The sequence below is a fragment of the Pygocentrus nattereri genome, chromosome 22 (assembly GCF_015220715.1).
Source record: "Pygocentrus nattereri isolate fPygNat1 chromosome 22, fPygNat1.pri, whole genome shotgun sequence".
Classification (NCBI taxonomy): Eukaryota; Metazoa; Chordata; class Actinopteri; order Characiformes; family Serrasalmidae; genus Pygocentrus; species Pygocentrus nattereri.
The window spans coordinates 6,300,222-6,444,400 of record NC_051232.1 but is presented as its reverse complement, the minus strand read 5'-3'; the positions used below and the strand labels follow the sequence as shown (position 1 = coordinate 6,444,400).

Here is a 144,179-nt window from a genome sequence, read left to right as displayed (position 1 = left end):
GGGGAAAAGGAAAAGGACGGTAAAAAAGAAAAAAAACTGTGAGAAGAAGTTGTTGAGAGCGGCTTCCCCTGAAGTTCTACTTTAGTCTAACAAACAAAAGCAGAGCTGAGAGAGAGATAACAGAGACAGAGAGAGATAACAGAGACAGAGAGAGAGAGAACATAAGAGAGAGAGAGAAAATGAGAGAGAGAGACAGAGAGAGAGAGAGAGAGACAGAGAGAGAAAGAGATACAGAGAGAGTGAGAGAGAGACAGAGAGAGATAACGAGAGAGAGAAAGAGAGAGAGAGAGACAGAGAGAGAGAGAGAGAGTAAAAGAAAGACAGAGAGAGAGACAGAGAGAGAGACAGAGAGAGAGAGAGAGAGAGTAAAAGAAAGAGAGAGAGAGAAAGACAGAGAGAGAGAGAGAGAGAGAGACAGAGAGAGAGACAGAGAGAGAGAGAGAGAGAGAGAGAGAAAGAGAGAGAGAGAGACAGAGAGAGAGAGAGACAGAGAGAGAGAGAGAGAGAGAGAGAGAAAGAGAGAGAGAGAGAGAGAGAGAGAGAAAGAGGGAGAGAGAGACAGAGAGAGAGAGAGAGAGAGAGAGTAAAAGAAAGAGAGAGAGAGTAAATAAACACTGTCTGGCATGTGCAGCCGATTTGAAGCTCGCAGTGGAACATGAATGAAAACACTTATGTAGAACTGACTCCACTAATGAGGCTCAGGGCAATTTACAGAAACAGGAAAAACCAACTGTTGGCAAAAGGCCTTTAGTGCCGTTCTTGCCTGTAGGCATCACCTGGAACATATGCACTCGGCACTTTGGTACTGCACTTTATTCAGGCTCGTGACAACAACACTGGGAAAAAGGTTTAATGGCAACTCATGGAAGTGGTTCTCAGCTCACAGTGAGAGCTACCCAGTCTAAAGTACGGCCTCCCCACGGCAGGGTTAGCTTTAGCGCATTGTTACGAGTCCCCAAGTAAACAATGAGTGCGTTTACATGCACTTCATAATCCGATAACTACAGAAGACCAGATTTTGTCAGTAATCCAATCAAATGCACTTGAGTAATCAGATAATTGGAAACTCGACATCAGTCAGTAATCAGATTTCTGCTTTGCAATCAGCCGATAAACTCACTGAAGAAGACGCGGCGTAAACGTGAAGTGAAACTCAATCTTCATGCAGCGGCTTTTAAAAAAAAACTCGCACCACTTTACCTGAAAATATGAACACACAACATCTAGAAAAAAGAGAATATTTAAATCCCTTGTTTCGTCAAACATGTATTTGGTTCCATCATCTCTCCAGAAGTGTCTCACGGCGACGCTGCTCGCTGATTTCTCATCTGTTTCCGCTCATGCTCAGACTGAGAAATCCGAAAGAAATCTGAGGAACAGTTTTCCTGCGCTGAGAAATCTGATTACTGAGCTAAAGCCCAGCCTCTTTATCAGACTTCTTAATCGCCTTTCTAGACCTTACTCTGATCTAAAATATCAGAGTGATGTTTACATGACCATTTTTTATAAGATTAAGATTAAGTGACCCTTATTAGTCCCACAACAGGGAAATTTCACCTCTGCATTTAACCCATCCGTGAAGGGAAACACCACATACACACTAGTGAGCACACACACTAGGGGGCAGTGAGCACACTTGCCCGGACCGGTGGACAGCCCAATCCGCAGCACCCGGGGAGCAGTTGGGGGTTAGGTGTCTTGCTCAAGGGCACCTCAGTCATGTGCTGTCAGCTCTGGGGATCGAACCGGTGACCTTCCGGCAGGGCTGGACTGGGACAAAAAAAATCAGCCCTGGCATTTTTGGTTTAGACCGGCCCCTCATAATCAGCAGAGCACAACCGACTTGTAATTTATGTATGTGGGGTTACAGAGAAGTGCGACATGGAAAAAAACTAAATTAATTAAAAAATGATTGGTTAAAGTCATTGGATTCAGTCTTAGCATTATTATACCACAATCACAAATAATATTCTTACCATGTCAATATCCAAAACACTGAATACCAAATATCTCTTTAATCATGGCAACTTAAAAAAAAGTAAGTAACAGAAATGAAAAATAACTACAACTAACTACAACTGAGAGACAAAGGCTTCCTAAAAGAAAAAAGAGGGATCCATGAAAGGGAGCTGTTGCTGTCTCGTGCCAGATTTTGGGAAGTATGCAATACCACTAAATACTGATACTAATCAATTGCCACTGCTCATCATTCTCATGTAACAGAGCTACCGTTACCTCCATCACCTCAAAGTCCCTGTGTTATCCTAACGTTACTACCTGCCTACGGACTACGCTTTCCTGCTCAGTCTGTCCCTCGGCTTCCCTTTCAAAAGCCTGCATCTTTGGTTGCTCCTCTCCTTGTCTGCTGCTGCTGCTGCTGTCTTCACCTACGGAGGGCGTGGTGGCTACAGCAGCGAACAGGTCTGTGATTTTTACACATTTTGCAGCATCTATAGTGAGACTCTTCAGCGTCTTCGCTCGTAACTTCTCCGCTCCCCCCTTTCTGCCACTTCTGTTTCTCCATGCTGCCTCTCCTAACATACGCGCTCAACACTGAACGTAGGGGGAGTTACAGAGGACCACGCAGAGAGAGGGTGGGGCCGCTTTCGTCCTATATCCTGATCGGTTCAGTCCACTGTCTATATTGAAAACGGGCCAATGGGCCGCCCCCTCTAAATTGTAGGCCGATCTCTTAAAAAAAAAAAAGGGGGGGGAAGAAAAAAAAATCCAACAGCATCGCCCCCTGAGGACTGTCGGCCCACCGGGAAAATGCCCGGTACGCCAGATTACCAGTCCAGCCCTGCCTTCCGGTCACAAGACTGGTTCCGTAACCTCCAGCCCACGACTTCCCTGGGGGTATCGGATAACTGCAGAAATCCGATTGTGCCCTCATAGAAATTCAAGAAAGTTTTCAACACAGTTGATTCAGCTACTTAAAGGTGCACCCACTGCGTCCTTAGCACAGCACTGATAAGAAGATTGGGACACTCCAGAGCAGCTACTCATGAGCCTAAGGTTACCATGTTCAATGCAAATCTGTTACAGGGGTATGAAGCCCGCCAGCACTGGGCTGCAGAGCAGTGGAACTGGGTTCTCTGTAGCGATGCAGCTCCATCCAGTACTTTTGAGATGAGCTGGAATTATCCAGAACTGACCATCCAACATCAGTACCTGACCTCACTTACGCTCTTGTACTGTAACACATGAGAAGTCTGCTCAACTTAAAATGATATAAAAATTGATGGCTTTTCTTGAGTCCATGGCAATAAGTGCGTACCCAAAAGTGAAGCACCCTTTCCTCTTGGGTACCATGGCAGGACTGTGTGACGGAGAGAGTCCTGGTTAGTGGGGAAGTTGAGTATACATAAACAGGTTCATTTTATTTACCTAAATGAGATGTAAAACTAAAAACTGAGAGAACTTTTGACTCAATTAAGAAGTTTGAGTTGGGTGAACTCTGGAGTCAACTCAAGTAGAGTCACCTCAAGAAAAGCCCTGATGTCAGTTACTTTATCATTTTGAGTTGAGCTGATCTTTCGTTCTTAACAGTGTGTGGCTGAATGCAATCATGTTCTCACAGCAATGTTCCAAGATCTACTGTAAAGTAATCCCAGAAGAGCAGAAGTTGTTAATGCAGAAAAGGGGGGGACAAATTCTCTTTTACCTTTGATTTAAGAAGGTACAATGGACCAAGAGTTTGCAGTTGTCTACAAACTCCTGGACATACGGGGTACATTTAAAATTTGTTAAATTAAGTATTTCAACAAAAGTACCGATGTTTACTATTGTTTCTCAATAAGTTTGAATGATTTTTGACACTGTTCTGTAAAGTCAGTCCAGCCACTCTTAACAACAGCAACTACTAAAGAACATTTTTATGGGCAAGCATGGATAGGGGGAATCGAGGCCCGGAAAATGGAGAGTCGATTACATTACAGATGTACCAAAGATCTGAGTTTAGAGGTCATTAAAAGTTGCTCTTGAATGTATAGGTAAGGTGCGCCAAGTCTGAAGAAATGGTAACTCACCTGGTCTAAATCTTCAGGAGTCTCCTCAGCTGACTGTGTCTCTAGTGGGACCTTCTCTTTGTCACATTCCCTCTCCTCATTTACTATGTCCATGACCTCTGCACCTTTGTTCTGCTCCTGGTCGCCATTGACAACAATCTCTGGACTCACGCTTGCATCACTGACACATGGGGGCGCTCTCTCTGTTTGCAGGTGTGTGGCTTTAGGTTTGGGGTCTGTAATTGGTGCTGGCATCGTCACTCTTGCCTGGTTGGAGGAAGACCTCCTCTTCTTGATGACACCATCAGCATCTTGGTCTTTGCTGTTGGCTGTTCGCCCCCTAGGAGGTGATGCCTTCTTCTCTGTGCCTGCTGTTGATTTGCTGGGATTAGCTGGTCTTGGTGCAGAGGCAGCCCTAGAATTGATCTTTGGTTTGACATTCTTTAAATCAGGTCTGGGAAACCGTTTAATTTCTGTTTTTACAGATTTGGTCATGGAAGGCTTTGTAGTAGGTCTGGTGTGACCTTGACCTGGACGATCTTTGGTGTTTTGCAAGGTCAGTTTTGTTTTGTCATTTTTGTGGTGGGTGATGGAGGACACAGTCTTTTTGGGCTCCTGGGTGGGTGCAGATGCCACAAAATTATCCTCAGAAACTACAGGCAACGCTGAGGGTAGATGAGATAGATTTAGCTCAACATGAGGCCCAACAAAGTCCTGAAGAGCCTCCTGATGGAACTCACAATTAGGACCCACATTGGGCCTTTTAGATGAGCTCTGCATCTGGCCCTCCTCTGTGTCAAGTTGTGTTGATTCCTGAAGGGCCTCTTGATGGAGCTCATTCACATGGCCAATGTCAGGCATCCTAGTTGAGCTATGCATTTGAAACTCCTCAGTGTGAATCTCCATTGATTCCTGAAGATCCTCCTGATCGAGTTCACTCTCATGGCCCATGTGGGGCTTCCTGATTGAGTGATGCACTTCACACTCCACACTGTCAATTTCCATTGATTCATGAAGAGTCTTCTGATGGAGCTCATTCACAAGGCCTACATCTGGTCTCCTGGATGAGTTATGCATCTGACCTTCCTCAGTGTGAGACTCCGTCAACTCCTGAAGGCCTGCTTGATGAAACTCACTCAGAGAGTCCCCAGAGGGCCTCCTGGATGAGCTCTGCATCTGATCCTTCTCCACTGATTCCTGAAGAGCCTCCTTATGGAGCTCACTCACAGGGTCTACATTAGGCCCCATGGAAGAGATCTGTATATGGCCTTCCTCATTCTGGCACCTCATCACCACATCAACAGAACTCAGAGATAGAAAAGAGTCCTCCTCTTCATCGTCCTCCTCCTCATATCCTGAACAGCATAGCACTGCTTCTGTTGCTGAAGAGTCATCTGAGCTCCGCCTCCCGCGGTCACCATTGCTATGGCCATCACTGCGGTCATCACACTGGCCTTGTTTCAAGGTCAAAACCAAAGTAACATTATCTTGGCCATCATGGATTTCACACCAGCCTTCTTCATTGGCATCTAAGTAGACAGACACCGAGTTGTCATTGTCATTTTCAGCTCTACAGTCTGGGCTTTGAATTCCAGAGTCGTCCTCACCCGTGGTCACTTTCCTTCCCATCCTGCCCTCTGGCATTTCCACGTCCAGTGGGCTGTCCGTTCGGGCGCCACTCAGACTGCTCAGACTGCGCATGGAGTCTGGAGATGCTGAAGACATTGACGAAGATTCTGCAAAGGCATTAGCATCCACAGCACCACTGTGTAATGGTAGACACATGCCATGGTGGACCCCTTCTGAGGGTTTCATGGTTAGCGCAAATGGCTGAGGTTCACTCATATCTCCACTCATACGCTGAACACAGTGATTCCAGCCAGAGATTAGCCAGCTAGCACTGCTTCATGGCCCATAGCTGCCACCGTATGCTTAGATAAATGTAGAGGATTAATGGAGGTACCACCCAGTTGAAGGAAGACCTTTTAGATCATGGCACTTGGGCACCAAGGTGAAGTCCATAATGTCCTAGCAAGAGAAAAAACATGTTAACACCAGACAGATAATCTTCAATGTCGTGATAAACTCAACTAAAATGTTGATCCATCACGTTTTACTGAGGTCAATTTTGCAGAAAACTGACCTACAACACATACGTCACGTTTGTCCCAAAGCGTTGCTCCTTTTTACCCGTTGCTATGTGCCTTTTTCTTTCATTTGTTCTGTTGCTTTCAGGATTTGAGGGACCAAAGGGAGGTCAGTGTTAATGATATTCACAAAATAAGGAGATCAATAAATACATCAAATACCTGTATGAATATATTAATGTTGCTCAAGATTTAGATATTTTTCCTCTTGTCTCAACAGCTTCTCTGAGCTGGCGGCCAAAGTCTGAGCAGTCTAGACTGTTTGTATATATTCAAATTCATTATAATGTTTTAGAAAACCAATGCTAGTTCTATATATTTGAATCAATACATACAAACTATCACTTTTTTCAAATATTAGCAGCATTTACTAGTTGGGCCTAAATGGTATGCTGACATGGCTAAACCTTACAGGCATGCTCACTGTTCATCGGCATAAAACATAATTATTAAATACGGCAATGCAAATTTATTACTTAGTGTCTAAAGTAGCCAATCAATGGGATTCTGAAGTTCATTTCTGTGCATGAGCCCACAAACCCTTTTCTGCGCTATTCAGCAGAGTGTGAATGGAGAAACATAGACGCTGCATGAAGTTAGAGACTATACACTGATCAGGCCTAACATCATGACCACCTCCTTGTTTCTACGCTCATTGTCCATTTTATCAGCTCCACTTACTGTATAGCTGCACTTTGTATTTCTACAGTTACAGACTGTAGTCCTGTGGGCAGCGTCCTGTGACCACTGCTGAAGGACCAGACGACCAACACAAACTGTGCAGCAGCAGATGAGCTGTCGTCTCTGACTTTACATCTACAAGGTGGACCGACAAGGTAGGAGTGTCTAATAGAGTGGACAGTGAGTGGACACAGTATTTAAAAACTCCAGCAGCGCTGCTGTGTCTGATCCACTCATACCAGCACCACACAAACCAACACACCACCACCACGTCAGTGTCACTGAAGTGCTGAGAACGATCCACCATCCAAATAGTACCTGCTCTGTGAGGGTCCATGGGGGTCCTGACCACTGAAGAACAGGGTAACAGAGTATCAGAGAAACAGATGGACTACAGTCTGTAACTGTAGAACTACAGAGTGCAGCTATACAGTAAGTGGAGCTGATAAAGTGGACAGTGAGCGTAGAAACGAGGTGGTCATGATGTTAGGACTGATTGGTGTATGTATTGTTAGACAGAGAGAGAGAGAGAGAGAGAGAGAGAGAGAGAGCACTGCTGCCCTCTGCTGGTCATAGGCTACAGAGTCCTACCATACTGAAGCACGAAACTGGTTAACCACTGAGAGGAACAAACTGCATCAGAGTTCTGGCCTCATAATCACACAAAATGAGTCATTCCCTCCTCAGATTTACTACCCATAAGTACTTTCTCCTCAGGCTCTGAATAAAGTCTGTGTTGGGAACGTGTTTCTTTAAGAAACTGACGGGAAGTCCAACTCAATGTCCTGCAAAGCCATGTTTACACCATCCACCCTCAATGCACAGGCAGTCTTCTAGTTGCCTTGGCATGAGCGGGTTAACATTCACACCAAGCGAGGCTCGTGTGCTCCATCACACCTGCCCATCAAGCTGCTCCTGCTAATGTGGGTCAGAGAGAAGCTATTAAAAGGTTTTGCGATGGTTTTATTTTAATATTCAGGACACAGTTCCTCTGGCAACGTGGGACGACGACGAAGACAATGAAGCCTTGTGTCTTCGCACAAAAAAAGCGCAGGGTGACAGCTTTCACCAAACGGCTCGACTGTTCTGCCTCCCCGAATCCGCCTTCCCAAACAAAGAACCACTCCCTGATAAAGGTCACTTGCACAGTTTTGCCCCTTATCCCAAATGTAGTCGATCGTTTTCTTCTTTAGGTCCTTTTGTCTTTGTACTCTTTAGCTAATGAGGCTAGCATTAGCCAAGCAATGGAAGCTTGTGCCTCCCCTGCTAGAAGAACAGCATAGACCAGCCTGCATGGTCACCAGCCTAACCAGCACATCGCTGTTGTCGGAAGAAAACCTTGTATCTCCAAAATGCCAACTTTACAGGAGAAGCAAAAAACCTGCTTTACTTTCAATGTAAGTCAATGGAAGCAGAGATTTTTTCAAGCCATTATTGGCCATTTATTCTGGTCCATCCTTCATGAAATTTGTACAGAATATAAAGGCCAACATGCTTTTTCAAATTATGTCAAAAACTGAAAATCGACAAAAATGGAGATTCAAGGTTTTTGTCCGACAGCAGTGATAATGTTGTGTTTTGGGCGCTGGTCTGACTTTGCTGGGTGACCAGCTAAACCAGCACAGAACGCTACGCTGCCTCTTTCAGCAAGGTCAACATTTATGACCTTGCTAACTACAAGCCTACATCATCAAACGCTCACCACAAGCCATGCCGAGATGGTCAGTGGAGACTTGACCGCGTGGTTTCTGACGCACTGTTATCTGTAAGCACACACAACAGCACAGGCGCTGCTCTAGTTTCAGGATGACCGCGACTGTTTTTAGCTTAGCTTTGGCACTTCAGTCAATGCTTTTAGACAACAGCGTCTCAAACAGGGCCAGAAACCACACGATAAAGTCTGTTGGAGGTCTTAGAACATCTCCACGTGGTTCGAGGCAAGCGTGGTTGATTTAGCCATGCAGTTAGCAGCATGCTAATTACTGGGGTATAAGCTTCCAGTGCTTGTTAGCTGTATTAGCTTTGTAGCTGCAGCGTTAAGCTAAAGAAGCAAACCTCAGATATCAAACACGTCTTGGCTTATCGGCTGCATTTGCGGTAACCGCGTACGTTAGACTTTCACAGAGGAATCGATTTAAATACACGCTGCTGTTACCGCTGGAGGTCCGTTAGCTAGGGCCTGGGAAAGCTATACAGAGCCCTGCTTATGAAAAACCCAGAGAACATGCACAAATACGAATACGGCTCTAAACGTGACGTAGAGTAGATAAAACAACACACTCAACTCAGCTTAAATTATAAGGGATGCTCCAACCCAATCAGAACAGATATCATTTACATCAGTCTTAAAGGCACAGTAGCCAAAAAACAGCCTGTTTAATGGAAAAGAATAGAGATAGGTTGGAAAATGGTTGTGTTTAAATGAATTATCACTGATTTTGATATAGACCCCTTAAGAGTATAAAGGTCAAGCCTTGTGGCCTCAGGTGACCTCATCTGACCTCTGGGCCCAAAATTCATGCACAGAATTTCAGAAATTGTGGATGAAAGTGAATAAAAGCATGCGTGAAAGCATGAAAGTACATATGAAATATGCCTCTGACCTGTCTTTGTTCAGTCTGTCAACCACACAGAGCCAGAGGCACACCTCCCACAGTGCCGCTGTCCCTTTAAACTGCTCAATAAGCAGAGTCTAAGGCTGTTTCACAGCTGTAGCATTACTTTCATTTGTAAGTCGCACTGTTAGTCTGTTGGCATGCTCTGCTGACGTTAGGCTTCACCGTGTGCACTTAAGTTTAGTATATATATATATATATATATATATATATATATATATATATATATATATATATATATATATATATATAATTTTAATCTATTCTAAAGTGTATTTATTAATGTTGATTGTTCTAATAAACTGAAAATTGAAACATTAACACATTTTGCTGTATGTGCATTGAATAGAAACACTTCCGTATTTTATCAGACAGATTTTAATTTGAATGCCTTTGGTATAAAGTTTAGGTACCCAGGTCAAATGACAAGCTGACACACCTTTCACAAAGAACACAGTTCGGCACTGAACTTAACATACTGGGGAAAAGTTTTCTATTTTATATTTTTTCCAGTATGTCAGCAAATAAATGGAAATCATGCACTAAAATTTGCAGAAATGCCACAGAACATGTTAATTTATTTTCACACAGAAAATATTTATATATAACATATAAAACATATATAATATGTGTGTGTGAGCATATAGTTTGGAAATTTCCCTGTTTTACCACTCAGCTAAACCTGGTCATCGGCTGCTGAGTTAAATCAGGTGTGTTTGAGCGGAACAGTCCCCACCTCAGATTGAATGAATGTTGCATTAGAGCACAGTCCTATTTGGGGTTGTGCTCCTTTTGATTGGGCTGAAACATAAAGTGTGCGCATCCCATAAAATGGGAATAGAGAACGCTGGGAATATCGGGCTAATTCTGTAATGGAAACTCTTAACTCACCAATTAGCATCACGCTAAGTGTTGTCTCAATAAATACACTCGTCTCAGACGATGAGAAGCTGGAGTTTCTAACACTGTGAGACATTTTTTATAATAATGGGCAAAAGTACAGAGAAAATCCAGGCTTAACGTGCTACTTCCCAGATAGCGAGCATATATCGGTCCACTTGCTTGATTGGGTCGGCATCCCGCTAACTGTATGCCACTGCTGGTCCCCCCCTTGGACCACCGAGACTACTGCCCCAAACAAATTTTAAATGCACACAACTACAGCTTGATTCAATTGAGACTAAATTTACGAACTAAACTACTAATTTACAAAGTATAACTAAAGAAAAGAAGGAAGGAAAATCGGTAAATTGAGCTGTGAGAGGAAAATGAGCGATGGTAAGTGGAATTTTGTCTAATAGTCTGCTTAACCACTGATGGACCACCTGGAGAACACTGAGCAAAATGCCATTGGACGGCCAGTTTTGCCATCAGTGGGCTGACAGTGGTCCACTATCCTCTTGCCATCAGGGTTTTTTTTAGCTAGGTGACATACTTTGGTACATGTTTTTAGAAAACAGTATGTTGGATGTTGTCGGCAAGTCCATTTGAGACAACTTGACACACTTCGAGGTGAGCATGCGAAGATTTAGCTATGCAGTTATCACAGTACTAATAGATGTTGTTTGAGCTTTCATGGAATCAGCCCAATTCCAGGAGCCCTGTGTTCCCGTATAGAAATGTCCTAAGAAGCTCCTGAGTTGCCTCAATCATGTTTCCACAAGCTCTTCAGGAGCAAAACCTGCCCAGATATCATTGAATGTATTTACATGCGCTTATAACCGCAGAAAATCAGATTTAGTCAGTAATCCGATTAATGTGTTTACGTGCAATTGAGTAATCAGATAACGTGGAAACTCCAGGCTTATATGAGTCTGCGTCTCGCGTCAGCCAAATGCCATAAATGCAATATGTAAAGTTTGTTGTGTCGTTAATATTAAAAGAAGTAGCTTCACTTCACACCACACACACACACGACATCACACACTTGGACTCAAAAAGAAGGTCCAGCTCTATGTTTCGGCCTCAAACACAACTTTATACTGAAGATATGATGACAGTAGTAGACTATATGATGCCCTCTGATGACACATCCTTCACCAAGTTTTGACTAAGTTCTCTTTGAATTCTCTTTCAGTCATCAAATCAAATCAAATCAAATTTATTTGTATAGCGCTTTTTACAACAGATGTTGTCACAAAGCAGCTTTACAGAATTTCAGATGTCATCACATTCATCTGCTCGGGGAAGGGGATCGGACCGTAACCCACACTACAATGGTCATTGCATGCAATTACACATTTCCACCAGAGAGGTCCCCAAATCCCCAAAAGTTACATAGTGTAGCTTTAGTCTATCAACTGAGGTACGATACATCATATACTGAGCTGAGGGAACATAGAGCCTAGGGAGTATTAGGCTATGTTAGCCTGGCACAACTAAAAACAGTGGTAGCTGCTGTGTTAAAGGCTGGACTCAGTTGGACTGGACTATCAGTTTTGTCAGTTATACCTCAGTGTATGACTCTAACACAAATCATGTCGGCGGTGAAAGTTTAATCTGGGGAGGACTGATCACTGTGTTCAAGTGACCTCTCTGCTGCAGATTATCTTCTACTGGGTGGTGCAAAGCAATGAGTGAGCTAGTCAGTCAGAGTAAGTGGCATCACTTCCTATTATCTCAGATAGTTACACTGTATGTGTAGAGAGGAGGGGGTTATGGGACACGCATAGCGCACCCTGTGTCGCTCCACTGCACACGTGTCACTACGGATGATCTCTGAGCTGCACCCACACGGGCAGAAAGCTCTATAGTGATGGCCAGCCATGAGCGTTTATCACCTACCCTATTTAACATTGCAGTGAATATTTATATATTACATGGATCTAACTGTGAATTACTACTATAGCTAGCAAGTAACAGGTACTGCAGGTAACACGGCAAGCAACATTTTTGTCGTTTTTCAGTTTTTGACATAATTTGAAAATAACTTTTACCCTTTACATTGTGTGTGACTTTCGTGATGAATGGATCAAAAGAAACGGCCCAAAATGACTTGGAAAGACGTCTGGTTCCATTGACTTACATTAAAAGTGGGTTTTTTTCCTTCTCCTGTAAACTGATTATTTTGGAGATACGAGATTTCAAATTCTTCAGATTCGAGATTTTGTTCCGGCAATACCGATGTGCACATTCTGTTCACACGGGTCATTTTTAGTCCATTTGAAATCTGACACCTTTACTTATGATGCAAAAATAACGAGATTTACATATATCGAGATTTCGTGGAGAAGTTGTACTCACAGTAAGCATACTGTAAGAAAGCCTAGATTCTCAATTTTAAAGGCCCAGTAAGTAAAATCACACTCATTTCAAAAGAATCCGTCATGATGGGTGATTTCCCGTCGCATTTTTCCAGAGCGAATACATTTTGCGCGTGAAACTTCACATCGAGTTCAGCTTTGGTAAACTATGACATGCAAACTGAAATCCTCTAAAAGTAGCACAGTGGCTTTGGCTGCGCTGAGCTCTTCAGGGGTGGGGCTTCACAGAGCCACACTGAATGTCCAAACGAAAGGAAGTGCTAATTTCAGCGTCTAAGCACAAATCTTTTTACGTTTCATCCCCACTGGCATATAAATATGCATAAAAGAGAGACTGCATGGTATAAATTCAGACAGGAGACTGTAGTAGATCGTAGAACTCCCTTTACTTCTGTATTTTTACTGTTTGTAGTAGGCACATGAGCCAACTTGTTAACTGCTAGGTTAGCTCCTTGGCTAAATGCTCCTGCACACACTAATCATAACACTGCTGCCAGCCACACCAGTCATGTGCACTTTTTTTGCTTTGTGTGCAGCAGTTGCCGGGTATATCCTTAACTGCTAGAATTGTGTTTACTTTTGCATTTGTACTGTTTATGGTTAGCGAGTTAGCTATTTTGCTAACAACACCAATTTGTTTGATGTCAAGCTTCCAGGCTTGATCCCATCCATTTCACAACGTACCATGAACTGCAAGTTTCTACTTCAGCTATGGCTCAACGTGAAATGGGTGGTCCTATGTAACTATGTGTTCATGGCTGTGACATCATAACCATGATGAATTCAGAAAAGGCTTAATTTTCATATATGAACTGTTTGGACCAGGGAGCTAATGGTATGGTAGAAACTGCGCTTACATACTATATCAAAAACTCTTATTTCAATTTAGTTTTTTCAATTATACAGTGTCAATCATTCAGCCCAAATGTGGACCAATACACAAGGAATAACCTGAAGAAAAACACAGTGGCTCTTTTACGATGATGATGCTAACAGTGTGCGCTGCAGTTGCTTTAATGGCAAAGAGAGAGAAGGAACGAGGGATGGAGGGAGGGAGAAAGTGTTCCGGAACTAAAGAGATCGCAGTCCTAGAACACTCCTCGGTTGCCAGGGGCAGAAGGCGGCCAGTGAGCCGAAAGTGGTCAAGGAGTCACGTGGGGTCACGGTAGCTCAGACCGACTCAGAAACACAACATCATTGACTTCTCATAGAACAAGTAGTGTTTGTTTTTCAGTAAATGACCTTCTAGATACAAACCTACCACTCAGTCGGATCCAGTTTCCAGCAAAAGTAATGTGATACATGTCAATGAGCCCTACAAAGCAGGTTCTACAAGGAGACAATTAGCAATAAACACTCACTGGACACTGTCTTAGAAACCCCTACCTTCATAGCTCTATCTTGCTGGTGTAAAGTTGATACATGTTTAGGCCAGCCATCCTCCAGCCCAGGAGTGTTAAATTCTGGTGTTCTCTAAGGAACTCTAAAGATGTTTTTAAAGGTGCTGGGTGGTGCTTCTTCACTCCAACCCATCCCAAAAAAGCTCAACAGGCCTTCATCACTTCAACTCATCCCAAAAGGGTTCAATAGAGCTTCATCACTTTAACTCTTGCCAAAGGAGGTCAAGTGCCCTTCACCACTCCAACTTACCCCAAATGAGCTCAACTGACCTTCATCACTCTGACTCATCCCATAGGAGATCAACTCACATTCATTACTCCAACTCATCCAAAGGGGTTCAATAGAGCTTCATCGCTTTAGCTCATCTCAAAGAAGCTCAACAGGCATTCATCACTCCAACTCATCCCAAAGGGGTTCAGTAGTGCTTCATCGGTTTAACTCATCTCAAAGAAGCTCAACAGGCCTTCGTCACTCCAACTCATCCCAAAGGGGTTCAGTAGAGCTTCATCGGTTTAACTCATCTCAAAGAAGCTCAACAGGCATTCATCACTCCAACTCATCCCAAAGGGGTTCAGTAGTGCTTCATCGGTTTAACTCATCTCAAAGAAGCTCAACAGGCCTTCGTCACTCCAACTCATCCCAAAGAGGTTCAGTAGAGCTTCATCGCTTTAACTCATCTCAAAGAAGCTCAACAGGCCTTCGTCACTCCAACTCATCCCAAAGGGGTTCAGTAGAACTTCATCACTTTAACTCATCTCAAAGAAGCTCAACAGGCCTTCGTCAATCCAACTCATCCCAAATGGGTTCAGTAGAGCTTCATCACTTTAACTTATCTCAAAGAAGCTCAACAGGTCTTCATCACTCAAACTCATCCCAAAGGGGTTCAGTAGAGCTTCATCGCTTTAAGTCAACTCAAAGAAGCTCAACAGGCCTTCACCACTCTAACTTAAGGACCAAAGGAGGTCAACTCACATTTATTGCTCCAACTTATCCCCTGCTGTGCCTGATCCACTTAGACCAGCGAAACAAACACTAACACACCACCACCACGTCATTGTGTCACTGAAGTGCTGAGAATGATCCACCATCCAAATAGTACCTGCTCTGTGAGGGTCCATGGGGGTCCTGACCACTGAAGAACAGGGTAACAGAGTATCAGAGAAACAGATGGACTACAGTCTGTAACTGTAGAACTACAGAGTGCAGCTATACAGTAAGTGGAGCTGGTAAAATGGACAGTGAACGTAGAAACGAGGAGGTGGTCAGAATGTAATGTCGGATGGGTGTATAACAAAAACGTACATAGAAAAGGAAAAGATTTTGCAATGTCTAATTTACTATCAGACCTAGCTCTATCTCTCTCAGCCTGCTCTCTCTCCTTCTCTCTCTCGCTCTCTGTTTCTCCCTCCTACCTGCCTCCAGTCTCCTTAGAGACAGCTCCTCTTGCGTAACACGCCGTCATTGTGAAACGGAAAAAGGGACAATAATTCCATTCACAAACTGACAAAGCCAATGCAGATTTGGGGGATTTTTTGAAGGCCACCCCAACTGACCGCAACTTCTGTTTTGCTCCAGTTTTCAAGACTCCCACCCCACCCCCCCAGTTCTTTCCACATTAACCTAAAAAGCGGCCGTCCCTCTGGGACAGAAGTGCACTTTGTGTCCCGGTTGCAGGCGTGTTTGTAAACACACCTGTTCCAGCACTCAGATGGAAACCTCGGGAGTTTGAACATGGCTTGATTACGGTTGCTGAAAACTATGTAGGCCAACTGCAGCACCTCATTATTGGCTTTGTACTGGAGCTACAAGGCTAATTTTGCTAAGAAGTAATGGAAGGTGATACCCAAATTAACATAGTAGGCCTAATGGTGGAGTAGGTGAACTATTTTAGGGTCAATTTTCATTATATTTCTTGAAATATTGTATATCCCGACGCCAATTAGTAAATCCACACGACTGCAAATACCCTGTCCAATCATTTCATTTGGACCTAACGAAATGACTGGACAGGTCTGAAGGAGCAGTCTCCATCACTCAAAGCCTCCTCAACTGACAAGGAAACCTTGGTTTTAGCATTTCTCTCTTTCTTTAATGTTAGCATTTTTTCCATGCTTTCCATTTTTTGTTTTGCTTTAAACTGCCTTCAAACTGGCTTATGTTCATATTTTCCCATTGTCAGATAAATATCAGAACTGAAAACCGTGTAAATCTAGTTTATTTTTGACAAAAAACAACATTGTTTTACCGTGTGCTCCTCTTCGTGCTACTTTCTGTTAGTACAAATGCTATGGATGCTATGGATGCTACGGTTTCCATTCTCTCCCATGCATTTCACATGTTTTAATACCCAAAAACCCAAACTTAACACCCAAACTTGACCACCAGCCGCCACTGGTCAGCTAGAAAATTGGAGCACAAAGCAACCACATCTCCTAGGTAAGGTTAGCTTGTCGACACACATTAGCCTAAAGGTTGACTAGCTAACAAATGTTACCTTCGAGTTTAACCTGAAGTCATTCTGGATTTTACTAATTGATTCTCTTTTAAGGGTTTTTTTGTTGAGCTACACCTCCAACAGAGCAGTAAGACCAGCACAGCATAACAAGTGAAGTGGCTGCTGTTGGAATCAGGCTAACTAGCCCAAGTCTTCTGCTTGGCTTCCAGTTGCTCTGCCGGAAAGCACCAGAGCTTTTTAGCTCAGTGGCGTGTAAAGGAATTCAAAAATCCCATTTAATGCTCTTGTTTTATGCTTGAAGTTAACCGAAAAATGCAGTTCAGCCCAGTAATCCTATCACTTTTCTACAATAGCAGGCTAACGGTAATTATCTTAATCGCACGGGACCTACAGCTTAGCCGTCTTTTGGCTTGAGTCGAAGTGAAAGTGTGATTTAACTCTAAGTTCTTCGCTGCTAAGCAGAGAGTGGAGCCTAGTGCCGGCTGAAGAATAGGTGGTCTGAGGGCAAAGCCTGAAAAACTGAACATACTTACATCCCTGCACCAGCGAATCGAACCACTGCCAACTTGAAGACAAATATGTTCATATCACAACACGAAATGCACTATATAATGCATACATTATATAATACATATATAACATACACTCAAAAAACAGTACCAGTGTCATTACTGTAACACTGTGTTGTTTAAAGACATTTTTACTGTGTTTATGAAAGTCTGGACAGCCAAAACAGCCAACAGTTGCAGAAACACCCAACACCCCACAGCAGAGGTCACTAACAGGTGGACCGTGGTCCGAGTGCGGAACCAGACACTGTCCTATGCAGACCTAGACCTATGACTGATAAACTATAGGGAATTATTTAATTTCAACATGTGGTCCTGTTTTAATCTGTGTAACTTTTCAAGCCTTTATGGTAGCTTCAGTGGCCAGAGATTCAAAAACCAATCACATTTGTTGTAAATATCATGTGTGACGCTACTCAGCCAATCAGATCTGTGCATTACGATGAGCACTGAGACTCCAGTGAGTCACTCAGGGGAGGGATGAGGCGAGAAACAGCAGTCAGAGAAGAAAGTGAGCCAAATTATTTTACATGTTGTTCTCTAAAAAGAGAAAATTGACAATAAATGTTGTTGAAATGTGACTGAACTGTACTTTATTTTATTTGGCATTCAGTTGTTGACTGTATAAGATGTTGATATACCTACTGCTTCAGTAAACAGTATATGGCACTGAGTCATAATGCAAGCCATTATGATGTTCTGGGCCTTTGCTTGAGGATTTTTTCTCTAACTGGACCCTACTGAATTTTAATTAAAGACCCCTGTCCTAGAGCACCAGCTCTGGACGTCTAATGGTTAAACGCATTGATATAAGTTTTGTCTGTTTCACACGTCGGGAGCACACGCCACTCCTGCTATTTTCTCCCGGAGCTGAGCGGTTGCCATAGCGATGGACGATCTGCTTAGTCATTATCTGCCTGGGTGATGCCACAGCACATCAAAAAGAGCCTGATATCAAATCCTAGAAATGCATTTCTTTACCAAATCATTCTAATCCTACCATACACAGTCTACCAGATCACTAGCACCCCTGCCCAACCGCAAAGCTACAGGAGGGAATGAAGGATGCTTCCAGTTTCACAGCATTGCTAAAAATATGCCTCGAGCCTTTTGAAAAGGCACTTTTTTAATAAGCAGTGGCCACTCAGTGACCGTGAGTGACTTTGTAGAGCTATTTAAAAAACAATTCTAATTACTCTGATTAGAGAAGCAAAAATAAATGAATAAATATGGACAGATGCTGCCAGAGATGGACATGTATGATGGATTCTGTATGACATGATGGTCATATAACATATTGGTATAATGGCATAATGGTCAGATACTTAATAATTTGGAGATTGATATACATGCAGTTACTTACATGTATATAGGACCGTGACTATTCACATTCACAATACAAATGGCAGTAAATACGGCTCTTATATTCTCATTAATGATACATTCAATTATTGCAGCTGTTTAAATTTGGGCCTGAGTACAGGTACATTTGATGAAAGTGACCCTATGTTGTTGTGTGATACTTTAGTGATTATAATTTTACAGAAGCCTTCTGTGGTTATATACAAATACACATTTTTAATTTTATTAATAGAAAAAAACAATTTTCTGGAACATAAATACTTCATAATGTACTACTAGTACACTGATTAATGTGTATATGACTCTGATTTCCAAAAAATCTGGGACAATGTATGAAATGCTAATAACAACAGAAAGCAGTGATCAGTAATAACCCCCAATACACTCACCCCCACCCCATACCATATCAGACTATGGATTTTGAACTTTACATTGGTAACAGTCTGGATTATTACTCCATTTTTTTCCATAAGCAGTCTAAAATGACAGTCTTGCATTTGTGGATGCAGTGAAGGACAGTGTTTATTGACAATAGTTTATCAGAATATTCCATCCTTGTTCCATTTTTGCTCTAAAAGGACTTTCATATACATACAATCATAACTGCATCGCCTGTTTAATATTTTATTTTTTTGCCGATTCTACAGTGTTCCTAGTTTTAAATCAGCCCTGTCTCAACTTTTATTGGAACATGATGCAGGTTTCAAATTCAGAATGATTGTATGGTTTAAGAAAACAGCAATAAAACTTGACACATAAAACATGACATTTCTTGTCTTTGTACAATTTTAAAACATTACCATTATTTATATCCTTATGTCTGTACCCTCCAAGCCAGACAGCATGTACCTTAGGCTGGGCAGGCCACCTGGCTATTTTAATGGTAGATTTTTTGAATAAAATAACCTATTATTGTAATACACACTTAAAACAGTAGCCAACTGGAAGATGTTCAAGTGTGTGCCCACTGAATTCCATCATACATTTTTTACAGTTTCCCTTCTTTTATTAAGTACAGGAGAACCTGCCAAAATATCTGCTTATGGTAACTGACTATATGCTTCAGAAGCACTGGATAAAGAGTAGGTTAATCACCAGTGGAGCATCTCTTTAAGATAATTCCCATTTACGTACTTATTTAGCATGTAAGAAGAACTTATATATTCTTATATATCACTTTTTCTTATCAGTAACATTCTGTACAACCAACACATGAGCCAGCAGTTCTAACTGTCCTTGTGAAAAGACACATCAGCATGGGGGTGGTATGGTGCACACATACACACATGCCATCTATCGCTGCTATGGTGACGTGCGAGAGTGTGTAAACTCACACAGAATGTTCAATAGATTCCTCTAGTAACGTCACGGAAGCCCTGGCATGCAGCCAACCGCAGGACGTGCTCCGTGCAGCTGATATATGGATCCCTCCTTGTTACGCAACTTACTGGTGGTCAGTGAATCTGACCATAGTATGCATGACATCCTTTCAAACCCTTAAAACAACTAAACAGCCTGATATTGAACAAATAAACAGCATGTTTTTACTTATTTAGTTATGCACTGTGTATGTAACAGTAGAGACAATTATACTAATTATATACACATGAGGTAAAAAGTATAAGGTCAGTGCTAAGATTTATGTAGTAATTTATAAACTGCAATACTCAATACTGACACAAAACCATAAGAATGTTTGGTAGTGTGCCCACATGGATGCTATATGGAGACTCTACATAATATTACTTAAGCAGAATAATCCCAACAAAAACAACAGGATGCATTGGTGCATTTGTGCTTGGACCCCTAACATTGCCAACACATTTTCCTTAAGCATCAGTGATATTAAGCACAGTGCAGAGGGCAGAATTCAGTATACATACTGCCAGTAAGTCAACACACGAGATATGAAAGATTCATTTTCACCAGGTTCATTTGCATATTGTATATGGAAAAGTTTGCTAGCATGCAGCCCACACTGAGTTAGCAACAGCTACTCACCTAATGGTCCAAATGCTGGAAAATGGGAAAGTGAGAAGTCCGCAACTGGCAAGGATATGAGAGGAGACACGTCACAGGAGCGCATGCACACTCAGGACAGCCCTGGACGAGCCTGTCTCATATGATCCTGTCAGTGTTCTAACGGCTAACGAGTAGGCAGAGCAGTCCAGCCTGAGAGAGAGAGAGGCTGAGACTGAGAGACAGAGAGAGAGAGAGAGGCTGAGACTGAGAGACAGAGAGAGAGAGAGGGGCTGAGGTAGAGAGAGAGAGAGAGAGAGCCCTCCCCCCTGGACTTTAGCTGCAGCCAAATCGTGCCGCAGTAACACCGACCGACCGGTGTGTGTGTGTGTGTGTGTGTGTGTGAGAGAGTGACTTCTCTGAGGCAGCCCTGGAATGTGTTTTTCCCCCCATTACCAAGAACACTTCATGCCAGCACACCCACACATACAGTACTGTGCAAAAGACAGAGACCACCCCTCATTCAATTTCCAGCCAAAAACGACCACAGAATACAAGTTCTTCATTTTTCAGTGCCTGGAAAAAAAACACGTTGAACAGAGAACTCCACAGCCGCCTTAACAACCTAAATATTAGATCAGGTTGTTCAGTGTTCACTGAGTCGCTCTTCACCTTCATTCCAGCTTTTGTTCTTTCCAGGAGGCCCACTTTCAGCTCTGCAAAGAATCTGGAGACACACCTCCAAAGCTCAGTCTTAGAAGCTGGTTGATCATTTTCTGAAGTAATCAAACACATTCAGTGGTGTTGAGGTCTGGACTCTGGGGTGGTCAGTCCATCGTTCAGCTTCTTTGTTTGATGTGTCCGTTTCCTTTTATCAGTGAGGTTCTTCTTGATCAGCTACACCTCCTTTCAGACCCACAGCGCTGAGTGGTCTTCTCACAGTGGAAGGATGGACAGAAACACCTGTGGATGTTTTCAGATCTGAAGCAGCTTGATTTTCTCGTCTCTCTCACAGATGAAAGCTTTAGGTGCTGTTTATCTGATGGTGGTAGTTTTGATGTTTTTTTGACCTCCAGGTTTGGAAGATCTATGTGTGCCCAGCGGTTCTTTACACCATGTACTTGGTTCATGCACAAAGATGCACAAAGTTCAAGGTCTGAAGCTAAGAAGCTTGCTTGTACTGGTGGGTAGTAGTGCTAAGTTCACAGAGCAAAGAAAAGTGTGTGTGTGTGTGTGTGTGTGTGTGTGTGTGTGTGTGTGTGTGCAGGGAGCTCTGGTTAGCTCCCCTGGGCCAAAACCCCTGAAGCAATAAGGGGCCTGCCCTGTTTCATTGCTAGGCAACCAAGGCACCTCAATATAAGATAATAGGAGGCTATGTTAACTCTATGTTAAACCCCATGAGAAAGAGGAGGTAACCTAGTGCGGTGTGTGTAGTTAATATCTCCATCTCTCTGATTCGATTCTGAATAAATCATTTCCTCCTGTACCCAAATCCAATCACCCCAGGTATGCCTGGCGTGTAATGTAGCTAACAAGTAACATCAATTAGTGGTGACTGTTGGAGCCAAGCCTCAAAGTTTTAGGCCCTCCTACAGGCTGATTCAAAAAGATTCAGCCGATTTCAAAATGATTGATTTCATGGTTTAAATGAGCGTAAAGTTCATTATGTACTTGTACAAGGTCTCAGTCTGAACCTCCTCCAGCTGGATGGACATCAACACCACAGTCAAACTCATCCCAGACTGGACTGAGCGTGTCGGGCGTCGCTGCTCTCACGGCTCTTTCAGTGGGATTTCGGAGACCATCCAGTGCTGTTTCACTGCCCATGAAAATCAGTTCTGACGGATTCACTCTTATTGACGCGGAGAACGCAGAACGTTCTGCTCAGGGGTCTCATCTCCTCTCAGACTGAAGGGAGCCAGTCAGAAACTCTATGACCCCCTATTACAGTTGGATTGTGATTGGTTCCTAAACGCCTCACGGTTGAAGAAAAAAAAAAAAAAAGAATGAATCTTTTTGAATCACTCTATAGTTACAGTAACTTTTTCAGTGATGAGTTCTGGCCTAGAGCTGCACAGTGTTTTACATTCCTAACAACTACCTGAAACCTGCTTAGATTATGACTCACAGTCATTAACACGTCTAGAACTTTCGGATCAAGTTTTGTCACAAAATTGGTCCCTCACATTGTGAACCAAAAAGTGTTTGGTTGAATCCTTGGTCGCTTTCTAATTATGCTGGTAGCTGATCTAAAGTGTTAGGCCTTCAGTTCAGCTTCTGAAGTCCTAACCAATGGGAGAGCTCACTTGGTTATGTCTACCTAGATACCACAGAGATAACAGTCCTGATTGGACATTTTGCCTTTGGCAAACAATGACATCAGAGAATTAGTACAACACTTGTAATTAGGCCTTCTCTGAAGACCAAGAGGGTCCTGAGGTTTCCTCACTGCAAATTAGCATGTTGCTAACTGCATGGCTTAATATTCACACCCTTTGCTGAGCTGTTCAAATGAGCAAATGTCCAAGAAGTAAACTTCAAAAATGCCTTTGCTAACTGACTATAGGTGTGGTAAGTGAAAAACTGTGTCAGTTTGTCTTAGTGTCACATCAAGGAACAGCTAAACATCCTAAAATGTGGCAACATCAACGCTTCTGAGCTATTTTTGCTGACTGCTCAGGCAGTCTGGGCTTGATATTACACAATGGTAATGTGGGTTGAAGGTTAGCTTTAAAAGCCAAGATAAAGAGGCCATCAGAAAACCACATTTCATTTCAGTTCCATTTGTTTCAAGGTGGCCAACAGCATACAAGCTAAAGCTTAATGACTCATCTATGCTCCGCCCCCAAATGTGTTCTTTCATAGCAACCGCTGCTAGGTTGGCCAAGCTTTCCTGAACTTTGGGGCAAATCGCATTCAATAATGAGAAACTGTAGAACAGACTCGGTTTATATCACAATACCTACATTTAGAGTCGGTTATTCATTCAGTCTAATGAGAAACTGTAGAACGGACTCGGTTTATATCACAATACCTACATTTAGAGTCGGTTATTCATTCAGCCTAATGAGAAACTGTAGAACAGACTCGGTTTATATCACAATACCTACATTTAGAGTCGGTTATTCATTGAGCCTAATGAGAAACTGTAGAACAGACTCGGTTTATATCACAATACCTACATTTAGAGTCAGTTATTCATTCAGTCTAATGAGAAACTGTAGAACAGACTCGGTTTATATCACAATACCTACATTTAGAGCCGGTTATTCATTCAGCCTAATGAGAAACTGTAGAACAGACTCGGTTTATATCACAATACCTACATTTAGAGTCGGTTATTCATTCAGCCTAATGAGAAACTGTAGAACAGACTCGGTTTATATCACAATACCTACATTTAGAGCCGGTTATTCATTCAGCCTAATGAGAAACTGTAGAACAGACTCGGTTTATATCACAATACCTACATTTTGAGTCGGTTATTCATTCAGCCTAATGAGAAACTGTAGAACAGACTCGGTTTATATCACAATACCTACATTTAGAGCCAGTTATTCATTCAGCCTAATGAGAAACTGTAGAACAGACTCGGTTTATATCACAATACCTACATTTTGAGTCGGTTATTCATTCAGCCTAATGAGAAACTGTAGAACAGACTCGGTTTATATCACAATACCTACATTTAGAGTCGGTTATTCATTCAGCCTAATGAGAAACTGTAGAACGGACTCGGTTTATATCACAATACCTACATTTAGAGTCGGTTATTCATTCAGTCTAATGAGAAACTGTAGAACAGACTCGGTTTATATCACAATACCTACATTTAGAGTCGGTTATTCATTCAGCCTAATGAGAAACTGTAGAACAGACTCGGTTTATATCACAATACCTACATTTAGAGTCGGTTATTCATTCAGTCTAATGAGAAACTGTAGAACAGACTCGGTTTATATCACAATACCTACATTTAGAGCCGGTTATTCATTCAGCCTAATGAGAAACTGTAGAACAGACTCGGTTTATATCACAATACCTACATTTAGAGCCGGTTATTCATTCAGTCTAATGAGAAACTGTAGAACAGACTCGGTTTATATCACAATACCTACATTTAGAGTCGGTTATTCATTCAGCCTAATGAGAAACTGTAGAACAGACTCGGTTTATATCACAATACCTACATTTAGAGCCGGTTATTCATTCAGCCTAATGAGAAACTGTAGAACAGACTCGGTTTATATCACAATACCTACATTTTGAGTCGGTTATTCATTCAGCCTAATGAGAAACTGTAGAACAGACTCGGTTTATATCACAATACCTACATTTTGAGTCGGTTATTCATTCAGCCTAATGAGAAACTGTAGAACAGACTCGGTTTATATCACAATACCTACATTTAGAGTCGGTTATTCATTCAGCCTAATGAGAAACTGTAGAACGGACTCGGTTTATATCACAATACCTACATTTAGAGTCGGTTATTCATTCAGTCTAATGAGAAACTGTAGAACAGACTCGGTTTATATCACAATACCTACATTTAGAGTCGGTTATTCATTCAGTCTAATGAGAAACTGTAGAATGGACTCGGTTTATATCACAATACCTACATTTAGAGCCGGTTATTCATTCAGTCTAATGAGAAACTGTAGAACAGACTCGGTTTATATCACAATACCTACATTTAGAGCCGGTTATTCATTCAGTCTAATGAGAAACTGTAGAACAGACTCGGTTTATATCACAATACCTACATTTAGAGTCGGTTATTCATTCAGCCTAATGAGAAACTGTAGAACAGACTCGGTTTATATCACAATACCTACATTTAGAGCCGGTTATTCATTCAGTCTGGCTCCATTAAATATCATTGTGTTTATATATTTTCTAACAGAATTAACTTTGCTGTTGTAATAGTCATTAACTGAACTGGACCACTGTTAAGTGACAGCTAGTGCTCCTGAAATGTGCTTTGCACCCCTGCAATAGATGAAAAAATACTGCAGACAGCCGACAAAAAGAAAATAGCAGTGTCATAAGCATAAGAGGCCCTATCTGTGTTATATTAATTATAGACTCTCATATCATTAGAAAATGCAGCTGCTTTACTCTGATAGAAAAGCCAAACAGCAGCCTGACACGGAAACTTATCGCAGTCAGATGCCGATGCAAAGTGGCCTGCCATGCACTCAGACAGGATGTGGCAGTTAAAGGGACTGTGAGCTTTACTGACAGGTCTAACTACTGCCCACATGACCAGTTATTACATAAACACACACTAACACAAATACACACAGGCTTCACTTTGGTGCAAAACGTGAAATAAAAAAAAAAATAAATAAATAAATATTTACACATAATTAATACCTCTGAAAGACATTTTACTCACATATGTCTACGAATGTATTATGATGTGCATATTCTTATTACAAAGACATAGATGCATACTACACATATAAGACATCGTTATTACATAGAAACAATTCAATGTGTATAACACACATGAGACATTTTATTACATATAGCGTCTACACATGCATGAAACATATTGAACTTATTACATATAGAAACATATATACATATACATATGGGACACATTGTGATTGATTGTATATATATATATATATATATATATATATATATATAAATGCAGATCCTATATTATTAGTCTATTCCAAAATATTACCATATTAATATAAATATTAATTAATTAATTAATTACTATTAATTAAACTAATATCCTATACTAAAAGAAGAGAAATCTTGCTTATGTCCAGTAGCTTAGTGACCATTCACAGCCGTTCATAGTTTCACTGTCACCCTATTTAGAAATGACACAAGAGGCAGTCATGGAAAACTAAGAAGTACCTTATGTAATATTATTTATAAGAATGCCACTGAAGCACATCTCTCTCTCTCTCTCTCTCTCTCTCTCTCTCTCTCTCTGTCCCTCTACCTACCTTTCTCTCTACACCCCTCTCTCTCTACCTCTCTCTCTCTACCTCTCTCTCTCTCTCTCTCTCTCTCTCTCCCTCCCCTTATCTGATGATATATATATATATATAATTACATGAACTCCACTATTGCATTGCACATTATATATCATATATTGCACACATATATCCCATCAACACTGTTATTACATCATATATTGCACACATATATCCCATCAACACTGTTATTACATCATATATTACACCTATCCCATCAACACTGTTATTACATCATATATTGCACACATATATCCCATCAACACTGTTATTACATCATATATTGCACACATATATCCCATCAACACTGTTATTACATCATATATTACACACGTATATCCCATCAACACTGTTATTACATCATGTATTACACCTATCCCATCAACACTGTTATTACATCATATATTACACCTATCCCATCAACACTGTTATTACATCATGTATTACACCTATCCCATCAACACTGTTATTACATCATATATTATGCCTATCCCATCAACACTGTTATTACATCATATATTATGCCTATCCCATCAACACTGTTATTACATCATGTATTACACATGCCTATCCCATCAACACTGTTATTACATCATATATTACACACGTATATCCCATCAACACTGTTATTGCATCATATATTACACACGTATATCCCATCAACACTGTTATTACATCATGTATTACACCTATCCCATCAACACTGTTATTACATCATATATTACACCTATCCCATCAACACTGTTATTACATCATATATTACACACGTATATCCCATCAACACTGTTATTGCATCATATATTACACACGTATATCCCATCAACACTGTTATTACATCATATATTACACCTATCCCATCAACACTGTTATTACATCATATATTACACCTATCCCATCAACACTGTTATTACATCATATATTATGCCTATCCCATCAACACTGTTATTACATCATGTATTACACATGTATATCCCATCAACACTGTTATTACATCATATATTACACATATTTCACATGAACAGTTATAGTATCGTCTATTCAATAGATGTAGATTTGTGCCACTACTCCACAGCTGTCCACTCACGCTCAGACACACATAAACACATCACACTAACAGTGAGCGACTGATAAAGCAGAGTTAGTGTCACCAATATCGCTGCTCTGGGTCAAACGGTCAACAGATCAAAGTCTGATTGCATAGCAAAGCGATTGTGTAAGCTCCGATCTCAGATCAGGGTCAGCAGGTAAAGTAAGTTCCATTGACTTCTCACACTTCTGCATACAATGGCATTATTCTGGTTACGAATACAGAGCGCGATGCTTGGCACACTGTTTTACGGTAGATTAGAAAGGGCTTTGGCCTAAAATTCATTCATGGTGGGGGGGATACATGCAAGATGTTGTGAAGCAAAATAGTCCACAAAGAAAAAATATTTTTTTCCAGATTTCCCTCTATTTTATCATCTATTTATATATATTATATATATTATATAATACTATTTATATATATTATATTATAACATATATATATATATATATATATATAATTGCAATTAATGTTGACATATTTTCAGTTTGTAAATCAAAGAATCCCCCCCCATTTTTTAAGTGCACACACACACACACACACACACACACACACACACACACACACACACACACACACAAATACACACAATGTCTGTGGCTTCTCTTGTGTGTGTGTGTGTGTGTGTGTGTGTGTGTGTGTGTGGTATAAATAACTTGTTGGATAGTTAAAGGCCATACAAGGACAGACCTCTCTCAGAGCTGACCCTGTGTGTGTGTAGTCTTTATTCAGTGCTGTAGGGGTTTAAACACAGTGTATGGTCTGACAGGAACTCAGAAGTATGTACACCCCTGTGTTCGGACCACCCGTAGGCAGGTTTTAGAGCCCTGTAGGGTGGCGCATTACCCAGGCCCTGAAACAGTGTGTGTGTGTATTAGAGGAACCATAAATCCCCCTTTTCCAACATTTGCCTTCTTTTTGGGGCCTAAAACTGTGTCCAGCCAAGACTTCAAAACTGCCTAAAATGTCCAGACTTCCTTTGCTTTTCATTTGCTTTCTACATTTTTTGTCAGTCTCCTGCCCACAGTGTCCGCTTTTTCTGAAAACCAGAATATGCTTCACCCTACTGTACCCGCGATTTTGAGACCTGACCTGACCGTGACTTTGTGGTAAACAACATTCATGTCGATTATTAAAGTAGATACTCAGTAAATGTAATTAGTTCCTGTACTTTAGTATTTTTGGTGTATCTGTACTGAATTTTCTCCGTTCTGGGCGACTTTTTCCTTTCACTCCACTACATTTCAGAGTCTAATATCCGACTTTTTCCTCCTACATTTTGAGAAATCTGTCGTTCCTTTTGGTTTCTGTGTGTATAAAAACGTAACATGTCAAAATGAAAGAAGCGCAAAGCCAGAGCACCAATCAGGGCCCAGCGGTCACTTTGTTTAGAGCTGGTTTTGACCTGTTGGTCATACCGACCCAGTGCAGCACGCGGTTCAACGTCAGCGCAGCAGCGTAAAACTTTGGGAGAGTCTGTTCAACATAAATGATGAACTAACCTAACTTTGTGTAAATAGAGCTCAATATAGAAATATGTCCACATATGCAGTCGAGACTGACGCGGCTTTTTTCTGAATTTCTACAAACACCATTTCATTTTATAGTAAATTAGTTTGGGCTGGTTTATGTTTATGAACAGACGCCTACAGATCAACATAGTAAAGGAGCTCATCTGTGATCCTGAGTTTAAAGCCAGTTTTTATTCAACTTAAACTTGGAACTAAGTTGTAAAGAAATCTGAAACTGAAACTTTGCTTGTGTGTAAAAGTGATTTCAGAGCCACTCGGTTCTCCCTGATGGAAACTGTTTACCTTCAGTGTTTTGTGCTTCTGATCATTTTAATAGACGTCAGCGTCACTAATTAATGACGTTCTATTAAAAGACTGGTTTACCAAGAGAGACGCTGGAGGACTTTCACCTGAAATGAGTTCATGAAGCCAGTCTGGTTATAAAAATGATAACAGGACCAGATCAGAGCCAGAATTACTCTTTTAGTACTTTTACTTTATACTTAAGTACATTTGAAGGGAAATACTTTAGTACTTTTACTCAAGTGGAGGTCTAAAGGGAGGAACTTCTACTTTTACTGGAGTGATATTTACCTTGAGTCTCTCTACTTTAACTCAGGTACATGCTTCGAGTACTTTATCCTCCTCTGGTTGTTGGGAAGAATTTTAACATTCATTTTAACATAACTATAATATATAAGCTCACTTAAACTCATTAGCACTTATCTGACTTTTGGCATATCTAGATTGTTTCCAGACTCATATCTGATCAAATTTACTAATCAGATCCAAACTATAATTGGATTTTTACAGATTCGCTAAACCAGATCACTCAAATCAGATTTCAAAGAGCCTTTAGCGTAACGTGACCAGTAATGACGACGTGTGAAGGAAGTGCTGGGATTCACGAGTACTGGTGGGGTCTGGACACACAAATCCAATCTGATCACCAGCAAACATCAGTGCAGACAGTCATCTTCAAAAGATCAAAGATCTCATATGAAATCAGACTGCTTTGATTGGTTTTGCTGCTGAGCTGGAAAGTCGAAAGCTATGGAATTTGAAGAGGGAAGAGGTTTCGTTTCAGTGTAAGCATCCAGAACTCATTCGAAAACTGGTGGGGCATTGCGCCAACAGTGGTGGGTCAAATGCCCTGATATTACACCGTAATAGTGTGTGTGTGTATGTGTGTGTGTGTGTGTGTGTGTGTGTGTGTGTGTGTGTGTGTGTGTGTGTTAACAGTCCTCATGGAAATTCAGGAGGCCAGAAACTTTACCATATCTTTCTGCAAACGACTCTTTGCTTGGACTCAACAAATACACAAACAATCACTCTACAGACCATTAAGGACATTAGTGTTAGTGACCTGGCCAACGGCTAGCTGACCATACCGTTTTTAGACCAGCTCAGGAGCCCTGATTTAACCCCATCTTCATCTTAAATATGGGCCTAAACTGCACTGCCAGGTACGTCTAATGTAAGATCAGCCTCCATGCAGTATTACACAGTAAGTGCTGCTCAGGCTGTGCTTAGCTTTCTTCTCTACATAGAAAAAAGCAGAAATCAGTGGACTGATACTGAGTGGAATAATATCGACTCTTGCTGTGAAATGCTGCCCGCAAGAAATCAACGGTAAAAGCTGTTCTGTACTTACTCTATATCAAATATTTATACATTGTCAAACTATCGTTTTACAGCTTTTATCTTTTATTCATTTATTTATTTGATTTTTATTTTCTTATATTATCTTTATTTTAATAATTACATGTTTTATGTATTCTTATTTTGTCTTATCCATCCATCCATCCATCCATCCATCCATTTTCCAAGCCGCTTTAAGTTACTATATTTTAATATATTTTCATTTTAAGCGTTTATTTATTTATTATTTACTACTATGATTATTATTACTTTAGCATTTGTTATGTTTTTACTGTTTAACTTCTCAAGCCCTGCTCTCCATATTGGCTCAGTTGCATTGTAAATGAGGGTCTCCCTCAATGTACTCAGAGTTGAAATAAAGGTTGATTATATATATATATATAGCTACTGTCAGAAGAACACCTTGTATCTCCATTTTTGTCATTTTTGACAGAATTTGAAAATACCTTTTGCTCTTTATATTGTATGCACTATAAATAAATTTGCATATAAGAATATATTACTTTTGTTTTAGATTCAACAACTTGTAAAATGAAGACTTAAATATTCAAGATGCTAAATGAAATGTAACTTGTTTTATATTAAGTATGTCAAGTGTTTCGGGAGCAACAAGAATTTTTTAGCAATAAGCACATATAGAATAACCGTTTACAGTCTAAGCCGAAATGTGGAACAAACTGTTCAGTTGGAACCGAAATGCTCAGTGGAAAAAATAGACTTTATACAAATAAGCATCCTAACAGCCATGAACGGCACAGCGTTTAAACCTTTTCCCACAGCTTCAGCTTCAATTACTCGGCTACAGATTGTCTGCAGGAACAACACTCCACATCACTTTAACGGTAATGGGCGGGGCTTAACTGTTGGCTGGATGGGCAGGTGTATGGAAATACGCTCATGGCTGTGATATTAATCTGATGGATAACTCGGAACCCACATTCCAAGTAATCTCTCAAAGATGAAAGCTTTAAGTGTTGCTTACCTGATGGTGGTAGTTTTGGTGCCTACCAGCTCTTCCAGGTGGTTGTTAGGAGTCTTGTTTTCTCCATAGCTTTTAATCAGTTCAGCAATCTCCCCAGAAAGATCTCCTGAAAATCAAAGTACTCGAAGAAAAGGTGACTTTTACATCATATACTGTAACATCATTACCGGAATCGAGTGTAACGTGACCCCCACGCTCCCCCCACGTTCCTCTCATTCCTCTAAATTTGTCACATTGCCTTTCCTCCTGTGTGCTTAGCTGTAAAATAAAACCCTACCTAGCTACACGAAAGGTGATGCCACCCAGTATCAGATGGCAGCCTAAGAGGCTGAAGCTCTTACATAATCACAGAGCAGAAACTGCACAAGACATCAAATGCGGCGTTCAAAATTGTCCTGAAAGCTAAGAGAGCTGGGTTTTGCGTGTAATCTGAGATGCGCATTGAGCAAACTAACTTGTCGACATTCGCTACAATCCATCTGATCAAGCAAGTTCTCGTACATACAGTCACAGTAAAAGGCCTGACTACACACTGGGCCTCCATCCAGACCATAATTACTGAGCTAGATGTGCACAGGCCTCATTCAACGGGACTTTACTGTATGTAGCATTTTGATTGCACTACAGACTTCAGATGCAAGTATTACCCATTTCATTAATGGGACAACTTAAACCTAATTAAACAAACCCTTTTTATCCTTACCTTAACCCTTAGGAGCCGGAGACTGCAATTTGATAGGTCCCTTCTAGTCTTCATAACTTCAGAACAGTTTAAACTACAGACACGATCCACATATCAGGACATTCAGCAGACCCGCCCCTAACTACTTAGTGTGACATCATCGAGCTGTGACGTCAGCTTCAGTGAGTAATTTGGCTCAGAACATCACCTAAAATCCTAATATTATTGCTCTGCTGTTTGTCCTTCATATTCCAACATAGGGTTAAAAACAGCGACATGATTCATAATCAGATCACTAATCAGACTCTGACCCACCACCCAGAGTGATTTCATCCACCTGTGACCGTCCATCAGCCAGAGATGCAGGTCCAAAATCACCCAAACCCCATTCGCTAGTGCTGAATTACATCTCTGCCTTTAGCCTTCATATTATAGACAAAGGGAGAACAGTAGCGACACATCAGAACACTCAGAGGAACCTGTCACCACTAGCCAGACGGAGAGAAACCAGCTCTAATATCACACAACCCAGCTCATAACACAGCCATAACCACTGTAAAACCTGCTATTAGCTCTCTGCTTTAGCCTGCATTTGCAACAAAAGGCTTAAATTGCTGTAGTTGTGACAAAACCTCGTATCTCCATTTTTGACGTTTTTCACTTTTTGGTGGGATTTGGAAGTACCTGGTGTTCTGTACATCGTGTGTAAATTTCATGATAAATGGACCAGAATAAATGGCCCAAAATGACTTGGAAAAACGTCTGGTTCCATTAACGTACATTAAAAGTAAGGTAGGTTTTTTCCTTCTCCTGTAAAGTTACCATTTTGGAGATGGGGTTAAGGTTTTGTTCCGACAGCAGCGAAATGTATTTAATAAGCCAAGACATGTTTGGTGTCTGAATTTTGTTTCGCACTGAGGCTACGAGGCTAACGTAGCTAACAAGAAATGGAAGCTAATAAGTATTAGCATGTGAGTTGTTAAGAGTGAATTCTAGCATGAAATGGTCTGGAAAAGGCAGTTAGAACCATTCATTTCCACTTCCTAACATTTCAAACAACCCCCACCACAAATCCACCCCAACACGGCTGCAGTTTGTAACAATTTCTGACAAATTTCAGATCAAATGCTTTACTTGAAGTTTCCGACATTCTGTGACATTGTTATCTGTTATTATTTGCCCCCTCCCACTCCCCCCGTGCCTTGTGTTTACTTCCTGGTCGTCCACGTGCTTCTTTGTTTTGATACTTCACTGTCCTGCTCCCTTGTTTCGTGACTCCACCCCTGATTGTTTCCACCTGCTTTCTGCCTCTCCCTCAACATGCCTGTGATATATAAGCCTCGTGTTTGCCCTGGCCTGTGCTGGATGTATGCATTGTATGCTTGTGCTGTTCCGTTTATGTTTGAAGTGCACTATATGGTTTGGTATTTGTTATTCTGGCCTAAGTTGTTTGATCCTGTTTCATCATGTCTGTCCCTCCTGCTCTCCGGATTGGCTCCCTGAACCTGGACTGTTTTGACCATGACCCTGGATTCGCCCTGAATAAATCTTGATTTCTCAGCATGCTTCCTCATCGCTCCACGTTACATTATTCATAAACACGGATGAAAGTCACAACAGTAGTGACCAGCTTGAGTCCTGAAATTCCACTTTGTTACAGTTGCATGCAAACAAATTGGCCACCTCTGGCCAAAGGACAAGCTCTGATGATTTTCTAGGTAAAATAAGTGAACACATCCACCACAGAAGCTCAGTAATATAAAAACATATTTGAACACAAAGAGAAATTGTGCATTTATGTTGGCAGAACGTGCCACATGTGCGTTCTCTGTAGAGAACGTGTTACTAATTATAACTTAGAGAATCAACAACACGTCGTTTGACAGGGGGCTTTCAAACTTTTGCATTCCATTGTAAACATCTGTCTGTTCGTGCCAGGCCGTATCCCCTGCTGAGCCTCGGTGGCATTATGAGATTATGGCTTCTGCTCAGCTCTCACGCTTAGCTGCTGACATCTCTGACACTCGGAGTGTTTATCGGGGGTGTAGCTGAAGGCTACAGTGCCAAGGGTTTACATTTAAAGGGTTTTAAAAACAAGACATCATCACTCGCTCATGTCAAAGTGACAACTTCACTAGCAGTTATGAAAAGCCTTGCAAAGGGCTCAACTTTTTGTCCATTTCTATAGATGACAGTATGACTGGGAGCACTAAAGATTGGGATTTTGTTGCGGTTAGTTGATCTAGACTATAACTTATTGACAGATAGTGGTTTTCTTGATGACTTAGACTCTCTACTATGTAAGTTAGTGCCAGATAGTCAACAGATGTCAACTATAAACAACTACCCTGCTAGGAAAACCAGCATAAGCCAGCATATCTGGTCACCAGATGCTGGTATGCTGGTCAACTAGCATGACCACGCTCTGGAGTGGTGCAACCGTCTAAGGGTTGGCTCTATCATCAGGAGATTTGTGAGTTCAGTCCATGGTGATGCTATAGCCGTCCAGGGCTGGGTGTCCAAGAGAGCTCAACTGGCCCCTCGCTTTACCCCACAGAACTGGTGGTTGGTGCTTTCCTCCAAGTGCATTCAACTGTCCAGTGACATTGTGTTAGCAGCAGTTTGAAAAGATGCACCCTTCCCCCCTTCTAGCGCTGGAGTCCTAATTATTGGATGGAATTGGACACGACTATAAATTGGGGAGAAAAATTGGGAAAACATCCAAAAAAAATTATAAACAGCATGACCATACTGGGTGACCAGCTAAACCAGCACCAGACTACAATAAACCAGCTAAGACTATCATGGAAGTCATGCTGGTCTAAGTTGCTTTTCCACTAGGGTAGCTTGTCAGTAGCTCGCTGTCTTCACTTTGCTGCCATCTGCAAGGATCTGATGTGTCTTGAAAGCTTACCCACCTTTTAGATCTAAAAATGCCATTTTGTTGAAAGAGTAACTGAAGTTTTTTGGGGGGGTTCTGGGTGAAGTTGAAGTTCTGGGTGGCATCTGGCTACATGCAGATGCCACCCAGAACTCCAGCCCAGGAACTCTGAGTTCTCTCCCCTCATCATTTGTTGGTCAAAACTTGCAAACCTTGCAAATCACTTACCCATCTTCTTTAGAGCGAATTCAGGAGAGGAGTCTCCTTAATGACCTCATTTCAGATGATCCAGTTCTATGTACACAAGACAAAACCAATCAGGCTTGGAGCATTTTCGTTCACCACAGGACGGGACAGCGGACATTAATTTTTACCACAGAGAAAATCTGGACCTGAAGCTCCTATGACTTCAGAGGTCGGTGTAGCTTAACCAGAGAAATACCGTTTCTTTTTCTCTATGTCGGGGGCGCTGTTGCCAAAGCAGCTGCCAAACAAACACAACCACTTTGCACAGGGAGAAATCTCTCCTTGGCTCCAAGGACTCAAACTTGGCATAGTGACTGCTTAAAGTGGGTGGATGTGTGGAAGACCCTCATAATCCTCCCAGATGTGATGAGTTACATCACCCTGGGTGAAAAGCAGCACAGATTGGAGTTTCACACTTGTACCATTTTAGCAGAGAAAAAGAACAAAGAGGAGAAGAAGACCGAGACCTTCAGCGCTTGGACCCCTAATCAATAATTAAACACACATATATATACATATATTTTAATGGAAGTCAATGGAACCAGACATCTTTCCAAGCAATTTTGGGCTATTTCTTTTGGTCCATTCATCATGAAATTTACACACAATGTAAAGACCAAAAGGCATTTTCAAATTATATTAAAAACTGAAAAACATCAAAAACGGAGATACGAGGTTTTATTCTGACAGCAGATATATATATATATATCATGGTGTTTACAGCTGGTGAATAATAACAAAATCTGATTTGATGTAATTAGTTCCATGTCTGATCAAAAACGTTGTAGCTATCTGTGAATGTGTGAAAATTCACCTGGTCTTGTGTTTTTTAAAGGCAAAAAAAGAAAACGGACAAAAAAATCTCCAAGGCAGCCTCTGCATTTTTGGTGACCAAATAATGAAATGTTGTGGCCAGGAGCACCAGGCAATAAGCAGAGTTGACCACTGAATATGTATGATGTGTTGTGTTTATATGCATGTTAACGAAGAACATTTGTGGGCTGAATATCCAGGGATGTAGTTGCCAAGTGTGTTTGTGTGTGTGAGGGGAATGTTTGGAAATGGGGGTTGGAAGGACTCACAAAAAAAGTCAGTTAAGGCTGAATAACATGGTGGATGCTGCACTTGTATGCACTGACAGAATAATCACTGATGTAAGCACTTCTGACTCTGAAAGGTCACTTAATGTCCCCAGAACCAGCCTAGCAAGTCATGACCACAGCATGACGGCTTAAGGCCTAATCAAAACAAACAGAGATTAAATTCATCTGAACCAGAGTGTGAATGACAGCTGCACAATTGGGTGGACTTTAGCGATAACATTACAGGTTCAGGCCTTGATGTAAACAGCCCTCTTCCAAAGATTAGGGACACCTTCCTCTCTTCTGTGACTTTCTGAATAATGTTAGATCTGTTCCTGTTCAATTAAGGGGGCTTTCAGGCCTAAAACCAGCATTTACACCAGCTCTCCATGTTATGCAACATTCCGTAGTGCAGCAATGCGCTTTGACAGAATTCATGACTGAAAATTATGTAAATTCAGCTATTGGGAATTCCACCACTGCGCTAAAGAAATCCCTCGATGTACCACTGATATAAAGGCTAATAAGTACAGATATGTGGCTTCCTAGCAGCCATTTACTGTAACTATCTCAGGCCATCACCAAAAATCCAGTCCAAAGCAGTTTTCAAAACGTTCGCCCACCTTCAAGATACATCATCAGAAGAGGGTTTTAAAATCACACTCCACTACTGTGGCGCCACTTTAGAATGCAAGTAGACATGTTTACAACAGATGAAGCAATGGTTAGATTATTCCCGGTTTTCCAATCTATCGTTAAAAGCACATATTGGACTAATTTTAGTGTAAAGGTAGTTGAAAGATTAAGATTAAGTGTTCCTTATTAGTCCCACAATGGAGAAATTTCACCTCTGCAATTGAGCCCATCCGTGTAGTGAGACATCGCATACACACTAGTGAACACATACACACTACAGGGCAGCGAGCACACTTGCCTGCAGCGGTGGGCAGCCCTAACCGGGAACGGTTGGGGGTTAGGTATCTTGCTCAAGGTCACTTTATGTACTGTCGGCTCAGGGGATGACCTTCCAGTCACAGGGCTGGTCCCCTAACCTCCAGCCTATGACTGCCCCCTCCCAGGTTTGAAAGATGAGTGCTAACTTCCCAACAAGGGGATTAAATGCTTGGCTTTTGGCTTTATTCCACTGGCTAATAATTTCGCAACTACCAAATACAGACCTGTAAACTTGCAAGCAGTGAAAAATGGGACAAGATCAGAAACCAACCCCATGTACAGAGCCACAGGCTTGGGACAGTTAGCTTAGAAAGTTTAGCTATTTTAAATGAAAAGGAAGCATTACATGCATTCATATAGTGAAACAGGTGTAGACCAATTGCTCTAGACCAATCCTGGTTGAGATCCACCATCCAGGAGAGTTCAGATCCATCACCCCTGTGTCTAATTTTCAGATGCCTCTGAAGGGATCTGTTAATTGAATCAGGTGGGTTTTATAAGGTCTTAGAAAATCTTTCAACGATCCAGATCTAGATCTAGGACTAGGATCAGGTACCCTTGAAACATGAAGATTGCAGAAAGATTCAGTTTGTTTGCCACAGCCATGGTAATTCAAATCATGTCAAGAACAAAGCCAACACAGATTATTGTTTGACTATTGATTATTTACTGTTGAGCCAGCATTTGACTCATGATTCAACTCAGACTGGAGACCTAAGACTCATGAAATTTCATAAATTGGTATCAACCTTAATGCGGTAAAGGAATAAAATCTTTCTTTTCCAACCTTAAGTGTGATTTTGCATGTCACTTTTGCCAAAATATGATAGCATGCCCGCTCCAGGTAAGGGGAAAGGACCTGCCCCAGGTGGAGGAGATTCAGTATCTTGGGGTCTTGTTCACAAGTGGTGGGAATATATATATATATATATATATATATATATATGCAGACGACAGTTGCAAGATGCAATAAGCTAATTGCGCTTTTACTTTAAAAACTCACAGATCCTCTTTTTCATTCAAACCAGATTTTCCAGTTTAAGCCCTTTTCATGCGTGTATATCAGAGGTTCTTAAATGGTGGTTCAGCAAAACTGCTGCCCTGCAGGTCGTAGAGTTTCCATGGATTCAGGTAGTTTATTTTCAGTATCACAGAAACTCCTATATTTTTGTCTTAAGTTAAGATCTGACAGGTCAAGATTAGATCTTTCACAAATTCGCAGAAGGAAATCTGATCTTAATTCAGGAATTTTATCTTATCTTACAGCCTCTTATCTCAAGTTAGGAAATCCTATTATGTCTCTCACCTAGCAACTGGCGATTCACGCACACCTGAAATGCAAACACAATCAAAATAATGTTAAAAATGCATGTCAGTTAGCTAGACAGCCACTGCTAACAATGTAAAAAAGGTCAAAACAAAACTGTGCAATAAACTGGTTACAAAGTTACAAATACTGTGTGAGCGCCCCCTGCTGTTTATCAGAGCTTCAGTGCTCCCCAGTTTCAGTTTCCATTTCCCAAATGCTTTAGGCAAGAGTGCTAATGTTATTCCTGCTAATTAACAGCCACTCGCTCAGCTCTGTCTCCTCGTTATTCACCACCCCACACACATCTCCTAAGCCGCTTCTCCCTCTGGGTCGCGGGGGGTGCTGGACCTATCCCAGCTGTCATCAGTCGGAAGGCAGGATACACCCTGGACAGGTCACCAGTCCATTGCAGAGCAGACAGACAGACAGACACATTCACTCTCACCTAGGGGCAATTTAGTGTGTCCATATGGCCTGACTGCATGTCTTTGGACTGTGGAGGGAAACCAGAGAACCCAGAGGAAATCCACACAGACACGGGGAGAACATACAAACTCCACACGGAAAGGACCCTGGTCAGGGAAACGAACCCAGGCCCTACTTTCTGTGAGGTGACAATGCTACCCAATAATAAGAGGGGCGGTGGAGATCAAGTCTGCAGTGTCTGGGATTTTTTGCAATATGTAATAAATGTAGCATCATTATGCTAGTAGTCAACTATGCTGCCTTAAACAGACGCTTAAACAGAAGTCAGGACTCTTCTGGGGTTTATCCTAAAGGTAGGACAGTATGTAAGAGATTTGATCTGGTTAGGATATTTCAATAACACTGTTTTCTTTTCTGGAATTGATGAGATTATGAAGTTTAGAACTGTTGTCCTGTAGAAGCTTCTTTCCTAAATTCAGTCCAAGCTGAAGTCGTCACGGTGACTGAACAGATACGATTTCAGAGTAAGGATGTTTCTGAAAGACGGCCTTAGGAGTTTAGTGAGAAGAGAGACTCGGTGGTGCAGCAGGAACAGGACTGAGAACCACATGACCATGGCGCCCCCTGCAGGTCACCGCCTGCTAGCTACTCTGTAGTGCATTGCTCATTTAGAAACAGGTGTGTTTATGGTTTTCACAAAGCCCCTCTGAGCGTTGACCCAGGATCTGCTCCTGTTCATAAAGTCATAGTAAATAACAGAGGGATCTGATCCCATAAACATAAATGATGAACTAACCTAGTGATCCACACTCATGTATGTGTGATGGTTATGCAGATATGGCCGTGTGGTTGGTGATGCACAGAGAATTTTTTGATCCGATTGTTTTTTGTCTGATTTAATATTAATCTTATTTAATTTAATTTAGTCTATTCAGGATATCTTAACTTAATGTATAAGTTATATATTTACAGTGATGGTGTTGTAGCAGTAAGTTATAGCATTAATTAATCTGTGTAGATATTCATAATAGATTAACGTTAGCACCTTCTTACACAAACTGATGCTAGGGTCTTATTTACCAGCTTATTGTTAGAATTTTCCCATTCCACCTTAAATGGTGCAGCTGCCACTTTCTGTTTAAGTTGGAACAGGAAAACTCAAACGAGCTGCTGGCGAATAGGAAGCCAGTATAAGCTTCATCCTTCTTACTGTGTCTGGAGGGGTTTGTTTTATTTTTATGTGTATTAAGATTAGAAGCGAGTCACACGTTGATGGATTTGCTGACGTGTGTGTGTTTTTCTAACGTCGGGTACCGACTGAATACTTTCCTGCTGATCCAGACGGCGAATTAGCACGATCAGTTACTAAAGTAATAAAAGCTACTGAGAGAAGTTCATGACTAGATTAATCTGAGTCTGAGGACTATAACAAAACAGATTTGGTGAAAACCGGTTGAGTAGTAAGGAAGTCGTGGCAGATTTAATCCTGAGACTCATCGCCTCTCAGGACAAGTGAATTTGTTCACAAGTGGGTCTTGACCTCTCCAACATGGCGGACGCGCTGTGATAGAGAACAACAGGCAATGTGGCATCTCGGTATGTAAAGCTATGATAAAGGCTATGATATTATCTTACTTAGCTAGCAACATTGGCAAATTCCTTAGAGTACTCTCCAATAGTGAGTATATATCGGCCTGCTGGCTTGATGAGGTTGGCACCCCGCTGACTGCTTGCCACTGCTGGTCCTCGGACCACCCAGATTACAGTCCTGCACACAAGCTGTAACTAGTTTTTAATACCCTCAAACTGATTTTAAATAGACTGAGACTTTTATTTTAGAAAATAAACTTAGATAAACATTACAAAAAAATAATGACTAGAAGTTTGTCTAATACTCTTCTTAACCGCCGGTGGGCCACCTGGAAAACACTGAGCAAAAAATCCAGTGGGCCGCCAGCTGTGACATTAGCGGGCCGACAGTGGTCCACTATCCTCTTGCTATCAGGGATGTTAACCATTTAAGATTTTGAATCTGTGTTAGACACAGAAATTTGACCTTCAGTTTCAAGTACATTCTCTCTGAATGGAGAGAGAGGAGTCTAGTCTACAATAGCCACATTTACATGCAGCCTAATAATCCATTAATAATCCGACTAATAGCTCAATTGGTCCATGTAAACACCTCAACTGGATAGTCAGATGGAGGCCATTCGGGAATACAGTTGTATCCGACTGAATGAGGTGGGTAATCCTTTAAATAATCAGTTAAATAGAAGAATAATATCCATGTAAATGCCTGAATCTGATTACATTCCCTATCGGAACGTTTATACCGTTCAACGCAGAGGAGCAGAAACTGGTCTGCAGAGGACACAAAGTTCATGCTCTGGTCTTTAAAAGACGGCGGTGGGACGGATGTCCAGCTTTTGTGTCTCAGAGCACGACGTCTTCCTCTCGGCCTTCTTCAATAAGGACATGTGAAGGACGTTTTCCTGAGTCTGACGTCATTTTAAAGTAATTATAAACACAAGCGCTGCTCACTGCTGCTCATCTCACTCTGACTGGACCTCACGCGATGCTGGCTGTCATGGTAACGTCTACACTAAGTGGCTCTCTACATATGCGTGTAATTTTGGATCTGATTACTGTAGTGAGCATAAACACCTCAGTCTTAATCTGTAACCGGAATGCATTCAATCAGATTGGAGAAAACACAGACACTGACTGGAAGTAACTGCGGTTGCGGTTGCATAGAAGGCCACCAAGGGGACGGACTTTCCTATGAGGACTTTGGCGGGAAACCTTCAGCAGTTAAAGAAAATTGATGAAAATATGCTAAAATATAAGAAACAAGCAGGACAGGCCATTTAAATGACCTAAATATGTTTTAGATTTTGTATTACACTTTAATTTCTTCCCTTTTTTCTCCTTATTTTATTGTTTATTATTGTCTGACAAATGTATTTCTTCATCCCTCATCAGTTTTTTATTCTCCTTACACTCCACTATACCGTAAATGTGGATCAACCTCAAAACAAAGTTAAGTTATGAATATGATGATGTAATAAGATGTTAAAAGCCTCATTAACAGCTCACAGAGCGTCATATGGTAACGCTGAAACCAGTCAGTCGTCCGACTGCATCACATCAGTCTAATCCACTTTAACAGGCCGATGAGCTCCCGCGCATGCGCACAACGAGACGCAGCAACGTATACGAACCCGATTGCGCTGCCGTTTCGTTTCCCACCCGCATTCCGGCAAGCCCCGCCCTCCCTCGTTCGGATTGGCTAGAACTTCACACTCACCGGCGGGACTGCGCGGGTCCTCGTTACAAGTCAACGGCAGGGCAGGAGGGCGGGGCTTCTACTAGCCAATAGTAGGGGTGGAGGGCGGGGCTGGTCTGAATACGGGTGGGAAACAAAAAAGCCCATCACGCTCCGCAGCTCACAGCGGCTCGAGGTACACAAACGAAGAGCCATGGCGCGAGCTGAGCGCGAGCCAACCGGGTATCGAAGAGCGCGCGTGTAGAGGTGGTCGGCGGGGTAGGTGGGTGAACAGGAGGGCGCTCAGGGTCCGCCCGCCCACCGAACGGCGAACAAACGGACGGACGGACAGACAGGAGGATGGAGCACATCAGGACCCCGAAGGTAACACAAACACACACACACACACAGATACACACACACACAGACACAGACACAGATACACACACACACAGACACAGATACACACACACACACAGATACACACAGACACAGATACACACACACACACACACACACACACACACACAGATACACACACACACACACACACACACGGCCTGTCCGGGCTCGAGCCGTCTGTCCGCCATGCTATTTCTCAAAGAAATGATGCTCGCATCTCATCATCACCCGTCGCGCGAGCTCTGGGCCTCGTGAGACGCGGAGACCGGCTGGACAACAATAGCGTTAAAGGACAGCGGATGGGGCGCGCGCCCCTCCGTCACGGTCACAGGGAGAGCCGTTGATGGGTTCAGTGTGTATCTGTGTGTGTGTGTATATGAGTGAGTGTGTATGTGTGTATCTGTGTGTGTGTATGAGTGAGTGTGTGTGTATATGAGTGTGTATGTGTGTGTGTATATATGAGTGTGTTTGTATATGAGTGTGTATGTGTGTGTGTGTGTGTGTGTGTGTGTGTGTGTATCAGTGTGAGTGTGTGTGTGTTTGTCACGGTTGTGTTTGGCTGAAAGCCTTCTGGCCCAGCTGATAGAGGAGGGGGAGGGGGCGGTGGGTAGTGGGGGGCTGCACTGGTGACATACGGGCTGCTTTAGGAAGGGTGAAGTGTGTCTGCAGCAAAATGTGGATTTATGTAAAAAAGATGCACAATTGTTACATTTTATAAAAAATGATGATGCATTTTTGCTGATTTACTCAATAATTTAGCTTGACTAACTCTATGTACCGCTGTCTTTGTTTATATATATATATATATATATATATATATGTATACACACACACACACACACACATACAGACACTGTTCTGTGATTTTATATATATGTACATACACAACCTCAAAACCTCGTCTCCCTAAAACGGGAACTTTACAGGAGAAGGAAAAAACCTACTTTACTTTCAGTGTAAGTCAATGGAACCAGAATTTTTCCCAATTTCATTTTGATTTATTTCCTTTGGTCCATTTTTCTTTAAATTTACACGCGATGTGAAGGACATTATGTATTTTCAGACTGTCAAAAACTGAAAAACGTGTGTGTGTGTGTGTGTGTGTGTGTGTGCATGCTCACTTGCTGTCCTTCTAAGGGCTACTTGTCCTCACATTGATAGGACAGCATGACATTTTTGCTCAAGTGAGGACATTTTGCTGGTCATCACATGAGTTTGTGGCATTTTCACCACATTTGATATTTTTTTTCTGGAAAAAGAGGTAGAAATTGCTTTTGGGATACTGAGGTTCAGGTTAGAGTTGGGGTTCAGTTTGAGGTTCGGGTTGGGGTTCAGGTTGAGGTTCAGGTTAGGGTTGAGGTTCAGGTTAAGGTTGGGGTTCAGGTTGAGGTTCAAGTTAGGGTTGAGGTTCAGGTTAAGGTTGAGGTTCAGGTTAGGGTTGGGGTTCAGGTTAAGGTTGGGGTTCCGGTTGAGGTTCAGGTTAGGGTTGGGGTTCAGGTTAAGGTTGAGGTTCAGGTTAAGGTTGGGGTTCAGGTTGAGGTTCAGGTTAGGGTTGAGGTTCAGGTTAAGGTTGGGGTTCAGGTTGAGGTTCAGGTTAGGGTTGGGGTTCAGGTTAAGGTTGGGGTTCCGGTTGAGGTTCAGGTTAGGGTTGGGGTTCAGGTTAAGGTTGGGGTTCCAGTTGAGGTTCAGGTTAGGGTTGAGGTTCAGGTTAAGGTTGGGGTTCCGGTTGAGGTTCAGGTTAGTGTTGGGGTTCATGTTAACGTTGAGGTTCAGGTTAAGGTTGGGGTTCAGGTTGAGGTTCAGGTTAGGGTTGAGGTTCAGGTTAAGGTTGGGGTTCAGGTTGAGGTTCAAGTTAGGGTTGAGGTTCAGGTTAAGGTTGAGGTTCAGGTTAGGGTTGGGGTTCAGGTTAAGGTTGGGGTTCCGGTTGAGGTTCAGGTTAGGGTTGGGGTTCAGGTTAAGGTTGAGGTTCAGGTTAAGGTTGGGGTTCAGGTTGAGGTTCAGGTTAGGGTTGAGGTTCAGGTTAAGGTTGGGGTTCAGGTTGAGGTTCAGGTTAGGGTTGGGGTTCAGGTTAAGGTTGGGGTTCCGGTTGAGGTTCAGGTTAGGGTTCAGGTAAAGGTTAGGGTTGGGGTTCAGGTTAAGGTTGGGGTTCCGGTTGAGGTTCAGGTTAGGGTTGGGGTTCAGGTTAAGGTTGGGGTTCCGGTTGAGGTTCAGGTTAGGGTTGGGGTTCAGGTTAAGGTTGGGGTTCCAGTTGAGGTTCAGGTTAGGGTTGAGGTTCAGGTTAAGGTTGGGGTTCCGGTTGAGGTTCAGGTTAGTGTTGGGGTTCAGGTTAAGGTTGAGGTTCAGGTTAAGGTTGGGGTTCAGGTTGAGGTTCAGGTTAGGGTTGAGGTTCAGGTTAAGGTTGGGGTTCAGGTTGAGGTTCAAGTTAGGGTTGAGGTTCAGGTTAAGGTTGAGGTTCAGGTTAAGGTTGGGGTTCCGGTTGAGGTTCAGGTTAGGGTTGGGGTTCAGGTTAAGGTTGGGGTTCCGGTTGAGGTTCAGGTTAGGGTTGGGGTTCAGGTTAAGGTTGAGGTTCAGGTTAAGGTTGGGGTTCAGGTTGAGGTTCAGGTTAGGGTTGAGGTTCAGGTTAAGGTTGGGGTTCAGGTTGAGGTTCAGGTTAGGGTTGAGGTTCAGGTGAAGGTTGGGGTTCCGGTTGAGGTTCAGGTTAGTGTTTGGGTTCAGGTTGAGGTTCAGGTCCAGGTTCAGGTTAGGGTTGGGGTTCAGGTTAAGGTTGGGGTTCCGGTTGAGGTTCAGGTTAGGGTTGGGGTTCAGGTTAAGGTTGGGGTTCAGGTTGAGGTTCAGGTTAGGGTTGAGGTTCAGGTTAAGGTTGGGGTTCAGGTTGAGTTTCAGGTTAGGGTTGAGGTTCAGGTTAAGGTTGGGGTTCAGGTTGAGGTTCAGGTTAGGGTTGGGGTTCAAGTTAAGGTTGGGGTTCCGGTTGAGGTTCAGGTTAGGGTTCAGGTAAAGGTTAGGGTTGGGGTTCAGGTTAAGGTTGGGGTTCCGGTTGAGGTTCAGGTTAGGGTTGGGGTTCAGGTTAAGGTTGGGGTTCCGGTTGAGGTTCAGGTTAGGGTTGGGGTTCAGGTTAAGGTTGGGGTTCCAGTTGAGGTTCAGGTTAGGGTTGAGGTTCAGGTTAAGGTTGGGGTTCCGGTTGAGGTTCAGGTTAGTGTTGGGGTTCAGGTTAAGGTTGAGGTTCAGGTTAAGGTTGGGGTTCAGGTTGAGGTTCAGGTTAGGGTTGAGGTTCAGGTTAAGGTTGGGGTTCAGGTTGAGGTTCAAGTTAGGGTTGAGGTTCAGGTTAAGGTTGAGGTTCAGGTTAAGGTTGGGGTTCCGGTTGAGGTTCAGGTTAGGGTTGGGGTTCAGGTTAAGGTTGGGGTTCCGGTTGAGGTTCAGGTTAGGGTTGGGGTTCAGGTTAAGGTTGAGGTTCAGGTTAAGGTTGGGGTTCAGGTTGAGGTTCAGGTTAGGGTTGAGGTTCAGGTTAAGGTTGGGGTTCAGGTTGAGGTTCAGGTTAGGGTTGAGGTTCAGGTGAAGGTTGGGGTTCCGGTTGAGGTTCAGGTTAGTGTTTGGGTTCAGGTTGAGGTTCAGGTCCAGGTTCAGGTTAGGGTTGGGGTGAAGTGCCATATATAGAATATAGGAATATACAGAATATATAGAATACAGGAAACTAACATTTGTATTTTTACTATCCTTTTTTTTATAATATAAAATTATAAAAAAAACTTTATGGAGTTTTTAATTATTTAAAAGCTAATAAGCTAAGATCTGTTAACACATTTAAATGTTTTTAGTAGCATTTTTGTCTCATATCACATCTTTATTGAGGAAAACAGCGAAATAATTTGCCTTTATAAGCTGCTTTTTCACGCTGTATGATTATTAATTTAAACTTTTTTTTGCATATTAATTCGTATTGTATCATTGTATTGTGGTTAGCATGTTAGCCTGCGCTCACTGTGCTAGTTCTGGGCTAATTCATTAGCTCTGGGCTAGTTTGTTAGCTCTGGGCTAGTTCATTAGCTCTGGGCTAACGTTAGCTCTGGGCTAGTTCATTAGCTCTGGGCTAGTTCATTAGCTCTGGGCTAACGTTAGCTCTGGGCTAATTCATTAGCTCTGGGCTAGTTCATTAACTCTGGGCTAGTTCATTAGCTCTGGGCTAACGTTAGCTCTGGGCTAGTTCTTTAGCTGTGTGAGCTCTATGAAGCGCCGCTGTGCTCAGTGTTGATGGACCAGGCCGAGCTGAGCTGACTCTGCAGCGTTAAACTCTGCACCGCTCTGAAGACGTAACTCGGTCTTTCTTTCAGGTGGAAAACGTGCGTTTGATTGACCGACTGACGCCCAGGAAGTCTGTTGTTGGGACGCTGTATCTCTCGTCTACACACACCATCTTTGTGGAGAACTCGGACGCACGCAGGGAAACATGGGTAGGAACTGAAACCTGTTTGGTCACGCGTGTCTTTCAGACTGACCCACACACACGGCTGACCTTGTGAAGGACTCCGGATTCACTTTCATTACTTCGCTTTGGCTTTTATCTTTGTATAGTGTCGAACTCAACCAAGCCATGGGCCAGCTGTGTTTATTATTATTATTATTATTATTATTATTATTATTATTATTATTTTACTTTATGTTGCCATGACCCCAACTGACCATTGTTCATTCAAAAACTACAACAGAGGCATTGAATACTTGACCAGTTCAAAAACAGTTTTGACTAAAAACAGATAAAACCTTTATATAAAATAGATCATTGTTGGGGACGGGTGGGAGCACACATTGTGATGCAGTGCATGCTGGGAACTGTAGTGCAGCTCATAGTGAAACAGGCTAATATTAATAGAAGATTAAAGTAATTTTATGGTCGATTATGATTGAGACTTGTGTTTGACACATGGGTCATAGCGGGTCACGCCTCTGGCCTCCACGCTGCCGGCTGGGGTTTGACCCCCGTGGCACCTGGATGAGCACTTTACCAATATGAGTCCTTGGGCTAGACTCCTAATCCTACCTTCACCTACCTCTGTGAAAATGATCATAGTATAAGTTGCTCTGGATTAGACCGTCCACCAAATGCCACGTTTATATAATTTTAACATAAGTTGTTTTTAAATCACAAATTTTAATTAAAAATAATTTATTATTATAATTGTCTTATTTAAGGGCAACTATCCAATCATTAGGAAAAAAAATCATGCTGAATTATTTAAATTTTATATACATATGCACATACACATACCACACCATTAGTGGTGGGTGGATATATGGTCAAAAAATTCTATCATAATATAATTAAAATTCTTGATGTGGTGTCAGAAATATAAAATATATATATTTAACATAAAATCATTCTAGACGCTTCAATAAAGCTTTCTAACGGCAGCTTATTATTCTAGGATGTTCCTTCAGTTTTTATTAACAACCATGTATAACAAATTAAGGAGGTCTGAAATATATTTATAACAGCACAACACTAAAAAGAAAACTGATAAGAATAAGTGACCCTTATTCGTCCCACAATGGGGAAATTTCACCTCTGCACTTGCCCGGAGTGGTGGGCAGCCCTATCTGCAGCGCCCAAGGAGCAGTTGGGGGTTAGGTGTCTTGCTCAAGGGCACCTCAGTCACGTACTGTCAGTGCTGGGGATCAAACCAGCGACCTTCCGGTCACAGGGCTGGTTCCCTGACCTCCAGCCCACGACTGCCCTATGTAGATAAACCTATGACCAAATTCCGACACTAGCCCTGCAGGCCCAGCAGAAATGGGTACTGAGTGTTATTTTACATCTAAATCTCTACCAGGCTGAAGCAGCTTTCTGTTCCACCTCAAATGGTGCAACAGTTGCATTCTGGCAACTGTACAGGGTACTGTACAACTATCCCTTCTGCACCATTTAAGGTGGAATGGGAAATTCAAATAAGAAGCCGTCTGCAGTTTTGTCGAATGTCTCGTCTTATGTGATTTGTCTCAAACTCACACCTCCGACCCTTGGACGCTGCTGGAAGTTGGAAAATATCACGGTCATTCATGCTGTCAGTACCAACTGCTCCACTGTGGTGGTGTCTGATGCAGCTGATCGCGTCAGGTGGCTCCTTTTAGGCGGTACGAGAGGTAGAGCTCTGGAGCCCATCACACCAACCAGCCGTTCCTTTATATCCACTGAGTTGTGTCCACAAAGTGGGCTCCTTCAGATGAAACAGACCAGACAGCGGTAGGTGAACGAGGCTCAGCTGTGCTCTCAGTTTTGTTTGAAACGTGATTGAAACATCCCTGACTTGGACGCTAAGCTAAAGGGGGTAACACTAAAGTGGTTTGCCCTACTTGAACATCCCATTATCTGCGCTTATTTGTGGAATAACACTTTTGACAAAATTACTCGAGGAAGAATTTCGACCCATGTACTGCCCACTACTACCAGCCGATGCTGAATATATGGACAGTGTTTCTCCAGAACGTCTACTGTTTAGGTTTTTTGGCGTCTTAAATGATGGTCCATGATTCCTCTGATTGTATCCATCCATCTTGTTGCGGGTCCTCTTTCTCTGTTCCAAGCATAATGGTCTTCTCCAATGAACTGATTCTTCTCATACACCCCTTTGTACTCGTGAATTCACATAAGATAAGATAAGATAATCCTTTATTAGTCCCACAGCAGGGAAATTCACAGTATTAGAGCAGCAGCAGAGTAACAGGAGTAAGGCACTCAGTAATAGAAATGGGAAACAGTATAAACCTTATCAACATTATAAATAATAAAAAATTAAAACTAAATCTCTAGACTATTTACAGGAAAATAAGGATAATAATAAAATAAGAGCTGCATATAAATCTGTATTGCACTTAGGAACATATTGCACAATGAAAAAATGTTTGCATTCTGTATGTGTGTGTGTGTGTGTGTGTGTGTGTGTGTGTGTGTGTGTATATATATATTGTGTGTGTGTGTGTGTGTGGTCTACTGGGAGCAGTGCTGTTTGGACAGTCTCACAGCAGCAGACCTGTGATAGCGCTCCTTCACACACTTGGGGTGAAGGAGCCGGTCACTGAAGGAACTGCCCAGAGCTGCCAGAGTCTCACGCATGGGGTGGGAGTCGTTCTCCAGCATGGATGCTAGCTTGTTCAGCATCCTCCTTTCTCCCACCGCCTGCACTGGGTCTAGAGGAGTTCCCAGGACTGAGCCAGCCCTCCTGATCAGTTTGTCCAGTTTCTTCCTGTCTGCAGTGGAGATGCTGCCGCCCCAGCAGACCACTCCATAGAAGATGGCTGATGCCACCACTGTGTCAAAAAAGGTCCTGAGGAGTGGCCCCTGCACCTCAAATGACCTCAGTCTCCTGAGCAGGTAGAGTCTGCTCTGTCCTCTCCTTTAAACTGCAGCTGTGTTGTCTGACTAGTCCAGTTTATAGTTAAGGTGCACACCCAGGTACTTATAGGAATCCACTCTCTCAATGTCCGTTCCCTGGATGCGCCTTCAGAAATCCACCACCAGTTCTTTGGTCTTCCCTGTGTTGATCTGTAGGTGATTCCGCAGACACCAGTCCACGAAGTCCTGAATCAGTTCTCTGTACTCTCTGTAGTCCTCATTTGTGATACGGCCGACGATCGCGGAGTCATCAGAGAACTTCTGTAGGTGGCAGTTTGATGAGTTGTACATGAAGTGTGCAGTGTACAGGGTGCTTACACCGTTCCCTGTGGGGCCCCTGTGTTACAGACCACCACGTCGGACACACAGTCCCTTGTCCTCACATACTGTGGATGGTTGGTGAGGTAGTTCAGGATCAAATGTGTTAGGTGATGGTCCACCCCTGCCTGTTCCAGCTTGTCCTTCAGGAGCCCAGGCTGTTTGGTGTTGAAAGCACTGGAGAAATCAAAGAACATGATTCCCACATGAGCCTAAGGTCACCACATCCAGTGCCAAGCATAGGCTAGAGGGGTATGATGCCACCCCCCTGCATTGGTCTGTGGAGCAGTGGAGCTGCATTCTCTTGAGTGTTGGAGCTCCAACCAATTCTTTTGGGATGAGCTGGAGTTGCATTCATAATCCAGAACTGATCACCCAACATTAATACTTGACCTTACTAGTGCTCCTGCTGCTGAATGCAATCAAACCCTCAGAGCAGTGTTCTCCAACATTTAGAGTAAAGACTTCCCCAAAGAGTAGAGACAGTTACTGCAGCAGAGGAGGACAAAATAATCTTGATTTTGGAAGAAACCTTGGGTGTCCACAAACTTTTGGCCATGTTGTGCATGTCCAAAATAAGACTTTCGGTTTATCTGGGCTTCGACTGAGACGTGTTTGTTTATCTTTGCTGTCCAAGGTTCTCTCAAAAGTCTTCAGCAGCACCAAAGGTCAAAGGCATCAGTATTTTTCCTGTTCTGCTTTTTTCCTGTTCGGCCTTCACGTCCAGAAAGGACCTCAGAGAAGACCACAGCCTGGACGGTTCCGACCTTTATTTGTAGAGACAATTCATTCCATGACAGTAATTGTACATGAAAATGTTTAGAAGTGTTCTCTGTAGAGGATGTTTTCACTTATTTTCACAAAGCATGGAATTTGATCAGGAGGTTTTGCATTCCAAATTTCCAAAAGCAAATTTTGCATTCAACTGCTTATGTGCCTATTCAGCCTAAAGTGCTTTAGCCCCACCCATTCACGTTATATGACGTTATAAGGAGTGTTTCAGCAAAGCTTGCCTTTTAAACGAGGCAAAGCCCATCAGAACAGACCTCTTAGTCCTGTTCATTCAGCCTAATGAGAAACTGTAGAACAGACTCGGTTTATATCACAATACCTACATTTAGAGCCAGTTATTCATTCAGTCTAATGAGAAACTGTAGAATAGACTCGGTTTATATCACAATACCTACATTTAGAGTCGGTTATTCATTCAGCCTAATGAGAAACTGTAGAACAGACTCGGTTTATATCACATTACCTACATTTAGAGCCGTTTTATTCATTCAGCCTAATGAGAAACTGTAGAACAGACTCGGTTTATATCACAACACCTACATTTAGAGTCGGTTATTCATTCAGCCTAATGAGAAACTGTAGAACGGACTCGGTTTATATCACAATACCTACATTTAGAGCCGGTTATTCATTCAGCCTAATGAGAAACTGTAGAACAGACTCGGTTTATATCACAATACCTACATTTAGAGTCGGTTATTCATTCAGCCTAATGAGAAACTGTAGAACAGACTCGGTTTATATCACAATACCTACATTTAGAGCCGGTTATTCATTCAGTCTAATGAGAAACTAGAACGGACTCGGTTTATATCACAGTACCTACATTTAGAGTCGGTTATTCATTCAGCCTAATGAGAAACAGTAGAACAGACTCGGTTTATATCACAATACCTACATTTAGAGTCGGTTATTCATTCAGCCTAATGAGAAACTGTAGAACAGACTCGGTTTATATCACAATACCTACATTTAGAGCCAGTTATTCATTCAGTCTATCGAGAAACTGTAGAACAGACTCGGTTTATATCACATTACCTACATTTAGAGCCGGTTATTCATTCAGCCTAATGAGAAACTGTAGAACAGACTCGGTTTATATCACAATACCTACATTTAGAGCCGGTTATTCATTCAGTCTAATGAGAAACTAGAACGGACTCGGTTTATATCACAATACCTACATTTAGAGTCGGTTATTCATTCAGCCTAATGAGAAACTGTAGAACAGACTCTGTTTATATCACAATACCTACATTTAGAGTCGGTTATTCATTCAGTCTAACGAGAAACTGTAGAACAGACTCGGTTTATATCACAATACCTACATTTAGAGCCGGTTATTCATTCAGTCTAATGAGAAACTGTAGAACAGACTCGGTTTGTATCACAATACCTACATTTAGAGTCGGTTATTCATTCAGCCTAATGAGAAACTGTAGAACAGACTCTGTTTATATCACAATACCTACATTTAGAGTCGGTTATTCATTCAGCCTAATGAGAAACTGTAGAACAGACTCGGTTTATATCACAATACCTACATTTAGAGTCAGTTATTCATTCAGCCTAATGAGAAACTGTAGAACAGACTCGGTTTATATCACAATACCTACATTTAGAGCCAGTTATTCATTCAGCCTAACGAGAAACAGTAGAACAGACTCGGTTTATATCACAATACCTACATTTAGAGCCGGTTATTCATTCAGCCTAACGAGAAACTGTAGAACAGACTCGGTTTATATCACAATACCTACATTTAGAGTCGGTTATTCATTCAGTCTAATGAGAAACTGTAGAACTGACTCGGTTTATATCACAATACCTACATTTAGAGTCGGTTATTCATTCAGCCTAATGAGAAACTGTAGAACAGACTCTGTTTATATCACAATACCTACATTTAGAGCCGGTTATTCATTAAGCCTAATGAGAAACTGTAGAACAGACTCTGTTTATATCACAATACCTACATTTAGAGCCGGTTATTCATTCAGCCTAATGAGAAACTGTAGAACAGACTCGGTTTATATCACAATACCTACATTTAGAGCCGGTTATTCATTCAGCCTAATGAGAAACTGTAGAACAGACTCGGTTTATATCACAATACCTACATTTAGAGTCGGTTATTCATTCAGTCTAATGAGAAACTGTAGAACAGACTCGGTTTATATCACAATACCTACATTTAGAGTCGGTTATTCATTCAGTCTAATGAGAAACTGTAGAACGGACTCGGTTTATATCACAATACCTACATTTAGAGTCGGTTATTCATTCAGCCTAATGAGAAACTGTAGAACAGACTCGGTTTATATCACAATACCTACATTTAGAGTCGGTTATTCATTCAGTCTAATGAGAAACTGTAGAACAGACTCGGTTTATATCACAATACCTACATTTAGAGCGAGCGCTCATGAGGCTGAATGAGGATTTTTACCCACCTTCTGCAAAGCTTGTCTAGCCGAGCAACAGTTCCTAGGAAAGAATGCACTTGTGGGTGGAGCTTTGACAGGGCAGTTGCTGATTGTAGTCTCATGTCTGATGTTTAGGTCCTGCACAGCCTGGTGGGCAGTATTGAGCGACCCCCCACCACCCCGTCGGGCAGTCCGCTCGTCATCCGCTGCAAGAACTTCCAGGTGTACCAGCTGCTGCTCCCACAGGAGAAGGACTGTGTGGACATTCAGGCTTCACTCATACGCCTCTCACGTCCAGGTGAACAACACCAGAGCAGCACGAGAGCGAGATTCCAAACTGCACCCAATTTTTTCTAAATTTCTGCATAATTCAATCTTTAATATAAGATTAAATAAAACAACCTTTTTCCCAAAAAATTAGGATGCTGTGCAAAATATAAATAAAGGCAAAATGCAATGATGTGCAAACAATTTTAACCCTATATTTAATTGAAAATAGTACAAAGACAACAAATCAAATGTTGAAAAGGAGAAATTAATGTTCCAAATTGGGGCAACAAAAGGCTGGTAAAGTTGTGTAATGCTAAAACTGATGGTTTTTCAGAAGTAAAGGTGAGGAGAGGGGGTCACCAGTCTGTGAAAGACTGCATGAACAAATAGTGCAACAACTCAAGAATTACGTTTCTCAGCATAAAACAGCAAAGAACTTGAAAGATTTCATCATCTACAGTACATAACCTCTTCAAAAGATCCAGAGAATTTGGAGAAATCTCTGTATGTAAGGGACAAAACCAAAAACCAGTATTATCTGGCCATGATTTTTGGGCCCTTAGGCGGCACTGCATTAAAAACAGACATGATTCTGTAGTGGAAATCACTGTATGGGCTCAGAAACACTTCAGAAAACCACTGTCTGCGAACACAGGTTGTCGCTGTATACACAAATACAAGTTAAAATTCTAAAACACAAAGAAGAAACCAAATATAAAAAAGGGATCCAGAAATGCTGCCGCCTTCTCTGGGCCAGAGCTCATTTAAAATGGACTGAGGAGAAGTGGAAAAGTGTCCTGTGGTTCAACAAATCAATGTTTGATCTTCTTTTTGGAAATCATGGACACTGCGTCCGCCGGGTTAAAGACAACTCGGCTTGTTTTTGTATAAACAAAATGAAATTTAGATGTGAACTGGGTCTAGTGACCCCTGGTTCATATGACCACCACTGTAAAGAAATGTCAGTCTGTACAATTAACCATTTCACACCAAATCACTCTGAATGACATCTCAACCATTTGAATATAAAGACATTTATAAAAACTGGTGTAATTTCCTTTAAACACTATCCTTCCCCGAAGCACAGGCCCAGTTCGCATGACACATACCTACTGAATGCCACACATGGCACAAGAAACTGCAGCGTCTTACAGTGAACTTCTGCTTTTATTTGGCTATTGTTGTCTGTGTTTGTACGCTTTCAGTTTTCTTTCCTCCTTTCTCATGCGCCCTCTCTTCTTCTCCCAGACCGTTATGGAGAGCTGTTCTGCTTCTCCTTCCAGCCCAACGTGGATAAGGAGGAGCGGGAGAAGGCCTGGGGTTTTCTGGACCTGCATGCCGAATTCAGCCGCATGGGCATTCCCAGCAACCTCTGGCACATCACCCCCGCCAACCATGAGTACAGGGTCAGTGCCGTACCTTTAAGTCCTTTACGGTCACTTCGGGTTGAAATGAAGCAGTGGTTTGGTCAAAATGACATCACATAGCTCGAAGCAGAACCAGCTGCCAAACTGTAGCCTTCATTTCGTGTGTATCTTCATCCTATTTGTAAACAGCAGTGCGTAATACAGAAACGACACAGGCAAGTCTAATAACTCTAATAGCTCGACATGGTCTGATGTGATGATTCAGGCACGCATGTGTCTAATTGGTGGGGTTTTAGCTTCCATGACTTGTTAGCTACATTAGCCGCGTAGCTCGAGGGCACAAACTAAAGAAGACACAGAATGTCGTCACTGATCAGTTACTTTTGGATGAAGGGGGTAAAGCGTAAGAGTTTCTGCCAACGTCTGGCTTTAATGTGTTTGCCTTCCTGTCGGCGTCAGGGTTGTTTGTTTGTGTGTTTGTTTGTTTGTGTTGAAGGTGTGCGACACGTACCCGTCTGAACTGTTTGTGCCGAAGTCGGCGTCCCCCGCCGTCATCGTCGGCAGCGCCAAGTTCAGGAGCCGCGGACGCCTCCCGGTGCTGTCCTACTTCCACAGAGACACCAGCGTATGTACTACGCTACTCCCTACTCCCAATTCCCTACTCTCTACTCCCATTTCCCTACTCACTAGTCTCTACTCTTAATCTGTACTTCCATTTTCAGTGCTTCCTAGCCCCAACCCTCTACTCCCTACACTGTACTCCCTACTCCCCTTTCCTTACTCTCTACTCCCCTCTATCTTCTCCCTACTCCCTTTTCCTTACTCTCTACTCCCGTCTCTTCTCCCTACTCCCTTTTCCTTACCCTCTACTCCCGTCTCTTCTCCCTACTCCCTTTTCCTTACTCTCTACTCCCCTCTCCCTTCTCCCTTTTCCTTACTGTAACTGCCTTCTCTTCCCTCTACTCCCTTTTCCTTACTCTCTACTCCCCTCTCTTCTCCCTACTCCCTTTTCCTTACTCTCTACTCCCTTCTCTCTTCCCTCTACTCCCTTTTCCTTACTCTCTACTCCCTTCTCTTCTCCCTACTCCCTTTTCCTTACTCTCTACTCCCTTTTCCTTACTCTCTACTCCCTTTTCCTTACTCTCTACTCCCTTCTCTCTTTCCTCTACTCCCATTTCCTTACTCTCTACTCCCCTTTTTCTTCTCCCTACTCCCTTTTCCTAACTCTCTACTCCCCTCTCTTCTCCCTACTCCCTTTTCCTTACTCTCTACTCCCTTCTCTCTTCCCTCTACTCCCTTTTCCTTACTCTCTACTCCCCTCTCTTCTCCCTACTCCCTTTTCCTTACTCTCTACTCCCTTTTCCTTACTCTCTACTCCCCTTTTTCTTCTCCCTACTCCCATTTCCTTACTCTCTACTCCCCTTTTTCTTCTCCCTACTCCCTTTTCCTAACTCTCTACTCCCTTCTCTCTTCCCTCTACTCCCTTTTCCTTACTCTCTACTCCCTTCTCTCTTCCCTCTACTCCCTTTTCCTTACTCCCTACTCCCTTTTCCTTACTCTCTACTTCCCTCTATCTTCTCCCTGATCCCTTTTCCTTACTCTCTACTCCCCTCTCTTCTCCCTTTTCCTTACTCTCTACTCCCTTCTCTCTTCACCCTACTCCCTTTTCCTTACTCTCTACTCCCTTCTCTTTTCCCTCTACTCCCTTTTCCTTACTCTCTACTCCCCTCTCTCTTCTCCCTGATCCCTTTTCCTTACTCTCTACTCCCCTCTTCTCCCTTTTCCTTACTCTCTACTCCCTTCTCTCTTCACCCTACTCCCTTTTCCTTACTCTCTACTCCCTTCTCTTTTCCCTCTACTCCCTTTTCCTTACTCTCTACTCCCCTCTCTCTTCTCCCTTTTCCTTACTGTAACTGCCTTCTCTTCCCTCTACTCCCCTTTCCTTACTCTCTACTCCCCTCTCTTCTCCCTACTCCCTTTTCCTTACTCTCTACTCCCCTCTCTTCTCCCTACTCCCTTTTCCTTACTCTCTACTCCCTTCTCTCTTCCCTCTACTCCCTTTTCCTTACTCTCTACTCCCCTCTCTTCTCCCTACTCCCTTTTCCTTACTCTCTACTCCCTTTTCCTTACTCCCTTTTCCTTACTCTCTACTCCCTTCTCTCTTTCCTCTACTCCCATTTCCTTACTCTCTACTCCCCTTTTTCTTCTCCCTACTCCCTTTTCCTAACTCTCTACTCCCTTCTCTCTTCCCTCTACTCCCTTTTCCTTACTCTTTACTCCCTTCTCTCTTCCCTCTACTCCCTTTTCCTTACTCTCTACTCCCTTCTCTCTTCCCTCTACTCCCTTTTCCTTACTCTCTACTCCCTTCCCTCTACTCTCTTTTCCTTACTCCCTTTTCCTTACTCTCTACTTCCCTCTCTCTTCTCCCTGATCCCTTTTCCTTACTCTCTACTCCCTTCTCTCTTCTCCCTTTTCCTTACTCTCTACTCCCTTCTCTCTTCCCTCTACTCTCTTTTCCTTACTCCCTACTCCCTTTTCCTTACTCTCTACTTCCCTCTATCTTCTCCCTGATCCCTTTTCCTTACTCTCTACTCCCTTCTCTCTTCTCCCTTTTCCTTACTCTCTACTCCCTTCTCTCTTCCCTCTACTCTCTTTTCCTTACTCCCTACTCCCTTTTCCTTACTCTCTACTTCCCTCTATCTTCTCCCTGATCCCTTTTCCTTACTCTCTACTCCCCTCTCTTCTCCCTTTTCCTTACTCTCTACTCCCTTCTCTCTTCACCCTACTCCCTTTTCCTTACTCTCTACTCCCTTCTCTTTTCCCTCTACTCCCTTTTCCTTACTCTCTACTCCCCTCTGTCTTCTCCCTGATCCCTTTTCCTTACTCTCTACTCCCCTCTTCTCCCTTTTCCTTACTCTCTACTCCCTTCTCTCTTCACCCTACTCCCTTTTCCTTACTCTCTACTCCCTTCTCTTTTCCCTCTACTCCCTTTTCCTTACTCTCTACTCCCTTCTCTTTTCCCTCTACTCCCTTTTCCTTACTCTCTACTCCCTTCTCTCTTCCCTCTACTCCCTTTTCCTTACTCTCTACTCCCTTCTCTCTTCCCCTTCTCCCTTTTCCTTACTGTGACTCCCTTCTCTCTTCTCTCTACTGCCTTTTCCTTACTCTCTACTCCTCTCTCTCTTCCCCTACTCCCTTTTCCTTACTGTGACTCCCTTCTCTCTTCTCCCTTTTCCTTACTCTCTACTCCTCTCTCTCTTCCCCTACTCCCTTTTCCCTAATCTCTATTCCAGCTCGCTTTTCTCTTCTCCCTACTCCCTCTTCTTTTCCCTGACTCTACTCCATACTCCCTTTCCCCACTACTGTTTTCCCTAATCTCAGGTCTCTACGGCTCACACACTACCTGAGTTGGTAGATGCGTTTGGAACTGCTGTCCGTTTCTTTCTTTCTTTCTCTCCTGATCCCTTTCGTCCTTGAATTATGCCTGGTCTCTTTCTCTTGTCTATCATTCCTCACTTCTCTCTCTCTCTTTCTCTCTCTCTAGGCCGCAGTGTGTCGCAGCAGTCAGCCGCTCTCAGGTTTCAGCGCTCGCTCTCTGGAGGATGAACAGATGCTGCAGGCTATCATGAAGTCCAACCCGGCTAGCGAGTACATGTACGTGGTGGACACCCGGCCAAAGGTGAGGAGTGGCGTAAACGTCAATGGAAGGTCAACAGATAAAGTTGTCATATGACGATCACAGAGCAGCGGCTTTAGGGGTAGCACTGGGGTCAAATGCATTCCTTGTAGACTGTAATGTAGCTCTGTTACCTCCACAAGTAAGAGAGAGATGCACTGTAAGACAGACTACTCACTGCTGCTCACTGTGCTGGCCTTCGCCCTCCTAGCGCTGGTGGTATCATGTGATTGGGGACCCAACTAGTGGACATAAATGAAAACGACTGAATTGAGGAGAAAACTGGAAAGGAAATATCAGTAATAGAGATCTTAGTTAATATGACATGTATCTACAAGAAGGAGGATGGTTGTTTTACATGGGGGTGGTTTTGTTTATGACTGGAGGGAATGGCATCCCATCGCGTCCCCCCTTAAATGGATCCAGGATTGTAATGCACGTGCTGGTTTGAAGTTCTCATCTGCTGTGCTGATGTTCGCAGCTGAATGCCATGGCGAACCGCGCCGCAGGGAAAGGCTACGAGAACGAAGATCACTACACCAACATCAAGCTGCACTTCATCGGCATCGAGAACATCCACGTGATGAGGAACAGCCAGCAGAAGATCACAGACGGTGCGTGATTACATCACCTCTCGAGCTGGTGGCGTGAGTGTGTGTGTGTGTATCAGTGGTGGACAGTAACTGAGTAACTGAGTAAATGTAATTGGTTTCTGTACTTTAGTATTTTTGGTGTATCTGTACTGAAGTTTCTCCGTTCTGGGCGACTTTTTCCTTTCACTCCACTACATTTCAGAGTCTAATATCCGACTTTTTCCTCCTACATTTTGAGAAATCTGTCGTTCCTTTTGGTTTCTGTGTGTATAAAAACGTAACATGTCAAAACGAAAGAAGCGCAAAGCCAGAGCACCAATCAGGGCCCAGCGGTCACTTTGTTTAGAGCTGGTTTTGACCTGTTGGTCATACCGACCCAGTGCAGCACGCGGTTCAACGTCAGCGCAGCAGCGTAAAACTTTGGGAGAGTCTGTTCAACATAAATGATGAACTAACCTAACTTTGTGTAAATAGAGCTCAATATAGAAATATGTCCACATATGCAGTCGAGACTGATGCGGCTTTTTTCTGAATTTCTACAAACACCATTTCATTTTATAGTAAATGAGTTTGGGCTGGTTTATGTTTATGAACATAAAGCAGCCCAAAAAGCAGTTCATCCTGGATGTGAATTATATTAGAACTTCATCCTGGATGTGAATTTCTCTACAAATTCATAGAAATTCTAAAATCTGTGTTGAGCTCGAACATCATATTGTAAACCAGATTGGTTTATATAATATTACACATCAGTCTTGAAAACTGTGATTCCAAACTTTAGGCCGGTATGGGATGAAGTTGTGGTCAGTGGTCAGGTGGTCACCACTGTGGTTCCTTTGTCTTGATTCAGTAGCTGTGAATGTCATTGCTTCCTGTACTATTCAGTTTGTAGTTGTTCCACAGTTGGAAGCCTCGACTGGCGATTTCCTTTATTATTGTTGTTATTATTATCATGTGTTTCTGTTCTACAGTGGGGGACATGAGGTCTCCATCTATGGGGGACTTCCTGTGGGGTCTGGAGAACTCCGGCTGGCTCAAACACATCAAAGCAGTGCTGGACGCGGGCGTCTTCATCGTCAAGGTGCGTAACAGGACAATGCTTAGCATGTCTTTTGAATCGAGGTCCAAAGGACCATTCAATGACCATTGGCATTGGTCCAGCAGGTGGCGCCATTGAGTATGATGACTAAGAGCCAATCAGCTTACGTATTCTGGTCAGCGAAAAGGTGAAATCTCACGGATGATGACTCAGTACATACACGGTCTCATGCAAAAGTTTGCGTGCCCCTGGTCAAATGACGTGTTTTGTTGAGTTTCTAAGTGAAAATAAATTTCTGAAGATTTTAATGCTCAGGGGCCACTCACTCTGATGCCTGCCCTTTTTTTCAGCTTTCACTAGCCTATTGTTTAAAATCTATACTTATTCTATGGATAGAGTATGGTGCTGAAATCAGAGACCCTTCATTTAATCTCCAGCCAAAACAGAGATCAGGTACTGTTTAGTCATTTTTCAGTGTCAGGAAAATAATTACACACATTTACTCTAAATGTAATTTTTTGGTATTTACTGTTTGCACTCTTTACTTTTATTCCAGCCTCTATTCTTTCCAGGAGACTCACTTTCAGTTCCTGAAGTAAATCTGGAGACGCACCTCCAAAGCTCAGTCTTAGAATCTGGTCGATCATTTTCTGAAGTAATCAAACCCATTCAGTGGTGCTGAGGTCTGGACTCTGGGGTGGTCAGTCCATCATCCAGCTTCTTTGTTTGATGTGTCCGTCTCCTTTTCTCAGTGAGGTTCTTCTTGATCAGCTACACCTCCTTTCAGACCCACAGTGCTGAGTGGTCTTCTCCCAGTGGAAGGATGGACAGAAACACCTGTGGATGTTTTCATATCTGAAGCAGCTTGATGTTCTCCTCCCTGTCAGAGATGAAAGCTTTAAGCGCTGTTTATCTGATGGGGGCAGTTGTGGTGTCTACAAGGTCTTCCAGGTGGTTGTTAGGAGGCATTTTTTTTACCACCTTTTTAATCTTTTTTTGAACATCAGGTTTGGAAACTCCAGTTTTTTCCACTTATGTTCATTGACTTTCTCTTTCATTATGCAAGTGGAATATCTTCTATCTAACAGCATATAGATCATGTAAAAAACGAATGGCTGTTTTGACTAGAAGAGAAATAAATGAAGGGTGGTCTCTGACTTTTGCACAGCAGTGTGTATCAGTGAATTTGTGATATTATCCATCGTGTTAAAAGTAGAGATGCTTTAAGGTCTGATGCTGTTTTTTGGAGCCGTTTTTGTGTATTAAATTTTATCGACACTCTTTCTCTGTTAAGTCGTTTCTATGATGCTGTAGGCTTGAAGATTGAGACACTTGGCTCAGGCGCTGAGTACGGATGTGTTTGTGTTCAGGCGGTGGCGGAGGAGGGCGTGAGCGTCCTGGTGCACTGCTCGGATGGCTGGGATCGTACAGCTCAGGCTTGCTCTGTGGCCAGTGTGCTTTTAGACCCGTTCTACAGAACCATCAGAGGACTCATGGTAATACAGCACTACATGTGATAATTATGATAATCGTTGGCTGAATGATTTGGGAAAGCATCTACAGTCGTATGCAAAAGTTTGGACACTGCCAGTCAGACCGTTTTGTGGATTTCCTACATGAAAATAAGTCAATATAATCTCTACAGAGGCCAAGTTTACTGCATAATTTCTATGTATTAACATATCGTAGAAAATTTAAATATAAAATGTACCATAACTTTTGCACAGAGCACATCATTATGCTTTATACAACAGTGAGTTCCGGCTACACGAGCTGATTGCTTGAGAAGTGTTCTGACATAGCTGCTATTTCACCATAACATCAGGGGTTTTTCCACAAACACTATCACTCCGCTGAGACGCTGTTGCTAAGCAACAACTTTGACAGCTGTAGGAGACGCTCAAGCCATTTGAACGTTTTCACTTCTTACTTTGCCACAAACAGAAAACGGACACTGTTAAGATCACATCTGACCGACAGCCGATTTGGTCCGACTCTGAAGATGAGATGACACTAAATTCCCACTGTCGTCACCACTGAGCAGCTTTTCTGTCGGCAGCTGTGACAGAAGAACAGCTGAACAACCTGGAATCAGCCAGAAATGAACCCGACACCATTCGCCAAACGAAACGGGCTGTAAGAAGCTTTACAGACCAGCTGGAACAAAACAACATTAATACTGATCTGGAGAAACTGACCAAACTGAGCTGAACCTGATATTGGGTCAGTTTTATGGCTCAGTCTGACTTGGTCTTGAAGATCAGACCACACAGCTGGCGAATGGTGTTGGGTTCATTTCTGGCTGATTCCAGATTGTTTAGCTGTTCTTCTGTCACAGCTGCCGACAGAAAAGCTGCTCAGTGGTGACGACAGTTTGGGAATTTAGTGTAAGCAGCTGGAGAACGAACTGCCGGCTGAGCAGCGAGTGGGCGGAGCTCGTTACTCTGACGCAGCAACGAGCTGCTCGTTAAGGAGCTCTAATTAGGAGGAAGGAACTGAACATTAAAACATATTAAACGCCGCGTTCACGGCCAGTTTATTCATTTCTTACTGTATTTATTTAACTGCTGTATTAAAGCAGTAGAGACACTCGAGGAGTGAGTTATCACCAATAACATCACGGCTGAGATGATCTACAGCCACCAAATCACAGATGTTATTTAGCGACAGTACTCTCCCTCTCGGGTTCTATTGCTTAAATATTATACAGAAGAAAGAACCACTGCATGACTTTGGTAGTGATACTGTAAAGTCCACATATGATGTTTGCGTGGTTTTATGTACGTAATCCTTTCTTTACATTTCTACATGACCATCTCTCTTTATAATTAAACTGATTGTTTTTGTTACTGTGCTTTGAAGACTGATATATGTAAATAAGCTCTGTTCTGATTGGCTTCTCTTTTATGCTTCATTTGTAATATTTAAATCCACACTGTGTGACTTTGTGTGTGTGTATACAAATATGTTATGCCTCCAGGAGTTTTAATGAAAAACATCTCGCTGTCTTTTTAGGTGCTTATAGAGAAAGACTGGGTATCGTTTGGACATAAGTTCTCACACAGGTCTGTTTTTTTAACCAATCGGTTGTTTTTCTCCCAGAAACTGGCGCAGGACTGTAATCAAACACCCACATCTTTTAACGTTTATATACAATGGTGTGATGTTTTATAGAACTTATTATTCTCTTAATTAGTTTAGTTGACAGTATTCGCATGTTTGACATTATTAGAGCAGGTGATAGTCCTCTGATATCTGAGAGACTTTACCGGTAATGGGACATTAAGGCCTTGTGATGTCGGTAATGCTTTTGTGGGACAGCAACACCCCTGCAGAGGGGAATGGATGAGCTCAGGTAATGCAGGGGCGGGGCCGACCCTATAAGAAGTGGGGGGAAGGTTCTGGGAGGACGCTAGCTCAGAGATACTCACCGCAGATTGTGAGGAGGCCGAGGAGACTGAAGTGACTGGCATAGAGCAAAGCTTGACAGTATAGTCCTATGGCCTTGTGGCCTAAGACTACCTATACTTACCTGTGCTGCTATTGAGTCAGGTCAACGTTTTAACCATCATTTATTTTGTGTTTGTACAGTTTTCTTTTTGTGCGTTTCCACTTTTGTAAATAAATCACGCTGTTTGCAAAGAATCGTTCCGAGATGGTCCATCTTCAGCCTGCATCTGCGTTCCTCCTAGCCATTCAGCTACAACCTACCCGGTGACTTTGTGCCTCGGCGAAGCATCGTCACACCTCTCTTCTCACCTGACATAATTTAGCAAGATGGATCAGCTCTACATATTTAGACCAGTGATGTTTTTCCCTGGTGTTACCGTGTCCTTTGGTGTAACCCACTCTTCTCCACTGACATAGTTCAGCAATATGGATCAGCTATACCTAATTAGAACATTAATATAACCACCCCCCTCCGCCCCTTACGTAGTGTTACCGAGTCCTTTTGTGTAACCCAATGTTTTCCATAGATATGATTTTGCAATACAGATCAGTCCTTATTAATTGGAACGTTGCCATGGTATTGTCATGTCCTTTGTTGTAACCCACTCTTCTCCACGGACATAATTTAATTATACATGATTAGAACAGTGATCACCTCTTTGGTGATACCATGTCCTTTGGTGTAACCCACACTGGTCCACTTTTGGCCCCCAGGTATTCTCACCTAGAGGGAGACCCCAAGGAGGTTTCGCCTGTGATCGATCAGTTCCTGGAGTGTGTGTGGCAGCTGATGGAGCAGTTCCCCTGCGCCTTCGAGTTCAACGAGCGATTCCTCTTACAGCTGCATACCCACATCCACTCCTGCCAGTATGGCAACTTCATCGGCAACAGCCAGAAAGAAAGAAGGGATCTAAGGTGAGATGGAAACAAAGTTTTATCTGCATTTATCTTCTCTATAATAAAACTACAAACAAATGACACATTCTAACCCGTTGGTTTCGGTCTCCGGACACTTGGTTAGTTATAATGGTTGGGGTGACAACCTGCAGCCTCACCAGCCCTTTGGTGACCTCTGCATTAGAGATTTTATTGAAATCCACATAAGCACAGTCGGTGAGTCAGCAGTGGTCACTTCTGATGATTTTCTAATGTTCCTATATGTGTGTTTTTAGGATCAATGAGCGAACTCACTCTGTCTGGCCTCATCTGTGGGAGAACAGGGCAGAATACATCAACCCCCTGTACAGGGCCGACCACAGTCAGAGCAAAGGCATCCTGAGACCTGTCACCACTCCGTACTGCTTCAAGTGAGTGTTAACTACGACACAGCAACTCATCCCAACAGGACTCTCTCACAGAATGTGTTCCATATGGATGCGGCCCAGACTGGAGGCTCGAAACTACATTTAAATATGGATATCTCTGCTGTCTGAACCAATCCTCGTATCTCCAAAACTTTACAGGAGAAGAAAAAAACATGCTTTACTTTCAGTGTAAGTCAATGGAACCAGACTTTTTACCAAGTAAGTTTGGGCTGTTTCTTTTGGTCCGTTCATCATGAAATTTACACACAATGTAAAGAACAACAGTCATTTTCAAACTATACCAAAAGCTTAAAAACCTCAAAAATGGAGATAGGAGGTTTTGTTCATGTACAGTTGCCAGGATATAACTCTTTTCCCATTTGAGGTGCAACGTAAGATTAAAGCAAAAGGCTGCTGAATAAAAAAAGCCAACTTCCGTGTCATAAAATGAAGAAACATGCAGCACTGTTTTTCCCAGGTCTGTGGCGCAAGTGTTACAAAGCAATATCGACACAGGTTTATCGATATGTTGTTCAATTTTGTTAGAAATATTTGAGATTTACTTTGGTTGTTATTAGTTAAAAATGATACTCACTTTGTATGCGTCCCCACTGTTCATCAGTCAGGTGAACTATAGATCCCCAGCTGCACCTTTTCACGATATTGCATGAGATATTTTATCTGGATTGCACAACAAAATAAACACCTAATATTGTGACGCGTACAAAAATGAAATTGTGAACTAAATTTATTAGACTTGCATTCGGTTGAAATAATCACACTTTTGCCAACATTCTGCCAAGCCTGTCCATCCTAGCAGCGGCACACATTAGTGCGTGGGACCTGGACAGGTCAGTCGTGTTGTAATGGACCTCAAACTGGTAGGAAATGTAATGAAATGAAATGAAACTTCTCCCTGACTCCAGGTTCTGGAAGGGCATGTACAGTCCAGCAGAAAGGGGCGTGGCCTTGCGCCAGTCACCGTCTGACAGCCTGAACGCCGTGAGGGAGGAGTCACAGCAGCTGGAGGAGGAGCTTAGCGCTCACCAGGAGGTACCGCGGGAGACGGACGCTGGACAAGGCATACACGCTCACACAAGACACATGCCTACTTAGTTAGAAACACTAACCTGCCCTCCCACCTGCACACATTCGGAAGCCCCTAACTGACCCCCAGCCCCTTCTCAAGTGTACAATCATTGTCGTAAAGAAACCTTTTACATAATTTAAAAATACTAACATTTCATAATGAATGGACCAACAGAAATGGTCCAAAATTTAGTGCAGGGGTCGCAACCCAGGCATTAAAAAGAGCCATTTTATCCTTTCGACAGAAATCAAAAGACCTTGGGAGCCACAACGTTTTATATCCATTTTACCATCTTCGTGTATCAGTATCGGTATGTACTTGTAAAGGCTAAAAAATATAATTACTGTAATCACTTTTCTCACATCTCCGGCAGGAAACTTTTCTGCAAAAGTGGAACAGGTTCTTGTAAAATGTGTCGTAAAAAGTTCGACTTTTTATGAAGTTGAGGTCGCACCTCGTTTCAATTTTCCCGTTCCACCTTAAATTGAGCCTCAGGCACCAAAATGTAACTGCTGCATCATTTAAAGTGGAACAGGAAAATCTGAACGAGAATCTGACTTCATCCTTGCAACATTTTATTGGTTGACAGTTTCTCGTTGAAGACTAAACCTGTCAGTAAACCAGCTGGAGTGATTATAAACGCAAATAAGTCCATTCGTCTCTAAATTATTTGATGTTCCTCTTAAAAAATTTTCTCTTTGCCTTTCCGTTAGCTACTGGTCAGGAGAGACTGTTGTCTGTGTTGCTATGTGACCAGCAGTCTGCGCGTTAGAACAATCAGCAGAGCTTTATTTTATTGTAAAACCATGATTATTGCATTTTTACCTAAATATCTAATTCTGCTGTGGAGCCACAACAGGGCAGTAAAAGAGCCACACGTTGCCGAGCCCTGATTCTGTGTATTGAATCCAACTGTTCTTGTTTCACAAAAAACTTGATCAAATCGAAAAACTAGTGAATCGAGAATTGTGAATTGATTCGCTGTCAGCTCAAAGATTCCCTGATTCAAAGATAAAACGTTTCTCCTTCACCTGGAAAGTTACCTTTTGGAGATGCGATGTTTTGCACGGACAATGATGATGTATCAGCAATCTCCTTTAGAGTCCCCCAACTTCACACTCGTCTGGCTGAAAATGTGTTACTCAGTAGAGCTTGTGTGCTCTATTGAGTGGCATTTCAGTTTCTGCTAGTAAAATTAAATCAACTAACTTTTCTTGTAAGAGTAAACAACATATTTACCTTTAAAAATAAAGATTAGAAGTTAATTAATATAAGTATAAAGAGTTAGATGCATAAAGGCAATAGCAGGTTCTTATCTGAGGACGACCAAAGAAGGCCTAGGACTAGTTTGACAAAATAATGGAACACCTTTCCCCTAAATGTAGTCAGTCAAGAGATGTTTGATGTCTGAACTTCACCTCTTTAGTTTGTAGCCATGTTTATAGATTACAGTGTTACAGAGTGTGAGAAACATGTAAGCAAGTAAAGTCAAGATTTACTTAAAAGGGAATCCGAGGTTATTCAGAATTGTTCACAGTGGGTGGTGATAGGAACCAGAGGTCCGCCTACATGAAATGGTTATGAATTCACCGCCGGCTGTCTCAGACACTGGTTTATGATAGTTTTGAGAAGATTTTGGTCTAAAACATCTTTTTCAAAATCATTCACGGTGGAGGGATACATGCAGGATGTTGTGAGGCAAAAATAGTCCCCAAAGAAAACTCGTGTGGGTTCACTGGTGGTTTAGGATGGTAAATAAAGTGTCTGTATCTGTGTTGTAGTCATGGTTCCCCTGGTTCCCATCACCATCTTCAGTCTCTACAATCAACTATTTCACATCCAACGACTCTGAATTACCTTCTTTACATTTCAACCACTGAATTAGACGAATATTTTGAGAAATTGGGAGAACAACTCGACACGTTTTGAGGCGCGAGCTACTAGGTTAGCTACTTTAGCCTCAGATCTCCAACGCAAAAGTATGTCCGCATTTTGAGGCGCTGTACTAGCTACCTAAAAAAACAAAACCCAACTGTGTGAACATAAAGAAATCACCTTCATCTTAACCTTCAATAAAGTATGAAATATTCCTTCACTTCTCCTCCATCGCTGCAGAGACTCGCTCAGCTGGTGGGGAGGAAGACGAGCGGGGAAACGAGGAAGAGGAACGGAGTGACTGAGCGCTCGCACCGACTGATTCCGAAAGACAGCGAGGTCAGCAGCCCTCAGGATTACTTCACCTGCGTAAGCCACGCCCCCTCCTTCACACTACCCCTGAAGTCGCCAACGACACCCAAGAGCAGCGACCCCGACGACCTTTCGGCCTGCAGCGACCTCGAGTCGGGCGTGGCCGACCTCAGCAGCCACGCCTCCAGCGCCTGCGACGACGCAAAGGACCCAGATTCCGATTAGGTGGCTTACGCGAATGCGTAGACGTGCTAATTAGGAATCGCGGAGAGTTGGCGGATTTTTGACTGTCTACACTGGAAACCACTGTTTTATTGTTATTTATATCATTTGAAAGACTCGTTTTAATGTGTGATGTAAATATTTATGAGCACAAAAAGACTCACAAAGCAGGATTTTTCTGCGAAGCTGGATAACAAGCACAAAGAGAGGGTTGCCTAATAGGAACATTCCTTACCTCTGTTTCCATGGGCCTCTGCATGCTGTAGTCCCATCATGCCCATGTTAGGAAGTCTGGATCGAAGCTGCTTTGCTCTATGGGGAAAAATGAATGGCGTTTTGGTAAACAAACTGGATGGTTTTCCTCTGAAAGTCACTGGATTCTTTGATTTAGGAGGTTGTTTCGCAGTGAAAATATGTATATTGCTCCAAACATGCCACAAGCAAGCTAATGTACCATCAAATGACGTACCATCAAAGTCTACTATTGGACTTTAACACTCATTTATCATCACCGCGCTGAAACTACCAAAGCATCTTAACCACCCTATTTAACAGAGCTTGGTGTTCAGCACAGGCCTGAGCGATTTGGGGGAAATATTTAATTGCAATATTGCGACTGTGATTTAAATTGCCCTCATCTTTATACAAACTGAGGTTCATGCCTGATTCTTTTGGGCCAATGAGACCAGAATATCCACCTTTTCTGGGTCGAGGCTTAACCCCTGACTGCAGTGTGCCAACCTGCCAGTAAGGCGTGGTTGTGATGTCACAACACATGGAGGTTTGGTTGGCTCCGATTGGTCTACCTCATATACAGGCAGTTTCACAAGCTCGGTGTTATTAGGTTCAATTCCCCCACTTAAAAAAACGTTGTTAAAGTAAACTTAAAAAATGATGGTTCTTCAGGGGTTCTTTAGTAAAAACAGTGGTTCTGTATAAACCCATCAACACTCAAAGACCCATTTGCATGCTTAAAGGGTTCTTTGTGTGAATAAATGGTTCTTGCAGCTCTTGCGATTTGAAAATTGCACTCACTCAAATTGTGATTTCGATATAAAGACAATTAATCTTTTAGCCCTTGTTTAGCACAAGGTGTGCCGGTGAGGCTGGCAGTCCCGCCTGGTCAGTTCAGTGCGCTACAATGTTAGCTTGCATGTAGCAATAGCTCCTTAACGACCTCATAATTCAGAGGATCTGCCGACCTTCAATGGAGCGTGTCCATATTGGGACGGTGTTGTCTACCATAAGGTGCCACAGCAGTGAATTTAGAAGGTCCCATAGAGAAAAAGAGCTTAGATCCAGAATTCCTGACCCCGACTGCAGAGGTCTTCTGGACAGGCTTTACTCTTGGCTCAAGTTATCTAGGTAACCTTAGAAATCCTACTTTGTGTAATACCATTTTTAAACCAGGCTTATCGCCCGTTCCCATACTATTTAACATGTTCTCGTCCACTCAGTCTGGCCATTTCCCTTCAGCAGCACCTTCCATTACTATACTAGCACAAAGGGGCTTTAGACAGGGCCTCGAAGGGGTGAGGGACCAAGTGAACGTGTCGACTGTAGCAGCAGAACTTGCCCAGAGATCATCTGACGTGTAAAATCCCCAAACGCGTCTGACACGGCTGTGACAGCAATGAAATATTTTAAAATACTTCAATTCTAAAAACTGTAACATTAAATTTGCTCAGACTGAGTTTTAGGCAACTGCTGACTCAGCATATTCTGCTAGCAACAGCAAAGAGGAACGCAATGCGCCACAAAGCTTACAGCCAGACAAAGCAGCTATTCACATGTATCAGTCCTCTGGTTGGTGAGGTTGGCACCCCACAGACTGTATGCCACTGTTGGTCTACTCTCGGACCACCCAGATGCACATACACACAGGCTAATTCACATTTCCAGGCTTAAGTGGCACAAATCCGGTTTTCTGCCCTAAAGAGACTCAGATCGGATGTTTTCAGGGCTGTGTGGACACGAATCTGATCTATTCAAATCCGACCCGAGTCACTTTCATATGTGGTCCTAGATCAGATACGTATCCGATTTGTGTCCACGTGACCTTAATGTGACGCTTAGATCGGAATTTATGCGCTTTTATGTGCCGTCATTACCACGGCAGCAGCGCTGAACAGCCGTTAAAGCCTGTAAACGGTGGAAAAGCAGCTCATCTCACCTTTTCCTCCTCCGTCTGGCTCTAATAACGAAGCTGAGAGCTGATCAGAGTTAATGATCTTCTCAGCGAAGCTCGTTCTGCTCGTTAGTTTGTGCTGATGATGCAGTGATTCAGTCACGTGACGTTACTGAGTAGGAGGAGCTCATGAGGGTCATTTCAGGACGGTTCGTCCCATTAATGACAGACTTGAGTCACTGACCTAAACGAGCGAGAACCATCGAGTCAGAGAGATCGGATCTGAGCAACGAGGCCTGTAATGTGAACGCAGCCAGTCTTTTTATTTGTAAACAAGACAAAACAAATATTACAGACAACTGAGAGAAAAGTAATAATTATGCCTGATATAAATTGATTTTGTTGAAAACGTGCTAGATTTTTTTTGTCGAACACTCGACAAAATCAGCCAGCTTTGCCATCAGTGGGCCAACAGTGGCCTGCTATACCATTATGGCTAATTAGCTCACTTTGGCTAACCTAGTCAAAGATTAGCTTTAATTAAAAATCCACCCCTCCCCTTTTACTGCCGTCTATTTGGCAGCTTGTGGAACATAAGATTTAGCGCACAGATCAGAAACTGCCATTCAGTTACTTCATTTCTAGTGAAAACAGCCATTAAACAAGTCATTTTGGGTAACGCTTTACTTGGATGGTCCGCTGCAGATGCTTTGTAAACGCTTAGTCTGTCTTTAAGTAACAACTACAAACGAGTTCAGTGTGAAAGATTTTATTAGACTAAAACTAACCCTAACCCTAATCTCAAGACCAAACTTACACCTACCCCTAATCCTACCCATAATGGGGTTGATGATCGCCTGAAGGTTTGTTAATGACGAAGTATCTGTAGAGCGTCTAGAGGGGACCATCCAAATAAAGTGTGGCCGTTGTTTGTTTTTCAGGGTCACCGGTAAAGTTCAGTCATAGAAGTTGTTCATTTTTCAACCCATCGGTCAGAAAACCTGACTCCACATCTTAGACGTTGTCTTCCTTTTCTCAGTGAAGTTCTTCTCTATCAGCTACACATCCTTTCAGACCCACAGCGCTGAGTCGTCTTCTCACAGTGGAAGGATGGACAGAAACACCTGGGGGTCTTTTCAGATCTGAAGCTGTTTGATTCTCTCAAAGATGAAACCTTTATGTGCTGTTTATCTGATGGGGGTCAGTTTTGGTGTCTGCCAGGTCTTCCAGGTGGTTGTTAGGAGGCCCATTTTCCTCTGTACCTTTAGTTTTTGAACTCTAGTTTGGAAACTGTGGATTATCGCTCTGTGGATGATCTGCTCTCCTCAGGAAGATCTCACGAGAAACGATGACCCCTTGTACCATTATTGTCCCGTTTTCTCGTGATGGCTGTTTTGACTGGAAATGAAGGATGGTCTCTTATTTGTAGGCGCAGCTGACCTTCGAAGTGGTGGACCACAGTTGACGAGGGCATGTTTTTAAAAATAGTATTGAAACAGGGACTTGATCAAAAACCAATGGCTAGGCTAGAGCGACAAAAATAATGGACGCAAGTGGAGAAGTTCAAGCAGATTAATCAAGCTATGTCACTTCTCACCGACCAGCCTGAGTAAGTGGAGAAAATAAGACTGTTTTAGTGACACCGTGCAATATTTTCAACTTGTAGCCTACTGTGTGTGGAAGGTGTTTCATTTCTAGCCTAAAAGTATTACCGAATCATCTTCAGGCATATTTTAAACTTGAAATTGTGTGTGTTTGTGAGATTGAAGTCTGTTTTCCCCGCAATTCTTTCTGAAAGAAGTACAGCTGCCAATCACATTCCAATACTGTAGTAAAAGGACTGTCAGTTATAACCATGTTAGTTATAACAACATTAGTTATAACCATGTTACAGTTATAACCACGTTACAGTTATAACCTTGTTACAGTCATAACCACGTCATTTATAAAACACCATAGACCTGCTTTAATGTCTGTTTTGAATTGTGTCTTTGGCCCAATCCCATTTCTTCTTTTTACCCCTGCCCCTTGTTTACGAACGTCATCCTAACCCCTTGGAACTGAGTTATAAGGGGTAGTGGTTGAAATCTTGCCCTACGAATTGGGACCCTCAAAATAAAAGACAAAACAAAACAAACAAAAAAAAAATCACTTCATTAACAGCTACTAGCGCTGCTCTGTAGGCGACCCTGCCCGTCTGCAGGGACAGCAGAGGAGGGGAAAGTTCAGCTCCTCACTGCTGGGGTTTACTTACTTTTAGGGATCATAAGCCTTCAAAGAGGGGGGCAGTTATTTATTATCACCCCCCCCCTAATTCTTCAGTGATATGAAGCTGAAGTCGGATATTCTCCAGATTCTCGTTCGAATTTTCCCGTTCCACCTTAAACGGAGCAGCAGTTACATTCTGGTGCTTCAGACGGCAGAACTGCTGGACTATTTAAGGTGGAACGGGAAAGTTAGCCTAGCTAGCTACCAAGACATTAACATGCTATTAGAGATTTTTGATGCTTGTTATGAAGAAAAGGACCAAAATCCACTGAAACGACATTAAACTAAGATAAAACAGATCATTGTAATTTTTAATGGAGAGAATTCTCACATTTGTGGGTTTCTTTGGTCCGGTTTTTCTTTTTTTCTCCTATCTCTCTGTTTGGAGTCTGAAAAACCTCAGTTTGGAGGGCCATGTAGCCCCAACACTTCGCCCCACCCCACTATCTCAACTAAAATTGGGACACCCTATCCCTAGACGCGAATGCACTTAGGGCTCAGTGGTAGGGGCAAGGGGTGAAACGGGATTGGGTCTTATTGTGTGTGGGATGGGGATCGATAAGGGAACTGCTGATCGCAGGTCAGACCAGACGCTACTCTGGGATCTCTGTGGAAACAGGTTTCATAGGACCACCTAACCAACAATAAAACCGTGTGATGGTCATTTTGGAAAACTGGTAGTCAGGGATGTACGCAGTAAACATGATCTGGGATCGTCGTTCACATAGATTTTTTATTTTAACAGAGTTTGTAAATGTATGGATGTATGGAAGCCTGTTCCAGCTACTTAAACAATCCAGCCCCTCATTACCCAACTATATTATTATTACCCAACCAAGTGAAATTCTGTCATTGTTTCATGATACCAAGGCTTTGTTTTGAGATCAGTTAGTTTTCAAATATTCTCATTTTGAAAATGTTTTGAAATAATAATTTGAGATGCTCTCATTATCCTGAGATGCTTTATGTATTCTGAGAAACTCATTACTCTGAGAATGTCTGTTGTTTATTTGTATTTACATTTATAATAATATATATATATATATATTATATATATATATATATATATATATATAATTTGTATATACATTTACATATTTATATTGATAAAGCATCTCAAAACAACGGGGGTCCTTTCTTAGGACCTCTCTCAAGAAAACGTTAAAAAAAAAAAAAAAAAGGATCTTAATGAATTCGTATCTCAAAATCATGGGATTGTGTTTAAAAATAATGACTTAGCATCTCAAATGAATGACTTAGTATCCCAAAATAATTATTTAGTATCCCAAAATAATGACTTGGTATCGAAAATAATGACTTGGTATCCCAAAATGACTTAGAATCTCAAATGAATGGCACCCTCAAATAATGACTTAGCATCTCAAATACTGAAAATAATGACTTAACCTGTCAAATCAGTAAATATCCCAAAATAACTATTTAGTATGTCAAAATCATGAGATTGTTTAAAAACAATGACTTAGTATCTCTAAATTATCTAAAACAATTACAGAATATCTCAAAATAATGGCTGCACATCTCAGATGAATGGCCTAGCGTCCCAAAATTACTTTGCATCTCAAATTAATGACTTAGTATCTCAAAATAGCGACTTAGTATCCCAAAATGACTTAGCATGTCAAATGAATAACTTAGTATTCCAAAATAATGACTTAGAATCTCAAATGAATGACATCCTCCAATAATGACGTGGCATCTCAAATAATGGAAATGACTTAACATCTCAAATTAATTGCTTAGTATCCCAAAATAATTACTTGACATCCCAAATTTATGACATAGTATCCAAAAATTACGACTTAGTATCTCAAAATCATGAGATTGTGTTTCAAAATAACAACTTACCATCTCAAAATAAGGAGAAATGGCCTAAAAATAATTACACAGCATGTCAAATTAATGACTTAGTATCCCAAAATAATGAGGCAGTATCTTAATGAAATTTCATTTGTATTTTAAAACAAATTTATTATTTATTTTTTTGGTATGGAATGGGCTTCCATACAAAAGCCAGCCGTGCTTTACACGGTCTTAAAATTTCACGGTAAATGGAGCAGTAGAAATGTTCCAGAATGGTCCAATAGAAGTTAAACATTGTGCCGTCTCCTGTATTGTTACCAGTTCTGGATATATGAGAAGTTTTCTCACATCAGCTACTATATATACTCCAAAGACCCGGGTCCAGATTAACAGTTGACTTAAATGAGCTTCTACTGATAAATGATTTCACCGTAAGTCTGTATGTGACCTCAGATACTGGTCTGAGCGGTTGACCACCAGACAGACATTCAGTACCTCCTTACAAGAAACACTCCGGCAGTTCTCAGCTTCTTCCTCCTTCTAACGGATTCACAGCGTAAGGTGGATGACAGACTTACAAAACATCAGAAAACCCGTAATAGACCAGAACACTTGTAATAGAAGCCAGTGGACCGTTTCTGAATTGCATCAGTAAGACTCACGTGAAGTGTGGACTTCTGTAGAAGACTGAGGAATGTCAGTGAAAGGTATCTGCTAATGAAGCTGTAACTCAGTACAGTGGGACCGTTCAGAGATGGGACTAAGTTTAAGAAGGGCAAAACGTAGGTTAAGGTGGGTTTTCACAGGCGCCACCTCGTCGTCATGGACACTAGAAAACCTTATTTTTTTTACTGCGTCCTTTACGTCTTTGGTCTGACATTCTCCAGGTCTGTTTGGCCTTCGGTCGTGAGCTGTGAGGGTGTGACGGTTGTTGACAAACTCGTCCTGGGAAACACTGAAATCATCATATTCTGCAATCGTTAATATACACCAATCAGCCATAATATTAGAACCGCCTTGTTTCTCCACTCACTGTCCACTTTATCAGCTCCACTTACTGTATAGCTGCACTCTGTAGTTCTACAGTTACAGACTGTAGTCCATCTGTTTCTCTGATACTGTTACCCTGTTCTTCAGTGGTCAGGACCCCCCATGGACCCTCACAGAGCAGGTACTGTTTGGGTGGTGGATCATTCTCAGCACTGCAGTAACACTGACGTGGTGGTGGTATGTTAAGTGTGTGCTGCGCTGATCTGAGTAGATCAGACACAGCAGTGCTGCTGGAGTTTTTAAACGCCGTGTCCACTCACTGTCCACTCTATTAGACACTCCTACCTCGTCGGTCCACCTTGTAGATGTAAAGTCAGAGATGACAGCTCATCTGCTGCTGCACAGTTTGTGTTGGTCATCCTCTAGTCCTTCATCAGTGGTCACAGGACGCTGCCCACAGGATGCTGATCAGTCCAGCAGCAACACTGAGGTGTTTAAAACCTCCAGCAGCACTGCTGTGTCTGATCCACTCAGACCAGCGCAACACACACTAACACACCACCACCACCACATCAGTGCTGGGAATGATCCACCACCCAAACAGTACCTGCTCTGTAAGGGTCCACAGGGGTCCTGCCCACTGAAGAACAGGGTAACAAAGTATCAGAGAAACAGATGCACCTACAATGTAAGTGGAGCTGATAAAATGGACAATTAGTGTGGAAACTAGGTGTTTAATGTTATGGTAGATCAGGGTGTATATATAACTTTATATTTAATATACTTTAAATATTTAATGAATTAACAAATCATGGAAATTCTTTATCATATTCTTAAGCACGTCACTTCAGCTATAACTCATCAATCAGTAGTCTGGGTCCCTCTGAGCAATCGCAAGCTAGAAAACTTTCACCTACACCTTCAAAAATTGGCCGGGACACTAATGCAAGGTGCACACGTCGAAACCCGAGATCTTCACCGCTTCTCCCAGAAAGCCACGGTCTAACATACTTCAGTTCATTTCATTAACTTTCTAAAAGGTACGGAGTTAGAAAACTGGAATACTAAGGTCTAACTTTCTGAATCTGTCAGAAAAGTCTCCTGGTCTGTGAAAAGGTGCGCAGACACATCATAAATTCCAAAATCAGGAATAAAAAATGAAGTGGTGGAAAGAGAGGATGTGTTCAACCTGCCTCTCTCTGTCCATACGCAGGAAAACTTCTAGCAAGCCTGGCTGAACACTGGCTGGGCAACCTCGTGCACTCTGTGCCTAGAAGACTTCCCACTGTCAACCGAGAAGAGACAAAAAATTACTGACCTAAATAAAACAGACACTTTTCTATTGCCTTGCTTACGTTCTCAGTTAACTGCTGGGATCAGTTTGGGTTTCAGTTAGTAAACGTGGTCGTTACTGCTGGCTGTTACAACCTTTGCGATGGATCCAAAAGAATAAATGGTCAGTTTAGCTTGGAAACTAATTAATAAACAAGACACACTGTATTCAGTGTCCAGAGACTACTGTATATGCAGAAAACAGGTTGGACAACATTTACAATCACTCATATTGAGATGCTGGCCCAGGAGTTCTGCTCATCTCCTCGAGAACCATTCAAGAATTCCCAGCTGTGGGAGAACTGTGAAGTGGATTATTGACAGTGTCTTGGTCGCTTCAGTAAGCTGTGATGCGTTTAACAGACTCACCTCCAGAGTTCATACCTCTCCTCCAGATGATCTTCAGTACATGTTCCTTGTTGACCCAATAAAACTCAATCATCAGTAAATTCAGATGTTTGCTTCTTCATATTGGCTCAGAAGAAAAACCTCTTACTCCCACACAAGATCCAACCACCCAACAGACTCATTATTCTAAATGTTTTATTAATCTATCAAATTAAATAAACGTATAATACAATATCTGCCTATAATAAAGCCTATTATCAACATTATTAAATACAGTATTATTTTTTCGTTCGTTGGGAAGAATCTGGCAGCATCTTCGTGTTCAAATTCGTCTTCAAGTGTGTAGAAGGCCCACCCTAAAAGAAACCCACCCTCAATAGATACTGTGTACTAACAGGAGCTTGAAAGGCTGTCTAGTTCAGAGAGCACATCTCCCCTCTGTTGACTACTGTCACACAGGGCAAATCTACAGTCTAGAACGTCACAGGAGTTAGAGAACCTAAGCTGACGTGAACTTCGGTCCTGGAAGTCCTGGCGTCGGCTTACATGAGCGAGTCCTTCGCCGTCATCCGGCCTGAAGGTTCTAGGACTCCAGATCCAGAGTTCCTAGGCTTTGCTCTGTCTGGCAGTAGGGCTTGGGGTGCTTGCGCAGCAGAACGTTCTGCTGGAGGACCATCCCCAAACCTGGAAACAAAACAATCAGCATTATGCGCCAGTACAAAGACCAAAACAAGCACCAGTTGAGCACTAAAGAATGAAGCTACATCTAGCTCAAGCAATACTCAAATTTATTTTGGCCAATAATATTCGAGATGATAAGCAACCAAAATCCCATTCTGTGACGGAGAACTCGTCAAATAATGCTTTTTGTTGAAAGTAAAATTTTGGCAATAAATCAAATCTACAGTTTTCCCTCTTTCTCCAAATGTAATTGATCATCTGTACACAGAAAACGTTTACTTTCTTTCCACACCTCCACTTTTGAAATTTGTGTGGTTGTAAGTACCAAAGAGTCATGATTAACTTTTACCTGACCATTTCCCAACCTCTCTTTATCCCTCAGAATTAAACACTCCTTATAATGGAGTGAGTAGGTGGGGCTTAACTGCTGTTACTGCGTTACTTCATGACATCACAAAAACAAATGATGAACCACTTGGAAATGGACTTTAAGCCTGATTTTTGACTTTTAGATACAAATACAGTGTCCAAAACCACACAGCAAGTATGCTAGAGATTCCTTAACAACTCAACAGTTAGAGGTACTGACGATTTCAGCATGCAATCAGCACAATGCTAGGTGGTGGAGTATAAACTTCCACTACTTTTTAGGCTGCATTCAGACAGCAGAGCAGAGGATTCCACGTCTGAACCACAAGGAATCTGCCCGTGACAAGTTTTGCGGAACGGATCTTTACGGCCAGTGTTTCTCTAATGACACGTTACATTAAATACTCCGATTAAAGAAACGGGCGCTTACTGTGCTTCTTTTCAGAGGAGGAAAACGGGACCAGTGTAACGCCAGTGAAACATTAATCTCCGAGCCGAATCCTGAAAGCGAACAAAAACGTCCAACTGCCTTGCGTTCGCTCTGGTTCAGTTTTACTCTTTTTTGATTGGTTACCTCATGAAAAGGGACACATACTGAGCAGAACTGTTCTGAAAAACACTTCGGAATGGCCGTGGTCACGTCCTGCCGTAGAGTAAAATGGGGTTTTGGTTGGAACGCACTTCGCCGCCTAAACACGGTCTTACCCACATTAGCTTTGCATCTCCAGCGTAAACCTAAAGAAGCAAACTTCAGACACCACACATGTATCTGCTAATGGACTACGCTTGGGGTAAGTGGGGTGGGAGAAATTGTGTAACTTTTTCACCAAACTATTACTTTAAAATGCCTTTTCAACAAGGAATTACGAATATAGACACAAAAAGGAATAAAATAATCCTCACCAGTGGCAGGCCAGCTCTAGTGTGTGCTGGGGAACTGTCCATGAGTGTTGATGGCCTGCTGAAGCTTTTCCTCTTTAGCTCTTCTGCTGTGGCAGAGCTGTGATAGCAGAGAAAACACAGGCTGAATTAAGCCCAACATGCCAACAAATAGAACACACAAATACAAGGAAAACTGCCATGGCGTATTTTGCTGTGATTTATAAAACAGATCCTGAAATCTGATTGGCTGCACTGCATTTGAAGCCACTGTAAAATACATGATATATACACTCCAACCGCCTCACAGCAACTGAACTGAACTGAAGTGTCCTGATGAAGTAAGAACCTGGTTCTGTTTAAACTGAGGGGTTCACAGCTTATTTTCTAACCTAGACCTAGGCTGGTCAGCTAGCTAACAGGCTAAAAGAGCCAACAGCCTAAAGACCCCCATCGTTAATATCACAGGCTTGATTTACGGTACTTACGACAGGGTTTAAAACTGCAGTATAAAAGACTAAAGAATGTCACTCGAACTTCTTGCACGCTTCAAATGTTCGTGTTTCAGTCAGAAGTTGCGTCAAACCCAGGCTGAATCCCAAATGGCTCCACACTCCCTAAATAGTGTGCTAGCTAAGGAGCTTCTAGTTTCTACAGCCAAATAGTGCACTATTTGAGGAATATGGGTGCCCCAAATGGTTTTTATGACTATTTTTAATGACTTTCTTTATTTTGCACTGTTGGGCTGCAGGATCCAGTATTTAAATTCCTGTGTGGTGCACTATGCAGGGAGCAGGGTGCCATTGGGAATTCAGCCCCAGCGTGAGAAAAGGGCTTATTATTAATATTGACTGAAAACACGCATCATATTCCGCATTGCGTCATGCCTAACAACACCCTTCCCCGTGATACAGTTACAGTAACACATGGCCTTGCGTGGCTTACTGCCTTCATATACACTGTATGTCCAAAAGTTTGTAGACACCACCATTTTCTTGATATGATATGGGGTTTGCCCCCTTTTGCTGCCTCTACTCTTCTAAAAAGGCTTTACACTAGGTTTTGGAACATTGCTGTGAGGATTGGATTGAACATTAGTGAGGTCAGGTCCGGATGTTGGATAATCAGTTCTGGTTCACTCCAACTCATCTCGAAAGCACTTACACTGCTCCAGCGCCCCATAGCTGGGGGGCTTTATACCCCTCTAGCTTCTAGCGGCTGCTTTTCTATGGGGATTATACAAACCGTGCGCACTGGTGAACACCTGTACCAGTTACTGCATCCTAACGTAGCTGAATTCACTCATTAGAAGTGCAGTCTGGATCCTTCTGGACATACAGCGCATGTGCAGCCATAAACACGTCATACATCTCGCTGCAGTACCGTTCTCTTCTCCATGAAGCTGGTGAGAAAGTCATCGATGTCGGTCTTTCCTTCCAGAAAGCTCTCGGCCGTCTCCTCCGACTCCTCTTCAGCCTGATGGGCCGCGACCTTTAATCTGGCCTGGAGGGCACTCAGGCTGCAGCTCTGATGGAGGAAAGGGAGACGATCAAACCTTTCATTCTGCTCAATTAAGAGCAGCAACTACATCCGTGTCCACCGCCTTCACTGTAATATTGTATCTGATGAGGTTTCATCAACAATAGCACACAAAGGCAATAAGAGGGGACGGCGTAGATCATGTCTGCAGCGTCTGGGGTTTTAAAACGCTGCTAGAAAAATAACCTCATTACGCTGCCCATCACTGCACAAACCAACAGAAGCAGACGATTAAAACAGAAGACGCTCTGGTGTTAATATTAAGGTTCATTTGGCAGCTTAGGATGTTTGTGTGACACCGTTTTCTGTTATTTGGAAATAAGAGAAGATCACAGATTTAGACTGTTGTTCTGTGATGGCTTCACTTCTAACTTCAGTCTTAACTGAAGTTGCCATGACAAATAAGATACAATGCTAAGGTTCTTCTGTTACACAAGACCGGCCAAGCTCCTACTTTCAGTGTCTGTTTCTGGTGAAGCTCCGTTCTCACTTCCTCGTCCAATGAATGGTGGCTTTTTAAAGAAAGTGTGCTGCCGTGTGAAGTTTCGCGAAAAAGAAAGAAACATCTGTCCACGAGTGAGTGGAGTGATACAGGAACAAAGGGTCTGCGTGTGACCACAGCAGCACGTCGGGAGTACCTCACTGAGCTCGTGCTGTCTCTGCATCTTCGTCTGGAACGCCGACTTCATTTGGGTCACCTGCTCATACTGCAGATAAACACGACACGAGAGAACAGACGCAGTAAGACCACCATTATAAAGGGGCTGTGAATGGTTTTAGAAATGGTTATGAACAAGGTCATAAATGCTTTATAAAAGTCATTGTTTATTAAAACACATAAAGAAAGGGGAATAGTGACCCGTCAGCGGCCAAATAATGAGCTGACATTACTACTCATTGTTATTTAGCCTTCTCAATTTCACTGGTGGTTCCAAACCGCACTTGGTCATGTTCCTCATAATGTTCATATTCCATAAGCGCCGTTCAGAAGCTGGGCGTCGTGTGAGGCTGTAGCTCTTCTCTCCAGTCTAATAGACGGTGATGTCATTTTAAACCCTTATAATAAAAGAAGCTGAACTCAGTTTGTTTTTCTACTGAAAGTCGACCCGTTTTTCCCCAAATCTGGGCTCTAAACTATAAACAGACGGCGTCTCTTCAGTGATCTGCTCTGGAAACATCACTTTCAGAAAATAACACAAAGACTTTGGACTTTAGCAGTAAATTGTACGCGTGTAGTGATATGTGGAGATCATAAAACACACGTTCTGTTAATCTGAGGGGAACTCGGACTTGGTCCCTCTCTCTCTCTCTCTCTCTCTCTCTCTCTCTCTCTCTCTCTCTCTCTCTCTCTCTCTCTCTCTCTCTCCGTTTGTTCGATCACTTGGTCTCTTTCTCCCTCTGTCTTCTCCATTTTTTTTTCCACTCTCCCTCCTTGTTTTCTCTCTTTCCCTCTCCGTCGTTCCCTCCCTCTCCCTCTTTGTGTTTTCTCTATTTTCTTACCCTCCATCCCTCTCCTTCTTCCATCTTCCTCTTTCTTTCTGTTTTCTCATTTTCTCTCTCTCTCCATTTTCTCTGTCCCTCTCCATCTTCCTTTCTTTGTTCTCATTTTCTCTCTTTTTCTCTCCATCCCTCCCTCTCCTTCTTCCTTTCTCCGTTTTCTCTATGTTCTCTCTCCATCTTTTTCTCTCTCTCAAGCTCCCTCTCTCCCTCTCCTTCTTCTCTCTTCCTCTTTGTGTTCTCTATTTTCTTTCTCTCATCCCCCATCTCCTTCTTTCTTTGCATTTTCTTTATTTTCTCTCTATCTTTTGCTCTCTCCCTCCCTCTCCCTCCATCTCTTGGTCTCGGGGTTGATGGCTCACTCCTGACTGGAGGAGGAGTGGTAATGGGTTCATTAGCATATGCTAATGAGTTTTAATTTTCAGGGAGATGGAACTGGCCACTGCTGTCCTTTGCTTTACGTACTACACCTGCCTATTTATGACAACTAAGGTGCTTATGACCCATTTAATAACCATCATTCACAAACACCTTACAACTCTATAACACTGGAAACATAAGCAGTGCTTTAGTGATAAGGAAAGGCGTGTTGCTGTAAGTTTGGACTCACTTTGAACAGCATTTCTTGTCTCTTACCCTCCAGCTGAGGCTCCAGCTGCAGGTTTTTTTCTGCAAAAACACAAAGAAAAGATTGAAAACGGAGTTAACAGCAGTGTCGCACAGTAACAAAGGACATGTACTTCATTATGTATTGTTAAGCACCTTTTTAAGTATCTGCCCTTCATCAAGTTGGCCTGAAAAGGCATTCGGTATAATCTGATTCAGTATTACTTCAATGCAGGATGGGGAGGATTGTAAACGCTGCCTCAAGAAAACGAATGAAACGTTCCACCACTAATGCTAACGGCTTCAGAAAAACGTGGAAGAAAGTCGTTATGTTTAGACGGAAGATGACGGGAAACAGCTGACTTTTAAATGAAAGGATAAAAGTCACTTCGATTTCTGGCCGCCTTTAAACTTTTGTGCCTCTCATACACTTAAAAACGATGGCTCTCCACGGGTTCTGCAGTAATGAAAACGGCTCTGTAAAGAACCAGAGACACTCAAAAGATCAATCTGAAAGGCGTTTCAGACCGATGGAGAACGTGTGTGTATACGGTTCTTTATAAAACACAGCGTTCCAGTCCTGAAGTCTGATTGGCTGAGCCGCTTTAGTTGTAAAATCCACAACATGCCATGGCTTTGACTCGGCATCACGGCGCCACGGCACGAAAAACCCTTCTGCTGTTAATGGATTCATCTTTGACCCTAACGGTGCTCGCACGGCGCACCAAGTGTACCCGTTCTTTGTTTAAACCGAGGGGCTGCCGACTTGTGTTCTTATCTAGAACCCCGCTGGCCAGCTGGCTAACACCTCATTAAAAATCACAGGCTTGAATTAAAGCACTCATGATATGATTCGCTGAACAACGGCAACAGGAAAGTCTAAAGAATGGATTACAAGCTTTACGTTAATCATGTAAAGGGTTCACTGAAGGCTCAGGGTGCTGCTCAGAAGCACCGTCTTTACTAAAGGACCCTGGAAGATCTTTTAAAGAGTGCGGTAAACTCCAGAATCGCTCAAACCGTCTTCACTTACTGGCCATAGCAACGATGCTGTTGACCAAGTCTTCTTTATCGGAGGAGACCTGCTTGAGTTGGGGCAGACAGGCAAAGAACTCTAACAGCACGTCATCCTTTTCATTCATGTCCTTCAGCTGAGGAACGCTGCAGTGAGACAGGAGTAAAAACATGAACAGGACGATTAGCAATGTTTATTTAACAAAGCAGAGCCCACCACTAAAACATCAGCAAGACCTGGGCTGGCTTTACACAGTGAACCTTTCGTGCAACATCAATTGCTACAAACTTACTTGAAACTAAACTGCACTTGAGTTGCATAATGCTCAACTCGTTTGAAACAGTTGCGTCTCAACTTCATGAAATGGCGATGGCACTTTAAACTGTTCACTGAATCAGCTGAGGGGAAAATAAAACAGGCGTTTGTCTTTTTGATGAGGCTTTTTTTTTCTTTTTTGCTTTGTGTGCAGCTGTTAATGTGCAGACAAATTATGTTGCAGGCAACTTACAGCGTGCAACTGGTTGCAAGAAAGTTTTAACAGGTAAAGCCAGATTTATACTACGGTTCCAAAGCCTGGAACCACTGTCTCCAGTGTCTTAAAAATTGCTGCAGATGCACGAGTAACAAGCTATAGAGTAGTAGTTTTAGAATGAACAGGTTCGAGCAAACTCAGAGAAGCTGTAAAAGTGCAGAAAACACAGAAATGAACCATGAACAGAGCTCTAGAAGATTTCAGTAAATCTGCACTATGTATGTTTTATGGGATTTGGAGACCTCTCTGGTGGAAACGTGTTACTGCATGAAATGGGAGAACATTTTGTGGTGCGATTGTCCTTCTGACTCGCTTCCCGAGTGGATGAATCCGACTGTGGGAGCACCGACAAAGGACTCGGTCTTCTTAGGAGGCGAGCGAATTTTCTTCTGTTGTCAATCATTCACCAGTGTAATGACTGAGATCAGTTGAGACTTAAACATCAAGCTGGACCTTCTTTTTGAGGCTCTGAGGTGAAGTTAATACTTATGATCGTATCGATACAGACACTGGTATCGGGCATCGATCCGATGCCGTGCTCACTTGTACTGGAAGCATGCGTATAGAGAAATCCTGCAAAGTAACGAACAGCCTAAATAAAGTAGAACGCTCACAAAACATATGCAACCAGTATAAAATGATAACAGTATAACAGGGTGGATCTTTTCCATGTGCCACAGCTAAATACACTGTACTAAGCCATGAAAATGAACGAAAATTAAACAGAAGACCCAGTTGGTCCAGCAGGCTTGTGGTTGGTGTAGTGTAGTGGTTAACACCTCTGCCTTCTATGCTGTAGACTGGGGTTCAATCCCCACCTGGGCAAGCACCCTACACTACACCAATAAGAGTCCTTGGGCAAGACTCCTAACACTGCCTATGTAAAATGATCAAATGCCTATGTAAAATGATCAAATGCCTATGTAAAATGATCTGGATAAGAGCGTCAGCCAAATGTAAAAATGTAAATGTAATGTAAATGAAACTTTTTCCTAACCAGAAGTCAGAGCTGTCCAGGATAAACAAACATACCGTGCACCTCTATAAATGACAGCAGAGTGACTGATGTGACCGTCTCAAAACAGGAATGTCTCCGCAGCTCAAACGCTGTGCGCATGAAAGGCCAGTGCATTCAAGCTGTAGCCGATGCATGCGTGAATAAGCGTTAGAGAGACGGCAGAACCTTCGGTCTGACGGCCACAGCTGCCCGGCAAAACACCCAAATTAACTGCTCTGTGGTTTAATCCCTGCTTTGTGTTCACTGGGAATAAACGGCATTTGGTGACGTTACTCACAGTGAGCCTGAGGACCAAGACTGCCGTGTTATTTCAGCAGAGGACAATGTATTTGTGATTAGACTGCGTCAGATACTGGATGTGTGCGGGATCCCGTGGGTGGGGGCGGGACTACCGATTCCGATTCATTCCTGCGGATGAAATAACAGTCCCGTGCAGGCCTCTGCTTTACAGGGCGACTCGCAGCAGCGCACACGCGCACACTCTTTACGCTGTAATGAATAAATCTTACACGGTGAGGCTTCGAAACGCCTTCTGGTGTCAGGCTTATAGTATCTCAGTCTACACTGTGGAAAATTACTACTAAACAAAATCAAGTAATATGACAAGTGATTCCAAATTTTTGAACATATGTTACAAATAAAAACATCAATAAACGGCACAAGCCACAGTTTACCTCACCTCATCTCAGACAGCTCAGGAAACGATTCTGGGATTTCGGGCATCTTGTACATGTGCCCGTTTAGCCCCGTCTGTGAAGCACAGAGAGATCTGGATTAAGAGTTGACTCAGCAGACGAATGAGAACTAGACTACCACTGATGAGACTTTAGACATAACGGCACATAACATGGTCATAAAGGACACATAATTAAGTCCGTTAAAGACCGCTGAACAACTGTACGTGGCTCGATGTACGTCTAATGCTTTAGGCATGCAGGTAGCACAATGCTGGCCAGCGCACGTTAAGAGGTTAATTGAAAAATCTCTGGAATATTCTCCTTTAACCATATTATGAATGTTCGGGATTAAGAGACCCCCGTGCAGGGGGTCTATACCTGTGAATCAGAGGTGGGCACGGGTAGCGGAAGGTCTGTGATGAGCCCGTAAGCTGGTGCGGGTGGGCGTGGCTGGGGCGGCTGAAGCTCCACCCCCTGGGACGGCGGCACAGGGGCAGGAACCATGGGCCGCTGGCTGTCCTGCGCCGGGAAGGCAGGGACGAAATGGAAGTTCTGGGTGGGGTACGGGGGCATCGCAGACAGCTTGTACATGCTAGAATAGAACATTGTGAAGGAGAAATGCAGCAAAAATGACTGTAAATGTTGAAAAAATTCACACAAATGTCTACATATTAGGGTCTGTACACCTCAGACGGCTACTCACAAGGGGAACGAGGGCGCACCGGGCATCAGAACTGGTGGACTCTTCCAGAACTCATCCAGCAAGCTCTGGATCACTTTTCCTAGATCAGAGTGCATTCCAAACTATAGAAACAACGCAGACAACACAGTATTAAGAAATCCCTCTATTCATTTCATACAGCATCAGGCAATTCATGAGCAGAATCTTCCCAGAGGGGTAAAAGACATACGTTAGTAATGAGGGGGCTGGTGACCATGGTACCATTGTTACTGTCCACTAAATGATGACCCACAGGCGGATACACAGTGACCACAGGCTTTTCTTGAGGGAACTGTGGTGGAAGCAAACTATATGGAGAAGGAGAAAGGCACGAGTTACAACAGAAACACAAATACCTCTATATGCTGATTTATACACCGATCAGTCATAACATCATGACCACCTCCTTGTTTCTCCACTCACTGTCCATCTTATCAGCTCCACTTACTGTATAGCTGCACTCTGTAGTTCTACAGTTACAGACTGTAGTCCATCTGTTTCTCTGATACTCTGTTACACTGTTCTTCAGTGGTCAGGACCCCCATGGACCCTCACAGAGCAGGTACTGTTTGGGTGGTGGGTCATTCTCAGCACTGCAGTAACACTGATGTGGTGGTGGTGTGTTAGTGTGTGTTGTGCTGGTGCGAGTGGATCAGACACAGCAGTGCTGCTGGAGATTTTAAACACCTCAGTGTTGCTGCTGGACTGAGAAACAAAAATGTCCAGCCAACAGCGTCGTGTGGGCAGCGTCCTGTGGGCAGCGTCCTGTGACCACTGATGAAGGACTAGAAGACGACCAACACAAACTGTGCAGCAGCAGATGAGCTGTCGTCTCTGACTTTACATCTACAAGGTGGACCGACGAGGTAGGAGTGTCTAATAGAGTGGACAGTGAGTGGACACAGTGCTTAAAAACTCCAGCAGCACTGCTGTGTCTGATCCACTCGTACCAGCACAACACACCCTAACACACCACCATCACACGTCACAGTGTCATTGCAGGGCTGAGAATGACCCATCATCCAAACAGTACCTGCTCTGTGAGGGTCCATGGGGGTCCTGACCACTGAAGAACAGGGTAACAGAGTATCAGAGAAACAGATGGACTACAGTCTGTAACTGTAGAACTACAGAGTGCAGCTATACAGTAAGTGGAGCTGATAAAGTGGACAGTGAGCAGAGAAACGAGGAGGTGGTCATGAACTCCTTCTTTCCACCACATCACTCCTGTTTTGCATCAGCTGCACTGGCTCCCGGTTACTCAACGCATACAATACAAAATATTACTCCTTACTTTCAAAGCAGTTCATGACCTCGCCCCTCCGTATGTTTCTGACCTTATTAATCTCACCTCACATTCACGATCACTGAGATCATCTGCCTCTATCCACCTGTCTGTACCCACTATACGCCTTAGCACCATGGGAGGTAGGGCCTTTAGTACCTCTGCCCCCAGGCTATGGAATGCTCTACCTCCTGACCTAAGGAACTCTGACTCTATTTTACATTTCAAGTCGGGTCTCAAAACATATCTCTTTAGATCTGCATATAACTCCTAACTCCAATCACTGTTTTATTAATTTTATTCATTTTTATTTTATTTTCATTTATTTTATTTTATACTTTGAGTGTTATCTCTTGGTTTTTACTGTGTTTTATTGTTTTACTGTTTATTTACTATTATTGTCTCATTTTATGTAAGGTGACCTTGAGTGTCAGAAAGGCGCCATCAAATAAAATGTATTATTATTATTATTATTATTATTATTATTATGATGTTGTCTGATCGGTCAGTCTGTGTGTCTCTATTCATGCAGACTTGAACCTCATTAGTGCTGTCAAAGCTAATACTCAGTAACTAACACCACACGTCTCAATGCATTTTCCTTGCTTGACCCCTTGAACCAGTCACAGTCCAGGTGTGCTGCTGATGCTGTGGTGAATCTGTTCATCACTGGCCTACATCTAGTCCATGTTTACGTTTCAGCTTTTACTGCATCCTCAAGCTGATTCGGTTGATTAAACGTTTGGTTACTGTGAAATATTCCATATGTACTTACATGTTGACGCTGAGGGTGGAATTGTTGACCGTGAAAGGAATTCTGTACTCCACATCTTTCTGGATCTCTGCAATACTGGAGCAAACATTTCCCATGTCAGTCGCCACATATAGACAGACACAAACGACTAGAGCATTGCCGCCCCTTCTCACCGTCTTACCATTCATAACTACATTATTTTATTAATCCCAATGATTCAAAAAACTCCCCCACGCACTCCTTTAGACGCTCAAACTGTACATGTTAATGCCTTAAATTGCCACTGTCACCTTAAATCTACTCATGTCTTAAATACACTGTCACTTTAAATTCAATGATGCCTTAAATCCACTTCCGTTTCTCCGCATAATTTGAGACAGTAAGTCATTATTATAAGATATTAAGTCAATATTATGACACTAAATCACTATACGTCACAGTTATGATATTGAATCTCATAACTATGAGACTTAAGTCATGAGATAGTCCATCACTCCTGTGAGACACTAAATCACAGTGACATATGAAGTCAGTTACGATATTAAATCTCATAATTATGAGGTACCAAGTCGATGTGGCAGGTCATTAACGTGAGCTATAACATCGTAACTGCGACTCAACACATCTCAGCGGTTTATGTCTCGTTATATTGACCCAGTATCTCATTATAGTGACTCGCTGTCTCGTGACTGCGAGAAAATGTTCTCGTTATCATGAGATATTAAGTCGTTCCTGACTTTCTCCTCGGGTGAGACACGCCTCGGGCAGCCGGTTTAAGAAGGGATTGTGAGCTTTTACTCGGCATCTCGGCTCAAACAGTGCAGAACTAATACTTTAATCTGAGGAGCACAGCTGGTATCGCGGTCCTCCGGGGAGCCAGCGGGGCTAGCCGGCTGCTAGTTAGTCAGCACTTTCTACATCGCTTCCCGGCCATTTCTCCAGCGCCGTCTCGGTATGAAAACGACGCCAACCCTGCGGTTATAACGCACCGGACACAGCCGAGCCAAGCAGGCGAGCTACCGCTGCCGAGCACCGCCTTCCCCCGGCGTTTGTTTACGTAGCCAGCGGGCTAACGCCAGCTGGAGCTAACCAAAACAAGCCGAGCCTCACCTGGAGTGAGCGGCTCTGAGGGACTCCACCTGCCGCTGCCTCTGTTTCTGCAGGCTGTTCAGAGGAGGGGGGATTGCTCCGGAGCCCTTGGAGAGGGGAAAAATCCAGTTCATCCTGAAACGAGAGAGAGAAATGAAGCTAAAATCTTCCTTCGGAGCGCTAAGCCACGCTAAGCTAAGTTAAGCTAAGCTAAGCTAGCAGCCCGTCGCCGTCACCCCACCTCGCATCTGACGACGGATCAGCAGCGCTCCCGGACCGACATGATCCCAGCACACGACACGGGGAAACGCGGCGCTGAGAACGGCTCAAAGGCGAGCAGTGACGCCGAGGAGGACGCCGGCGGGCCTCGGAGTCGCGCTGAAGCGCCTGGGGTTGAAGTAAACACGCAGAAAGTCCAGAAGAGCCGAGACGGAGGAGGGGAATTCCTGCCCTGCGCGCTTCGTCACCAGGAGCTGCGTAGAGCGCCTTACAGAGGAGAGAGAGCCGCCGCTCGGCCACGCGTTCCGGGTTCCTCTGACTCTCGGACGCTAGAGGGCGCACCTGAGTCTGGGGAGCGTCTGAGCGACATCATGTTTTGTATAAATGCTTAAACATTTTCTTAAAAAAAAGAATAATTCTTCATTGTCTTAACCAGAGCTGGGCAAACCATGTACTGGAGAGACCCCCAAGGTAAAATATCACTCCACTTGAGTAAAAGTACTAAAGTATTTACCTTCAAATGTACTTAAGTATAAAGTAAAAGTACTAAAAGAGTAATTCTGGCTCTGATCTGGTCCTGTTATCATTTTTATAACCAGACTGGCTTCATGAACTCATTTCAGGTGAAAGTCCTCCAGCGTCTCTCTTGGTAAACCAGTCTTTTAATAGAACGTCGTTAATTAGTGACGCTGACGTCTATTAAAATGATCAGAAGCACAAAACACTGAAGGTAAACAGTTTCCATCAGGGAGAACCGAGTGGCTCTGAAATCACTTTTTACACACAAGCAAAGTTTCAGTTTCAGATTTATTTACAACTTAGTTCCAAGTTTAAGTTGAATAAAAACTGGCTTTAAACTCAGGATCACAGATGAGCTCCTTTACTATGTTGATCTGTAGGCGTCTGTTCATAAACATAAACCAGCCCAAACTCATTTACTATAAAATGAAATGGTGTTTGTAGAAATTCAGAAAAAAGCCGCGTCAGTCTCGACTGCATATGTGGACATATTTCTATATTGAGCTCTATTTACACAAAGTTAGGTTAGTTCATCATTTATGTTGAACAGACTCTCCCAAAGTTTTACGCTGCCGCGCTGACGTTGAACCGCGTGCTGCACTGGGTCGGTATGACCAACAGGTCAAAACCAGCTCTAAACAAAGTGACCGCTGGGCCCTGATTGGTGCTCTGGCTTTGCGCTTCTTTTGTTTTGACATGTTACGTTTTTATACACACAGAAACCAAAAGGAACGACAGATTTCTCAAAATGTAGGAGGAAAAAGTCGGATATTAGACTCTGAAATGTAGTGGAGTGAAAGGAAAAAGTCGCCCAGAAATGGAGAAACTTCAGTACAGATACACCAAAAATACTAAAGTACAGAAACTAATTACATTTACTGAGTATCTACTTTAATAATCGACATGAATGTTGTGCATTGAACAGTTGTGTTGTGCTTATATGCTGTACATATCTTGCACTGGATCAGCTCTCAGTAGCAGTAATACTGACCAATCAGCTCTCAGTAGCAGTAATACTGACCAATCAGCTCTCAGTAGCAGTAATACTGACCAATCAGCGCTCAGTAGCAGTAATACTGACCAATCAGCTCTCAGTAGCAGTAATACTGACCAATCAGCGCTCAGTAGCAGTAATACTGACCAATCAGCTCTCAGTAGCAGTAATACTGACCAATCAGCTCTCAGTAGCAGTAATACTAACCAATCAGCTCTCAGTAGCAGTAATACTAACCAATCAGCTCTCAGTAGCAGTAATACTGACCAATCAGCTCTCAGTAGCAGTAACACCAACCAATCAGCGCTCAGTAGCAGTAACGCCGACCAATCAGCTCTCAGTAGCAGTAATACTAACCAATCAGCTCTCAGTAGCAGTAACGCCAACCAATCAGCTCTCAGTAGCAGTAACACTGACCAATCAGCTCTCAGTAGCAGTAATACTGACCAATCAGCGCTCAGTAGCAGTAATACTGACCAATCAGCTCTCAGTAGCAGTAATACTGACCAATCAGCACTCAGTAGCAGTAATACTGACCAATCAGCTCTCAGTAGCAGTAATGCCAACCAATCAGCTCTCAGTAGCAGTAATACTGACCAATCAGCACTCAGTAGCAGTAATACTGACCAATCAGCTCTCAGTAGCAGTAATACTAACCAATCAGCTCTCAGTAGCAGTAATACTGACCAATCAGCACTCAGTAGCAGTGGGAGCAATTTAATGAACCGGTAACTTTAAGGTAGCAGTGGATTAACGTGTGAATATGTTTCAGGTAAAAGTGAGTTTCTCGTAGCAGTGGATTTATATTGGGAGTAGATTTTAAAGTATCAGTGAATTTAAGATGGCACTAAAATTAAGGAGGCAGTAAACTGAAGGTAGCAGTAGATTTTAGGAGAGTAAATTTAAGGTGGCAGTGGATTTAAGGTGTGAGTACACTTAAGGGAAAAGTGGGTTTCACGTAGCGGTGGATTTAACTCAGGGGAAAATTTAAGGTTGCAGTGAATTTAAAGTGGGTGCGGATTTTAAAGTATCATTGAATGTAAGGTGGCAGTAGATTTTAGGCGGCAGTAGATTTTACGTGTGAGTACGTTTAAGGGAAAAGTGGGTTTCACTCAGCAGCAGATGTAACTCAGGAGTAAATCTAAGGTATCGGTGAATTTATAGGGGGTGTGGATTTTAAAGTATCAGTGAATTTAAGGTGGCAGTAGATTTTCTGCGTTAGTGGATTTAAGGTGTGAGTACATTTAAGGTAAAAGCGGGTTTCACGTAGCGGCGGATTTAACTCAGGAGAAAATTTAAGGTATTAGTGAATTTAAGGTGGCAGTAGATTTTAGGTGGCAGTGGATTTAAGGTGGGTGCAGATTTTAAAGTATAATTGAATTTAAAGTGGCGCTGAAATTAAAAAAGACACTCACTTTAAGACAAGATTGTTGACATTAATTGACGGTTTCAATCAAATCTTCACTGAAAACTTTCGACTCTCAGAGAATCGCAGAGAGAGTCTCACGACCCACTCGACTAGAACCGCCTCCTAAACCGCTCTTTATAACGCTCTTTCTTTAGGTGCCCACCTGTAAGATCTAGCCGCTCTGCTCACACCTCCCTCCTCCTGGCTGTGAGACACAGCAGGAACGGTCATCAATGATGAAGAGCGGATGATTTGACTCATTACTCTCCATCCGATTCGCGCTCAGAGGGAAGCGTCGCGACTCGTCATCGCGGTTAGAGAGACGCAGCACTTTCGAATCAGATTTCCAAGTCAGAAACTATAGAAATGATCCCTGAAAGTACAGTCTTACCCTCTCAGCGCTGCAGCCGGGGCTCTTCCCTCCGCTCACAGCGACCCACCCCGACGGTGAGCGGCGGGGCCGAGGCGCTGACAGCGCGGGCGCTGCGAGGAGAAAAACTACACCTGCACGTCCCGATTAAACAGCTACAGCGACTTCGCTAAGCGCTGACAAAAACAACGGCGAGCGCGGACACGAGACAGCGCCGCTTTCAGCTCTAATACTGACCAATCAGCGCTCAGTAGCCGTAAAACTGACCAATCAGCTCTCAGTAGCAGTAATACTGACCAATCAGCTCTCAGTAGCAGTAATACTGACCAATCAGCGCTCAGTAGCAGTAATACTGACCAATCAGCGCTCAGTAGCAGTAATACTGACCAATCAGCACTCAGTAGCAGTAATACTGACCAATCAGCACTCAGTAGCAGTAATACTGACCAATCAGTGCTCAGTAGCAGTAATATTGACCAATCAGCACTCAGTAGCAGTAATACTGACCAATCAGCTCTCAGTAGCAGTAATACTGACCAATCAGCGCTCAGTAGCAGTAATACTGACCAATCAGCTCTCAGTAGCAGTAATATTGACCAATCAGCGCTCAGTAGCCGTAATACTGACCAATCAGCGCTCAGTAGCAGTAATACTGACCAATCAGCGCTCAGTAGCAGTAATACTGACCAATCAGCACTCAGTAGCAGTAATACTGACCAATCAGCACTCAGTAGCAGTAATACTGACCAATCAGGACTCAGTAGCAGTAATACTGACCAATCAGCGCTCAGTAGCAGTAATACTGACCAATCAGCTCTCAGTAGCAGTAATACTGACCAATCAGCTCTCAGTAGCAGTAATACTGACCAATCAGCGCTCAGTAGCCGTAATACTGACCAATCAGCGCTCAGTAGCCGTAATACTGACCAATCAGCGCTCAGTAGCCGTAATACTGACCAATCAGCGCTCAGTAGCCGTAATACTGACCAATCAGCTCTCAGTAGCCGTAATACTGACCAATCAGCGCTCAGTAGCCGTAATACTGACCAATCAGCGCTCAGTAGCAGTAATACTGACCAATCAGCGCTCAGTAGCAGTAATACTGACCAATCAGCACTCAGTAGCAGTAATACTGACCAATCAGCACTCAGTAGCAGTAATACTGACCAATCAGTGCTCAGTAGCAGTAATATTGACCAATCAGCACTCAGTAGCAGTAATACTGACCAATCAGCACTCAGTAGCAGTAATATTGACCAATCAGCGCTCAGTAGCAGTAATACTGACCAATCAGCTCTCAGTAGCAGTAATATTGACCAATCAGCGCTCAGTAGCCGTAATACTGACCAATCAGCGCTCAGTAGCAGTAATACTGACCAATCAGCACTCAGTAGCAGTAATACTGACCAATCAGCGCTCAGTAGCAGTAATACTGACCAATCAGCGCTCAGTAGCAGTAATACTGACCAATCAGGACTCAGTAGCAGTAATACTGACCAATCAGCGCTCAGTAGCAGTAATACTGACCAATCAGCTCTCAGTAGCAGTAATACTGACCAATCAGCTCTCAGTAGCAGTAATACTGACCAATCAGCGCTCAGTAGCCGTAATACTGACCAATCAGCGCTCAGTAGCCGTAATACTGACCAATCAGCGCTCAGTAGCCGTAATACTGACCAATCAGCGCTCAGTAGCCGTAATACTGACCAATCAGCTCTCAGTAGCCGTAATACTGACCAATCAGCGCTCAGTAGCCGTAATACTGACCAATCAGCGCTCAGTAGCAGTAATACTGACCAATCAGCGCTCAGTAGCAGTAATACTGACCAATCAGCACTCAGTAGCAGTGGGAGCAATTTAATGAACCAGTAACTACAAGGCGGCAGTAGATTTAACGTGTGAATATGTTTCAGGTAAAAGTGAGTTTCTCGTAGCAGTGGATTTATATTGGGAGTGGATTTTAAAGTATCAGTGAATTTAAGGTGGCAGTAGATTTTAGGTGGCAGTGAATTTAAGGTGGCAGTAGATTTTAGGTGGCAGTGAATTTAAGGTGGCAGTAGATTTTAGGTGGCAGTGGATTTAAGGTGTGAGTACGTTTAAGGTAAAAGCGGGTTTCACGTAGCAGCGGATTTAACTCAGGAGTAAATTTAAGGTATCGGTGAATTTAAGGTGGCAGTAGATTTTAGGTGGCAGTGGATTTAAGGTGGGTGAGGATTTTAAAGTATCATTGAATTTAAAGTGGCGCTGAAATTAAAGGGACTCTCACTTGAAGACAAGATTGTTGACATTAATAGACGGTTTTACTCGAAAACTTCATTGAAAACTTTCGACTCTCAGAGAATCGCAGAGCGAGTCTCACGACCCACTCGACTAGAACCGCCTGCTAAACCGCTCTTTCTTTAGGTGCCCACCTGTAAGATCTAGCCGCTCTGCTCACACCTCCCTCCTCCTGGCTGTGAGACACAGCAGGAACGGTCATCAATGATGAAGAGCGGATGATTTGACTCATTACTCTCCATCCGATTCGCGCTCAGAGGGAAGCGTCGCGACTCGTCATCGCGGTTAGAGAGACGCAGCACTTTCGAATCAGATTTCCAAGTCAGAAACTATAGAAATGATCCCTGAAAGTACAGTCTTACCCTCTCAGCGCTGCAGCCGGGGCTCTTCCCTCCGCTCACAGCGACCCACCCCGACGGTGAGCGGCGGGGCCGAGGCGCTGACAGCGCGGGCGCTGCGAGGAGAAAAACTACACCTGCACGTCCCGATTAAACAGCTACAGCGACTTCGCTAAGCGCTGACAAAAACAACGGCGAGCGCGGACACGAGACAGCGCCGCTTTCAGCTCTAATACTGACCAATCAGCGCTCAGTAGCCGTAAAACTGACCAATCAGCTCTCAGTAGCAGTAATACTGACCAATCAGCTCTCAGTAGCAGTAATACTGACCAATCAGCGCTCAGTAGCAGTAATACTGACCAATCAGCGCTCAGTAGCAGTAATACTGACCAATCAGCACTCAGTAGCAGTAATACTGACCAATCAGCACTCAGTAGCAGTAATATTGACCAATCAGTGCTCAGTAGCAGTAATATTGACCAATCAGCACTCAGTAGCAGTAATACTGACCAATCAGCGCTCAGTAGCAGTAATACTGACCAATCAGCACTCAGTAGCAGTAATATTGACCAATCAGCGCTCAGTAGCAGTAATACTGACCAATCAGCGCTCAGTAGCAGTAATATTGACCAATCAGCGCTCAGTAGCCGTAATACTGACCAATCAGCGCTCAGTAGCAGTAATACTGACCAATCAGCGCTCAGTAGCAGTAATACTGACCAATCAGCGCTCAGTAGCAGTAATACTGACCAATCAGCGCTCAGTAGCAGTAATACTGACCAATCAGCACTCAGTAGCAGTAATACTGACCAATCAGCACTCAGTAGCAGTAATATTGACCAATCAGCGCTCAGTAGCAGTAATATTGACCAATCAGCACTCAGTAGCAGTAATACTGACCAATCAGCGCTCAGTAGCAGTAATACTGACCAATCAGCACTCAGTAGCAGTAATATTGACCAATCAGCGCTCAGTAGCAGTAATACTGACCAATCAGCGCTCAGTAGCAGTAATATTGACCAATCAGCGCTCAGTAGCCGTAATACTGACCAATCAGCGCTCAGTAGCAGTAATACTGACCAATCAGCGCTCAGTAGCAGTAATACTGACCAATCAGCGCTCAGTAGCAGTAATACTGACCAATCAGCGCTCAGTAGCAGTAATACTGACCAATCAGCGCTCAGTAGCAGTAATACTGACCAATCAGGGCTCAGTAGCAGTAATACTGACCAATCAGCGCTCAGTAGCAGTAATACTGACCAATCAGCTCTCAGTAGCAGTAATACTGACCAATCAGCTCTCAGTAGCAGTAATACTGACCAATCAGCTCTCAGTAGCAGTAATACTGACCAATCAGCGCTCAGTAGCCGTAATACTGACCAATCAGCGCTCAGTAGCCGTAATACTGACCAATCAGCGCTCAGTAGCCGTAATACTGACCAATCAGCGCTCAGTAGCCGTAATACTGACCAATCAGCGCTCAGTAGCAGTAATACTGACCAATCAGCGCTCAGTAGCAGTAATACTGACCAATCAGCACTCAGTAGCAGTGGGAGCAATTTAATGAACCAGTAACTACAAGGCGGCAGTAGATTTAACGTGTGAGAAGGTTTCAGGTAAAAGTGAGTTTCTCGTAGCAGTGGATTTATATTGGGAGTGGATTTTAAAGTATCAGTGAATTTAAGGTGGCAGTAGATTTTAGGTGGCAGTGAATTTAAGGTGGCAGTAGATTTTAGGTGGCAGTGAATTTAAGGTGGCAGTAGATTTTAGGTGGCAGTGGATTTAAGGTGGCAGTAGATTTTAGGTGGCAGTGGATTTAAGGTGTGAGTACGTTTAAGGTAAAAGCGGGTTTCACGTAGCAGCGGATTTAACTCAGGAGTAAATTTAAGGTATCGGTGAATTTAAGGTGGCAGTAGATTTTAGTTGGCAGTGAATTTAAGGTGGGTGCGGATTTTAAAGTATCATTGAATGGACTCCTTGCACTCATGGCTGTGACGCATTTCCGTTTTCAAATATTGCGGCTCCAACGTTTCCGGTTGTATTGTTACAAACAGCGGCATATTCAAAACTAGCTAGCGTAATATCAAAATGAGTGTTCGGCACAAAGTTTTTAAGTCGGAAAATTTCCCAAAACAATGTAAGAAATATTCAGAGCACTGTTGTGTTCCTCTTTGCTTGGCGTCTGCGAAGTTTAATGGCAGTTTAAGTTTTCATAGCTTTCCAGCGCGTAGTGACCTCAGGAGCCAGTGGCTAATAAACATACGTCGGGACCAATTTACTGTCTCGCCTCATACAAAAGTCTGTAGCAGACATTTCATACCAGACCACCTGATTGAACCAAAAACCCCAGAAGGTCGGAGAAGACTGACAAAGGATGCAGTACCACTTCTTTTTGACTGGAACGGATACAGCATTCAGGCTCCACGGCTAAGTGTGTGGGAGAGGAGAGAAAGACCGGCTGACCCTGCCTCCCTGGAAGATCCATCAACTGATCTTACAGTGGATCATGATTATTGTTCTGCTCCTGAGCCGTCATCGCTAGACACGTCCTGCGCTGAAAACGAAGATCTGTCCCGTGAAGTGGAGGAGCTGAGAAATCAGCTTCATGAGTTGCGTGTCCAGCTAACCTTTGGGTTGCAACGTTTCTCCGGCTCCGACGAGGACATTCGATTTTACACCAGGTAACGTGCAGTAAAGCTTTAGATGCAATTCACTGCCACTTTGACAACCAGTCTGTTGTTAAAAGTAGAAAAATATATCATAGTATAAAAGTATATTATATACATATAATAATAATAATAATAATAATAATAACAATAATCATCATTTTGCCAACAGATTCCCAGGCTATGACCACTTAATGGCATTTTGGTGGCTGATTGAGCCATCCATCCACAAAATGGTTCGGGTCTCAAGAGCAAAGGCTGCAGCTAAGAAGAATGAAGATGTGTCTCATTCACGAATGTCAGGGGTATGACAACATTTTTTTACCCAAAAAACAACAGTAAGGGATGACTCCTGCTATACATGTTATGGTAATGTGTGGAACAAATGGCCAGATGTTATAAATGCTGTGTTATTTACAATGTGGTAAACAACCTTACCTCATAGTTGTGGTGTCCAACACCTGAGGGCAGTGCAGTCTCAGATTACTTGACCCTTAGGAATGTCATCGAATGCTCTAGAGAGCTTGATTGATCATAATTGTAATTCTTTAACATTTTACATCATTTCCTTCACAGAGGCAGGTGCTGCAGCCAGTTGATGAATTTTTCCTTTTCCTTGTGCACCTCTCTGTTGGACTCAAGGAGAGAGACTTGGGACACCGTTTTAACATCCATCCTTCCACAGTGAGCCGAATTATTTCAACCTGGACAAACTTTCTCTACACACTTCTTGGATCTGTGTGCATTCGGCTGCCTGCCTTCAGAATTCCAAGACTGTCCTGATACTCAGGTTATCTTGGACTGCACTGAGCTCAGGTGTCAGACACCATCATCACCACTCCTACAAAGTGAGATGTACTCCACATACAAGTCTCACTGCACCATGAAGGGCCTAGTTGGCATAGCCCCACACGGTGCAGTGACATTTGTCTCCTCACTTTACGCTGGTTATTCAAAGAGTTATTCAAACAGTCAGGACTGGCCAAGTTGCTCACAGAAGAAATTGCAGTGATGGTTGACAAGGGCTTCCTAATTACTGATTGTGTTAAGTGCAAAGTCTACTGCCCACCATTTTTGTCAAAGCAAAGTCAGATGCCTGCATACCAGGTAACTGAAACACAGTCCATAGCCCGTCTTAGAGTACACATGTGATAAGGAGAGACAAACAAAACAAGTTGTTTGATGGCATAATTTCCCTTTCCCACACAGTAAACATTAACCAGTTATTTACAGTGGCATGCCTGTTGTCAAACTATCAAAACAAAGCACTAGTTAAGTCATGGGTTAAATAAAGCTCTTATTTTAATTAATCAAACAATAATTAATTACACATGAATAATTTGTAACATATTTACATTGGTAACTGTAAATCATTTTTTCAAATACTGTTAAATAAGTGAACATATGATTTAAAAAAGATTGTGATTTCTGTATAGAACATGTTAACATTTCAATGACAGATATTTTGTCATATATGTGTAGAAGTAAAATAAATCTGAGACCTGAGTCCACACCACAAAATCACACCAGTGAAGCCCGCTGGTTAGTAACTGACCTTGAATCTGCCAGTAATACGCTTGTGTCTTTTTTAGTTTTGAACATCCGTACTCCAGATACAGATACTTACAGTCAATGTAATTCTTCACATTAGGGCATTTAATCTCGACCAAGCCAAACTGGGGGTATTCAGTGGGGTCAAATACGACACCATCAGGGGATGCACCAAGCCAGGGAGCATCTGGGTGGATGATGAGGCCACATGGTGTGTAATTTACATTGAGTATCCTGCAATACTCAGACGCTGCTCCGGACTCCATCTCTTGACCTCTCTTCATTTCTGCCGTCTGTCTGGCACCTCTGATGATGCGTTCAGCAAGGGACTCTATGCCCTCTGACACGGCACACCTCACGAAAACGTTACTCTAGGCTTGCGGAGCAGATGCCAGTCAGCACAAGAACTCTGCTCCCGAGTTGACATCTCAATTTTGTGAGCCATATCAAGTGACACCTCCAAAGACTTCAGGTGAAAGAGTTCCTGTTCAGTGCACACAAAAGCACAGGTGGGTGCATCAAGGTGGTGGTCTTTTAGAGGAAGAAGTGGGGTTGATGGCACATCAGGGTGGAGAGTGATGTGTCGTGATGGTAAAACAGGCTGCTGATATGACAGAACACTGCCTTCCTGCACCAAATGCACACTGCACAGCTGGCTTGTGGGGTGCCATGCCCATAGTGGTCACCAGTGGTTTGTCTTCAAGGCTGAATTTTTCATAGGCCTCTGTCACTCTAAACATGCATGGATCGGGTAAAGGGCCCACCGTCCCCCTGTAGAGTCCACTCCTACAAATTCAAGTACAGACAATACCCCAAACTATAAGCATGTAGTTTAATATTAAATTAGAATATTTAAATTAAAGTTCATTGTAACTATACATTTGTGATGGAGCAGCTAAACTGCACAATTGCAGTAATGAAGCATCTTACCTAACTCCACCTTGAGATGTTCGATTTGGCACAGGTTTTGTGATCACCATGTTGTTGACTGGTCCTGGCTTTACACCCTAATAATATAGACAAAAGTTGCTGTAATTTAATTCAGGCAGTGCATTAAATTAGATCATTCATCTAGTGCGATTATTATAAACTTACGATTGTCCGAGGTTTGTGTCAGCGCTGTTCAGTTTCAGTACAGCTGTGCACAGGGGGAACGACTGGCACACTGAGCTGAGAAAAATGTGCAGTTTGAAAAAGCAAAGCCACTATATAGTCGCATAGGGCAGTGCCTGCGACACAGGAACAGCATGTGTGTGTCAGCACAACAGGAGATGAATCAGAAAGTCCAATCTGTAAGAGGGTAAGCAAAATCAGTAATGACTTTGCTTAATTCAGGGGTTCCGTATACCAGTCCTGGGGATCCCATATCACACATTGTGTTTTACCTTTTCTAAAACCTGATTGACCTATTTAGCAAATTAAGATCATTGTGGGCGGGGCTGAGTAAAAAAGTGTTTTAAAATGGAGAAAAAATGAAGACCCCCAAGAATGGAACCTGGACCCGCTTGCTTATTTTATGAGACATGTATATCTGTCTATCCTGTCAACAAACCCCTTAACTTTTGTTAGTCTTGTTAGTCAAAAACAGCGAACATCTGAACTTAACGGCAAACAGAGACTCCAACCCACTCACTGAGACCCCATGTCATGCATATTTTAGTGCTTTTCCTCATTTATTACACCAGATTCAGCTCATTAACTAAGTAAAAAACTGTCATATTGGAGGAACACAAAAAACTGCAAAGTATGGTGTTCATAGGACTGACTCTGGGGACTCCAGATACCAATATTCATTCCTAGAGCAGTGTCTCGTAATCCTACTAGTGGTAATTCACATTATCCACGTCACTAACAACCTAATAAACAGTTGGTTTGATAAGCAGTTGGAGCTGGATCATGTACATTCAATACGTGGTGTGTTGAATCATGGAATATTTAAAACTGTGTGGAGCAGTTAGGAACCGGACCGAGAAACACTGCCATAGAGTTTCAAGCTCAGCTCCAGGATACCAGCTCAACGTTATTCCAATTTTAGAACAATACAGTTACATAAAATTAAAAATAATTTAAATGCTAAGCTTTGCAGTGCTGTGGACCCAGGACTGAAATCTGAAACCCCTGCTTCAGCCCTACACTTCCTCCTCCCTACTCAAACTGTGTGGTGACCCGTTCTTCTCCATGGACCTGTAGCACAAGGCTCTCACACTGACCTCCCCTGACAACCGGCCCCTATTCGACACTGAATAGAAAAATAACATTTAAAACACCTGCACAGTTCGCGCCTTAGACAGCTACATACCTAAACTAGAGAGTGGACTGTAAACAAATTAGCAGTATTTTCATGCTGTTAAGCTGCGTTAGCAATTCTGACCGTTATAACAGGTGAAGATATCACGCGTTATTTTAACGCCATGCCTGCCTAGAAGTTAAAATCATGAACAACAGCCAAGTTGCAGCTTCAACACACGAATCCGCTGGTCAGCAGGACAAACTAGCGCAGCTAACGCTGATGGAGCTATCCTGGCTAGCATTAGCCAACTAGCTAACTTCACCTAAAACCTGAGATTTAATCTTCCGTACCTTCCTAGTTGTGTATGTAGGACGAGGCGTACAATTTAAAGCCCTTCTCCAACTTGCTAGAGGGGGGTTTACTGGTCTCCTTACATATCCGACTGAAAAACACCGCCATTGCTGGTATAACGGAAAACCGGAAACGCCGGAATATAATTGTGCAAGGAGCCAATTTAAAGTGGCGCTGAAATTAAAGGAACTCTCACTTTAAGACAACATTGTTAACATTAATAAACGGTTTTAATCAAAAACTTGACTGAAAACTTTTGACTCTCAGAGAATCGCAGAGCGAGTTTCACGACCCACTCGACTAGAACCGCCTGCTAATCCGCTCTTTACAACGCTCTTTCTTTAGGTGCGCACCTGTAAGATCTAGCCGCTCTGCTCACACCTCCCTCCTCCTGGCTGTGAGACAGCAAGAGTGAAAGGGAAGGTTTACAAGACAGTAGTGTGTCCTGCTATGATGTACGGTTTGGAGACTGTGGCTCTGTCTAAAAGACAGGAGGCTGAGCTGGAGGTGGCGGAGATGAAGATGCTGAGATTTTCGTTGGGAGTGACAAGGATGGACAAGATTAGAAATGAGCAGATCAGAGGGACGGTGAAGGTGGAGCAGTTTGGAGATAAAGCCAGAGAGGCCAGGTTGAGATGGTTTGGATATGTGTTGAGGAGGAATAGTGGAAATATTGGGCAAAGAATGTTGGAGATGGAGCTGCCGGGTAGAAGGAGAAGAGGTAGACCTCAGAGAAGGTTTATGGATGTAGTGAAGGTGGACATGGAGATGGTTGGATAGGGCAAGATGGAGGCAGATGATCCGCTGTGGCGACACCTAAAGGGAGCAGCCGAAAGAAGAAGAAGAAGAAGAAGTGAATTTAAGATGGCAATGAAATTAAGGAGGCAGTAAAACTGAAGGCGGCAGTAGATTTAACGTGTGAGTACGTTTAAGGAAAAAGCAGGTTTCACACAGCAGCAGATGTAACTCAGGAGTAAATCTAAGGTGGGTGAGGATTTTAAAGTATCATTGAATTTAAAGTGGCGCTGAAATTAAAGGGACTCTCACTTGAAGACAAGATTGTTGACATTAATAGACGGTTTTAATCGAAAACTTCACTGAAAACTTTCGACTCTCATAGAATCGCAGAGGGAGTCTCACGACCCACTCGACTAGAACCGCCTGCTAATCCGCTCTTTACAACGCTCTTTCTTTAGGTGCGCACCTGTAAGATCTAGCCGCTCTGCTCACACCTCCCTCCTCCTGGCTGTGAGACACAGCAGGAACGGTCATCAATGATGAAGAGCGGATGATTTGACTCATTACTCTCCATCCGATTCGCGCTCAGAGGAAAGCGTCGCGACTCGTCATCGCGGTTAGAGAGACGCAGCACTTTCGAATCAGATTTCCAAGTCAGAAACTATAGAAATGATCCCTGAAAGTACAGTCTTACCCTCTCAGCGCTGCAGCCGGGGCTCTTCCCTCCGCTCACAGCGACCCACCCCGACGGTGAGCGGCGGGGCCGAGGCGCTGACAGCGCGGGCGCTGCGAGGAGAAAAACTACACCTGCACGTCCCGATTAAACAGCTACAGCGACTTCGCTAAGCGCTGACAAAAACAACGGCGAGCGTGGACACGAGACAGCGCCGCTTCCAGCTCTACTGCTAACCAATCAGCGCTCAGTAGCAGTAATACTGACCAATCAGCACTCAGTAGCAGTAATACTGACCAATCAGCTCTCAGTAGCAGTAATACTGACCAATCAGCTCTCAGTAGCAGTAATACTAACCAATCAGCTCTCAGTAGCAGTAATACTGACCAATCAGCACTCAGTAGCAGTAATACTGACCAATCAGCTCTCAGTAGCAGTAATACTGACCAATCAGCTCTCAGTAGCAGTAATACTAACCAATCAGCTCTCAGTAGCAGTAATACTGACCAATCAGCACTCAGTAGCAGTAATACTGACCAATCAGCTCTCAGTAGCAGTAATACTGACCAATCAGCACTCAGTAGCAGTGGGAGCAATTTAATGAACCAGTAACTTTAAGGTAGCAGTGGATTTAAGGTGTGAATATGTTTAAGGTAAAAGTGAGTTTCTCGTAGCAGTGGATTTATATTGGGAGTGGATTTTAAAGTATCAGTGAATTTAAGATGGCAAACCAGCCATTAGGGGTGTACTTTGTGTACTTCTGGTGCCGGTCCCAAGCCCGGATAAATGGTGAGGGTTGCGTCAGGAAGGGACTGGCGTAAAACTTCTGCCAAAACTATCATGCAGATCAGAAATATGATTGCCATACCGCATCGGTCGAGGCCCGGGTTAACAACGACCGCCTCCGGTGCTGTTGACCAGCAGGGTGCCTGTGGAAATTGGATTACTGTAGGTCGAAGACCATCAAAGAGGAGAGGAGGAAGGCGGGTTAGAAGGCAGCGAGAGAGAAGGAAAGGCAGGAGTGTGGAGGTTAGAGTAGGGACTCTGAACATAGCGACAATGACTGGTAAAGGCAGAGAGCTTGCAGACATGATGGATAGAAGGAAGGTAGATATTCTGTGTGTCCAGGAGACCAGATGGAAAGGAAGCAAGGCCAGGAACATTAGAGGTGGATTCAAACTGTTCTACCATGGTGTAGAGAGGAAGAGAAATGGAGTAGGGATAATCCTAAAGGAACAGCTTGGGAAAAGTGTTCTGGATGTAAAGAGAGTGTCAGACAGGATCATGAGCCTGAAGTTGGAGGTTGATGGTGTAATTTTGAATGTGGTCAGTTCATATGCACCACAGGTTGGTTGTCAGTTAGAGGAGAAAGAGGAATTTTGGAGTAAGATGGATGAAGTGGTAGATGGTGTCCCTAGAGAGGAGAGATTAGTGATTGGTGCAGACTTCAATGGACATGTTGGTGAAGGGAACAGAGGGGATGAAGAGGTGCTGGGTATGTATGGTGTGAAAGACAGAAATGCGGAAGGTCAGATGGTTGTAGATTTTGCGACGAGAACAGAAATGGCTGTGGTGAACACGTATTTTCAGAAGAGGGAAGAACACAGGGTGACATACAAGAGTGGAGGGAGGTGCACACAGGTGGATTATATCTTTAGCAGGAGATGCCACCTAAAGGAGATTGGAGATTGTAAAGTGGTACCAGGGGAAAGTGTAGCAAGGCAGCATAGGGTGGTTGTCTGTAGAATGAGGTTAGAAACAAAGAAGAGGAAGAGAGTGAAGACAGAGCCAAAGATTAGATGGTGGAAGCTGAAGGAGGAGCATGGTTGCAGTCAGTTCAGGGAAAAGTTGCAACAGCGCCCTTGGGGGCAGTGAGGAGCTACCTGAGGACTGGGAAACTACAGCTAAGGTGGTGAGAGAAACTGGCAAGTATGTGTTGGGTGTTTCGTCTGGTCAGAGGAAAGAAGACAAGGAAAGTTGGTGGTGGAATGAGGAAGTCCAGGAGAGTATTCAGAAGAAGAAGGCAGCTAAGAAAAAGTGGATAACCAGAGAGATGAAGGAAGTAGGCAGGAGTACTGTGAGGCTAGTCGCATAGCGAAAAGAATGGTGGCAAAGGCAAAGGCTCAGGCCTATGATGAGCTGTATGAGAGGCTGGACAGTAAAGAAGGAGTAAAGGACTTGTATCGTTTGGCTAAACAGAGAGATAGAGCTGGAAAGGATGTACAGCAGGTTAGGCTGATAAAGGATAGAGAGGGAAATGTACTAGTGAGTGAACAGAGTGTTGAGTAGATGGAAGGAGTACTTTGAAGAACTAATGAATGAGGAAAACGAGAGAGAGAGGAGGAGAATGGGGGGGAGAGAGAGATAGTGGATCAGGAAGTGCAGAGAATTAGTAAGGTGGAAGTGAGGGCAGCTTTAAAAAGGATGAAGAATGGAAAGGCAGTTGGTCCAGTTGACATACCTGTGGAGGTGTGGAGATGTTTAGGAGAGAAGGCAGTGGACTTTTTAACCAGGGTGTTTAACAAAATCCTGAGAGTGAGAGGATGCCTGATGAGTGGAGAAGCAGTGTCCTGGTCCCCATTTTTAAGAACAAGGGTGATGTGCAGAGCTGCAGTAACTACAGAGGTATAAGGTTGATGAGCCACACCATGAAGGTATGGGAAAGAGTTGTTGAAGCAAGGCTAAGGCGAGAGGTTCAGATCAGTGAGCAGCAGTTTGGTTTCATGCCCAGAAAGAGCACCACAGATGCAATTTTTGCATTGAGAGTGTTGGTAGAGAAGTACAGAGAAGGTCAGAAGGAGCTACATTGTGTCTTTGTGGATCTAGAGAAGGCATATGATAGGGTGCCAAGAGAGGAACTGTGGTACTGTATGAGGAAGTCAGGTGTAGCTGAAAAGTATGTTAGGGTGGTGCAGGACATGTATGAGGATAGTGAGACAGTGGTGACGTGTGCAGTTGGAGTGACAAATGGTTTCAAGGTGAAGGTGGGGTTACATCAGGGATCAGCTTTGAGCCCCTTCTTGTTTGCAATGGTGATGGAAAGGTTGACAGATGAGGTCAGACAGGAGGCTCCATGGACCATGATGTTTGCAGATGACATTGTAATCTGTGGTGAGAGTAGAGAGCAGGTGGAAGAGAATCTGGAGAGGTGGAGGTTTGCACTGGAGAGGAGAGGAATGAAGGTCAGTTGAGACAAGACGGAATACATGTGTGTAAATGACAGGGAGGCAGGTGGAAAGGTGAAGATGCAAGGAGTAGAGGCTGTAAAGGTGGATGACTTCAAAGATCTTGGGTCAACCATCCAGAGCAATGGACAGTGTAGAAAAGAGGTGAGGAAGAGGGTGCAGGCAGGATGGAGTGGGTGGAGACGGGTGTCAGGGCTGATGTGTGACAGAAGAATAGCAGCAAGAGTGAAAGGGAAGGTTTACAAGAAGGTAGTGCGTCCTGCTATGATGTATGGTTTGGAGACTGTGGCTCTGTCTAAAAGAAAGGTGGCTGAGCTGAAGATGCTGAGATTTTCGTTGGGAGTGACAAGGATGGACAAGATTAGAAATGAGCAGATCAGAGGGACAGTGAAGGTGGAGCAGTTTGGAGATAAAGCCAGAGAGGCCAGGTTGAGATGGTTTGGACATCTGTTGAGGATAGTGGATATATTGGGCAAAGAATGTTGGAGATGGAGCTGCCGGGTAGAAGGAGAAGAGGTAGACCTCAGAGAATGTTTATGGATGTAGTGAAGGTGGACATGGAGATGGTTGGTGTGAAAGTAGAGGAGGCAGTGGAGAGGGCAAGATGGAGGCAGATGATCCGCTGTGGCGACACCTAAAGGGAGCAGCCGAAAGAAGAAGAAATGAATTTAAGATGGCAGTGAAATTAAGGAGGCAGTACAACTGAAGGTGGCAGTAGATTTTAGGAGACAGTCAATTTTAGGCGGCAGTAGATTCTCAAATAAAATAATCTCTGATTTATCTTTACCCAACTGCAGAATATTTAGTCCCATCTGGTTAGTGTGATGTACTCAAGGCAATTAGAAAGTCAATCAAGGAGACCACAGTTCTTTGGAGAGAGGATCAAGCAGAGCTGAGCATCGTTGGTTTTGATGTGGTAAGACATCTCGTAGTCTCACGGTTTTAATTCAAAAGGAAACTAGTATCAACCAAAGAAGAGCAGCCTAATCACAAAACTCTGCAGGATGCCACAGGTCGCTGGAGCTTTCTTGCAACACTTGCTATGAACGGTGCTTAAATTTGCAGGCTTTTAAAACAATTCTTGAAACACTAAGCAAGTTCACAAAACCAGTAACAAAAAAATTGCTTCAGCTGCTTTAGTTGATCTTTGTTACCTCTCAGGAACAAACCACTCTGAACATGCTTTCTTCTTCCAGACTGCAAAGCACAGCAGGAACGTTCATCAACGACAGAGAGCAGACAATCTCGCTCGTCGCTCACCACCCGATTCACGCTCAGAAGAAAGCATCTTAACTCGTCATCGTGGTTAGAGAGACGTTACACTTTCAAATCAAACTTCCAAATCAGAAATTATAGAAATGATCCCTGAAAGCATAGTCTTAACCTCCAAGCTCTAAAGTCAGGAATCTTCCATCCACACACAGGGATTCACCCCGATGGTGAGCAAGGAAGCCAAGTGGCGTGACTGATGTGAGAGGGACAGGAAACCTGAAATTCTCTGGTGTGTGGAGCTGGAGGCTCCTGGCTAATGCTAGTGCAATTAGCCTGCTACAGGTGAACCCCACCCTGGGACAGGCTGCTTCAGTAACAGATGCTCAAATAACACCCGTTTAGAGGATAAAGAATCTGAGAGCGTGCCAAGAGACTGGAGCTGGAGTGACGGACCAAATCCAACCTTTTGTGGTGGGTGGTGTGTATGTAGCTAATAGCCTCTTAGCTGTTAGACACTCGTTTGTGTACTTTTCTCCAGTATTACCTGGTTCTCACGTAGCAGCACAACAGACGGAAAAAGAAAACGCAAACGGTCTCACGAGTCCGGACTAGCGCGGTACGGCCCTGAGAACCGTTCGGCTCAGTGGACAAACATGTGGACGGTGGAAAAGAGACCCTGTAGACCACTAATACCACATTAAACTCTATGCTGTAACAAATTGGCAGCCAGTGTAAGGACTTAAGGATGGGGGTTGCATTCTTTCACTCCTAGTGAGAACTCTGCAAGCTGCATTTTCAGTCATCTGAAGCTCTAGGATTGTCTGTTTTGGTCAAGTCAGGAGACCGTTACAGTAATCCGTCCTGCTGGAAATAAAGGCGTGAGATGATATAACCAGAAAACCTCTGATCTTGATGTTCTTAAGGCCATAACCAGCTGATGTAGTAACTGCTTTGACATGCCTTCTAAATCTAGGTTCAGAGTCCGGTAGTACACCAAAGTTACGTACCAGTTCTTTTGATATTAGGGCTTGCCAGTCCAGACAGGCAGCTAGTCTGTGCCTAAATTGCTATTCCCAAATAAAATAATCTCTGATTTTTCTTTACCCAACTGCAGAATATTTAGTCCCATCTGGTTAGTGTGATGTACTCAAGGCAATTACAAAGTCAGTCAAGGAGACCACAGTTCTTTGGAGAAAGCATCAAGCAGATCGGTGTATCATCGGTTTAGTTGTAGTAAGACAATCTTATAGGATTTTATTTCTTGGTCAGAAGAAAGCTTGTATGAATCAAATAAGGGCAGCCCAGTAATGAATCTCTGCAGGACACTACAGGTCACTGGAGTTCTCTCATAACACTTGCTTTTTATTGTATGCAAATCTGAACTCTAAACTTAAAATACCTGTTCAAACGCTAAACAAATTCACAAAACCATCAGCGAAAAAAGTGTTTGTTTTTTTTTGTGTCCATATCTTTTTTTCGACATCAACATGCCCACATAACAGTGAATGTTTTGCCCGAATGTGGCCCATATTTGCTCTTGATGTTCGGATTTTACTTGGGGTGAATCTACCTACCTCATTTCAGCTACAGGTCCTCTATATACTGGTCACATCAGATACAAAGGACTTAACCTCACCTAATATGGGCCAGACGTGTGTCAAATCAGGACCATACCACACACTTACCCTACACCAGCCATGTTCTGGTCCATACAAATTACCACTATTTATTTTTAATTGGTACATACATCAGGCACTTCAGCTGTCACTTCAAAGTTTATTTATGGTTAAGTCAGTGTTGAAGCACCTTTTAACTTTTGCTTCTTTGTTTTCTTTGTTTAAATTTTGTTTCTGGTTTCAAAAGTGAATCAATAAATGTGGACATCATCAGTCTGCTGCAGTTTTCAGAGCAAGATATACATTTTCATGTATTAAGCCAGTATTTACTGTTTTACTGTGTAAAATTCACCAATTCTTAAAACTCACCTGTATGCACACATGAATTTAAACAGCACTAGAAATCATTTGGAAACAGCAGCTTTAATTGTCTTACAAAAAAACAAACACAAAATTGATGGAATAGCAAGTTTATAGGTAACAGTTACCATACACCAATAAACAGGTGTTAAAGAAAAATACAAACTAAAAGTTGAGTGTACTCCAGTGTGCTTGATTACATACATATGCTCATTAGTCACTTCATGTACAGCTACTCCATATTTAAACTTGATCAGCTGCACTTACCATTTAGAAACACTCTGCAGTTCTACAACTGTAGTCCTTCTGTTTCTCAGCAAACTTTGTTAGCCTGCTTTTACCCTGTTCTTCAATGTTCAGGACCCCGACAGAGTATGTATTATTTGGGTAGTGGATCACTCTCAGCACTGCAGTGATGCCAATATGGTAATATGTGTTGTAGTGAACCGTAGTGTTGCTTGAGTCTTTAAACACTTGTTTGCTGGACTGAGAATAAATTTCCAGCCAACAGCGTCCCGTAGGCACTGATGAAAGACTAAAGGATAACTAACAAACTGGGCAGCAGTAGATGAGCTTACATCTCTAACTTTATCTCTAAAAGGACTAACAAAGCAGGTATATATATACAGTGGAGTGGACACGGTGTTTAAAAACTCCAGCAGCACTGCTGAGTCTGATCCAGTTGTGCCATACTGTGCTAGTTTATACAAAATTACAAGAGAAAATATGTTAAACATGGTCCTTTTGTTGTGAAGTGGAGCAATTTTTAGACTGAACTGAAATCCTTGCCTGCTATCAAGGCAGTAGATAAGCAACTACCTCCTTCAAACATCCTTCTACTCAAGAAAGCAAATGAAAGCATACAAAACTCTTGAGGCATACAACCTTTTTGTTAGCGGTTGGTTCCACAACTCCACTGCCAAGGTGTTTGAAACTGTCGTTAGGTTTTCTATTACTGTCCTGTGGATTAACCCAGCAGCAAACATTCAATGCTGTGTGTGTGTGTGTTATCTCACACTTGTGTTCCTGTGTTGTACCATGGTCCTGGAGGAATGTGGTTTCGTTTCACTATGTACTTGTAAAGCTTGACTTGACTTATCCCAAGTGAAGATATGGATCATCGTGGAACAAGACAGAGAAGTCACTGCAGCTCTCTACAATTGCAAGAAAGGTTGTTATTTATGCTTCATTATAAAATATACTCAGCACTTAACAGACGTGGAGCTCTCTGATCAATTTTACTGTCGCTTGCAGCTTGTGATTGTGGATTCCTTATGGCTGCATCTAAAATAAAAATAAGAAAAATTAGTAATAAACACAAGATAAATGAGAGTTAGCTGATAAATTATCTTAAAAGAACAGCAGCCAGTTGGAAAAAAAGCAAAGCAGGTGAGCCACTGTTTCAAATACGTAATATTAGCAATATCTTGTGCTAAAGATGTAGCTATATACGTAAAGAAATACATTATATTTCCAAAAGTATTCGCTCAACTGGCTTCACACGCATATGAATTTGCGTGACCTCCCATTCTTAATTCATAAGGTTTAATATGATGTCAACTCTCCTGGGAAGCCTTTCCACAAGGTTAAGGAGTGTGTTTATGGGAATTTCTGACCGTTCTTCCAGAAGCACATTCGTGAGGTCAGACACTGATGTTGGACGAGAAGGCCTGGCTCACAGTCTCCACTCTAATTCATCCCAAAGGTGTTCTGTGGGGTTGAGGTCAGGACTCTGTGCAGGCCATTCAAGTTCTTCCACACCAAACTGGCTCATCCACGTCTTTATGGACCTGCTTTGTGCACTGGTGCGCAGTCATGTTGGAGCAGGAAGGGGCCGTCCCCAAACTGTTCCCACAAAGTTGGGAGCATGAAATTGTCCAAAATCTCTTGGTGCTGAAGCTTTAAGAGTTCCTTTCACTGGAACTAAGGGGCCGAGCCCAACTCCTGAAAAACAACCCCACACCATGATCCCCCCTCCACCAAACTTTACACTTGGCACAATGCAGTCAGACGAGTACTGTTCTCCTGACAATCGCCAAAGACTTGTCCATCGGATTGCCAGATGGAGAAGCGTGTTTCCATGCTGAGCTCCTGAGAGCGACCTATTCTTTCACTAATGTCTGTAGAAGCAGTGTGCAGGCCTAGGTGCTTGGTTTTATACACCTTTGGCCATAGACGTGACCGGAACACCTAAATTCAATGATTTGGATGGATGAGTGAACACTTTTGGAAATATAGTGTATGTACTAACAATCCAAACACTACACTACAAATGTTACTATAAAGTATCTGGGACAAGCTGTATGTCCTTATCAAGCTAGAACCAGAAGCAGCAGATGGATGGCTGCAAGACAACACGTTTAGTAAAGGTATAAAATACTAATTTAATAATTGATAATAATACAGGCATATTGATGTTGACGAACTTCATTTGCATAAGCACACAAGCCTCTCAAATCCAGTAGACATCGCTTCCAAACCTGAGTAATACTGGTTTACGCTGAAGGGTTTTATCCTAACCTCTCCTGGCAGGCCAGGAGCAGCAGGGTGGACAAAGCCCATGACTTCTCTACTTGAGTAAAAGCAGAAATGCCATTAGTAGAAATATTACTTAATAAATTTTAAAAGAATTCAATCAGTATTTATTCTAATTTTAAATTACATATCAAAAGTAACAGTACTTTAAGTTATATTATAAGTCATTATCATTGCTTATTATGAAGTATAATGGTTCATGAGGGAGGGTGAAAGAAGGACAATTCAGAAAAGTAAGTCTGACTGACAGTTTTCTTGTGCCACATTAAATATTCTTATTCCCCTTATCATATATCCTATATAAATTCATATTTTCATGAAGTGGATAACTGGCGACCTGTCCAGGGTGTATCCTGCCTTCCGCCCGATGACTGCTGGGATAGGCTCCAGCACCCCCCACGACCCTGACGGAGAAGCGGCTTAGAAAATGGATGGGTGGATGGATGGATGAAGTGGATACTTGACCTCCAGTTTATACAACAAATGCTGAATTCCAAAATCTGAACATTGATCTAACCTTAATTGTTATACATAAAACTACGAATTTAAACATGTAAAACCACAGGGCAGCACTAAATCATACCTTAGTTTACTTAGGATAGCTAACTGCTAGCTATTGTAATATCCATTGTATAAAAAATATTCCTGAAAAGTTGACAGGGAGGATGATCTTATTCCCTCTGTGTAGTACCTTGACAGTAGAAGTGCGATCACCTTTAACTTTCATCATGGATGTGAGGGTGGTAAGCAGTGTGAGTCAAGAGGATCATTTGGCCCATGTTAGGCCCACACAACACATGCCACAACCCAAGTCCAGCCCAGCTCCTGACATTCGGCCCACATTAGGCCTGCACAACACGTGCCACAACCCAAGTCCAGCCCTGCTCCTGACATTCGGCCCACATTAGGCCTGCACAACACGTGCCACAACCCAAGTCCAGCCCAGCTCCTGACATTCGGCCCACATTAGGCCTGCACAACACGTGCCACAACCCAAGTCCAGCTCAGCTCCTGACATTCGGCCCACATTAGGCCTGCAGAACACGTGCCACAACCCAAGTCCAGCCCAGCTCCTGACATTCGGCCCACTCAGGACTCGCTCACTCTGGCGTTTTACAGTCATTATTTTGGTACAACAGGAGAAATAAAACTAGTCAGGCTTCCCTTTAAAGCAGCTCCGGCCGCGTTTCTGGGCTGCATTTTCAGGATCCTCTGAGTTCTTCTGAATCGGGACGGTGTTAAACGTCATAAACATGACGTAAACGAAAGCAGGAGGCCACGTTTCCTCACGCCTTGTTTCTGCACATGCCCAATGCTGACCATCACAGCTACCTTCACACTAAAGCACGTTGTTCACACGTCACACGCAGCAGTCAGTCGTCTGCGGAGCCCTGCTGGTGACGTCAAATAACGAGCAGCCACGCTGCATTAACACGTGGGTACGAGATCATAACGCATAGACTAAGGTCTGGGAACAAGATCATGCCTCATTAAGTTGTGGATAAACCTTAATTATCTCATTGCCACATCTTACTAAAGGGATTAGCATCATAATCTGGTTAGCAAACCTTACTAAACTGTGGGCACGTATTAACTTACTGGTTCCCATGACTTAAGCCATGTTCACACACAGACTCATAACCATCAGAACAAAACTACAACTAATCACATAAATAATACACTTATAAACTTTAAACTCTTCCAAAAAAGACAATCAAAACGTTATAAACAGTAATAACGATCACCTTCCAAACGGTATTAACGTCTATAACAGCTTAAAAACAAGTCACACATGCTGCATAAACTTAAAGCGTCAGTCCCGCAATACAGTCACAACATTTACTGCACAACGCTTGTTATTAACGTTTAATTACCTCGTTATTAAACATACTTTACACCTTAAATATCTCACACACCTCATAAACTATTATTACCAAACTCACTAACTGCTTCTTTCTGTCTTTCACCGAGCTTCATAAGATCTAGCCGCTCTGCTCACACCTCCCTCCTCCTGGCTGTGAGACACAGCAGGAACGGTCATCAATGATGAAGAGCGGATGATTTGACTCATTACTCTCCATCCGATTCGCGCTCAGAGGGAAGCGTCGCGACTCGTCATCGCGGTTAGAGAGACGCAGCACTTTCGAATCAGATTTCCAAGTCAGAAACTATAGAAATGATCCCTGAAAGTACAGTCTTACCCTCTCAGCGCTGCAGCCGGGGCTCTTCCCTCCGCTCACAGCGACCCACCCCGACGGTGAGCGGCGGGGCCGAGGCGCTGACAGCGCGGGCGCTGCGAGGAGAAAAACTACACCTGCACGTCCCGATTAAACAGCTACAGCGACTTCGCTAAGCGCTGACAAAAACAACGGCGAGCGCGGACACGAGACAGCGCCGCTTTCAGCTCCGCTTCCTTCGCTTTTCTGCCTTAAACTCTACAAACGGTAAATATTTCTGTTTTTGCGGCTTTTTATCACGAAAAATGTCTTTATTTTCTTGCGAACGGCGCTTTACCCACAATGCCTCAGCTGCATAATTAACTCGTTGCCACGACAACCGCTCCTCCTCGGAGCCGTTAAACTGGAAGCGCCGCTCGAAGCCGCGTCTGAGACTTTTTCCTGCTTCATATTAAACCCAGAGCACCGCGAATCCGCCGATATCCACATTTTCATGGAAACCGCCTTTTATTCCCGTTACAACGACGCTTTTCTGAGGCGCTACAGCAGCTCGCCCTGAAACACGGTCTCTCTTCCCAGTTCCGGGTGACGGGCTGTGTCTCAAATCGATCCCTACTCACTATGAAGTGTGCACTGTGTAGGGGGCTTAGCTCGAACTTTTAGATTGGGGCGGCCAGTTAAGATCCAAGATTAAGATTAAGATTTTATTGGGGTGGCACACTGCTAAAATAAATAAATGAATAAATGAATAAAATAGCGTTAATGTGTCAAAATGACGAAGAAACTGATGTTATTTTCTCTGTGCATAATTGAATCTGTCCTTCATTTCCGCGTGAATAAAGTATTACGTCACTCCATCGAAATGAAAATGTTTTCATATTTTTCATATTTTGGCCACGTCCAGCAAATCCAGTAAATGAAAACGTCACTTTTTTAGCGCACTGCATTCAGGAAAGCAGGCCTCAGTAGTAGACGGCGCTGTGTGAAGCGGCCAAGAACCCGCGCAGTGAGTTCAGCTGCAGAAGGAAATCTGTTAGCATGGTCACCGATAATCACGGAGCCCTGCTGGTGACATCCTGTATAGATAAAAATAACGTGTGGGAACAAGGTCCTAATGCATGGTCACGACTTAGTAAGGCGTGGGAACGAGATCACGGCATACTAAGTCGTGGCCATGCATTAGGATCTCGTTCCCATGCGTTAATAAGGCATGGCCATCAATCAGAATCAGAATCCTTTATTGATCCCAGAGGGAAATTGCAGTTGTTACAGTTGCAACTATTTATGTAAAAGAATAAACACTTTAATAATTTAAAACAAAGAGAAAGAGAAATTTGCAATGTGTACACAGGATTAAGTGGAGTAAGCAGTAAGCAGTTCAAATTATTTATAATGATTTAAATTATTGCACATAATTATTATTATTACACATATGAACTGTTAGGCATTGAGTTTTGCGCAGATGAGCCACACTTTGTGAATCACACACTGAGGGATTTTGATGGCCACAGGTAAGAATGACCTCCTGTGGCGCTCTGTGGTCATTTCAGTTGAATGAGTCTTGAGCTGAATGACCTCCTGTGGCGCTCTGTGGTCATTTCAGTTGAATGAGTCTTGAGCTGAATGAGCTCCTGTGCCTCATCACCGTGTCGTAGAGTGGGTGGGAGCCATTGTCCATAATGGCCTGCAGTTTAGACAGCGTCCTCCTCTCCGACACGGCCGTCAGCGAGTCCAGCTCCACACCCACAACATCACCGGCCTTGCGGATCAGTTTGTTGAGTCTGTTGCCGTCTGCCGCCCTCAGCCTGCTTCCCCAGCATGCAACAGCATAGTGGATAGCACTCCCCACCACAGGCTCATAGAAGATCCTGAGCATAGTCCGGAAGTTGTTGAAGGACCTCAGGTGCCTCAGAAAACAGAAACGACCTTGACCCTTCCTGTAGAGGGCGTCGGTGTCTTTAGCCCAGTCCAGTTGTTTGTCAATATATTCAATTCAATTCAACTTAATTGTCATTGTACAATACAGCGTAGTACAGTATAATGAAACACTGTCGGGCTACTTTTCCAGTGCAGTAATAAAAGATGCATAGTAAACAGTGCAAAGACAAAAGACAGTAAAAGACACAAAGTGTGCAGAGTCAGTAGGAACAGGTGTCCCCCGTAGACAAGATGTGCATAGGCAAGTGTTATAGGTGTATTGGACATATAGACAGTTAGGGCATAGTCAGGTATTCAAGGTATCAGGTATATAGACAGAAATGTGCTGGTGACTTGCAGTACAGTACAGTAAATGCAGAAGTACTGTTTATAAAGAGATGTAAACAGTGATCTGTATATAAAGTGTACAGTGCAGGTACAGAGGAGCAGCATAATGTTCAGATAACGTCTTAAATAAACAGTTACAGTATAAATATATAAATATACTAGAAATAAGGCTTAGCCAGAGATGAAGTGCACAGCCTACAGTCCTCCGAGCTGGTGGAGCTCAGTGTGTAGTGAGCTGGGTGGTCAGGCTGATCATTAACAGACTGTAGTGTTGTTGTTAAGCACAGGTCGATGCTGCCGGTGTGACCAGCCATGACTTAATTATCTCTTTCCCACACCTTACTAAATCGTGGCCACGCCTTATTTTTATTTAGACAGGACATCACCATCGGGGCTCCATAGATTATAGCTAATCAGTTGTTGATGGTCTCATTGTAGCTTATTGTATCTTACAGAGGAGCACTGCTGACAGACCTGACAGACAAACACCTGTTTGCTGAGTAAATTAGCCAACCAGAGGAAGATACGCCAACTTTTAAACATCCCTGAAGGGCAGCCATTTATTCCAGGGTGGCACCGGCCACCTCAGCCACCCTTGGTTATGACTCTGACACTGTGTAGGTCATTAAGTAACAGCTTCTAAGCCCAAATAGTGCATTATATGTTGTACAGAAAGCTGCCAGCCATAAGCTGAATGACTCCCTGTATAACATTTAGTGAGTGTTTGGTGTAGAAGACATAGTTTCATGATGAATACAGTGCACTGTGTAGGAAGGAGTCCGGGTTAAAGGGAGCCTGCTAGTCATACTGATATCAAAAACACAGGTTTCAATGTTCTTCTTTGGTTATAAAAAGGTCTCATGATTGAATGAACTTAAATCCAATTTGTGAGTGATTCAAATTTCCGGTGGCCAAATAAATAAAGACTAAAAATGTAATGATTGAGATGTTACTGCCGTCATTCAAAGTGGTTTGGCATGAAATGCTTGTCTGAATAAGATTTTTTGCTGTTCATGGTAAGTGCGATAGCCAGCTTGCATGTTAGCTCTCTGTCTAGGTGCAGCTGCACACAAGTCAGTAGACCAGTTCTTTGCTACTGCACTTCTTTGGTCCCAAAATGGTCTTATGACTGATTATAAATCCAATTTCTAAATCACTAAATTTTTAAATTTCAATGTAATTAAATATGTTCCAATGGCCAAGGAAATAAGACTCAAAAGTTAATGATTAAGGTGTTAACAATGTCATTCAAAGGGCTTTTATGATGTGATGTTAAGATCTTGTTTAAGTTTAGATCTTAGTGCAGCTTTTGATACAGTTGAACACAAGATTTTAATCCAGCATCTTGAATGCTGGGTCGGCCTCTCTGGTACAGTTTTAGAATGGTTTAAATCATATTTAGGCAATAGGCAGTTTGTGGTTTCACTTCATCATTCATCAAAAAGATTTGCCATTTCTTGTAGAGTCCCTCAAGGTTCAGTTTTAGGGCCTTTGCTTTTCTCTTTGTACATGCTACCTCGAGGTGATGTCATTAGGATACATGGGTGTGATTTTAGACTCAGCTCTATTTCATCTTCATGTAAACACAATCACTAAAATAGCTTCTTATCATTTAAGAAATATCACTAAAGTTCAGGTTTTTCTAACTCAGAGCGACGCAGAGAAACTTGTTCAGCGTTTGTTACAAGCAGAGTTGATCACTGTAATGGTCTTCTTACTGGACTTCCTAAGAAAACTACACATTCCTTACAACTCGTACAAAATGCATCAGCAGCCTAACAAAAACAACACAGAGAGATCAGATCAGTCCTGCTTTAGAAGAACTGCACTGGCTGCCTGTATCATTCAGGATAGATTTTAAAGCTCTAAATGACCTTAAAGCAACACTTACATCACCAAGTGTTTGTCTGTTTATGTTCCAGCAAGAGATCTTAGATCTGCACATACTGATCTGTAACTCTGCATTTCATTAAAACTCTACGTCTCATTGTATTTATATTTTAATTTGATCTGTCATTTTCTTCTGATTCTGAATTAATATTTATAATTCCTTGCATAACTCTGTTTTATCATCTGTCTTTAAAGCACTTTGAGCTGCCACCAACATGAAAAGTGCTATATAAATAAGAATCATTATTGTTTTTTTATTGTTAAATTAAATCAAATTTCCAAGTTAGAAACTACAGAAATGATCCCTGAATGTTCTTCTCATACTCTAAAGAGCTACATTTCTTAGTGGAATAACTTTTTATTAAGTGATACTTTTTTGATCCCACAAACGGGGAAATTCCACCTCCGCATTTAACCCATCTGTGAAGTGAAACACCACATACACACTAGTGAGCACACACACTAGGGGGCAGTGACCACACTTGCCCGGAGTGGTGGGCAGCGCTATCCACGGCGCCCGGGGAGCAGTTGGGGGTTAGGTGTCTTGCTCAAGGACACCTCATGGATTGTCGGCCCTGGGGATCAAACCGGCAACCTTCCGGTCACAGGGCCAGATCCCAAACCTCCAGCCCACGACTGCCCCGAATTATGTCAGTTATTACTAATAGTAACAGAAATATTTTCTGAAAAACTGTATTTAATAATACTTTATGTTGGCTGCCGGTTTTTAAAGGCAATAAGCCACTTTAGGCCATGTGTTACTTCGATTTTATCACAGGGAAGGGAGTGTTACTCTGCTTTGCATCGTGCCTAACAACACCCTTCCCAGTGATACAATTGTAGTAACGCACAGCCTCGAGTTGCTTATTGCTTTAGTTATAGCTACTGTGTTTCTCTGGTCACAAAACACCAGATTCATGACTGAGTGATTAAAACCACATTTCTGAATGATTAAAACGCTCAAATTTCAAAATTTCAACCTTATAAGTGATGAAAACTGTCCTTCTTTTAAAATGAATGAGGATTCAGAACGTTCTGAGTGCGGCCATCAGAGGGCGCAGTTCTGCACTTTTCCCTCAGACTCAGTACATGAAGTTATACATGAAGTTTATGAAGTTTGAATCATAGATCACTTTCTTCCACCTCTCATGGATAAATAACAGCGTCCGTGCAGCTCTTACGTTTGCACTGCCTGCATTATTTGTCAAGTAAACCTCCTGTATCTTAAAGTGAAGAGTCTGTGTTCATATGGAATAAAACGAAGTTAAATGAACGAAGTGCTGTTTTCTTATTGCATATAAACAGCTCATCACACTTCATGCAAAAATAGAGGTTACCAACACTTTATGATAGGATTATTTACGACAGCTGTCAAATGTTTTATGGCATTTTGGGAAATTTCAGAAATTCCAAATTTCTGGGTAAATTAATGGATGTAAACAGAGTCATTCAGAATGGCTTGGAGGGAAAGACTGCTTTCTAGAGAAATAACTGGCCACAGTGGTGGTGAAAGGTAAAAGGTCCTTCACCAAAGCTATAAGGCCAACACTGTAAAAACATTGTGGTGCAACGAGGATCACAAAGTACAAAGTGCGAATGTGAAGACGTGAGTGTGCAAACAAAAAATTAAGGTAGAAACAATAAAATAACAGGACAGTGCAGCACCGACAGCCCTCATTTCTGGATATGAGGTAGTGAGGAATGAAGTACTGAGGAATGAGGTGCAGACAGAATTTACAGAGGTAGTACTCGAGTAAACAGTAAACAGTCTTAGCTGCAATGTACCAGATAGTGCAAGTAGAACATCAAAAGAGGTGTGTGTGTGTGGGTGTGTGTGTATGTGGGGGGGGGGGGGGGGGGGGTAGCTCAGTCCATGTGAGTTTAAAAACCTGATTGCTTGAGGAATAAAGCTGTTGCAGGGTCTGGCAGTGGTGGCACGGATGCTCTGGTACCTTCTGCCAGACGGCAGGTCCGTGTGAGGGATGGATGGGGTCGTCCACAATACTGATGGCTTTCCAGATACGGCGTGTGGTGTAGATGTCCGTGATGGAGGGGAGAGAGACCCCGATGATCTCAGCTGTCCTCACTATACGCTGTAGGATCCTGCCGTCTGAGGCGGTGCAATTCCCAAACCAGGCGATGATGCAGCTGCTCAGGATGCTCTCCACAGTCCCTGTGCAGAAGTGTGTAGTTACATGTGAACAACATATGCAACAACAACATAACTACTGATTTAGTCACTGTTACAGATGGATTACAGAGATCCGCCTTGTGTAATTACAACTACTAAGATACACTCGTGTAACAGCCTGTTCTCTCTCGTGTAATTACACCAGGGTAATAACACAAATGTAACTACATTGGCAGTTTCAGCTTTAGACCATTCTGCGATGTGACATAACGGCAGGCGACCCCTTATATTAACACGTAACTTCGATGACGTTAACTGAAAGTGTTGCGTTAAACCCAAAGCAGTGTCTCTATTACCACTGCATTATTACACAGTAACTACATAGTAACTACACAGGAACTGCACACTTATTACAAAGCGCAACTGTAACACTACAGAAATGCTCCTGCATAAAAAACCCACTTGTGTTATAACATGAGACAGAACTGAAGGCTGTATCTCTATAGAACAGTTATAACACTCACTATTTAACGTCCGGTATTACCCTGTTACATAGTTACTGAGGTCTATTCATATAAGAAGAACCTCAGTTCTCTCTATTAAAGAACCCGTTGAGCTCCTGTTGTTCTCTGTCTTTCACCGAGCATCATAAGATCTAGCCGCTCTGCTCACACCTCCCTCCTCCTGGCTGTGAGACACAGCAGGAACGGTCATCAATGATGAAGAGCGGATGATTTGACTCATTACTCTCCATCCGATTCGCGCTCAGAGGGAAGCGTCGCGACTCGTCATCGCGGTTAGAGAGACGCAGCACTTTCGAATCAGATTTCCAAGTCAGAAACTATAGAAATGATCCCTGAAAGTACAGTCTTACCCTCTCAGCGCTGCAGCCGGGGCTCTTCCCTCCGCTCACAGCGACCCACCCCGACGGTGAGCGGCGGGGCCGAGGCGCTGACAGCGCGGGCGCTGCGAGGAGAAAAACTACACCTGCACGTCCCGATTAAACAGCTACAGCGACTTCGCTAAGCGCTGACAAAAACAACGGCGAGCGTGGACACGAGACAGCGCCGCTTTCAGCTCCGCTTCCTTCGCTTTTCTGCCTTAAACTCTACAAACGGTAAATATTTCTGTTTTTGCGGCTTTTTATCACGAAAAATGTCTTTATTTTCTTGCGAACGGCGCTTTACCCACAATGCCTCAGCTGCATAATTAACTCGTTGCCACGACAACCGCTCCTCCTCGGAGCCGTTCGACTGGAAGCGCCGCTCGAAGCCGCGTCTGAGACTTTTTCCTGCTTCATATTAAACCCAGAGCACCGCGAATCCGCCGATATCCACATTTTCATGGAAACCGCCTTTTATTCCCGTCACAACGACGCTTTTCTGAGGCGCTACAGCAGCTCGCCCTGAAACACGGTCTCTCTTCCCAGTTCCGGGTGACGGGCTGTGTCTCAAATCAATCCCTACTCACTATGAAGTGTGCACTGTGTAGGGCCTTTAGAGCGCTGGCTGAACTCATTATCAAACTGCTTAAATAAAAAACGAGTTCTGTCTTAAAGCTTTTCTTCGCTTTTTTCAGAATAACTGCGTATGAAAGTCTATTGTGTTTTGTTTGTCTATGTTGTTTATTTGTGATTGTGTAGGTTTGTGTGACTGTTGTCCAAACTGTCTTTATACATTAAACGAGGTGTTGTTGTCTCTATGCCTCGTAGACTGCTGTATGTAAGTGAGCTGTGTTCTGATTGGCTGCCCTGTGTGGCGCCCCATTGAAATAGACTGAAACTAGGCTGAAATACTATTCATAACTTATGTGTGAATGGGTGGGGCTAAACTGCTGTATGGTGGACTCTACACACACACACACAAATACACACACACACACACACACACACACACACACATTTATGTTTTTCTCAGCGAAAAAAAAGAAAAATAATGGGATTTATCTACCCCTCTGGGAGAAGCCCACCTGGCCACTGGCCCCCAGGTTGTCTGAGTTTGAGCCTTTTGGCTTTGACATGGTCTCCCCAGCCTGGGTCTTGTCTTGGGCTCAGCCACTCCTGGTCTCTGTCCACCCTTTTTAGCACAGTGACCACATAATGCTTTCAAACCAACATCTCAAGACAACAAGGTTGAGAAAGACCTTTTAACAGCTGGATTTCAGGAGAACTCCACACTCAGATTCCCTTCTCTTTATGACGGTTTGGTTCGTGTTTGGTTAAAGGAGTGCAGTTGCTGTTTCCTTGGTGACCGTGTTTTACTCTTTGTTACGTTTCTATGGTTATTCTGAGGGGTTGCTAAAATGTTGTGAGTTAACTGCAGGGGTTATTACGGTGGACGGAGTTCTCCATGTGGTTGCAAATGTGTTGCTGAGGCAGTTGTTAGGTGGTTGCTAGGGTGTTGCTATGTGGGAGATATGGCATTTTTGGTGGTTCCTAGAAAGTTGTTAGGTCATTGCAGGGGTTGCTAGGGTGTTGCTAAGCAGCTGACATAGTGTTCTGGGGGATTGCTAGGCAGTTGTAGCTGTGAAGTCATTACAGGGGTTATACTTGGATAGCAAAGTTATTGTGGCCCACATCCCCCATTTTCATCTGGCCCGCTTGCCACATTGACAGCACTTGGGTGGACCGGTCCCGGTTGCCAGATGTGGGCCATGTATGCAGCAGATTAGGGCCAAGCATCAGCCAAAAGTGGAGCACACAACTGGGCCTAATGCAGACCAGAACTTAAGATGTGGGCCATATCTGGCCCATGGGTGTTGCTGAGGGGTTACCAGGGTATTCCAGCTGGTTGCTAAGGTGTTGCAAAACAGTTATTAGTTGGTTGTTAGTTGCTATGTGGCAGGTATATTTGGTGGTTCCTATGATGTTAAGCAGTTACCAAGATACCCACAGGGGTTGCTAGAGTGTTACCAGGATGTACAGTTGTCAGTTCCCAAGTGGTTCCTAAGATGCTGTTATACAGTTGCTATGGTATCTCATCTGGTTGCTAGAGCATTGACAGGCAGTTGCTGATTGCTGGGCAGTGGGTTTAGTTTTGATGGTGGCTGCCATGACATTTGGGGCCTGTTTTTCTGGGCAGAGCTTTGTCCCTGGAATAGAGAATTTGTATTTAAATAATTAAATTAATGATGTGTGTTGCTAATGGAGATGAAAAGAAGGCTTTTATCCCCAATTACTAATATATCATTACTGAAAAATACATCTGCATCAGCTGGAACACACATTTTGCTAAAAGGCACATGTGGTCATTTGAAGGTTTGTCCTTAAAAACAAATGTACAGTTGTTATTTAATGGCTAAACTTTGGGTCAGTGATCTTCCAACACCGAACGCCACCATCAACAATAATTTGCAATGAATACTTATATACACTTGTTTAAAGGGCTCATATCATAAAAAAATCAAACTTGGAATTTTTTTGCAACGGTAGGACAGAAACTACTGCAATGTAGCCCCACCCACTCACAGTGAAGTTATAAGGAGTGTTTCCACCTTCAGCACTGACGCACAACCTAATTATATGAGGCTTATTACCCTGTTTATACACAGATCAGGCGTAACACCATGACCACCTCCTCGTTTCTACGCTCATTGTCCACTTTATCAGCTCCACTGACTGTACAGGTGCACTGCGTAGTTCTACAACCTTCATCGATTCTGCAGTCATTTCAACAATAATGGGAAATGATACAGGAAAAAAAACACTGTTCTGCGTGCATTAACCCCAAAACAGCGGATAGATATTTAGTATGTTGCCCACCTGTCAGGCTTTCAAATATGTTTAGTTTAACACTGTAACAAAAAACCAAAAGCTTTTAATGTAGTTTTCAGAATTACCTGGATTTCAGAAGTTTTGTCTTTTGTCATTACAGACCGAAAGCCAAAGAAACTACAAGTAATTTTAAAAGTAAATTATTTTTCCAAGTAAATATTTAACCAACAAATTCTGTCATTTAATATGTTTGTGTTTCTTTTGTCTGTAACTTGCAGAGTGCACATAAATCCAGCAGTGCCTTCAATTTGCTTCTTTTCCTTTTCTAAATGTTTTGTATATGAAAGGACCCCTGATACCAGGCGGCCACAAGGACAAATTAATGGCAAGAATATGGTCAACATCGTTACGTCAGTCAAGGTTCTTGACACCTGAATGGATGTTGGAAAAAATCAGGCCTATTGTATTATCATTATGAGTAATAGTAGTAGTATTGTTGTTGTTGTTGTTGTTATTGTTATTACTATTATCATTATTATGAAATAATCTGGCAACGCTGGTTTCACCACATTCACCGAGGGCTACTGGCGCCCTCTGCCAAGATTTCCCTAAAACTGAGCGAATCAGAACTGAGCAGGCTTCCCTCAAACCGGGGCTCAACCTCAAACGGCCTTCTGCTCCCTGCGTAGTGTCCTGTGTACCTCATGTTTTCTGAACCTGAACAGTCTCTGCTAGAGAGGGAAACGTGCTACTTACATCTGAATGTTAAGAATGTTTGAAAACACAGTGCACACTTCATAGTGAGTAGGGATCGATTTGAGACACAGCCCGTCACCCGGAACTGGGAAGAGAGACCGTGTTTCAGGGCGAGCTGCTGTAGCGCCTCAGAAAAGCGTCGTTGTAACGGGAATAAAAGGCGGTTTCCATGAAAATGTGGATATCGGCGGATTCGCGGTGCTCTGGGTTTAATATGAAGGAGGAAAGTCTCAGACGCGGCTTCGAGCGGCGCTTCCAGTCTAACGGCTCCGAGGAGGAGCGGTTGTCGTGGCAACGAGTTAATTATGCAGCTGAGGCATTGTGGGTAAAGCGCCGTTCGCAAGAAAATAAAGACATTTTTCGTGATAAAAAGCCGCAAAAACAGAAATATTTACCGTTTGTAGAGTTTAAGGCAGAAAAGCGAAGGAAGCGGAGCTGAAAGCGGCGCTGTCTCGTGTCCGCGCTCGCCGTTGTTTTTGTCAGCGCTTAGCGAAGTCGCTGTAGCTGTTTAATCGGGACGTGCAGGTGTAGTTTTTCTCCTCGCAGCGCCCGCGCTGTCAGCGCCTCGGCCCCGCCGCTCACCGTCGGGGTGGGTCGCTGTGAGCGGAGGGAAGAGCCCCGGCTGCAGCGCTGAGAGGGTAAGACTGTACTTTCAGGGATCATTTCTATAGTTTCTGACTTGGAAATCTGATTCGAAAGTGCTGCGTCTCTCTAACCGCGATGACGAGTCGCGACGCTTCCCTCTGAGCGCGAATCGGATGGAGAGTAATGAGTCAAATCATCCGCTCTTCATCATTGATGACCGTTCCTGCTGTGTCTCACAGCCAGGAGGAGGGAGGTGTGAGCAGAGCGGCTAGATCTTATGAAGCTCGGTGAAAGACAGAAAGAAGCAGTTAGTGAGTTTGGTAATAAGAGTTTATGAGGTGTGTGAGATGTTTAAAGTGTAAAGTATATTTAATAACGAGGTAATTAAGCGTTAATAACAAACATTGTGTAGTAAATGTTGTGACTGTATTGCGGGACTGACGCTTTAAGTTTATGCAGCATGTGTCACTTGTTTTTAAGCTGTTATAGACGTTAATACCGTTTGGAAGGTGATCGTTATTACTGTTTATAACGTTTTGAATGTCTTTTTTGGAAGAGTTTAAAGTTTATAAGTGTATTATTTATGTGATTAGTTGTAGTTTTGTTCTGATGGTTATGAGTCTGTGTGTGAACATGGCTTAAGTCATGGGAACCAGTAAGTTAATACGTGCCCACCGTTTAGTAAGGTTTGCTAACCAGATTATGATGCTAATCCCTTTAGTAAGATGTGGCAATGAGATAATTAAGGTTTATCCACAACTTAATGAGGCATGATCTTGTTCCCAGACCTTAGTCTATGCGTTATGATCTCGTACCCACGTGTTAATGCAGCGTGGCTGCTCGTTATTTGACGTCACCAGCAGGGCTCCGCAGACGACTGACTGCTGCGTGTGACGTGTGAACAACGTGCTTTAGTGTGAAGGTAGCTGTGATGGTCAGCATTGGGCATGTGCAGAAACAAGGCGTGAGGAAACGTGGCTTCCTGCTTTCGTTTACGTCATGTTTATGACGTTTAACACCGTCCCGATTCAGAAGAACTCAGAGGATCCTGAAAATGCAGCCCAGAAACGCGGCCGGAGCTGCTTTAAAGGGAAGCCTGACTGGTTTTATTTCTCCTGTTGTACCAAAATAATGACTGTAAAACGCCAGAGTGAGCGAGTCCTGAATGAAGGGGGATACAATGGAAAAGGTACACTTGTGTCCAACCACTCGTGGATGTAAAAGCAATACACATAATTTACAAAAATCACAGTGGGTCAAATATCAGGAGCTGGGCTGGACTTGGGTTGTGGAACGTGTTGTCCAGGCCTAATGTGGGCCGAATGTCAGGAGCTGAGCTGGACTTGGGTTGTGGCACGTGTTGTGCAGGCCTAATGTGGGCCGAATGTCAGGAGCAGGGCTGGACTTGGGTTGTGGCACGTGTTGTGCAGGCCTAATGTGGGCCGAATGTCAGGAGCTGAGCTGGACTTGGGTTGTGGCACGTGTTGTGCAGGCCTAATGTGGGCCGAATGTCAGGAGCTGAGCTGGACTTGGGTTGTGGCACGTGTTGTGCAGGCCTAATGTGGGCCGAATGTCAGGAGCAGGGCTGGACTTGGGTTGTGGCACGTGATGTGCAGGCCTAATGTGGGCCGAATGTCAGGAGCAGGGCTGGACTTGGGTTGTGGCACGTGTTGTGCAGGCCTAATGTGGGCCGAATGTCAGGAGCTGAGCTGGACTTGGGTTGTGGCACGTGTTGTGCAGGCCTAATGTGGGCCGAATGTCAGGAGCTGGGCTAAACTTGGGTTGTGGCATGATTTGTGCAGGCCTAATGTGGGCCGAATGTCAGGAGCTTGGCTGGACTTGGGTTGTGGCATGATTTGTGCAGGCCTAATGTGGGCCGAATGTCAGGAGCACTTTGTCTTTCCTCTTTCTCCTCTAACTGACAACCAACCTGTGGTGCATATGAACTGACCACATTCAAAATCACACCATCAACCTCCAACTTCAGGCTCATGATCCTGTCTGACACTCTCTTTACATCCAGAACACTTTTCCCAAGCTGTTCCTTTAGGATTATCCCTACTCCATTTCTCTTCCTCTCTACCTCGCCTCGACCGATGCGGTATGGCAATCATATTTCTGATCTGCATGATAGTTTTGGCACAAGTTTTACGCCAGTCCCTTCCTGACGCAACCCTCACCATTTATCCGGGCTTGGGACCGGCACCAGAAGTACACAAAGTACACCCCTAATGGCTGGTTTGCCATCTTAAATTCACTGATACTTTAAAATCCACTCCCAATATAAATCCACTGCTACGAGAAACTCACTTTTACCTGAAACATATTCACACCTTAAATCCACTGCTACCTTAAAGTTACTGGTTCATTAAATTGCTCCCACTGCTACTGAGTGCTGATTGGTCAGTATTACTGCTACCGAGCGCTGATTGGTCAGTATTACTGCTACCGAGCGCTGATTGGTCAGTATTACTGCTACCGAGCGCTGATTCGTCAGTATTACTGCTACTGAGAGCTGATTGGTCAGAATTACTGCTACTGAGCGCTGATTGGTTAGTATTACTGCTACTGAGAGCTGATTGGTCAGTATTACTGCTACCGAGCGCTGATTCGTCAGTATTACTGCTACTGAGCGCTGATTGGTCAGAATTACTGCTACTGAGCGCTGATTGGTTAGTATTACTGCTACTGAGAGCTGATTGGTCAGTATTACTGCTACTGAGCGCTGATTGGTCAGTATTACTGCTACTGAGCGCTGATTGGTCAGTATTACTGCTACTGAGAGCTGATTGGTCAGTATTACTGCTACTGAGTGCTGATTGGTCAATATTACTGCTACTGAGTGCAGATTGGTCAGTATTACTGCTACTGAGCGCTGATTGGTCAGTATTACGGCTACTGAGCGCTGATTGGTCAGTATTAGAGCTGAAAGCGGCGCTGTCTCGTGTCCGCGCTCGCCGTTGTTTTTGTCAGCGCTTAGCGAAGTCGCTGTAGCTGTTTAATCGGGACGTGCAGGTGTAGTTTTTCTCCTCGCAGCGCCCGCGCTGTCAGCGCCTCGGCCCCGCCGCTCACCGTCGGGGTGGGTCGCTGTGAGCGGAGGGAAGAGCCCCGGCTGCAGCGCTGAGAGGGTAAGACTGTACTTTCAGGGATCATTTCTATAGTTTCTGACTTGGAAATCTGATTCGAAAGTGCTGCGTCTCTCTAACCGCGATGACGAGTCGCGACGCTTCCCTCTGAGCGCGAATCGGATGGAGAGTAATGAGTCAAATCATCCGCTCTTCATCATTGATGACCGTTCCTGCTGTGTCTCACAGCCAGGAGGAGGGAGGTGTGAGCAGAGCGGCTAGATCTTATGAAGCTCGGTGAAAGACAGAAAGAAGCAGTTAGTGCGTTTGTTATTAAGAGTTTATGAGGTGTGTGAGATATTTAAAGTGTAAAGTATGTTTAATAACGAGGTAATTAAACGTTAATAATAAGCATTGTGTAGTAAATGTTGTGACTGTATTGCGGGACTGACGCTTTCAGTTTATGCAGCATGTGTGACTTGTTTTTAAGCTGTTATAGACGTTAATACCATTTGGAAGGTGATCGTTATTACTGTTTATAACGTTTTGAATGTCTTTTTTGGAAGAGTTTAAAGTTTATAAGTGTATTATTTATGTGATTAGTTGTAGTTTTGTTCTGATGGTTATGAGTCTGTGTGTGAACATGGCTTAAGTCATGGGAACCAGTCAGTTAATACGTGCCCACAGTTTAGTAAGGTTTGCTAACCAGATTATGATGCTAATCCCTTTAGTAAGATGTGGCAATGAGATAATTAAGGTTTATCCACAACTTAATGAGGCATGATCTTGTTCCCAGACCTTAGTCTATGCGTTATGATCTCGTACCCACGTGTTAATGCAGCGTGGCTGCTCGTTATTTGACGTCACCAGCAGGGCTCCGCAGACGACTGACTGCTGCGTGTGACGTGTGAACAACGTGCTTTAGTGTGAAGGTAGCTGTGATGGTCAGCATTGGGCATGTGCAGAAACAAGGCGTGAGGAAAAGTGGCCTCCTGCTTTCGTTTACGTCATGTTTATGACGTTTAACACCGTCCCGATTCAGAAGAACTCAGAGGATCCTGAAAATGCAGCCCAGAAACGCGGCCAGAGCTGCTTTAAAGGGAAGCCTGACTAGTTTTATTTCTCCTGTTGTACCAAAATAATGACTGTAAAACGCCAGAGTGAGCGAGTCCTGAATGAAGGGGGATACAATGGAAAAGGTACACTTGTGTCCAACCACTCGTGGATGTAAAAGCAATACACATAATTTACAAAAATCACAGTGGGTCAAATATCAGGAGCTGGGCTGGACTTGGGTTGTGGAACGTGTTGTCCAGGCCTAATGTGGGCCGAATGTCAGGAGCTGGGCTGGACTTGCCATAACGCCTGCCGTTATGTCACATCGCAGAATGGTCTAAAGCTGAAACTGCCAATGTAGTTACATTTGTGTTATTACCCTGGTGTAATTACACGAGAGAGAACAGGCTGTTACACGAGTGTATCTTAGTAGTTGTAATTACACAAGGCGGATCTCTGTAATCCATCTGTAACAGTGACTAAATCAGTAGTTATGTTGTTGTTGCATATGTTGTTCACATGTAACTACACACTTCTGCACAGGGACTGTGGAGAGCATCCTGAGCAGCTGCATCATCGCCTGGTTTGGGAATTGCACCGCAAATTTGGGAGGTGTGAGCAGAGCGGCTAGATCTTATGAAGCTCGGTGAAAGACAGAGAACAACAGGAGCTCAACGGGTTCTTTAATAACTGAGGTTCTTGTTATATGAATAGAGCTCAGTAACTATGTAACACGGTAATAACGGACGTTAAGTAGTGAGTGTTATAACTGTTCTATAGAGATACAGCCTTCAGTTCTGCCTCATGTGGTCTGCTATTTCTCTAGAAAGCAGTCTTTCCCTCCAAGCCATTCTGAATGACTCTGTTTACATCCATTAATTTACCCAGAAATTTGGAATTTCTGAAATTCCCCAAAATGCCATAAACATTTGACAGCTGTCGTAAATAATCCTATCATAAAGTGTTGGTAACCTCTATTTTTGCATGAAGTGTGATGAGCTGTTTATATGCAATAAGAAAACAGCACTTCGTTCATTTAACTTCGTTTTATTCCATATGAACACAGACTCTTCACTTTAAGATACAGGAGGTTTACTTGACAAATAATGCAGGCAGTGCAAACGTAAGAGCTGCACGGACGCTGTTATTTATCCATGAGAGGTGGAAGAAAGTGATCTATGATTCAAACTTCATAAACCGCCATAAACACACAATAAAACACACAAACAGTTATTTGGGTTGTAACAGAGGAATCATATTGACTCATGGTGTAACTGGCCTGTAGACTAGAATCATACGTTTGATTATAAAATAAAAAGACAGTCAAACATGTTCTGAAGACGTGACCCTGAGCTGCTGAACTGCCAGCTGAGTGAGCCAGGCTGCCAGGAAGAAGGTCGTTATTAATGTACTGAGTCTGAGGGAAAAGTGCAGAACTGCGCCCTCTGATGGCCGCACTCAGAACGTTCTGAATCCTCATTCATTTTAAAAGAAGGACAGTTTTCATCACTTATAAGGTTGAAATTTTGAAATTTGAGCGTTTTAATCATTCAGAAATGTGGTTTTAATCACTCAGTCATGAATCTGGTGTTTTGTGACCAGAGAAACACAGTAGCTATAACTAAAGCAATAAGCAACTCGAGGCTGTGCGTTACTACAATTGTATCACTGGGAAGGGTGTTGTTAGGCACGATGCAAAGCAGAGTAACACTCCCTTCCCTGTGATAAAATCGAAGTAACACATGGCCTAAAGTGGCTTATTGCCTTTAAAAACCGGCAGCCAACATAAAGTATTATTAAATACAGTTTTTCAGAAAATATTTCTGTTACTATTAGTAATAACTGACATAATTCGGGGCAGTCGTGGGCTGGAGGTTTGGGATCTGGCCCTGTGACCGGAAGGTTGCCGGTTTGATCCCCAGGGCCGACAGTCCAAGACTGAGGTGTCCTTGAGCAAGACACCTAACCCCCAACTGCTCCCCGGGCGCCATGGATAGCGCTGCCCACCACTCCGGGCAAGTGTGGTCACTGCCCCCTAGTGTGTGTGCTCACTAGTGTGTATGTGGTGTTTCACTTCACAGATGGGTTAAATGCGGAGGTGGAATTTCCCCGTTTGTGGGATCAAAAAAGTATCACTTAATAAAAAGTTATTCCACTAAGAAATGTAGCTCTTTAGAGTATGAGAAGAACATTCAGGGATCATTTCTGTAGTTTCTAACTTGGAAATTTGATTTAATTTAACAATAAAAAAACAATAATGATTCTTATTCATATAGCACTTTTCATGTTGGTGGCAGCTCAAAGTGCTTTAAAGACAGATGATAAAACAGAGTTATGCAAGGAATTATAAATATTAATTCAGAATCAGAAGAAAATGACAGATCAAATTAAAATATAAATACAATGAGACGTAGAGTTTTAATGAAATGCAGAGTTACAGATCAGTATGTGCAGATCTAAGATCTCTTGCTGGAACATAAAAAGACAAACACTTGGTGATGTAAGTGTTGCTTTAAGGTCATTTAGAGCTTTAAAATCTATCCTGAATGATACAGGCAGCCAGTGCAGTTCTTCTAAAGCAGGACTGATCTGATCTCTCTGTGTTGTTTTTGTTAGGCTGCTGATGCATTTTGTACGAGTTGTAAGGAATGTGTAGTTTTCTTAGGAAGTCCAGTAAGAAGACCATTACAGTGATCAACTCTGCTGGTAACAAACGCTGAACAAGTTTCTCTGCGTCGCTCTGAGTTAGAAAAACCTGAACTTTAGTGATATTTCTTAAATGATAAGAAGCTATTTTAGTGATTGTGTTTACATGAAGATGAAATAGAGCTCAGAGTCTAAAATCACACCCATGTATCCTAATGACATCACCTCGAGGTAGCATGTACAAAGAGAAAAGCAAAGGCCCTAAAACTGAACCTTGAGGGACTCTACAAGAAATGGCAAATCTTTTTGATGAATGATGAAGTGAAACCACAAACTGCCTATTGCCTAAATATGATTTAAACCATTCTAAAACTGTACCAGAGAGGCCGACCCAGCATTCAAGATGCTGGATTAAAATCTTGTGTTCAACTGTATCAAAAGCTGCACTAAGATCTAAACTTAAACAAGATCTTAACATCACATCATAAAAGCCCTTTGAATGACATTGTTAACACCTTAATCATTAACTTTTGAGTCTTATTTCCTTGGCCATTGGAACATATTTAATTACATTGAAATTTAAAAATTTAGTGATTTAGAAATTGGATTTATAATCAGTCATAAGACCATTTTGGGACCAAAGAAGTGCAGTAGCAAAGAACTGGTCTACTGACTTGTGTGCAGCTGCACCTAGACAGAGAGCTAACATGCAAGCTGGCTATCGCACTTACCATGAACAGCAAAAAATCTTATTCAGACAAGCATTTCATGCCAAACCACTTTGAATGACGGCAGTAACATCTCAATCATTACATTTTTAGTCTTTATTTATTTGGCCACCGGAAATTTGAATCACTCACAAATTGGATTTAAGTTCATTCAATCATGAGACCTTTTTATAACCAAAGAAGAACATTGAAACCTGTGTTTTTGATATCAGTATGACTAGCAGGCTCCCTTTAACCCGGACTCCTTCCTACACAGTGCACTGTATTCATCATGAAACTATGTCTTCTACACCAAACACTCACTAAATGTTATACAGGGAGTCATTCAGCTTATGGCTGGCAGCTTTCTGTACAACATATAATGCACTATTTGGGCTTAGAAGCTGTTACTTAATGACCTACACAGTGTCAGAGTCATAACCAAGGGTGGCTGAGGTGGCCGGTGCCACCCTGGAATAAATGGCTGCCCTTCAGGGATGTTTAAAAGTTGGCGTATCTTCCTCTGGTTGGCTAATTTACTCAGCAAACAGGTGTTTGTCTGGCAGGTCTGTCAGCAGTGCTCCTCTGTAAGATACAATAAGCTACAATGAGACCATCAACAACTGATTAGCTATAATCTATGGAGCCCCGATGGTGATGTCCTGTCTAAATAAAAATAAGGCGTGGCCACGATTTAGTAAGGTGTGGGAAAGAGATAATTAAGTCATGGCTGGTCACACCGGCAGCATCGACCTGTGCTTAACAACACTACAGTCTGTTAATGATCAGCCTGACCACCCAGCACACTACACACTGAGCTCCACCAGCTCGGAGGACTGTAGGCTGTGCACTTCATCTCTGGCTAAGCCTTATTTCTAGTATATTTATATATTTATACTGTAACTGTTTATTTAAGACGTTATCTGAACATTATGCTGCTCCTCTGTACCTGCACTGTACACTTTATATACAGATCACTGTTTACATCTCTTTATAAACAGTACTTCTGCATTTACTGTACTGTACTGCAAGTCACCAGCACATTTCTGTCTATATACCTGATACACTTGAATACCTGACTATGCCCTAACTGTCTATATGTCCAATACACCTATAACACTTGCCTATGCACATCTTGTCTACGGGGGACACCTGTTCCTACTGACTCTGCACACTTTGTGTCTTTTACTGTCTTTTGTCTTTGCACTGTTTACTATGCATCTTTTATTACTGCACTGGAAAAGTAGCCCGACAGTGTTTCATTATACTGTACTACGCTGTATTGTACAATGACAATTAAGTTGAATTGAATTGAATATATTGACAAACAACTGGACTGGGCTAAAGACACCGACGCCCTCTACAGGAAGGGTCAAGGTCGTTTCTGTTTTCTGAGGCACCTGAGGTCCTTCAACAACTTCCGGACTATGCTCAGGATCTTCTATGAGCCTGTGGTGGGGAGTGCTATCCACTATGCTGTTGCATGCTGGGGAAGCAGGCTGAGGGCGGCAGACGGCAACAGACTCAACAAACTGATCCGCAAGGCCGGTGATGTTGTGGGTGTGGAGCTGGACTCGCTGACGGCCGTGTCGGAGAGGAGGACGCTGTCTAAACTGCAGGCCATTATGGACAATGGCTCCCACCCACTCTACGACACGGTGATGAGGCACAGGAGCTCATTCAGCTCAAGACTCATTCAACTGAAATGACCACAGAGCGCCACAGGAGGTCATTCAGCTCAAGACTCATTCAACTGAAATGACCACAGAGCGCCACAGGAGGTCATTCTTACCTGTGGCCATCAAAATCCCTCAGTGTGTGATTCACAAAGTGTGGCTCATCTGCGCAAAACTCAATGCCTAACAGTTCATATGTGTAATAATAATAATTATGTGCAATAATTTAAATCATTATAAATAATTTGAACTGCTTACTGCTTACTCCACTTAATCCTGTGTACACATTGCAAATTTCTCTTTCTCTTTGTTTTAAATTATTAAAGTGTTTATTCTTTTACATAAATAGTTGCAACTGTAACAACTGCAATTTCCCTCTGGGATCAATAAAGGATTCTGATTCTGATTGATGGCCATGCCTTATTAACGCATGGGAACGAGATCCTAATGCATGGCCACGACTTAGTATGCCGTGATCTCGTTCCCACGCCTTACTAAGTCGTGACCATGCATTAGGACCTTGTTCCCACACGTTATTTTTATCTATACAGGATGTCACCAGCAGGGCTCCGTGATTATCGGTGACCATGCTAACAGATTTCCTTCTGCAGCTGAACTCACTGCGCGGGTTCTTGGCCGCTTCACACAGCGCCGTCTACTACTGAGGCCTGCTTTCCTGAATGCAGTGCGCTAAAAAAGTGACGTTTTCATTTACTGGATTTGCTGGACGTGGCCAAAATATGAAAAATATGAAAACATTTTCATTTCGATGGAGTGACGTAATACTTTATTCACGCGGAAATGAAGGACAGATTCAATTATGCACAGAGAAAATAACATCAGTTTCTTCGTCATTTTGACACATTAACGCTATTTTATTCATTTATTCATTTATTTATTTTAGCAGTGTGCCACCCCAATAAAATCTTAATCTTAATCTTGGATCTTAACTGGCCGCCCCAATCTAAAAGTTCGAGCTAAGCCCCCTACACAGTGCACACTTCATAGTGAGTAGGGATCGATTTGAGACACAGCCCGTCACCCGGAACTGGGAAGAGAGACCGTGTTTCAGGGCGAGCTGCTGTAGCGCCTCAGAAAAGCGTCGTTGTAACGGGAATAAAAGGCGGTTTCCATGAAAATGTGGATATCGGCGGATTCGCGGTGCTCTGGGTTTAATATGAAGCAGGAAAAAGTCTCAGACGCGGCTTCGAGCGGCGCTTCCAGTTTAACGGCTCCGAGGAGGAGCGGTTGTCGTGGCAACGAGTTAATTATGCAGCTGAGGCATTGTGGGTAAAGCGCCGTTCGCAAGAAAATAAAGACATTTTTCGTGATAAAAAGCCGCAAAAACAGAAATATTTACCGTTTGTAGAGTTTAAGGCAGAAAAGCGAAGGAAGCGGAGCTGAAAGCGGCGCTGTCTCGTGTCCGCGCTCGCCGTTGTTTTTGTCAGCGCTTAGCGAAGTCGCTGTAGCTGTTTAATCGGGACGTGCAGGTGTAGTTTTTCTCCTCGCAGCGCCCGCGCTGTCAGCGCCTCGGCCCCGCCGCTCACCGTCGGGGTGGGTCGCTGTGAGCGGAGGGAAGAGCCCCGGCTGCAGCGCTGAGAGGGTAAGACTGTACTTTCAGGGATCATTTCTATAGTTTCTGACTTGGAAATCTGATTCGAAAGTGCTGCGTCTCTCTAGCCGCGATGACGAGTCGCGACGCTTCCCTCTGAGCGCGAATCGGATGGAGAGTAATGAGTCAAATCATCCGCTCTTCATCATTGATGACCGTTCCTGCTGTGTCTCACAGCCAGGAGGAGGGAGGTGTGAGCAGAGCGGCTAGATCTTATGAAGCTCGGTGAAAGACAGAAAGAAGCAGTTAGTGCGTTTGTTATTAAGAGTTTATGAGGTGTGTGAGATATTTAAAGTGTAAAGTATGTTTAATAACGAGGTAATTAAACGTCAATAATAAGCGTTGTGTAGTAAATGTTGTGACTGGATTGCGGGACTGTCGCTTTCAGTTTATGCAGCATGTGTGACTTGTTTTTAAGCTGTTATAGACGTTAATACCGTTTGGAAGGTGATCGTTATTATTGTTTATAACGTTTTGAATGTCTTTTTTGGAAGAGTTTAAAGTTTATAAGTGTATTATTTATGTGATTAGTTGTAGTTTTGTTCTGATGGTTATGAGTCTGTGTGTGAACATGGCTTAAGTCATGGGAACCAGTCAGTTAATACGTGCCCACAGTTTAGTAAGGTTTGCTAACCAGATTATGATGCTAATCCCTTTAGTAAGATGTGGCAATGAGATAATTAAGGTTTATCCACAACTTAATGAGGCATGATCTTGTTCCCAGACCTTAGTCTATGCGTTATGATCTCGTACCCACGTGTTAATGCAGCGTGGCTGCTCGTTATTTGACGTCACCAGCAGGGCTCCGCAGACGACTGACTGCTGCGTGTGACGTGTGAACAACGTGCTTTAGTGTGAAGGTAGCTGTGATGGTCAGCATTGGGCATGTGCAGAAACAAGGCGTGAGGAAAAGTGGCCTCCTGCTTTCGTTTACGTCATGTTTATGACGTTTAACACCGTCCCGATTCAGAAGAACTCAGAGGATCCTGAAAATGCAGCCCAGAAACGCGGCCGGAGCTGCTTTAAAGGGAAGCCTGACTAGTTTTATTTCTCCTGTTGTACCAAAATAATGACTGTAAAACGCCAGAGTGAGCGAGTCCTGAGTGGGCCGAATGTCAGGAGCAGGGCTGGACTTGGGTTGTGGCACGTGTTGTGCAGGCCTAATGTGGGCCGAATGTCAGGAGCTGGGCTGGACTTGGGTTGTGGCACATGTTGTGCAGGCCTAATGTGGGCCGAATGTCAGGAGCTGGGCTGGACTTGGGTTGTGGCATGTGTTGTGCAGGCCTAATGTGGACCGAATGTCAGGAGCTGAGCTGGACTTGGGTTGTGGCACATGTTGTGCAGGCCTAATGTGGACCGAATGTCAGGAGCTGAGCTGGACTTGGGTTGTGGCACGTGTTGTCCAGGCCTAATGTGGGCCGAATGTCAGGAGATGGGCTGGACTTGGGTTGTGGCACGTGTTGTGCAGGCCTAATGTGGGCCAAATGTCAGGAGCTGGGCTGGACTTGAGTTGTGGCACGTGTTGTGCAGGCCTAATGTGGGCCGAATGTCAGGAGCAGGGCTGGACTTGGGTTGTGGCACGTGTTGTGCAGGCCTAATGTGGACCGAATGTCAGGAGCTAGGCTGGACTTGGGTTGTGGCACGTGTTGTGCAGGCCTAATGTGGGCCGAATGTCAGGAGCTGGGCTGGACTTGGGTTGTGGCACGTGTTGTGCAGGCCTAATGTGGGCCGAATGTCAGGAGCTGGGCTGGACTTGGGTTGTGGCACGTGTTGTGCAGGCCTAATGTGGGCCGAATGTCAGGAGCTGGGCTGGACTTGGGTTGTGGCACGTGTTGTGCAGGCCTAATGTGGGCCGAATGTAAGGAGCTGGGCTGGACTTGGGTTGTGGCACGTGTTGTGCAGGCCTAATGTGGGCCGAATGTCAGGAGCTGGGCTAGACTTGGGTTGTGGCACGTGTTGTGCAGGCCTAATGTGGGCCGAATGTCAGGAGCTGGGCTGGACTTGGGTTGTGGCACGTGTTGTGCAGGCCTAATGTGGACCGAATGTCAGGAGCTGAGCTGGACTTGGGTTGTGGCACGTGTTGTGCAGGCCTAATGTGGGCCGAATGTCAGGAGCTGAGCTGGACTTGGGTTGTGGCACATGTTGTGCAGGCCTAATGTGGGCCGAATGTCAGGAGCTGGGCTGGACTTGGGTTGTGGCACGTGTTGTGCAGGCCTAATGTGGGCCGAATGTCAGGAGCAGGGCTGGACTTGGGTTGTGGCACGTGTTGTGCAGGCCTAATGTGGGCCGAATGTCAGGAGCTGGGCTGGACTTGGGTTGTGGCATGTGTTGTGTGGGCCTAACATGGGCCAAATGATCCTCTTGACTCACACTGCTTACCACCCTCACATCCATGATGAAAGTTAAAGGTGATCGCACTTCTACTGTCAAGGTACCACACAGAGGGAATAAGATCATCCTCCCTGTCAACTTTTCCAAAATATTTTTTATACAATGGATATTACAATAGCTAGCAGTTAGCTATCCTAAGTAAACTAAGGTATGATTTAGTGCTGCCCTGTGGTTTTACATGTTTAAATTCGTAGTTTTATGTATAACAATTAAGGTTAGATCAATGTTCAGATTTTGGAATTCAGCATTTGTTGTATAAACTGGAGTTTGAGTATCCACTTCATCCATCCATCCACCCATCCATTTTCTAAGCCGCTTTTCCGTCAGGGTCGCGGGGGGTGCTTGAGCCTATCCCAGCAGTCATCGGGCGGAAGGCAGGATACACCCTGGACAGGTCGCCAGTTATCCACTTCATGAAAATATGAATTTATATAGGATATATGATAAGGGGAATAAGAATATTTAATGTGGCACAAGAAAACTGTCAGTCAGACTTACTTTTCTGAATTGTCCTTCTTTCACCCTCCCTCATGAACCATTATACTTCATAATAAGCAATGATAATGACTTATAATATAACTTAAAGTACTGTTACTTTTGATATGTAATTTAAAATTAGAATAAATACTGATTGAATTCTTTTAAAATTTATTAAGTAATATTTCTACTAATGGCATTTCTGCTTTTACTCAAGTAGAGAAGTCATGGGCTTTGTCCACCCTGCTGCTCCTGGCCTGCCAGGAGAGGTTAGGATAAAACCCTGTCAGCGTAAACCAGTATTACTCAGGTTTGGAAGCGATGTCTACTGGATTTGAGAGGCTTGTGTGCTTATGCAAATGCAGTTCGTCAACATCAATATGCCTGTATTATTATCAATTATTAAATTAGTATTTTATACCTTTACTAAACGTGTTGTCTTGCAGCCATCCATCTGCTGCTTCTGGTTCTAGCTTGATAAGGACGTACAGCTTGTCCCAGATACTTTATAGTAACATTTGTAGTGTAGTGTTTGGATTGTTAGTACATACACTATATTTCCAAAAGTGTTCACTCATCCATCCAAATCATTGAATTTAGTCACGTCTATGGCCAAAGGTGTATAAAACCAAGCACCTAGGCCTGCACACTGCTTCTACAGACATTAGTGAAAGAATAGGTCGCTCTCAGGAGCTCAGCATGGAAACACGCTTCTCCATCTGGCAATCCGATGGACAAGTCTTTGGCGATTGTCAGGAGAACAGTACTCGTCTGACTGCATTGTGCCAAGTGTAAAGTTTGGTGGAGGGGGGATCATGGTGTGGGGTTGTTTTTCAGGAGTTGGGCTCGGCCCCTTAGTTCCAGTGAAAGGAACTCTTAAAGCTTCAGCACCAAGAGATTTTGGACAATTTCATGCTCCCAACTTTGTGGGAACAGTTTGGGGACGGCCCCTTCCTGCTCCAACATGACTGCGCACCAGTGCACAAAGCAGGTCCATAAAGACGTGGATGAGCCAGTTTGGTGTGGAAGAACTTGAATGGCCTGCACAGAGTCCTGACCTCAACCCCACAGAACACCTTTGGGATGAATTAGAGTGGAGACTGTGAGCCAGGCCTTCTCATCCAACATCAGTGTCTGACCTCACGAATGTGCTTCTGGAAGAACGGTCAGAAATTCCTATAAACACACTCCTTAACCTTGTGGAAAGGCTTCCCAGGAGAGTTGACATCATATTAAACCTTATGAATTAAGAATGGGAGGTCACGCAAATTCATATGCGTGTGAAGCCAGTTGAGCGAATACTTTTGGAAATATAATGTATTTCTTTACGTATATAGCTACATCTTTAGCACAAGATATTGCTAATATTACGTATTTGAAAAAGTGGCTCACCTGCTTTGCTTTTTTTCCAACTGGCTGCTGTTCTTTTAAGATAATTTATCAGCTAACTCTCATTTACCTTGTGTTTATTACTAATTTTTCTTATTTTTATTTTAGATGCAGCCATAAGGAATCCACAATCACAAGCTGCAAGCGACAGTAAAATTGATCAGAGAGCTCCACGTCTGTTAAGTGCTGAGTATATTTTATAATGAAGCATAAATAACAACCTTTCTTGCAATTGTAGAGAGCTGCAGTGACTTCTCTGTCTTGTTCCACGATGATCCATATCTTCACTTGGGATAAGTCAAGTCAAGCTTTACAAGTACATAGTGAAACGAAACCACATTCCTCCAGGACCATGGTACAACACAGGAACACAAGTGTGAGATAACACACACACACACAGCATTGAATGTTTGCTGCTGGGTTAATCCACTGGACAGTAATAGAAAACCTAACGACAGTTTCAAACACCTTGGCAGTGGAGTTGTGGAACCAACCGCTAACAAAAAGGTTGTATGCCTCAAGAGTTTTGTATGCTTTCATTTGCTTTCTTGAGTAGAAGGATGTTTGAAGGAGGTAGTTGCTTATCTACTGCCTTGATAGCAGGCAAGGATTTCAGTTCAGTCTAAAAATTGCTCCACTTCACAACAAAAGGACCATGTTTAACATATTTTCTCTTGTAATTTTGTATAAACTAGCACAGTATGGCACAACTGGATCAGACTCAGCAGTGCTGCTGGAGTTTTTAAACACCGTGTCCACTCCACTGTATATATATACCTGCTTTGTTAGTCCTTTTAGAGATAAAGTTAGAGATGTAAGCTCATCTACTGCTGCCCAGTTTGTTAGTTATCCTTTAGTCTTTCATCAGTGCCTACGGGACGCTGTTGGCTGGAAATTTATTCTCAGTCCAGCAAATAAGTGTTTAAAGACTCAAGCAACACTACGGTTCACTACAACACATATTACCATATTGGCATCACTGCAGTGCTGAGAGTGATCCACTACCCAAATAATACATACTCTGTCGGGGTCCTGAACATTGAAGAACAGGGTAAAAGCAGGCTAACAAAGTTTGCTGAGAAACAGAAGGACTACAGTTGTAGAACTGCAGAGTGTTTCTAAATGGTAAGTGCAGCTGATCAAGTTTAAATATGGAGTAGCTGTACATGAAGTGACTAATGAGCATATGTATGTAATCAAGCACACTGGAGTACACTCAACTTTTAGTTTGTATTTTTCTTTAACACCTGTTTATTGGTGTATGGTAACTGTTACCTATAAACTTGCTATTCCATCAATTTTGTGTTTGTTTTTTTGTAAGACAATTAAAGCTGCTGTTTCCAAATGATTTCTAGTGCTGTTTAAATTCATGTGTGCATACAGGTGAGTTTTAAGAATTGGTGAATTTTAAACAGTAAAACAGTAAATATTATATTATTATATATATTATATATATTATACAATACTGGCTTAATACATGAAAATGTATATCTTGCTCTGAAAACTGCAGCAGACTGATGATGTCCACATTTATTGATTCACTTTTGAAACCATAAACAAAATTTAAACAAAGAAAACAAAGAAGCAAAAGTTAAAAGGTGCTTCAACACTGACTTAACCATAAATAAACTTTGAAGTGACAGCTGAAGTGCCTGATGCATGTACCAATTAAAAATAAATAGTGGTAATTTGTATGGACCAGAACATGGCTGGTGTAGGGTAAGTGTGTGGTATGGTCCTGATTTGACACACGTCTGGCCCATATTAGGTGAGGTTAAGTCCTTTGTA

The 144,179-nt window shown here is 43.1% G+C and overlaps 4 protein-coding genes, 2 long non-coding RNA genes and 9 other non-coding genes across 16 annotated transcripts in view; 6 read left to right on the top strand and 9 right to left on the bottom strand.

Moving 5' to 3' along the window:
• mtus1b (microtubule associated tumor suppressor 1b) overlaps window positions 1-20,703 on the bottom strand; it is an 83,217-nt gene extending 62,514 nt beyond the window's left edge. The window contains exons 1-2 of the mRNA XM_037532830.1: window positions 20,502-20,703; window positions 4,029-6,035 (exon numbers count right to left, since the gene is read on the bottom strand). Coding sequence (XP_037388727.1) covers window positions 4,029-5,864 — 1,836 coding nt within the window. The 5' untranslated portion in view covers window positions 5,865-6,035; window positions 20,502-20,703. The remainder of the gene's footprint in view (window positions 1-4,028; window positions 6,036-20,501) is intronic.
• Window positions 20,704-42,707: 22,004 nt separating this feature from the next.
• Window positions 42,708-73,158, top strand: mtmr7b (myotubularin related protein 7b). Of its 2 annotated transcripts, none has more exons than XM_037532636.1 (14): window positions 42,708-42,932; window positions 47,276-47,395; window positions 54,003-54,165; window positions 55,386-55,543; window positions 56,001-56,129; window positions 59,049-59,183; window positions 59,662-59,794; window positions 60,745-60,854; window positions 62,183-62,308; window positions 63,828-63,877; window positions 64,977-65,177; window positions 65,435-65,569; window positions 66,493-66,619; window positions 68,772-73,158. In XM_037532636.1, the coding sequence occupies exons 1-14, from the start codon at window positions 42,909-42,911 to the stop codon at window positions 69,066-69,068; spliced, it is 1,908 nt and encodes a 635-aa protein (XP_037388533.1). In that variant the 5' UTR covers window positions 42,708-42,908; the 3' UTR covers window positions 69,069-73,158. The 2 variants fall into 2 exon arrangements, with proteins under 2 accessions (XP_037388533.1, XP_037388534.1); XM_037532637.1 differs by having other exon boundaries at window positions 66,493-66,647; window positions 68,772-68,979.
• A 4,972-nt stretch (window positions 73,159-78,130) lies between these two features.
• Window positions 78,131-91,121, bottom strand: vps37a (VPS37A subunit of ESCRT-I). The gene is made up of 13 exons (XM_017687803.2): window positions 90,856-91,121; window positions 90,636-90,749; window positions 89,547-89,621; window positions 87,677-87,794; window positions 87,469-87,569; window positions 87,144-87,357; window positions 86,768-86,838; window positions 84,557-84,684; window positions 83,528-83,586; window positions 82,059-82,127; window positions 81,265-81,408; window positions 79,906-80,002; window positions 78,131-78,636 (listed from the first exon to the last, which is right to left on the bottom strand). Exons 2-12 carry the CDS (start codon window positions 90,746-90,748, stop codon window positions 79,922-79,924), a joined length of 1,173 nt encoding a protein of 390 aa, XP_017543292.1. The 5' UTR covers window position 90,749; window positions 90,856-91,121; the 3' UTR covers window positions 78,131-78,636; window positions 79,906-79,921.
• Window positions 91,122-93,929: 2,808 nt separating this feature from the next.
• LOC119262139 lies at window positions 93,930-94,143 on the bottom strand. The gene has a single exon (XR_005129451.1). It is a non-coding gene; the product is annotated as a small nucleolar RNA U3 (small nucleolar RNA).
• A 2,404-nt stretch (window positions 94,144-96,547) lies between these two features.
• On the bottom strand, window positions 96,548-96,761 carry LOC119262137. The gene has a single exon (XR_005129450.1). It is a non-coding gene; the product is annotated as a small nucleolar RNA U3 (small nucleolar RNA).
• Window positions 96,762-98,229: 1,468 nt separating this feature from the next.
• LOC108414883 (THAP domain-containing protein 3-like) lies at window positions 98,230-100,694 on the top strand. The gene is made up of 3 exons (XM_017687801.2): window positions 98,230-99,420; window positions 99,578-99,710; window positions 99,982-100,694. The coding sequence occupies exons 1-3, from the start codon at window positions 98,828-98,830 to the stop codon at window positions 100,186-100,188; spliced, it is 933 nt and encodes a 310-aa protein (XP_017543290.1). The 5' UTR covers window positions 98,230-98,827; the 3' UTR covers window positions 100,189-100,694.
• Window positions 100,695-100,932: 238 nt separating this feature from the next.
• On the bottom strand, window positions 100,933-102,989 carry LOC119261992. Its single transcript, XR_005129325.1, has 3 exons — window positions 102,052-102,989; window positions 101,887-101,963; window positions 100,933-101,742 (listed from the first exon to the last, which is right to left on the bottom strand). It is a non-coding gene; the product is annotated as an uncharacterized LOC119261992 (long non-coding RNA).
• Window positions 102,990-104,753: 1,764 nt separating this feature from the next.
• On the bottom strand, window positions 104,754-104,967 carry LOC119262144. Its single transcript, XR_005129456.1, has one exon. It is a non-coding gene; the product is annotated as a small nucleolar RNA U3 (small nucleolar RNA).
• Window positions 104,968-109,300: 4,333 nt separating this feature from the next.
• On the bottom strand, window positions 109,301-109,514 carry LOC119262159. The gene has a single exon (XR_005129469.1). It is a non-coding gene; the product is annotated as a small nucleolar RNA U3 (small nucleolar RNA).
• Window positions 109,515-115,841: 6,327 nt separating this feature from the next.
• On the bottom strand, window positions 115,842-116,055 carry LOC119262136. The gene has a single exon (XR_005129449.1). It is a non-coding gene; the product is annotated as a small nucleolar RNA U3 (small nucleolar RNA).
• Window positions 116,056-122,977: 6,922 nt separating this feature from the next.
• Window positions 122,978-123,191, bottom strand: LOC119262135. Its single transcript, XR_005129448.1, has one exon. It is a non-coding gene; the product is annotated as a small nucleolar RNA U3 (small nucleolar RNA).
• A 4,236-nt stretch (window positions 123,192-127,427) lies between these two features.
• Window positions 127,428-127,641, top strand: LOC119262134. The gene has a single exon (XR_005129447.1). It is a non-coding gene; the product is annotated as a small nucleolar RNA U3 (small nucleolar RNA).
• A 2,584-nt stretch (window positions 127,642-130,225) lies between these two features.
• Window positions 130,226-132,651, top strand: LOC119262011. Its single transcript, XR_005129354.1, has 2 exons — window positions 130,226-130,500; window positions 132,037-132,651. It is a non-coding gene; the product is annotated as an uncharacterized LOC119262011 (long non-coding RNA).
• LOC119262133 lies at window positions 130,503-130,716 on the top strand. The gene has a single exon (XR_005129446.1). It is a non-coding gene; the product is annotated as a small nucleolar RNA U3 (small nucleolar RNA).
• A 5,476-nt stretch (window positions 132,652-138,127) lies between the features above and the next one.
• On the top strand, window positions 138,128-138,341 carry LOC119262125. The gene has a single exon (XR_005129438.1). It is a non-coding gene; the product is annotated as a small nucleolar RNA U3 (small nucleolar RNA).
• The last annotated feature ends 5,838 nt before the right edge of the window (window positions 138,342-144,179 follow it).

Bases quoted from the DNA above. Each gene is read 5' to 3' on its own strand.
- mtmr7b (XM_037532636.1), top strand. From the start codon at position 42,909: ATGGAGCACATCAGGACCCCGAAG. The intron at 62,309-63,827 runs GTAATACAGCAC...CTGTCTTTTTAG, and splicing joins GAACCATCAGAGGACTCATG to GTGCTTATAGAGAAAGACTG. The intron at 66,620-68,771 runs GTACCGCGGGAG...CCATCGCTGCAG, and splicing joins AGCTTAGCGCTCACCAGGAG to AGACTCGCTCAGCTGGTGGG.
- LOC108414883 (XM_017687801.2), top strand. From the start codon at position 98,828: ATGAGTGTTCGGCACAAAGTTTTTAAGTCGGAAAATTTCCCAAAACAA. The intron at 99,421-99,577 runs GTAACGTGCAGT...TTTTGCCAACAG, and splicing joins GACATTCGATTTTACACCAG to ATTCCCAGGCTATGACCACT. The intron at 99,711-99,981 runs GTATGACAACAT...TTTCCTTCACAG, and splicing joins CTCATTCACGAATGTCAGGG to AGGCAGGTGCTGCAGCCAGT.
- vps37a (XM_017687803.2), bottom strand. From the start codon at position 90,748: ATGAACTGGATTTTTCCCCTCTCCAAGGGCTCCGGAGCAATCCCCCCT. The intron at 87,358-87,468 runs GTGAGTAGCCGT...GTTCTATTCTAG, and splicing joins GGTGCGCCCTCGTTCCCCTT to CATGTACAAGCTGTCTGCGA. The intron at 83,587-84,556 runs GTAAGTGAAGAC...GTGTTTTTGCAG, and splicing joins CAGCATCGTTGCTATGGCCA to AAAAAAACCTGCAGCTGGAG.